The 144,179-nt window shown below is 38.9% G+C and overlaps 2 protein-coding genes across 2 annotated transcripts; one reads left to right on the forward strand and one right to left on the reverse strand.

Moving 5' to 3' along the window:
- Nucleotides 1–73,263: 73,263 nt before the first annotated feature.
- On the forward strand, nucleotides 73,264–91,780 carry KRR1 (KRR1 small subunit processome component homolog). The gene is made up of 10 exons (XM_036761230.1): nucleotides 73,264–73,429; nucleotides 76,126–76,304; nucleotides 78,408–78,542; nucleotides 78,803–78,928; nucleotides 79,026–79,109; nucleotides 83,651–83,707; nucleotides 85,712–85,882; nucleotides 87,029–87,106; nucleotides 87,221–87,314; nucleotides 90,015–91,780. Exons 1-10 carry the CDS (start codon nucleotides 73,345–73,347, stop codon nucleotides 90,158–90,160), a joined length of 1,155 nt encoding a protein of 384 aa, XP_036617125.1. The 5' UTR covers nucleotides 73,264–73,344; the 3' UTR covers nucleotides 90,161–91,780.
- A 9,859-nt stretch (nucleotides 91,781–101,639) lies between these two features.
- LOC118852345 (glioma pathogenesis-related protein 1-like) lies at nucleotides 101,640–117,741 on the reverse strand. Its single transcript, XM_036762063.1, has 6 exons — nucleotides 117,467–117,741; nucleotides 114,554–114,799; nucleotides 110,951–111,060; nucleotides 107,227–107,312; nucleotides 102,449–102,475; nucleotides 101,640–102,356 (listed from the first exon to the last, which is right to left on the reverse strand). Exons 1-6 carry the CDS (start codon nucleotides 117,644–117,646, stop codon nucleotides 102,196–102,198), a joined length of 810 nt encoding a protein of 269 aa, XP_036617958.1. The 5' UTR covers nucleotides 117,647–117,741; the 3' UTR covers nucleotides 101,640–102,195.
- Between the last annotated feature and the right edge of the window lie 26,438 nt (nucleotides 117,742–144,179).

Here is a 144,179-nt window from a genome sequence, read left to right on the forward strand (position 1 = left end):
TTATAAACATTTACAAATTACTCCCACTCTATAAGAGGTCTCTTGTAACAAACTCAAACAATAAAGTAAAACTAATAATGGGATGAAATCATTTGAAAAGTGCATGCAACATTCCATATCTGTAGTAAATCCTCACTTCCCTATTTTTCTTTTTTTTTACTTAGTAGTTTACTTTTTTCTTCAGTTACATGTAAAAACAAATTTTAACATTCATTATTAAAACTTTGAGTTCCAAATCCCTAATTTTTTAATGAACAGAGATCTGTTTACTCTCTCTCATACCTTAGGCAGCTAGCTGACACAGTAGATGGACCTCTGGGCCCGGACTCAAGAAAACCAGAGTTCAAATGCAGCTTCAGACACTTGCTGGCTGTGTGACCCCAGGCACATCACTTAACCTTTGCCTCAGGTTCCACAATGCATCTGTCAAACGGGGATAATAACAGTACCTACCTTACAGGGTTGTTGTAAGGATCAAATGAAATAGTATTTGTAAAATGCTGAGCACGGTGCCTGGCACATAGTAGGCTTCTTTCATCATCCCCTCCCTCTCATTGGAAATAAAAAAGAAAAAAAGCAAATCATTTGTAATAAATATGACAAAGATCCTGAGGCCCAGGGTTGTAAAATGAGTTGCCTAATATTACATATGTCATAAATGACAAAATTCAAACTGAGGTCCTGACTCCGTGTCCTGTGTACTTTCCAGTGGGCCATGATGTTCTTGGTACCATCACTCCATTAGCACAGATGAGTTTGTCAAATTGGCTGGGAATGGGACAGGGGGCTGAGGAAGAAGAAGACTAAGAAGGCATGGCATACAGAGATGTGGCATTTGTCAGAGAAGTCAGGGGTCTTTAGCTCAGCTGCTGGCACTATGGAAACAGTCCCACACCTGGTCTGTGAAGGCCAGAAAGTGCCTTGCCAAATGCCAGCCCAGCTGGGAAGATGACAGCGGTGGCAGCTGCCCCCTCTGCAGTGTCATGATGAATAACTGGCAGTTGGCTCCTCACCTGCTGGTTCCAGTCTGTGATGCTGGCCCCCCATCTCACCCTTCAGACAGCTGGCTTACCTCCCAGCGCACCAGGTGACAGTGAATTGCCTCTGGCAGTAGGTGGATGTCCTGGCCCTCTTTATTGCTCTCTGTTCAGCTGTTTCTCTTTCTTCCTGCTGGGCTCCTGTCACCTCTTCTCTTATTGTATGGGTTTCTGTAGCCTGTATAAAATTGGAGCTTTAGGATATTAGCTCAAGTCTGGTTTGTATTGTCATCACTGTTCCCTGGAAAAGCCCAGTTCTTTCCAGGAGCCAATTTTTTCTGTCTCTAAGAAGCAGGCAAGCCAGTCTATAGGGGAACTTTGATAGCTAGAACAACCAGTCTAGGTGACCCAAAATGAGCCTGGTCCTTGAAAGCAGATACCTCTGACTGGCCACTTGGATTCACCTGTATTGAGGCTAAGGAAAGAACTCATCAATCTTTGTGTCATTTACCTTGACAGGATACGAGTGAATTACCAAGGGAGAAATTGGGTGAATCATGTTGGAAACATGAGAAGACTGAGGGAGACAGACTATGAAAGAGAAATGGGACCAGGGGAGAGGATGTGATCAAGACCAAGTTTGCTTGCTTCACAACTGACCAAGCCCAAGATTGCTGGCTTCACAGTTTGGCCCTGTCTCAATATAAGCAGCTTTGAATCACAGTTTGGGGGTGTGGGTGACAGGGAAATCTATTATAAACTCTTTCTCTCTTGAGGGTGGGCAATTGAGGAAGTAAGGTGTATAGAAGATGGAAACAGTGCCCATGATGGCTCCAGCCTACCACTTTCCTCCATCTCTTTCTCTCAACTCCCTACAGAATGATTCCTCTCTACCTTCTCAGGATAATTTCTCACACTCCCCTCCACTTCACCTAAACTTGCCATGCCTAGAATACATTTCATACTTTCACACCTTTTTGTCCTCATACTCTCTGTTCCCTAGGGCTAAATATGGCCTTCTCTGGTCTCTACTTATAGAAAAACCATGAATTCTTCAGGACCCTGCTCAAATACCACATCTGGATCCCCCAGTTGGATATTAGGTTTGCTTCCTTAGGACTTCCATGGTTCTTTGCATCTCTCCAATGTGCTTATCTTCTATTATTCAACATAATTATGCCTCTTGATTCCCAAGGGACTATCAGCCTTACAGTTTGTTCACTCAAATGCTCAAATGTATACATGATGCTGTTGATGAAGGAACTCCCTCCAAAGAGGTAGATGGGAATCGATTTGTGACTACCCATCCAGTGTGATTCTAATTCATGTTTTCTTCACCCAACACCTAACATCAAGAGAGTACAATGAAGCCTCTGGTTGTCCAACTGTCATCCCTTATTTTCACTGTGTGACCAGCCTATCCTTTCTTCCTATCATAAAATTCTTTGATGATTTTTTTTCACTTCTGTTCTTTGGCATCCCTCATATATGATACTGTACTCTGTCCCCACCCACCAGACATCTCACCTTTGTCTTCTATGTGACACTCAATTTTAATTCTTCAAAGATTATTGTGTTTCACATTTCACTGCCATACAGCAATACAGATAAAATGTTAGCATTCAAAAGATGGCTTTTGTTTTTTATGGGAAGCTTAGGAACAGTAAAGTAGCTTTTCCATTTCCCCAAAACAATCCACTATACTCCTCTTGTTCATCTCTGGGCCCAAGTTTTTGTCTGTCTATTCTGTCCTTTCCCTATATTCATGCTGATGACAAGTTCTATTGGGTATCCTAGGTTTCAGCATGTTGAAATCTAGGCTAAAGGTATTCTTCATCCACTTATTCTCTCCTGTGTGAATGGGCAAGCCAAACTCTTTTGAATAATTACAGATCTCTTCCAGGATATTTTGAAATGTTCTAGGGTTTAATGCAATAAACACGATATCATCTACAAATAGAAGCATCTGGAGCAAAAGTATATAACCATTTTCATGTCAAATTTTTTGACTAGTCTGGTAGAATATATGGACATCTTAGAATGATTTTTTTAAAATCATAATTGAAAAAAATGCTAGGTTTAATTTAGAGGTTAGTGAAAATAAAGAAGTAATTTTCTTCCTATCAAAGTTTTTGGACCCTTGAAATCTATCTCTTTTTTTACAATTTTTTTTATTTTGAACTTAAATACAAAACACGAAAAGAAAAAAAAATTTCCATATACACAGCAGACTATAATAGAGGATTCAATATAAAACAATAAATTTCTATTTCAAGAAAACTATGTAATAAATACTACACATTGTTTTCAAAGCTGCCCAGCTTTCCTGTACTTCCTTGTTCATTTTTTTATTCTCTGCTGTGCACTTTTTACTTTAGTCTTTTTCCCCCTCTCTCCCACTACAGCCCTAAAGAAGACTATAATTAAGTGTATATGTATATACATATACATATATATACACATAGATAGCCATAAAAATACACACATACACACTCGTACACATATATCTAAGACTGTATTATACTTATGTCCTCCTATCATCTGTTTCTCTGAGGGTAGGTAGCATCTTCCTTCATAAGTCCAAGTCTTTCCTTGCTTTTCTAAATCAACAAGCTCATAACTTCCTACACCACAGCAACATTCCAACCCAGTCACATCCTATCTGAGACACTGTCTATGAAAGCTTTTCCCCCCAATTTTCTGCATTTCTATTCTTCTTGGCTACATAGGTTTTATTTAGACAAGAAAATTTTAGTTGAAAATAATTGAAATTGTCCTTTTTATACTTCAACAATGCTCTTACCTTATAATATAGTTTAAGGTCTAATATCACTGAATCTACTTCCTTTACATCTTTTTTCCCTAGTTTCTCTGAAGTTCCTGACCTTTTGTTCTTCCAAATGAACTTTGTTATATAATTTTTTCAAACTCAGTAAAATAATTTTTTATTAATTTAATTGGAATGACATTGAATAAATAGATTAGTTAGGTAAAACTGCCATTTTAAAAATTATATTGGCTTTACCTATCCACGAACAATAAATATCACTTCAATTCTTTAGATCTCAGTTTATTTGTATAAAAAGTGTTTTATGTTTATGTTCATTTAGTCCCTGTGTCTGTTTTGGCTGGTATATGATCAGGTATTTACTGTCTAGGTATTTCAACAATATTTAATAATATTGCTGTCACACAGTATAGTTTCTCTATTCTTCACTTTTGATTAAATCTATTTAACATAACTTTGAGATCATGATTACTATCCCTGCTTTTTTTTAACATACTAAATTCTATTCTTGCCCTTCATTTTATCTTTATGTGTATTTCTCATTCTTATTATGTTTCTTTAAAGCAACATATTGTTGAATTTAAATTTTTAATCTGCTATCCATTTTCATTTTATAGGAAAATTCATCCCATTCACATTCTAAGCTACAATTATTTGTTGTGTATTTTCCTTCTTCCTATTTTCTCTCACTGCCCTTCGCACCCTATTTGCCCTATCCCTCCTCACTCCTGTGCTTTACCTCTACCCACTACTTTGCCCTCCTATTGCTTAACCTACCCACCTCTCTAAAAGCCCATGCCTCATCCTCTCCCCTTCTAGATATATATGTTGTTTCCTCTTTAACCCATTCCTGATGAGAGTAAGGTTCCAGCACTACCTACCCTCCTCTCTACCAGCTTCTTCTGTATCGATTTTTCCTTTTATGCCTCATTTGTATAAGATAACTGCTCCTTTTTATCTCTCCCTACACAGTTTTATTTTTTTTAAATCACTGCATCATACACAACTCAGTTCATGCCTTTCTTTCAAACTACCCAAATAATGATGACAATCATAAGAGTGCTGCTAATGTTTTCCCATATACAAAGTAAATAATTTGACCTTATTTAGTTCCTTATAATTGGTCTTTAATGTTTACCTTATATTTTTCTTGGATGTTACATGTCTAATTTTCCCTTAAGTTTATGTCACAAAAATCTGAAAATTTTTGAATTCATTAAATGTCCGTTATTTTTTCATTTAGAATTATACTTAACTTTGCTGGGTAAGTTACACTTGGCCATAACTCCAGTTCTTTTGCTCTATGGAATATAGTATTCCAAAACTTATAGTCCTTCAATGTAGTAGCTTCTAGGTCTTGTGTAATCCTTACTGTAGCTCCATGATATTTAAATTGTTTTTTTTCTTATTGCTTCGAATATTTTCTCCCTGACCTGGGAGCTTTTTACTCCTAGTAGGAACTTAATAAATAATGATTGAATGAATAGATTAACTTTCAGATATTTATTTCATGTGCATTAAGATCTTCTTGGCCCTTATCCAACACCAGCTCTCTATCTATTACACAGCAGTGTCTCTCATATAATTTATAAATAAATAAATATACTTATGTTGGGGTGCTCTTTTTTAACAGAGGTACCCAATCTTTTTTTAAATGGGAAATCATTGCCCTAGAACTCCTTTGCCCCATTCTATCCCTTATCTAGCTGCCACATCTACCCTGATGATCTTTAATACTGGACAAACCTTTCCAACATCTTTACCCCACAAATACCAAACGCTACTGAGGAAAGTCATAATATCATAGAAAAAGAGTGGAAAGGTGCTATAGAGTTCATCTAGTCCAACTTTCTCATTTTACAGATGGAGAAGCCCTGGCCTAGGTTAGGTGACTTGCCCAAGGCTATACAAGTATCATGTGGTAGACCCAGGATTTGATCCCAGGTCTTCTGGTAGCCCATTTTCTTACCCCTGAAAAGAGCTATTTGTCTCTATCACAGATTCAGCCTATCTAACCTCAGCTAGACCCTCATTTCTGCGATCTTTTTATTTATCTCTAGTTGTCTTAATTCAATTTGACATTTATTAAAAAGCTTACTTTGTTCCAGGTACTGCGCAGTGCAGAATTCCTCAGTGCAGAATTTTCCACATTGGCTATTCCAAATCTTTCTTACCGCTTTCAAGCCATCAACTCAAGCCCTGAACTCTTCAATCCCTGTCAATGACTATTATCTACCACTTTATTGAGGTTAAGACCAATCAACTGTCAATTTTCTCAACTTTCATCCTTCCTATCTCAAAATTTTCTCCTCATTGTCAAACATCTCTCCATTCCTTTATATTTTAGAAGTAAATACCCTCCCTTCTTTCCAAGGATAACTCCTTCATTTGTATCTTCTGCCCCATCACATTCTCTCCCTGTCCTTGTTTTATCACTTGTTATTAAATCAGATTGCATTTATCCAAGGTCCACAATGTGCCAGGCCCTAGGCTAGGTACTGTATAATACAAATACAAAGAATAAGCCTACTCCCAAAGAGCTCACATTTTAACATGGAGACAAACACATATATAAGTTTGTATACAATATAAATACAAGGTAGTATGCAACAAGGTTGTCAGAGAAGGAGAATGCTAGAACTTGAGAGGATTGGGAAAGGATTCCTGTGGAAGGTAATGCTTGAGCTGTGTCTTGAAGAAAGAGAAGGAATCCCTGAAGTGGGGGTAAAGAGGGAGTACATTGTAAGCATGTTGCCCAAAAACTGATCAAGAGGACGTGGATGACTAAGACCCATATTCCTACCTCTTCATCTCTATAGAATATTTCTAAAAACCATTTTCATACATCTGGATATATTCGTTGAAGAAAATATAAGAAGGAAAAAAGTAAGCTCTTGAAGTCTCTTGAACAATGGACTGAATCTTTATAGTGTTGCAATACGCTGAAAAAATATAGGGAATAAAATACCTAATTATGATTGCTCACTATTAAAAACTATGATCTCGTAGTAAAAACAATGCCTTAAACTCTTACAAGCTTCCTCCAACAAAGCATCTCTCTTGTATACAGCAAAAATCACATAAGATTAATGGAAAGGTAATGCAGCCAAAATTACATGAAAAACAGAAAACTGGGTAAAAAATATTTATAGCAAGTTTCTCTGATAAAGGCCTCATTTGTCAAATATATAGGGAATTAAGTCAAATTTATAAAAATAAGAGCCATTCCCCAGTCAATAAATAGTCAAAGGATACAAACAGGCAGTTTTCAGATGAAAATATGTCTAAAGTACCAGTAGTCACAAAAAATGTTCTAAATCATTGCTGGTTAAATAAATGCAAATTAAAAATTTCTGTGGTACCACCTCATACCTATTAGATTAGCTAGCATGACAGAAAAGGAAAATAACAAAAGCTGGAGGGCATGTGGAAAAATTGAGATACTAGTGCACTGTTGGTGGAGTTGTGAGCTAGTCCAACCATTGTGGAGAGCACTTTGGTTACTCCACCTAAAAGGCAAAAACTCTGTATACTCTTTGCCCTACCATTACTACTACTAGGTCTGTACCCCAGAAGCATCAAAGAAAAGGGGAAAGGGCCTATTTGTTCAAAAATATTTGTAGCAGCTCTTTTTATGGTGGCAAAGAATTAGAAACCAAGGGGATACCCATCAATTAGGGAATGGCTGAACAGGTTGTGTATATAATTGTGACAGAATATTAGTGTGTTATAAGAAATGGATGGTTTCAGAAAAACCTGGGAAGACTTACATGAATGCATATAAAGTGAAGTGAGCAGGATCAGTACATTGTACACAGTAACAGCAATCATACAAGGATGATCAATTGTGAAAGACTTCACTCCTCTGATCAAGGCAATGATCCATGACAGTTCCAAAAGATACATGAGGAAAAATGCTACCCACCTCCAGAGAGAGAACTGATAAACTCTGGACGCACATGGAAACATACTTTTAAACTTTATTTTTCTTATTTTTTGGCCTATGTTTTCTGTTGCAACATGGCAAATATGGAACTGTTTTCCATGACTTCACATGTATAATTGATATCAAACTGCTTGACTTTTTAAGGAGGGCAGAGGAGTAGGAAGGGACAGAGAGACTTGAAGCTCAAATTTTAAAAAATGAATGTTGAAATGTGTAACATGTAATTGGGAAATATTTAACAAAATAAATAAAAATATATCAAATGAGGGAAAAAAAGATTGATGGAAAAGCACAACAAAAGAGATAACTTTATTCAACCACAATCTGATGAATTTAACAAATGACATAAATAAATAATAATAGCATTTATATAGTACCTACTGTATACCTGGCACTGTTCTAAGTGCTTTGCAATAATTGTCTCATTTGAACCTTGCAACAATCCTGGGAAATATATGCTATTATTATCTCTATTTTATAATTGAGCAAGCTGAGGCAAATAGAGATTAAGGGACTTGTCCAAATAATATAGTAAGTGTCTAAGGCCAAATTTGAACTCAGGTCTTCCTGACTCCAGGCCCAATGCTTTAACCACTGCTTCATTCAGCTGCTTACCTACAGTGTTTGTTACCTTAATGGAGGATGTCCATTATTGAATCCAAATGAAGATGGAATCTCTATACATAGGGAAGTCCTCTTGATGCTTCTGTTTAAATCAATCTCTAGAACATTCCAGTGAATCTTGACACCCACAAAAAAACCCAATGGTATAACAATGCATACACTAAAAAAACTAATGGATAAAAAATATTTGTTATCTGGACTAAGATACATAGTTAGATGAACAACTCATTTTGCAGGTCCAAAGTGTATTTAGTTCGGAAAGACAGTGAGGATGAACAGTATTTCTGGGCCCAGAAATTGAATAGGAGGAAGAGAAATGATTCCATCTGGAATATTGTATAGTGCCTTCAATTAGCTCAAGCTTTTCCCTGAAACCAATATACATTTTTTAAACCAATTTTCTTTTTTCTTTTATTGCTATTTATTGCCGTGAATTATGGAATATCCCAGCCTGAGGGATTAAGATTGCAGCTCACCCAAAGGACAATGTGAAGATGCACAATGGATGCAAACAGACCACTGTATATGACCAACAATAAATTGTGAGCAAGATGCAAAGATACCATCAAAAAGGCATACGAGCAAAAAAAAATAAGTAGCTCGTATGGCAAGAATAAAGGATAATAGAGAGTCTGTTTTATTTCTTTAGTTCCCTCATAATATCAAGAGACCTATAGAAAGGCCCTAGTACAACAGGTACCTTTTATGCGGGAGTCGTGGGAGGATTTTGGCACATATTGAGCTGTGGAGTGACTGTATTGTATCACAGCGAGGGGGTTACGGATCCACTGAGTTAAATATACAAAGCAAGTTGTAAACCTTAGAGCCCTATACAAATGCTAGCAAGTATTACTGCCGTAGTCATTATTATTCAAAGGGTGATGGAGAAAGCACGCAGAAACAAATTCATTCTAGCAGTGAATTTCCAGGATTGACATGCAGCTATAATTCAATCTTTAGCCAGCGATCCCAAACATCTTCACTCTGACAAACTATTTGTTATAACAGGAATTCACCCATACTTGCAAAAGTTGGATTTTATTTATTATTTGGTTATGGGGAATAGGGATGGTTTTGCTCTTACTCCTTTGGTATAGTGCAAGTTAGAAATGTTGCTATGGATTTTTATTTCACTTTAGAAAAATTATACTTATTTTTCCTGCTTTTCCCCCATAAGAAACAAAAGCTTTATCAGCATAGAGGTGAGTTATCAGAAGTAACAATGCAAAGGCCAATGAAGGCGAGGAAAGTTAGTCTTTCAAGCATTGCCCCCTAGTGGGCAAAAAGGAGATCTACACTTTGAGACAGCCGTGAAGCTTGAAACAGATGTTGCCAACTGGGTTCCTTCTCCCAGTGTAAAATGGTGGGATATTTTTACATGAAAACAGAAAAGATGGATCGTCAAAGGGCATATGTGCCCTTCCTCTACATCCATAAGGGCATTAGTGGAAACTACAAACAGTAGAGAATGAGAAAACCCGTGAAATCCAAATCGATACAAAATTTCAACCAAGACTAATTAAGTGCTTCCTGAAAGCAAAGCCCTGCAAAGTTTAATTAACCGGCCTCTGCTCTCGGACTATGTAAATGTCACTTATTATTATTAATTATTATTATTATTTCAGTTTGACACCACCAAAGTGGATGACCTATAAGATTCCTTTCAGCTCTAAACCTATTCTCCCTCTTTTACGGTAGTATTTTCCTTCTTCTGAGGGAAATTTCCCCTGTGAATTTAAGGAAATATTTCTCAGAAGGCTGAGATAAAGATTTGCACGTGCCCCACTGGGGACCGATGCTTCAGGGGTCTCAGCATTGTATATCTGATACCTCTTTAAAGGACTGTGGTTATCGGGCGTTGCCTTACTTTAAAAGGCTAAATTTGGTGGCTGCTTGTAACATGCACGCTCAAAAGCATCAGAATGGCCAGGTTCATTGTTCCCAAAATAGAGATCCGAACTCCATCTTAAGTAAATATCGACCATGGACGTGGTTTTAAAAGGAAGCGTTTCTGGGCAAGCTCCTTTGGGAGTTTATCCATGTCAAAGCCATTTTTTTCATTGCTCTACAATAAGGCATAGTGCCCTTCAAGGTTTTAACAGATCGCCCAGCCTAACTCTGCCACAGCCTCCTCCATCCTTCAATCAGCCCAGGTAGCGGCATATCAACAGATGGCTCTCCAAGAGAACAATGGCCTATGGATCAATCAGGGAAATGAAGCCCTTGACATAACCCTCACGACTGCTTTTTCCTGAAAGGTGCCCTCGGGTCTTCAGCGCTTGCTCACTGTTCTGTGAAAGGAGCTGCAGCTGCCACCACCTGATCCCTGCTTTTCATCACTGCCTGTCCCTGAGAGTACATTTCAGCCCCTTTGTTTTCCTTCTTCCCTCTTAAATAAGGCTCAGATTTCTGATGAGCCAAGAAGGGGGTGTCCATTAAGGTCAGAGAGGAAGCAATTAAGACTCATTGGAGAAAGTGGGCTGCTTCAGAGCAGAAGCAAGGATGAAAACTAAATTAAATTCTCAAAAGATAGGCACTGATGTTTGCACCAAGTAGGAAAAATAAAGGGAGGAAACCCAGAGCCTCTCAGATGGGAGCACTGTATTTAACATCCATGGGCAGTTTAGGGAGAGGAAATGGAGAACAGCATTTATATCCTTTAATTCTAAAGCAGCTGGGTGGTACAGTGGATACAGTGCTGGGCCTGGAGTTGGGAAGATTCATCTTCCTGAGTTCAAATCTGACCTCAGACACTTACTAGCTGTGTGAACCTGGGCAAATCACTTAACTCTGTTTACCTCAGTTTTCTCACTGGGAAAATGAGCTGGAGAAGGAAACAGCAAACCATTCCACTATCTCTGCCAAGAAAAACCCAAATGGGGTGATGAAGAGTTGGGTATGACTGAAAACGACTGAACAACAACAGACAGAGCAACAGGGCTGAAGTTAGGAAGACCTGAGTTTAAATCTGGCCTCAGACACTTACTAGCTGTTTCACTCTGTGCGAATCACTTAACTCTGTTTGCCTCAGCTTCCTCAACTATGAAATGAGGTAGAGAAGGAAATGGCAAACTACTCCAGTGTCTTTGCTAAGAAAACCCCAAATGGGGTCACGAGGAATCAACTTAATCAATCTGAAATCAACTAAAAAATGACTGAATAACAAGAAATGAATTCTAGAACAGGGGTTCTTAACCTAGGATTCATGGGTCAGTGAACTTGGACAGGGGAAAAAACAGTTATCTCTCTATTTTTACTAATCTCTAACTGAAATCAAGCTCTCCCTTCAGTTATTAATATAGGCAAAAAACCCCATTATTCTGAGAAGGGGTACATATGCTTTACCTTACTGCCAAAGGAATCCATGGGACAAAAAAGGTTAAGGACCCTTCTCTTGAGGCCATAAGGGTAGAATGGAATAAAGAATGGCGAGCTGAACCTCATCTGTAAATAAACAAAGGCCTTGGCATCTCCTCAATATTGATCTGGCACGTTCACAGACACTGAATCCATGCAATGGTATGCATTTCCATCTTTAAAAACAAAGTCAAAATAGCTTATTACCTCAGAAGGCCTCCCCCTCCCTTAAAATGAAAGACTGAATTAGTCAAGACTAACTCCCACAAAGCAGTTTTTCGTACAAGTTCGTTGTGAGTTAGTTTATTTTAGGCCAGTAATCTGTTTCTGGGCGGGACTTGATTCTATTTTCGATAGCGCCAAAAGCAGTTGTGACATCGTGTCTAGAGGCCCAACAAAAGACCAGAGATGGAGAGGTAGAAGGGGCCTCAGAGATCAACCAGTCCAGTCCTTTCATTTTACAAGGAAAGGAGCTAAAGGCCAGGGAGTCACTGTCAGAGGTGGCTTTTTAATCCAGCCGCTGACTCCAGACACAGGGCTTTTCCCACTATACCACAGCAACCTTTACTTAGACCTTTAGCAACAACAATGATACTACCCATGGGTGGGAAATTCACCTTGGCTATTTGTGGAATGAATTCACTTCCGAGATATTTAGAAGATCCAAAGCATCATTCACAGTCTTAGTATCAGCCAAGTTTAGAATCTCACAATGAACACATGTATCATCTTACATATGTATTGAATGTTGAAAATAAACCATGTTTTCCATCTTGAGAACAGTTGATGGGCAATTGTAGAAGGAAGAATCTTTTTTTAGACTTATTTTGAAGGTGTGTTAATCTTATTTTATGATTTAAGCACAAAGTCCTCAAAAACATCATCATTCTGAGATAGTTTTCTCCTCCATGGGTCATTTCTACATTAGATGGCTAAAGAACTTTCTTTAGAATTTTATGTCTTCAGCATGGACAAGATGGTTCAGCAACTAAACCACACAGAAAGAGCCTATAGGCAAACTGGCAAACACAAGACATTTTCTGCAACTTCCCTTCACAACCTGGATCCTTCTTGCCTTTCCCTTATACTACCCTCTATTTACTCTACAATCCAGCTATGGTCGTCTACATGCTGTTCCTCAGACACAACCCTTCATTTCCCAGTTCTGTGCCATTGTACTGGCTGACCCTCATGCCTGAGAATGCCTCCTCAACCCCACCTCTTCTCTTTTATGGCCTCCTTCAAGACTCTGCTCACCTCCTATAAGAAGCCTTTCCTAATCATGGTAGAATCTACTGCACAGGGCATTATGAAGAACAAATGAGGTAATATGTACAAAGTACTTTGTAAGACTTTAGTTACTATCTAAAGGTCATTGAGGCATAGTTAATAGAGAATCATCAGAAAGACACAGGTCCAAGTTTTGTCTCTGACACCTTCTTTGTGACCCTGAGCCCTTCACTTAATGTCTCAGTGCTGTAGACAACTCTCTAGAACTATAAGTTGCAGAGAAAATGCCAATATGCATTGGTAGAGAAGGAGTTCTCTTATTTGGGAGCCCCCTACTCCAGCAGATTTCTAGCTTTTTGATCTCAGATTTACACTCTTAAAATGTTTGAGGATGCCCAAGAGCTTTTGTTTATGTGGGTTATATCTTTCAGCATTTACCATATTACAAATTAAAACCAGTAAGTTTTCAAAATATTTTAAATTCGTTTTAAAATAACAAAATAATAACCCCACTATATGTCCTATGAAAAATAGCTATTTTCCAAAACAAATGAGAGTGGTGAGAAGAATACCACTGTTTTACATATTTCTGCAAATCTCTTTAATGGCTAGCTTAACAGGAAACAAATTCTCATATCTGCTTCTACATTCAAATTCTGGTGATCCGTTGTTTTGTTTGAAATATATGAAGAAAACTGGCCTCATGAAAATATGTAATTCAAAATGGGAAGAATATTTTAATAGGCAAATAGTATTTTAGTATTATTAGGAATATAGTTTTGGCCTCATTGGCCCACTATGGAGTCCTGGGAAGCTCTAGGTGATACATTGAGATGACACTTTGAGAACCACTGCCCCACGCCAATGAAATCACAAGTTTGGACACTATAACTATTACTATTACCTGAATGAATTTTTCCTGTTATTTAGGTTTCTTACTTATCAAATGGGATTAGTCATTTCCATTTCTACTTAGCTCACAGGATTCGGAATTTACTAAGAGAACATGACCATTCTGATTTCCCTGTAAGGACTGTGTTAGGTAACTCAAATACTCAAATGGATCCAATGCATCAGATCAGATGGCCCCTTTACCAATTCAGACCCTGCCCCATTGATGCCTGTAGCACAATGCATAGAGTAGTGGGTATGGAATAAGAAAAACCTGAGGTCAAATCCAACCTCAGACACTTAACCGTGTTACCTTGGGTACTTACCACTTAACCTCTGTTTGTTTCAGTTTCTGTAACTATAAAATAAAGATATGATAGCACCTACCTCACAGAATAGTTGGGAGGATCCAGTGAGATAATATTTGTAAAATGCTTAGCACAATTCATGACAAATAGTAGGTACTTAATAAATGCTTATCCCCTCCTCCCTTTCCCCCACTATTTTGTTCATGTACACCCATGAGTTAACCACAAGGGGTCCATCAGACATGCTTTCTTTCTCTCTTGCCATGCAACCAACTCACCTTTTTGATCATACATTTCCCTGATGGCATCTCGTATACTTCTTCAAAGCAGCCTGCACACATTCATCATGCACTTCACTGCCCCTCTGGGCTCTTCTTATTTTTATTTTTTTCAGACTGTTGTGTTCCATTTCTCACAGACATACAATAGCAACAGATGAATGTTGGCATTAAAAGGATAGGCCTTTACTTTGGGGCTATGTTTGAGGGTGACTACGGGAGCTTTTGTTCTAGCAAGCAGTCATGATATCTGGGTATGAAGACTCTGGGAAGTCTGAAAGTCTTTGGTCTCTCTCATTCCTTCTTCCTGACCCATATTTTCCAATCTATTTCTCATCATCCTCACCTATTCCATTCTTCACACAAAGGCCCTGAATATCAAAATGTGTGTTCACTTGGTTTGGAGAGTTTTATAGAATCTCTATGTCTTCATCAACTGCAACAGATGTAGTGGTGTAAGTTGTGATTATTGTCCAGATGATCTTTTTGTAAATAATTATCATGAACAACACAATACAACATGACAAAAATGTCCCATAAATTATGTTTTTGTTTGGCCTGTGGGTGCACAATAAAATCAACTCTGCCAATTCCTTTATTTGTTTCTCCGAGGAAAAACCATTGAACAATCTTTCCATTTACATTCAACTTCCTTCTTTATTCTGGTTTTGTTTATTGAGAGAAAGTCTAGATTGATATGAACAAGCTTCTCCATTAATAAGAAGCTGGTTAATGATTGCATAAGGATCTTACATTTAGAGTACCAACAGTCAAATGGATGTTTACAGACAACCCAAAAACTTTGTGATCCTTAGCATCCCCTGCTCCATTTTCTACTGCTCTGTCAAAGTCACTTCAGAAACAAAAGGGTTTTCATACAACCAAAGACCATTTTGCATTTCTCTTTGTTTCATTGGGTTGCCATAGCCAAAAAATCCATCACCAAGTGGCCAGCCTTTCCTTGATGAGTCTCACTTATTGTACTTAGCTAAGCTGGTCCTTGGAAAACAGACCTAGTCTGTTGTCAAAACTTTACTCAAAGCCTTCCCAACACAGTAGATCCTGCCAGAGCTTTTGCTTTCTTGGCATTGTTTCTGGAACCTGGGATCACCTCCATGCCACAAGGCTTTGGAATAGGACTTTGTGGAGGATTTTAGAATGCCCAAGTATTGATAATCACCCTATCAGCAATGCTATCCTTTTGCAGAATCCTCACATGGCATGATTTTTAATATCAGCATCATTGATTGCTAAGTAACATGTGAAAGAATAAGATCTGAAAGTATAATGATGCCCCAAGATATGGAGTGAATATATGGGTAAGGATTTTCTGGGGCTCATGCTAGAGATATGTCTAAATGCCTTACCTCTCAGATACTTGATTAGAGTAAATTAGGAATTAGCATTTGGCATGAGAGGAAAAATCATAATAGTCATGGCAAATAAAATCTGCAAAAATAAAAAAAGTATCTGAAATCTGGAAGTATTAACCCAGAATACAATTCAAATAAGTATTTGATACTTTACTTTGTAAGACATGTAGGGACTATTTTTCACTCTTTTTTTTAACCCTTTCAAAGTACACTTGATTGTTAATATAACATGGGCTGTGGCATGCTAATTATTCATTCCTACACAAATTGCCTTGGAAAAGACACCAGCTCTGAGCCTCAGTTTCCCATGAGGAGGTAGAATTAGAAGGGCCCTAAGGTTCCTATCAGCTCCAAACTGATAGACTTCTGTGATTCTATGGTTATAGGAGCAGAAGAAAGGTGACATAGTGGATGGACAGAATGCTAGGCTTGGTGTCAGGAAGAGCTAGGTTCTCATACTGCCTTCCATTCTTACTAGCCCTGGGGCCCTACACACTGGGGCACTGCTATCTACATTAGTGGAGGAAGTTCCTGTACTAAGAGCTGGAAGTATGGCTATACGATCATGAGATTGATTTTAATAAATAATATACACCCAATGAAAAAAGTTTTCAACTTTCCAGAGTATTGACTTTGGAAAGTTGAACACTTATTTCAATAGTGCCATTGCTACTCAAAATATTTTTAGAATTCCTCCTTCAGAATTGACTTCAGAGCCTGAGGCACATTCTTTTGATTATTATCAATCTCAGCAAACCATTAACCTTTGAGGATGATCTGACTGTTTGAAAAAAAAATGTCAAAATTTACTTTTAAAAACTAGTCTGGTGAATAAGTTAGAGAACAAATCTTAGGGATCTTTAGTGAAAAAAAAAGGCTGATTTTCTTGAGTGGTTTGTAAATAGGTTCTGAAGATAATTTCAGAAGAGGAATTTTAAAAATAAATGTCTTAAGCAATTATAATACTACTGGAATCAATGCACTCATAGTTCAACTCTTTAAATTATTTCCCTTCTTCCTCCTTCTACTCCCTCTTTCTTCACAACTATCTTGCCCTTTCTCCCCAACCCTTTCTAGGTCCTTTTTATGTGTTGTCTTCCCTCATTATGCAAATGTAAAATCCTCCCTGGCAGGGATTGTCTTGATTACTCCTATTTAGATCCTCACCTTTTAGTGTGGAACCTGGCACATAATTAGTGCTTAATAATGCATCATCTAGCCAGCTAACTATCTCATTCCTATCCATCTCTCTCTCTCTCTCTCTCTCTCTCTCTCTCTCTCTCACTCTCTCTCTCACGCGCGCGCACACACACACACACACACACACATATCTCTCATTCTACCCATCCTAAAATGTCTTATCTTAAAGAACAAAACTTATTCGTATGTGTGCTGATATGTTCATTAAATAAAACAAAATGAAATGGTCTTTATTTCACAACCACATATACTCTAGTGCTTTTATATTTCAACAGCCATTAGAAAGAAAGCTGAACTTGGAAGCCCAGGACCTGAATTTGAATTCCACCTTCGCCACATGTTACTTATTTTGCCCCCAGGCAAGGCATTTGGCCTCTCTAGGACTCAATTCCTGATGAGGGCAATGAGGGGATTGAACTAGCTAAGCTCTAAGATCCTTTCTAGCTCTTAATTTTTAATCCCATAATAATCCTTATATACTTTTCATTGGAGCACTTAGTAGCATATTATAGACTTTGAGAGTTTGGAGTCACATCAGAGTCCACCTTGTCCATCCCTGATCCAAAGAAGAATTTTCCCTACAATACATTTGACAAGTGGTCATCCAGCCTCTAGTTGAAGACCTGATGCTTTCCAAAGCAGCCCATTGTGTTTTTGTACAGTTTGGATTGTCAGGGATCTCTTCCTGACATCTAGCCCAAGGTGGCATCTTCAAATTCCACCCACTGTTTCCAGTCTGCCTTCTGGGATCAGAAGAATGAGTCTAATCCATCAAATACTTGGAGATAGCTGTCATGGGCTCCTTGAATTGTCTCTTCCTTAGACTAATTATCCTCAGTTATTTCCACTGCTCTGCATATAATATGGACCCAAGAGCCTTTACCACCATGATGGTCATATTCTGGATGCTCTCCAGTTTCATGATGCACTTCCTCAGATGTGGTGCCAAGAACTTAACGCAATCCCTCAGGTATAGTGTGACCAGGGTAGAGTACAGAGGAAAGATCACCTTCTTGTTCCTGTATAATCTACCTCTCTTAATGCAGCCTCATTTACCTCGATTTTTGACAACAACAATAATGATAGGTAGCATTTATAGAGTATTTTAAGGCCTGCAAAAGTGCTTTACATATGCTATCCCATCTGATCCTCACAACAACCCTGGGAGGTAGGTTCTAATTATTAAATCCCTTATGTAGATGAGGAAACTGAGGTTACTCAATTTGCCTAGGGGTCAAATAGCTAGTAAGCCTCTGAAGGATGATTTCAATTCAGGTCTTTCTAACTCGAAGTCCACTGCTGTTAACTCACTAACTAAGCTATTCTTTAGCCCCTTCAGATGAATCTAAGCCGGAATTTAAGCTGAGTTGTACTAAATTTGAAGTCCATTCATGCTTGTGGGCATTTTTTTCAGTCCATCTTTTTTTGCCATAATGAATCTTTTCAAGGCAGGTCAAGCTTGCCATGAGTTATAAGTTGGCATTGAAACTGTTCTTTTCAGGTCCATTGTGGAGGCCCGTGGTCTGGGCTCAGAACATTTCTTAAATCCTTTTCTTTGTGCCTGTGCCTTGTAAATGAAAATCACCCACCCTGATGTTTAACCCGGTTGTTGGGTGGCACATTTGACAGACTGGCTCCTTTGTGTGTTAGCTGAGTAGTCAGTCACAGGCATTTTCCTGGCCTGCCTCTCTTGTTCCTGAATATGTCCTTCGATTGCTCAGTTAAGCTCTGGCCTTGAAATGAGGCTTGCCTGCAGACAGTGCACTCATGTGAAACAGACTATGATGCTGTCAGGATTCTTAATGGGCTTCCTGGGCACCAGCTGCCATTCACCCCTTCTCTTGGCTGCTGGCCACTCCCATAAAGCCCCTCGTGGCTTCTTTTCCACTTTCATTCTGCTTTTTCCTTTTGTCACATACTCTAAGTGTCCACAGATGTCAAGTGTAAGAAAAGGCATGTGGTGTTAATGCTTCAGTGCTGGCATGGGGACACTTCCGGAAGGAGATATGACCCTTGCTGTGTTGTTTTGCAGGCTTCCCATCTAAAATTATCATGGCCTGGTGCTGAATTCTATATTGAAAGAGCTGAACAACTTGTGAGCTGGCATGGTGCCATTTTGAGAGATCAGTCAACAAGACCATCTAGGAGGATCAAGTGTGGCTGTTCAGGGCAAGCTTCCTGGCTAGGAATGTCTAAGCTGCTATCTCTAAAGAGGTTATGTGCTTCTTGGCTGGGAGGGTTCTTCCAAAAATAAAAACAGATAGTATGGCCATTTGTTTGGGCCTGTAGAATAGGGATTAGTAATCGGGCCTGGGAGAGGATGGATGAGAGAGGCCAGACCTAAATTAAATATCATTAATCACCCTGACAGGCAGAATCAGAACTGAGCTCACACTTCCCAGAACAATTGTTGGAAATCTGGGAAATGGCAAAATGCAATTAGCATTAAGCCAAATGGTATTTATTTTATTGGGATGTTAGGATAACAGGGGTAGAGGCTGAGGGAGAGGGAGTGGGAAATATAAATAATGTTGTAGTTTCAGCCAAGTATAGTTTCTTAGAATTTGAAGAGAATTAGGTCACAACATGAGAAAGTTGTTTTGCCTTATTTTGTTTTTTAACCAGAAAACTTTGCTTAGTCTTTGTTTAGGATGATCAACAGTGTTAAAGGCTGCAGAGAGGTTTCAAAAATAAAAAAAGAATGAGGATTGAGAAAAGGCCACTAATTTTGTCCATTAAGAAATCATTGGTAACTGGAGAGAGCAGTTCAGTGGAATAATGATGTTGGAAGCCAGATTATAAGACGTTACGGAGTGAGAGGAGAAAAATGGAGGTATCTGCTGTAGATGGTGTTTTCAAGGAGTTTGGCCCCAAAAGACAGAAGAGAAGTAGAATGATAGTTATCAGGGATGGAAGATCAAGTAAGGATTTTTTGAGGATGGGGGAGATATGAGCATGTTTTTAGGCAGTAGGGAAGGAGCCAGTAGACAGAGAAAGATTGAAGGTAAGTGGGGATGACAGAAGAGGCTAGAGGGGATTGGTTGTAATGGGATCACTAGTTATAGGCAGAAGGGTGGGCCTTAAAAGTAAGGCAATCTCTTCATGTGAGATGGGGGTAGTGGGAGAGATAGTGGTAGAAGGCATCTGAGTGATAGGAGATGAGGAAAAGAGGGAGCTCATGATGAATAAACCCAATTTTTCTATAAAATATGAGATAAAGTTCTTAGTTGAGACAGTAAAGGAGGGGGACCCATGGGAAGTTTGAGGAGGGAAGAAAAAGTTTGAAAGAGCTTCTGAGGAGAGTGGGATAGTGAGTTGATAAGGGAGGTATTGAAAGATTGCCTAGCAGCAATGAGGGCCCAGTTGAGGTTGTGTAATATAAATTTGCAGTGCACCTTGTCAGAATGATTGGCTGATTTTTCCACCTTTGTTCAACAGCACACGTGCAGAAGCAAAGGTGGCAAATGGAGGGAGTCATCCCGGGCTGAGGCCTGAAAGAAAGCAGTCAATGATATGATAAGAGGGCCAGAGTCTCAAGAGAATAGGACAGTATAGAGTTGAACTGATTCACAGTGGGGTCAAGATGGGGGGAAGACAAAAGTGTGGCTGGTGCAAGGGGAGGTGGCCTGGAAGGGAACCAAGGAGTCAAGAGATTGGAGGTCATGGTATGGATAAAGAGTGGGGTTTTGTAAGGGAAGGCAGAGGAAGAGGTGGAAAGTTCAATAGGTTATGGTCAAATAAGGGGATTCTTGAATATGGAGGTAGTCCATGGCAAGATCAAAGGTATGACCGTCTTTGTGTTTGGATCTTTGTGTGTGGCTAAGTTGAGATGGAGGACTCACTCGGTTGAGGAACTGAGTGGTTAGGTTATTTGAAGGAGAATCAGTATATATGTTGAAGTTCCCTAGTCTTAGAGGACAGGAGTTGGAAAAGAGAGAAAGACTGTAAGCCAGATATTATCTTCTCAATCTCTTCTCCAGTCCTCAACATCACATTCTAGATCTATCCCCCCTTTCTACTAGGGTCTCTAGAAAGCCTGCTCCATGGGGAACTGCCACCACCCTGGTATAGGCCTTCATCAATTCATGCATGGATTAGCTAGTTCATAATAGCTAGTTGGTCTCCCAAACTCAAGTATCTCCCTACTCCAGTCCATCTTCCTCTGAGTTATCCAAACCTATCTTCCTAAGTCTCAGGTCTGATCATGTCACCTCTTACTCAATAAATTTGAGTGTCTGCTCTTATTCCAGGATTAAATAGAAAATCTTCTATTTGGATCTCACAGCTCTTCATAACCTGGGTCCTTCCTACCTTTCCAAGCTTCTTATACCTTACTTCCCTCCATGTGCTTTGTAATCCAGTGACTGATCTCCTTGCGCTCCCTCTCACAAGACACTCTATCTCCCAAATCCTTGCATTCTCACTGGCTGTTCCCCATGCCTGAAATGCTCTCCCTCCTCAGCCCTAACTATTGGCTTCCTTTAAATCTCTGTCCAACTCTCACCTTCTACAAAAAAAGTCTTTCCTCACCCCCTTTTAATTCTAGCACCTTGTCTCTGAGATCATCTCCAGTTTATTGATTACATATCTTGGTTGGGAATAGTTGTTTGCATAGCCTCTTCCATTAGAATATGAACTCCTTGAAGGTAGGGACTGCTTTTTGTCTTTATTTTATCCCTAGCACTTAGCACAATGTCTGGCATATAGTAGGTGCATGTTGAGAAGAAACTATGGTTCCAGCCCAATTGGCCTACTTCCTATGTCTCTTACTTTTGCTATGGCTATGTGCCTTCCTACAATGCTCTCCCTCCTTGCCTCTATCTCATGAAACCTGGCCTCATCACCTCCTCCATGAATCCTTTCTTGATTCCCCCAGTTGTTAATGCTTCCCCAACAAATAATTGCTTTATATTTGTTTCATGTATATTTGATGGTTACTTATCTCAATAACATGTTGCTTTGTCCCAGTACAATGTAAGTTCCTTTAGGGCAAAGATTTTTTTCATTTTTGCCTTTGTAGCATAGTTCCTGGTACACAGTAGGTACTTTTAAAATGCTGATTGAGTTGAAGTCCAGAGAACATATCTTTGGAGTTCATATCCAAAAAGATTTTCTCAATCTTGCAGTGATCAAACAAGAATAGGATTAATGATGATGATGAAAACATAGCTAATATTTATATAGTACCTACTAAATTCCAGGCACTGTGCTAAGCACTTTACAAATATTATCTCATTTTATCCTCACAACAATGCTGGGAGGTACATGCTATTATTATCCCCACTTTACAGATGACGAAACTGAGGCAAACAGAAGTTAAGTGACTTGCCTAGAGTCACACAGGTAGTAAGTGTCTGAAGCCAAATTTGAACTCAAGTCTTCTTGACTCCAGGCCCAAGGTCCTATCCACTGCACCATGTATCTGCCTCTTGGATTTGTTCTGGTCTATGGCCAGTGAGAAAGGCTAAAGATGGTGACCACAGGGTCTTTACAAATATGAAGCTGAAGAAATATGCTGTCTACATTCCCAAGCCTACTGCAAGGCCAAGAAACATGTCTCCAACACAAAAATAAAAATCGTCCCTGCCCTCAAGGAGCACATATTCTTCTTGGGTAGACCAACATGCACACAAATAATGCCAAAAATGGTGCAGACTCTAGAAGGGCTGAGGCACTTATCCTTTTGCCAAAGCAATCCATCAAGAGCTTGACAAAGATTCCAGGCCAAAGAGGAATGGGCCAGCTGATGTTAAAAACATGGTTTCCTTTTCATTCCAATGTAAATATAGCTCACATCTGTATAGCACTTTCCACCCCAGGAAAGAGAGAATACTTGAGAGGAGGACTGGGTCAACAGTGAAAAACATAGCAGAGATGTCAACAGGATGAGAACTAAGGAAAGGTCACTTGATTTAGCAAGGATGAAGAGATTGCTGCCAATCTTAGAGAGCAGTATTTGTGAAAAGGCCTGAGCTGAGAGCCAGATTATAAGGAACTAAAAAGTGAGTGGGAGATGAAAAATAGAGTTAATGAGTATAGACAGACTTTTCTTTGTGTTTGACTATGAAAACGAGGCAGAATATAAAATGGTTGTGTCAAGTGTGATAGTCAAGAGAAGGATTTTAAAGGAGGCAGATTTAGACACGGCTGAAGGAAGCACAGAATGAGAGACTGAAGATGAGGGTGGAGGGGATGATCAAAGGGGCAAGCTCCTGGATGATATAGAAGGGAATGGGATCAAGGAGACAATCAGAGGAGCTGTCCTCGACAAAGAGAATAGCCATCTCTTCCTCAAAGTTTAGAGCAAAAGAAGAGACAATCAAGGGTGATGATGAGGGCTTCTTAGGGATAAAATTGGGGAGAAGGAGCTCAAGACATATGGCCTCTAATTTCTTAGTAGAGTGCACAACAACCTTGGGGGATAGTGTAGGGGGGTGGTATGAGCGACTTGAGGAAAGAAGAGATTTAAAACAGCTGCTATGAAGAGTGATGGCCAATCAGGGGAGAATGAAAGAACAGTCCTGCAGCACTGAGAGCCCAATTGAAATTAGACAACATAAATTTGCTGGACTCAGTCAATAATCAGTCAACAAGCATCTAGTAAACATCTGCTATTTGCCAGGCATGGGCTAGGCATTTGGATACAAGCATAATAAATGAAAAAAAAAAATCCTGCTCACAAGGAACTTATGTTCCTTTTTTTGAAGGTTAATTTTTTAAAATTTTGAACTTAACACCCAATAAAATGAATAATTCTGTATACAAAGCTGAAAAGAAAATAGGGTTGTATGTGAACTTTTGTATCTCTATTAAACAGTTTTCTTTTCCTTATAATAAATTCAATATATGGCTATCTTGTTTAATTCCTTTCATCCTTATTTCCATTATTTCTTGTTCACTCTTTAAAAATGATCTTTTTTCTTTTTCTTTCTTTTTTGGGGGGAGGGGGCAACTCTACCGCTAGCCCCTCTTTCCTCCCATCTTCCACTCTCCGAATTAAAAAAAAAAAAACAATTTTGTCATAAATGTGCCTAGTCTAGAAAAAAAATACTTACATTGGTCTTATCCAAAAATGGATACCTTATTTTGCACTTTGAGTCCACCATCTCTTTGAGTAGAGAGCTTCATCATTGGTCATCTACACTAGTGGTTGGTCCTTACATTGACTGCAGTCCCTTGGTCTTTCAAGTTTGTTTTTCTTATAATTTTCTTATTGTATAAATTGTTGTGCTGGTTTTGATCACTTCACTCTTCATCAGTTCTTATCAGTCTTGCCCGGTCTGTCTGAAACTTTCATAATTTCTTAGAAGGTAATAATATTCTATTACATTCATATATCATATGTTCAACCATATAACTGATGAGAACCCCCTTAGTTTCCAGTTCTTTGTTATAACAAGAAGACCTACTTTAAATAGTTTTGTACATTCATGTGCCTTTCTTCTTTCTTTAATCGCTTTGAGATAACGAACCTAAAGGGGATATTACTGGGTCAAAAGGTATGAGTATTTTAGTGAATTTTGGGACATGGTCCCAAATTGCTTTCCAGATGGCTGGAAATATTTCAGACTCAAACATGTCCAAAACAGAACCTTTCTCCTTCTGTCCAACTTTCTTATTATTGTAGAAGAAACCACTATCCTCCCAGTCAGGTAGGCTTGAAACATTGGTGCCATCTTTGACTCCACATTCACATTGACTTCACACTTGTTGCCAACTCTTCCCTTTCCTACTTCCACAGCATTTCTAGTATGTATCCCTCCTCCCTCTTCTCCACTCATATATACTCATCTCCCTGGTACAGGCTCTCTTCACCTTATGTTTGGACTGCTGCAATAACTTTCTGCTTGCTCTCCCTTCCTCAAGTCTCTCCTCACTATAGTCCATTTGCCACTTAGCTGCCAAAGGGATCTTCCTAAAGCAAGGATCTGACAATGTCACTCCCTAGTCACACTCCACTGACTCTCTAGAATCTTCTGGAGAGAACAGAAGCCCTCAAGAACCTGTCCCCTTTCAACCATGCTGGTCTTCTTAGACTTTGCCCCACCCCTCACCACAACTCTCTGTATGCTATCATACAGCAACACTAGCTTAGTTGCTGTTACTTACATATGACACTATGCATTCCAACTCTATGCCTTTTCATTTGTAGCCCCTCATGCCCAGAATGCTCTCCCTCTTCACTTCTGCCTTCTGCTTTCTCTTGCTTCCTTTAAATCTCGGTTCAAATCCCACCCTTTGCTAGAAGCTGTCCCCATTTGTTCCCCTCTATGTCCCTATCCCTACTGCTAGTAGCTTCCCTCCGTGATCACCTCCTGTTTAAGATATAGACATGACATATGGTATGATATGATAGACAGATGGATGGATAGATAGATATGTAGATACAGATATGGTATAAGTATAGATATATAAAATATATCTTTTATCTTCATTTCTCTCCAGGCTGACTTTCCAAATCGCTTTTCCCTCCCTCCCTCCTTTTCAGCTTCCTTTTATGTGTTGACTTCCCCCATTACATAAACTCCTTTAATACAAAGTCTGTCTATTTTTTGCTTGTATTTAGATTCCCAGCACTTAGCAGTGTCTGGCATATAGTAATTGATTAATCGATGTTGGTTGGCTTGGCTTGTTGAAATCTTCTTGTGGAGGTAGGAATTCCTTGCCTTTTCAGGATCCTCCTTGCTCTACTGACCCCCTAAAGTTCCAGATCCACAAGATATAGGTTTTTTTCCTTGTGATATTGGAGAGTATCTAGAAGTTCTCATGTCTGAGAGATATAGTAGAGCTTGGGGCCTCACCTTCCAATTAGCTGGTTCTTCCTGGAACCTTTAATTTAAGGAAGAGGACCAGGCCAACCATGCCTTCATCTTCTCTGATGGTTCATCTCCACAGAATTTTCTCTACAACATCGCTGTACCAAATACCTCTCCTCCAAACCACTTCAGCTCCCTTTGTGTTATAATCCCATTAGAATGTAAGTTCCTTGTGGGCAGGGACTATATTTCTATTGGAATTTGTATTGCCAACATTTAACACAATGCCTACTACATAGTAAGTGTTCAATAAATATTTATTGACTGGCTAACTGAAATGTACATAATTGTTTCCATGTTTTTTTCCTGCCTTAGCATCTTAGCTCCTTGAGGGCAGGGAACATGTTTTTGTCTCTTTTTTGTATTCTCAGTATTTAGCACACTGCCTAGTATACAGTAAGCCTTTAATAAATGTTTGATAACTGACTGACTAGACCAATACACAACTCCATCAACAATGCATTAATGTACCTGTTTTCCTTCAGCCCCATTAACAATCATCATTTTCCTTTTTTTTACCATATTTCCCAATCTGATAGATGAAGGCAGAATATCAAAATTGCTTTAATTTGTATTTCTCTCATTATTAGTGACTAGGATATTTTCCCCCTATGGTTATGAATAGCTTAGATTTCTTGTCTATTCAAAAGCATCCCATATTCTTGACCATAGGCATCCTTAGCCCTTGGCTCTTCCTGTATAGATAGGTAGGCCAAGTTCTTCTGAGGGGTTATGTAGATCATTTAGGAAGCTCTGCAATATTTTGATGCATAGTGAATACAAAAAGTTTCCAGGATGTCACAAACAAGGAATTGCTCAGGAGAAGTAGTATAAAGAATGTCAGTAGAGAAACAGATGAATGGGAAAAAAATATGGGCCAGTAATGGAGCAAGGGCTAGGAATAACCCAAGAGTCAGCCCATGTGATGCCCTGGTATCCAAACAAGGTTCAGAGCCCTAGAAAAGGTGCTCATGATGTTGGCTGGACCCCTTTCTGAAATATGGAGAAGAGTAACAAAAGACAGGAAGTCATTAATGGTTTGTGATCAGTATCGTTTGCTAGAGGAACCATATCAATGAGAGCACAGATGCATCAAGATTTATCAAAGTATTGAAGGCATAAATATTATCAAATTAGACACGCAGACATGCAATTCATGTATAGATTCATTCAGACAATTGCTGGTTTTGATTTTATTGTAAAATATATGTGTAAGTGTATGTGCTTTTCAGACAGGTATCTTTGTTGATTTAATGTAGGATTTGCTTATGAAAAACAAATACAAAGAAAGGAGTCCATAGAAACAATGTACTTACTCAGGGAAAAGATCAGCCTCAGTGACTTGTTTGCCAATTGTTCATTTGTATCTGACTAACAGGAGAAATTTAAAGTGAATAACTGGGGAACCTTGAAATTCAGAACTGCTTTGTGATATTTGGAAACATTTGTATTGTATGACTAGAGATGAACCAATGAATATGGTAATATGATAGCTAATCAGAGTGAAGATTCTCACTGAGAGGACCCAGCCCTGGATTAGGAAGTTCTAAAAAAAGATTTCAGAGCTATGTAGAAGAAAGTCACTAGCTTTCTGAACTTCCTCTTGCTGCCTAGAAGAGCTGGTTGATGAAAAAGAAACAACAGTTCTCTTCACTAATACCCACTCCCTAGGAGGTAGAAACTTCTCAGAGCCCAGTCAAATGAGCAGAAATGGAAAACCTTCTGAAATTGCCAGGTTAAGGGAATTAACCGGAAGAGAGTACTACTTCCTCAGCAGTGAAGAAGCCTGGACTAACAAAAGAGTGCCATAGCCCCAAAACAGAGCAACCAGCCTAGCTCCTGGTTTGTGGGCAAAATGTCATGTGATTATTATTCCTGCTTTATTTTTAAGTAAATGCCTTTGTTAAGTCAGCTGGCTGCTTTGTTAATGGGAAGCACACCAATGGGGGCTCAGGACCTACAGTGTTAACAGGAGCATAAAACTCCTCTTCACTCTGCCTCACACAAAATCACCCCAAGAACCCCAAACAGAGGAGTGAGTGAGGAGTGTGTGTGTGTGTGTGTGTGTGTGTGTGTGTGTGTGTGAGAGAGAGAGAGAGAGAGAAGGGAGTGAGGAGAAGGAAAAGAGAAGCAACAGTACACTAAAAGTGTGTATAAAAAAGGACTAAACTTGAATATTGTACAATTGATATGGTGCATGTATTATATATTATTCCAAGAAATATGTGTCGCCTGCCTTATCAAACATATGAAAGGCTTAATGTGTAGAACGACAGAAAATAATTCATTGAAATAAAAATTTAGCTGATTTCAATCCAACAAATATTTATTAACTACCTACTATGCATGAAGGCAGGTAGGTGGCACAATAGATAGCATGCCAGGCCTGGATTCAGGAAGATTCATCTTCCTGAGTTCAAATCTGGCCTCAGACACTTACTAGCTATGTGGCCCTGCCCAAGTTACTTAACTTTGTTTGCCTCGTCTGTAAAATGAGCCGAAGAAGGAAATGGCAAACCATTCCATCATTTTTGTCAAGAAAACCCCAAATGGGGTCATGAAAATTTGGACATGACTGAAAAACAACTAAAGAACAACTATGCATGAGGCCCCTAAGCAAAATATTTTCTAATCAGATCAGTAGTTCAGTCTTTAATTGTTAATTCCCCTAGGTTTTATGGAATTAAAAGGACAGTCCATGGGACATTTCAGACATTAATTATTCCACTCTGATTCAGCTTGGACCTCATGAGTTTGTCCTTTGTGTAAACATAGGGATTACAGAGAAGCAGCCAAGTACACTCACTGGAAATGTCCAGTCTAACAGAGCAGAAAGGATATGGGATTCTGCTGTTTTCATTTCTACTTGGCAAAGTTGCCAACTCTAAACCCCTTAATTGTACTCTCAGCTTTCATCTAAATATAGATTGAATCAAGTTGCTTCAACCAATCCACTTATATTTAATATATATGTATGTATAGTTTTTTTTAAAACAGAAGTATCACTCATAGAAGGTCTTATTATTGCTAATTTTTTTTATAAAAAAAGCAGAATATTCCTTTCCTTAGTAAATTGCATTGGATAAATCTCAAGCTTTTCCTGCCAACTCTTTTCTATTTTTAAGTGAAGTTTCTGGTCCATTCAGAATTAAAATCGGCCTGCCTTTTATTGTCCAAGATATTTCTCCATTTTAAAATTTAAGGTCTGCTTTTGCAAGTAGGTTGCGTATAGCAACTTAAATGCAGGTGGTAGAAGCCTCTGAAAGGCAGTATTTCAAGATGTTGCTTAAATCTTTTAGTTTTTCTCAATAATAAAAGGAAATGAATGGCAAATACTGTACAATGATGCCAAAGGGAGGGAAGAAAAATACTAGAGGTCAGAAAAAGAATAACTTATTTGTGATAAAAGGCTTACTTCTTTTTTTTGTCCAGGAATTCAAACGGTTAGAGCTATTTCTTATAGTTAGAGAAGCAGGAGCTCTGAGTCACAAAATAGCAATAATCCTCAAGCCTTTCTTTATATAGGCCTTTTGTCATTTTACTTAGGAAAAAAACTTATTTTACATTATCAAAACATGATAATTTATTCTCCATTCTCAAAACTAGCTTCAGACACTTCCTTGACATGTAACCCTGGGCAAGTCACTTGACCTCTGTCCCCTTAAGTTTCTGTAACTGTAAAATAGGTGTTATAAAAGCACCTACCTCGCAGGGGTGTTGTGAGGATCAAATGAAATGATAATTATAAAGTGATTAGCACAGTGTCTGGAACTTATTAGACTTAATAATTTCGTGATCCCTTCCCCTCTTTGATAGAAAAAAAAGCATATGGAAGAAGAAAAGGCCATTCAAATTCAATGACAGCTTTTTTCTCTGTAATTAAATGATTCAATAAATTATTTTGATCTTATATGAAACTTCACAACTAAAACCAGTTATTCAATTATTTTCTCTCACCTTGTTGAGTTACATAATTGAAAGAGTAAGTCAAAGCTGTGTTCTAGGCTTTGATGGCCAGATGTGTATGTGAAAAGTCAAGAATACAGATAAGCGGGTAAAAGAGAAAATGACTTCATCTCCCTAGGCTTAGCTTTGCTTCTCTGCCTTTTCCATGTTTGCTCAGCTACATGGGAGAGTGGAAGAGGCTTAGATTTGGAAAATCCCAAATCCCAGAACTATTTGATGGTTATTGAGTGAATACCACTTACATGGAAAATGAATAGAGATAATCTAGGCTTCAGATATTAAAATCAGGAGGTATAAGGAATGCTCACCATCAGCTAGGCTGTCTATCTCCAACTGACAGACCCAAGATCCTGCACCAGAAAGTTGAGTTCAAAGACAAGACAGACTTGAGCCTGAGGGCATTAGCTGCTTCCCTAGGAGGCTCTTTGCTCTTGAAGATTTTGATGTCTGGGGCTAGAAATGTCCTACTGGACATGAGAGACCTTGAAGCTAAGATTCAGAAAATAACTGGACAAATCAGTGTGGAAAGGAAAAGAAAAAGCCGAGGTTTACATACATGTGTGCGCACACACACACACACACACACACACACACCATAAATCTTGTTGAGCTCATGGCTTAGGGCAGATGCTTTTTTTCAGCCATTTTTTTAAAGCCTCTGACTTTTGAACTGAAACAGTATCACAGAACCTTCTGTTCTCATGAGGAAAGAAAAGGTAGCCAGACTTCAGCAGAGACCTGAACCTGAAAGCAAAGTGCAGCTGGACAGTTCCATGCCCAGTGGGACTATATAGAGATTATCCAGGGGAGGCCATCAGGAAGCAGGCAGAATGAAGGACAAACATTTCCCTTGTTCTGGATACTGTACTTGAGGAACAATTTAAATGCAGCTGGGTGGCTCATTGGATAGACTGTTGAACCTGGAGTCAGGAAGACCCGAATTCAAACCCTCCTTCCAACATTTAATATGTATGTGACCTTGTGTATTCCATTTAACTTCTGTCTGCCTCAGTTTCCTGAATTATAAAACACGGATTGTAATGGCATCTACTTCCCAGGGTTGTTGTGAGGATCAAATGAGAAAATATTTTTAAAGCTCTTTGAAAACCTTAAAGTAACATATAATTGCTTGCTATTAATTAATTGCTCATTTTGAATTCAGACTTGAAGAAGTCTAGTTTTTTTTCCCCATCACTTAGATACTACTTTATTTTAGACATAATAATGAAATAGCAACAGGAATTTTACCTTAAACAAAGAGCACAAAATGAGCGTGCTCTTATCCTATTGGACGCTGGTCAAATGATACCATTTGCAAGCTAGTCACTTCCTAATTTATCATCTGTGGAAACATGGTGCCATGGGAAGAGCACTGGATTTTTGAGTTAGAAAAAGTTGGTTCAAATCCTGCTTCTGGCAGTTCTTTCCTGTGCGACTTTGTACAAGATACTTCCTATCTCAGGGACTAGATGGCCACTGAGGTTATTCCCAGCTCTATAATCCTATGGTCCAAATTCCAGTTCAGGGAATTAGTACTTGTGCTCAAGTCATTTAACTTCTCTGTTTTGTAAAATAAGGAGAATATGGAATAGATAAGCTCTAAGGCAGTTTCTAGCACTAGCTCTTATGTGCTTGTTTCCATATCTAAATGAACATCACAGTTTCACTGGCCCAAATCGCCTTGAAGAAACTTCTCTTTATGTCACTGAAATTCTACCAAGCATCAGATACTTCCCTGACAAGAGTCATCTCTTTGTTTTCAACTACAGTGTAACCAGTCAATCAGCAAGCATTTATTAAGAGCTTACTGTGTTAGGCAGTATGTGCGTATGGATGGATGGATGTACATATGTGTATACATACATATATGTATATATACATTATACACACACACACACACACACACATACACAAGTTATATGTGGAGTAGATGGAAGGTAAGCTCAGAGGGAAGTAGAGGTGGAGTGGCTGAAAAGACATCATGCAGAAGATTGGATTCAAGCTTGGGAAGGCGGAGGTTAGGAGGGAGAGAGTTCAAGTCATGGGGGACAGACATTGAAAAGGCATAAGAAAGGGAAGATTGTGTGTGTGTGTGTGTGTGTGTGTGTGTGTGTGCGTGTGTAAGAAGACAGATATTACTGGATCATAAAGTACATGGAGTGTAATAAAGTATAACAGGGCTGTCCAACCTCAGGTTTTTATTGAAACAATAGACAATATATTTTGATTTGGCATTTTAGTGAGAGCTCTGTGGTAACTCGGCTTCGCTTACTATCATGCAAATTTCTATGTTTATAGGCAGTCTGCATAAATCTCACTGTGGTCTGCTTCGGGCTGCATTTTGGACAGCCCCAAAGTATAAGATGACTGCAAAGATAGGAAGGCCTGGATTATGAAGGGCTTTCAAAGCCAAACAGAACAGTTTTTATTTGATTATGATGGTAACAGGGAGCCAGCACAGTTTACTGTAGAGGGGAGTGATGTGATCAGAGTTGTACTATCGTAAGCTCTCTTTGACAGCTGAAAGGGGAGGGATGGACTGGAACGGGGAGACAATTGAGAGACCAACCCACAGACTACTGCAATAGTCCAGGTGTGAGGTGAAGAGGGCTTGTACCAAAGTGGTGGCAGTGTCAGAGGGGAGAAGGAGGCATGCAAAGAGATATTATCAAGGTAGAGCTAGTGTAAGGTATTATATGTTACTAGAGGAAAAAAGCAATGCAACTCTCAAGCTGCCACACGCAAACACCAAAAAAAGCTGTAATGTGGCACTGACAGAGTGAGGCTTCACATTAGTAAACCAGATTGTTAACATCTCTAAGAATGTGTTCTCTGGAGAAACACCCTGGACGTCACACCAGTCTCACTGCTTTGCTATTTGTAGACCCCCTTTACTGCACCACTTACAATTCTTCCAGTTGTGTTTTAAGTTGTCTGGAATGTCCTTGCATTTGAATTAAAGAAATTAAGAAAGTCATCAAAACAACCGGGCCGGATGGATGATGTAGACATCTAGGTCATTAAGGAATTGTTATCCTTTAAAAAAAAAAAAACTACAACAAAAAACCTGGCAATGAACTTCAGTTCTTCTCAAATCTTTCATAGGAAAGCCTGCTCAGGCAGTTACCATTGATCACTTAGGGACCAATAAAGTGTTCCCAGCCTAATGAACAGCTGTTCTCATTGGTGAAGCTGATTGAAACAAGAGAGAACTATGGCCAGCTGCAAAACATATTTGCTAGATGGTGAAGGGAATTAGCAGCTGCTCTCCTCCTCACTATAAATATTTTTAATTAAAATTTGCCTCCTGGTTTTGTATTTGTGTTATAGTAGGTGTGACCTACATTACCCTAGAAGGGAAGTGATATTCCTTCACTTCAAAAAGAGCTCATTCTCCACTAGCAGACTAGATGAAGAGAAAATAAGCTATACAATGCCATTCTTCAGTTTGTTTTTGTAAATAAAAGTAGACATTTAGATAACATAGTGGATACAGGGCAGGACTAGGAGTCAGGAAGACCTGGGTTCAAATCCAACCTCAGGTACTACTAGCTATGTCAAGACTCACTTAACTTCTGTATCCCTTTGTTTCCTCATCAGTGGAATGGAAATAAGAATAACACCGAACCCTCTCTGCCTCAGTTTTCTCATCTGTAAAACAGGGATAATAATAGTAACTACTCAATATATCCAAAATTGAACTCATCTTTCCCCTAAACTCTGTCCTTTTCCTAACTTCTCTATTATTGTCATGGGTACCACCATCCTCCCAGTCACCCAGGCTTATGACCTGGTTCTCATCATTGATTCTTCCTTCTCTCTTAGTCCTCATTTCTTTTGTGAATAATACAGGACTAGTGGTTGGTTAATTTGCTTCTTGGGTTAAATAACCACATCAGAAATAATAGGTAACTAAGGGTTAATAATTAAGAGCCACAAAATCTCGGTTTGGGAGGAACCTTGGAGGAACTGAGACATGAAAAAGAAACCCCCACTACAACATACCTGACAAATGGTCATCTAGCCTTTGCTTGAACGCCAGGAGTGGGGAACTCAGTTCATGGGGCAGCCTGTTTCACACTTTGGGACAATCTTAATCAATAAAGGTATTTTCCATACATTGAGGGGAAATCTACTTCTGCTACTTCTGCCACTTACTCCTAGTTCCTCCACATTACACAGAGCTAAAGCTTACCTCTCTGGTATTGCCAGGGCTAGTGATATCCTCCCCTCAGTGGGCTTACTCACTTCTTGCCTTTTGTGAGATTTCAGCTCTCTTCTTTCCCTTCCCCTTAGAATGAGCAAGAGGCAGGTTTTTGGTGAGAAGAAAGCCACCAAACTAGATGCTTCTTAACTGAGGAATGACTAAAGAAACTGTGGTACATAAATGTAATGGAGTATTGCCGGGCTATAGGAAATGACAAATAGAATGACTCCACAGAAGCATGGAAAGACTTACATGAACTGATGGAAAGTGAGATAAGCAGCACCAAGAAACAATATACACAATGACTACAACAATGTACAAAGAAAGAATGACCACGAAAAAACCAAAAGTGAATGTTGCAAAATCACAAAGAGCATGACTCCAAAAGAAGAAATATGAGAAGACACACTTATTCCACTCCTGCAGAGTGGGGAGGTCTGTAAGTGTGGAACATATTTTTAGATATTTTCAACGTATTTATCTGTTTTGTTGATTTTTCCCCTTTTTACCTTTTAAAAAGCATATTCGTCATATGTCATGGCACTGGGGTGGGGAGGAATGTTATTGGGAGAAATTCTGGTGATGTAAACAATGAAAGATATCAATAAAATTAATGTTAAACAATTAAGAAAGTAGAAAATATTTCAAACACAAAGTCTCTTCACTCTTTGAATCAGGATACCTTGGGGATCTCTTCAGCAGCTACTCCAACTCCTCAGGCAACAGGGTACTACATAAGGATTGACATGATACCTGACCTCAAAAAGAGCTTATAAAGGAAGAAAAAGAATGTCAGCTACATAAAAGAGGTCTAGGAAAAGTGCTATAAAAAGTTTGAGGAAGGAAAGGTTACTTTTTCCCAGAAAGGGATGGGGAAAAGGTTGAGAAAAGTTTCATGAGAGACATCACTTGAGGACCATAAGGGAACATCAACAGACTCTTGTTGACAGCTTACTATTTTCTGGAGGCAATATTGCCTTTTGGCTAGCATTCTGGGATAGGATTCCGAAGGATCTAGCTTTTAATCATTCCCCTGTTCCTTACTGTTTGCCTGCCACTTGACTTACATATGCCTCAGACAATTCCCTAGGGTTTATCTAGTATGCAATAGATTGTTTGGTATGGGGAGCTTCCTAGCTGATGCGCCATGGATTCTCACGCTCAGCGAGCATGAGTATTCCAGTGCTGTATAATGCCAGGCAAGCTTCTGTTATCATTCACAAGTCTTTAGCTGTTCAATCTTGTCAAGTTTCCCTATGGAACATATAATTACATTTTGCACCCATGGTTAACATCGATCATACAGCTCAACTCTTAAGGAATCTTGTGCTTACCTGTGGGGTTAGATAACACATGGACAGTTTTGTTCTTAAAGACAAGAGATGAGAAGCAAAATGACAAATGATGCTGTGTGTTCCCCATTATTTCTCAGGTGCCTTGCTTGAGAATACTCAGTGAAGAAGAAAATGACAATTGAATAACTCATTGCTATGTTTCTGGCAAGTGATAATCAGTACATTATTAATTCTACCCACTCATCCCCTAACATAAACTATATGTAGTCTTCCATAATGAAAGTCACAAAATAATCATAACAAAGGAATATAGTGGCAGGAAGGAGATAGGCACCTAGTATGTGTCAGGGACAGGACTAAGCACTTTACAAATATCACTCATTTGATTCTTATAACATCCCTGGGGAGTAGGTGTCATTATGATCCTCATTTTATAGTTAAGGAAACTGAGGCAGAAAAAAGTTAAATGACTTGTCTAGAGTCCTATAGCTAATGTGTCTGAGGCTAGATTTGAACTCAAGTCTTCCTGACTCCAGGCCCAGACCTCTCTGTACTGCACCACCTAGCTGCCTGTAAATGGTAGTTTCTCATGAAGAAGAAGAAAAAAAAATTAAAATATGAACTGATTACTTATGCCCTAGTCTCCTCGATTATAATGTGTCATTGGGTTAGAGCAACAGTTCTCAAACTTTTTGGTCTAAGGACCCTTGTACCCTCTGAAAAATTATTGAGGGCCTCCAAAGAGCTTTGGTTTACGTGGATTACATCTACAGATATTTACTATACTAGAAATGATAATGTCTTAGTATTATTATGAAAATAGTTTTGATCTTGCAGACCCCCCCAAGGGACTCTCAGAGGTCCTTGGACCACACTTTCAGATCCACTGGGCTAGATGCAACTCAGTGAGCATCCCTTCTGCATTTAAATTCTCTTTATTATAAAATATGACAAGTACTTCTAACCATTTCCCAACAAGGGCCTTGTAATAAGAAGCTGGGAAATACATATCTCAAAAAATGCAAATAAAAGTAATTCCATTCCAGTAGAACTTTAACCAATGATAGATTAGACCAATCAATTACAATGATGCTACTAATGCCAGGATCACATGTTCAGTATTCATTTGGCCCTGTTAGTTTTGTTCTGTAACATGAACTGAAGATGCTCCTTAGAATGCATCTTTTTTTTTTAACATGGGTTGCTCAATAAACATTTAGTGAGAGTTTACACTGAGCAAGGGATAGTGCTAGGCAGTGAAAAGCATATAAAGAAGAATAAATATTCCCTGCCCTCAAGAAGCATACAGTCTAGTAGGGGAGAAAAGATAAGTAGAAATATAAAGCACTAAGAAGGGAAATCCATAGCATAATCTTTTATCTCATTCATTCATATTCTACCAATCGCATCTGAAGGGTAGGTGATATTCTACACCAACAGTCCCCTTCTTCAGCAATGAAGGGCATATGTGGGGGTGGGGGAAAGGATGGCTTTTCTCTGAAGCGGTCTGCTTATTATAGCTAAACAACATTCATTTTGGTTTTATTTCTCTAGGAAGACCTTATAAGCCAAATGCTGAGTTGCTTTCCTAGTCGTGGTATTATAAATAGCTATAAATCATGTAGACTCATGACTTTTGATTCAGGAGCAGAATTTAGCCCACATTTGGGATATTTTGAAAAAAAGCAAACAAGCAAAAATAGTACATGATGAACAAAAAAAAAACCAAAAAAACAAACAAACAAAAAAACTTAGACTCCTGTAGCTTCAAACCTTCCCTGTTGGGATCTAGTGACAATCTGCACAGTGGCCTCCATCTCCTCCACATGCATGGTTAGAGTAGGCAAGTTGCAATAACAATTCATAAGTTAAATTTAACTGGCCTGGGACAAGGAAATGCACTTGGCAAGAAAATGTTGGGAATGAAAACAGTAGGTGGGCATGGTGCTTAAGAAGATAATACTCCCAAAGTGAGAACATCTACTTGGGTGCAATGCAGTTCACAAACTCCACCCCACCACCAATTTATATTGCCAGTGTCAGTTTTTAGAGCTATGATGGGGGTGGTAAAACAATCTTCTCACTCCAACCCAAAAGGAAGGAAAATTGAGGAAGATGCAAAATAGTTCAGAAAACAAATTTAACCTTAGCTGCGCTGGTTGGGTATAGCTGTGGTTTTTACTCACAAAAGAGCAGAAAAATCCCATAAGCTAAAGGCTAAAAGAGCAGTCAACCCTGCCCTGCAGAAAAGAAACCTCATGGAAACTGCAATTCATTGGAGAACAAGCAATTCAGTAAAAGTAATACCAGATGGAATAATTCAGCAGTAAACCAGTGCCCAGCAGAGAAAATTCAATAGATGATACAAGTCATTTGAAGTTCCCTAGAGAAAGCAGCCTAGATGACCTCTTCAGATTAATAGATATCAGTAGCTCTGTGAGTTCTATGATTTACATAATTTTTTCTTCATCCCTTTGCAGAATATTACTATAAATGATGCTCAGGCATGTAAAAGGGAGTTGGGGGAAGTAGAACTGAAGTTTTTTTTAATAGTTCATATACTCTATGCTCCATCTGCCCAGTGTAGTTTCAACTCCCAAGTTAAGCTCATCATTGCCTCTATATGGCTAACTCAAGCCTTGATTGACACTACCTCCCCTCAGCCTCCTCTTCCCTCTGATTGGAAAACTGGAAGGAACAGTACTAAACTCTTTCCAATGCCTTCCTTTATAGAAGGCAGAAACTGGACTTTTCTGCTTACGCCACTCTGCATCTGCTAACCTTCCTGATTTTAACTTCATGGAACAAGATGCCCAGGAGCTGACTTCTCCTCCCTTCCCAACTCCCTCTTTCCTACTTAAAAGGAAGGAAAGTTACAAAAAAGTTTCCTATTTGGGCAAGTCACTTTACATTTTACCAGCTGATTTGGTGGCATCGGTATGGATGATAATGCATTCTTGTGGAGACTTAGATAAAAAGTTCTTTAGAACTTGTGTGAGCTAACTTAGCACATAAATTCCCCTTTGTGCTGCAATATACAAATTAATACCTTAGCCACTGTGTCAAGCAAAATGAAGCCACAGAACTGGAAAGACAGAATTTTCCAGAGCTGGACACGACCACAGACATTGTGTGAAGGCAGCATAGCACTGGAACTCAGGTCAGAAGACCTAGATTCAGTTCCTGGCTCAGCTGTTTATAAGTTGGATGTAACATGGACAAGTCCTTCAACTTCAACTTCTCAGTCGTCTTATCTGTAAAATGGGCATAATAATACTTGTATTCCTCCACTAAAGTCTTTCTATAATCCTGCATCATGGCCCAGAGAAAACCTTAAGTTCTCAAAAGCCCTTCCAATTGACAAGAGGAAAGGTTTAGAGTATCATACCAGAGATGGAAAGCCTTTTATCTGACAATCAGCCTAGCTGTATTCAGAAAGCCTCATCGCCTGTTGCACCACAGGCTGGTGATTTATTTACTGGTCTGGTTTTGGTTGTTTGTTTGTTTTGCTACAGCAATTCATGGAGACTGTTTTTTTTTAATAGTTGCAATCTGCATTGATGGAGAGAATTCCCAGGCCCATGAAATCACAGACCCCTTAAGTATTACATATACATAACAGTTCTACTTGAAAGTGGATAGTGCATAGTGGATAGAGAGCTAGACTTGAATCCAGTAAGATGTAGGTAGAAATCCTGCCTCTTGCAGAGGTTTGGCCTTGGGCAAGTCACACGACATTCAATGCTCTAACAACTCTCTAGGACCATCCGTTGAAGCTAAAATGTTAACCTGTGTGGACAGAGCAACTTTGCCCAAAGCCACACAGCTAATAAGTAGTGGAAGAGGGACTTCAACCTAGCTCTTCTGCTGTCCCATGACCAGTCATTTCTGTTTGACCACATAAAAGTTGGATAAAATAGTAGCAATTTATTTCTTTAAATTTACAGCAAAAGACAAATTCCTGACACAATGGTAAGCCATTACTTGAAAATCGCTTTAAGCATTGACAGCAGTTTGGAGGCAAAGGTTTGATTGTGGCCTGATGCCTGTTTCCTTTAAAAAAAATTAAAAAATGAGAGGGGGGTGGGGTGGGGAGAGAGAGTGCTATGGAAAATGACAATGTATGAACTCAGGATTTCCTGTCTGGACCTGTGATTTCATTGGCATAGTGAACTCCAAATACGCAAATTCCCTTTAGCAATGCAGATTGGCAACTGTAATTTATACTCTTCTGTTCCACCAAACCTCAGGCACTGAAAGGTTGGATGATTTGCCAAGATCACATAAGCAATGTCAGTGGTGGGGCCTGAATCTGGTCTTCCTAACCTTGAGGTTGGCTCTCTATCCATCACACTATACCAGCTTTCTGTGTTATCTGTATAAAACTTAAAGTATTTCTTCTTTATGTTTTCTTTTTAACTCCTTCATGGATTTATATTCAATTTTGAAGAACTAGTTCACATTCATGTTTTTGCTTTTGGCATAGGAAAGCTAGGTTGGCATGTGTCCTCTATAGAGCAGATGAATAGTTATAGCATCATAGGAAATTATCTGGATCCATATGCTATGAATCTTTGAGTGAATCCAAAAGGATAGAGGGCAGAAGACCCAGGATATGCATAATAGGTCAAGAATCAGCTATTCTTAGAAGACTAGCTAAAGCACAACTCCCTTTCAGCCAGTCCAGCCTCAGAATTGTTTATCCCATCAGGGGTGCTCTGATCTAGGCTCACCCTCTTCATCGGAGCAAATTTTCCTTGGTGCCCTTTCCCACCCCTAGTCCCTCATAAAATCCATTTGACTGCACATGTCTTCCAAAGACAAACAGTTTATAAATTAAACACATGTAGGCCTGGGCTCCTTCACTGTAAATACAAGGTGTGGCTAAAAGTAAGAAAATTTATTCTTAAATCAGCCTACCAGAATATTTATATCTAAATCACTGCTGTTTACCTCAAGATAGCCACCTCAGAAGGCAGCAGGATTATTCCAGTGATATTGGTTTTGCTTCAAGCAGGTTTTGAAGTTCCCTATTGGAATCTTTCAGAGCAATTTATGAACCACACCATAATATTAGTTTCTACCGCTTTTCTACTTGTACCTTGTTTTTGACTGAAATTCTCAGCTTGATTACTCTCTTTGTTCAATAGGCTTGTGTTGTTTTTTTTTTTTTTTTGCTTTTACAATAAGGTCTGGCAAAGTATAATGCTTTAAGACTTACAAAGCACTTTACAAATATTATGTCATTTTTTTCCACAGGCACCCTAAGAACTAGGTACTATTAGTGTCCTCTTTTTTATAGATAAAAAACTGAGGCAAGACAGAAGTTGACTTATGACATTCACGTGGCTATTAAGTGTCTGAGGCTACATTTGAACTCAAGTTTTTCTGACTCCAGGTCTAGCACTCTAACAAGTGTACAACCTAGTCGTCTCAATAGTCTGCCTACAAACCTAACCCCTCGACACCTCAGAACTATACTCTTCTTTATACCATCTCAGTCTCTGTGGAGAGTGGGTTCAGACTTAACGTTAGTGCCATTGAGTTCATATCCAAAGGCAGCATTGCTGCCCAATGAGTCCTTGTTCCAGTTACTGTTGGGCTGAGACCCAAAGGTCACTCCTTGGAGCATTGATGCCAGACTGGCTACACAGCCCAGCATGGATTTGTACTCCCTAAATCCTGGACCTCTGGCCTCCTGAAGGAGCCCTCTACTGCTGTTTCAAAATTCACAAAATTAGAGCTTCCAGATAAAACTTCTTCACCTAATACAAAAGAACAAGTGCAAAGGCCCAAATCCTCTTCCTCTTACAGTGTTACCTCTCACTGGCAACATGAGTGGAGTGAAACCAAGAGCAAAGGTTCACCAATGGCTTTGAAAGCCTTCTGACTATTCCCCCACATTGAGTCTACACTCAAAGGGCAAAGATTTGGTACCCTAAGGATAATCATAAGGCTTTGGCCCTGTTTTTAAAGGCAGTCAAACAAAAGAAATTTTAAAATACATTGATTGATGGCAATCCCACTGAAATGTGTGCCATAGCATGGTCCTTCCAGAACCTTAGAAGTCATCTAATCCAAACACTACATCTTACAGATTAGGTAACAAAAGTCCTGGGTGGGGGGCAGTAAATGATGTGTCCAGGATCATATCAATAGTGAATAAAAGAGAAAGGTTGCAAGCTATGCCCTCTGACTCTAGTTCACTATTCTTTCCACTACACTACTCCTTGTAAAGTGTCTAAAGGTTGCATGTTGTGGTCCAAAAGCCATGGATAGAGTGTTAAGAGATTTGGGTTCCAGATCTGGTTCTGTCACTAACTACCTGGGAACCCTTGGTCATGTCATTTCTCTTCTCTTAGACTCAATTTCCTAAGTCTGTAAAAGAGTGATGGATGAGTCTAAGAACTCCCTCCTACATCAAATAACTTGTTTTTAAAAATCATTCACATTAAGGTACTTTATCCTTGGTTCCTCTAAAATTTTTATAAGTGACTAGGGAGTGGATTAAATGGTGAAATACATGGAGAGCCCCACCATACCCTATGACAGCAGTTCAAATCCCACCCCTGATGTTATGAGTGAAAAAAAGAGGCAGGAAAAACCAAACCCCACAAAGTAGCTTTGGCAGCAACAACAACAATAACAAATTGTCAGAAAGAAGTGATTAATGCACAGCATCTGCTTTTCCAAATACCTCTAAAACACAAGTGGATTTTAACTATATAAACATTTTCACCAAATTAGCATTTAAGAGACTATAGTTTAGGCCAGTCTTTGAAAGCTTTTCTATTTCTCCTTACAAGGTGTTTGAAGCTACAGCAGTTATTCCGTTTTTTGAACTGCCGTGGAAAAAGCATAGGATATGCATGAATGAATGAATGAAAGAATGAAAATTGCTATAAAAATAAAAACCACCATTAAAATTGTCATTCAAAATAACAGAGAAAAGCTCTAAGCAGCACCAAATCAAAGTTTGAAAAATGAAAGAATTAATTCATTAGCATTTCTCTATCAATGGGAAATTTTCATTTAGCTTTCCTTTGTAAATGACAAGCACATATTATATCAATCTAAGTTATGCTCTCCAGGATGAAATACACGAACCAGTACCAATAAATTAGAAAGTTTACAACTCAAGGCCTTCACGAGTCTTTGTGACTGTACCTCCATCCAGTGTGCATGTTGACACATTGATGGATTTGGCGAACTCTTAGCTGATCTAGCTAGAAACCCTATATCTGCAAGATAACAGGTCATGGGAAGTTTCACTCCAAAGAATGGTGGATGCCCTAACAATTTTTTTTTGCATGCTGCAGACCTGTGAATTCACTGATGTCAAATCTGTTTTCACTGATCACAGATCAGAGACTGCCCTGTGCTTTAGAGTCTTAGAGAGTTGCCTAGGGCACTGAGACTTAAGGATTTTTCTCACGGTCATAAAGGTAGAATGTGTAAGAGCTTGATCTCGAACCCAAGGACAATTTCCATTCTAGAAATGTGTCTCCTCTCCCTGTAACAGCAACCACACTGGCATACTCAGGATAGTTGCTAGCACGGGTTCTTAGATCAGCTTTACTAGGAAACACTGTTGTTTCAGGGGTCGACGATCTTAAAGAAGAATACAAATAGAGAAAATACAGAGAAGAAAAATAAAGACCAACAGGCAGTGCTCTACTGCTTGAATCAAAACAATACTGCTATATATACTTTATATTCACCACTGGATTGAGAAAGCCTTTACCTCTGAGCAGTCAGAGAGCTCTGAACATACAGCCACTCAGAGTGTCAACCAGGAAATCACAAGATCCTTCTCGTAAGCAAGCCTCCAAAGCAAAAGCTCCGCTCTCAGAATATATACTCTTTCAGCTAATAGGCTCAGGGCCAGAACCCTCCTGACTCAACGCCTAATTAGAAATTAGCAAAAGGTGTGTAAGCCTTCCTACAAGCAAGCTCCACATGAGGTCTATTGATGGGCGGGGAAGATCTTATTCCCCATTAAGCCCATAACTGCCCCCCCCCAGTAACACTAGGAGTATTATTTGAATTCATATGTATATTTATATTGAGGAACTATGGAAAATCAGGGTCCATTTTGGGGAACACCACCACCGGAGTTTACTAAATAAACAACAACATGGGCAAATTTGTTCCTTTGGAAAATCACTTTGGCAGCTAAGTGGAGAACAGATTGGAGTGCGGAAAATGAGGTAGGGAGACAAACTAGATGGTTATTGCAATAATCCAGGAGTGAGGTGCTCAGGACTAGTAGCAGAGTTGTGGCTTTGGGAATAGAGAGAAGGGGACATGATATACAACAGATTCTGTGAAGACAGAAATGACAAGATTTGATAACAGACTGGGTATGTGTGAGGAGTCAAGGATGATGCCTAGTTTGTGAATCTGGGTGATTAGGAGGATAACAATGTCCCTGAAATGTACAAATGAAGGCAAAGCAAAGTGAGCAGAATGAGACCAATTTATAATATAACATAAGCATTACGAAAACAAACAATTCTGTAAGACTTTGGAACTCTAATCAACTAAACAGACAACCATGATTCTGGCATACTGATGAGGAACTCTGCCCCTCTCGGGACAAAGATACGATGAGCTAATTAATATGTAGAATATTTGGGTGTAGTAGCAGTGGAAATTTGTTTTGTGACTATGCTTATACAGCACAAGGATTCTGTGTTTCTATGTTTTTTTCTTCCTTCCTTCCTTCCTTCCTTCCTTCCTTCCTTCCTTCCTTCCTTCCTTCCTCCCTCCCTCCCTCCCTCCTTTCCTTCTTACCTTGCTTCTTTCCTCCCTCCTTCCCTCCTTTCTTTCTTCCCTCCCTCCCTCCCTTCTTCCCTTCCTTCCTTTCTGCCTTCCTTTCTTCCTTCCCCCCCACTCTTTCTCAATGGGCAGGGAAGGTAGGAGGGAGAAAAAAATAAATGCTTGATAAATGAAAATATAAAAATATTATTTTAAAACAGTAATAGGGAAGTTTAGAAGAAGGAAGGTTTCAGGGAAAAGAATGTGTTCTGTTTTAGACATATTGAGTTTGAAATGCCATCCAATTTCAAATCTTCAAAAGGCAGTTAGTGATGTGGAACTTCAGCTCAGGAGAGAGATTAGGGCTGGATATATAACCCTGGGAATAATTTGCATAAAGATCATAACTGAACCCATGGGAACTGATATGGGTCATATAATGTAGAGGGAGAAGAGAAAATGTCCAAGGATGGAGCCTTGAGGGGAAAAAAACCCAGTTAGTGGATGGAATATGAATGAAGATCCACCAAAGAATACAGAGAAGCTGCCCAGCAGCTGTGGGGAGAAGTGAATTGTACTTTTTTAGATGTCGCTAAGTAAATGGAATGATGATTATCTACCAGAAGACTTAGTGGGATTGGAGTTCCAGAAATCATAGGTGAGGCTTGAGAGAACAATAGAGTATATAGATTGTCACCTCTGTAAGAATTATGATCCATTAAGAGGAAAATATATATATATATATATATGTGTGTGTGTGTGTGTGTGTGTGTGTGTGTGTGTGTATGTGTATCTACCTATCCAATGTAAGGATTGTTACATGCAACTTTATGGTAATAAATGTTTATTAAATTGAGTTATACACAAATATAAATTCATATACACAAGCCCCTAAGACCAAATCCAATACCTTATCATGATGTAAAGATGGCCTTGGGTTCTGGAAAACTATACCAGCAAGATACAAGCTTCACTGAGCTTAAAAAATGGGAAAGTCTGCAAATATGGACTCCGTGGTAGACTGTATGTATGTTGGAAGACCTAACTAGGTAAGTTCAGTGTCTCAGCAGTCTCATCATCAGGTTAGCTATAGAGGGATGAATCTTTTGATGAGAGCAGAGGGGAAGGAGAGGAAAAGGGAGAAGAAAAAGAAGCCTTGAGGAGCCTCCATTTCTTCATCCATAAAAAAAAGTATCTATATCACAGGGTTGTTATAAGGATTAAATGAAATACTTAATATGCAAAGTACTTTGCAAACCTCAACATATATAAATGTCAGCGCTTATAATGGAGTATGTGTGTGTGTGTGTGTGTGTGTGTGTGTGTGTGTGTGTGTGTGTAAAGAATAGGCAAGAAACTAGTAGAAGAGAGACACAGACACCAAGACAAGTGTAGTGGACAGTTCTGGCTTTGGCATTATGATGATCTGGGTTCACATACTGCCTCAGATATTTTCTAGCTGTGTAATTATGGGCAAATCATTTACCTTCTTTGATCCTCAGTATCTTCATCTGTAAATGGGGATAATAATTACACCTATCTCACAGGGCTATCGTGAGGACCATGTCAAATAATATGAAGTTAGTTTTACCAAACTGAATCTCTGTATAAATGTTAGCTCAGTATTATTTAAATATATAGCATGAATACGTGTGTGTTTGAGTTTGTGTGTGCACATGTGTATGCATGCGTGTGTGTGCACTCATATTTCTGAAGAACAGCCAGGACATAAAAGCAAAACCTCTTATTTCATTAATCTTGTTTCCTTTGAGGATCTCACTATCTTATCTTGAGTCACCATCAGTTTATTTTGCTATGTTTTTCATTAATTTGCTACCAGAGATGCTGAATTAGATTCGAAGGTCACAGGGCCTGCTTTCTGTTTCTTATTTCCTTCCAAATGGAGAGGCCTCAGAAGTGCCGTGGTATCCAGTGTGCTTTTCTGACATAACTGATTGCCCTTGTCTGGAACCATCAGGTTATTTGTTGAGGAAAAGCTTCCTAGAGAAAACTGAGTTACACAGAGGACGGGGAGTGGTTTGATGTCACGTTATTTTTACATCTATTTATTTTCCCTCACACAGTTAGCCTGGAGGCCAAAGTACAAGATTATAGAATCTGACAGAGTCAGCTATAGATGACAAAGGTCATGTCATCTCCTCTCTGCTGGCCCATAGTGAAGTCTGCTCTGGTGCCTGGTGAATGGAGTGTAAAAATCCTCCCTAATCTTACCTATTCACCAGCTTTGCAGGAGATTAGCCTGTAATCGAGATATTAGCTTTTGGTTTTTCTGGACTGCCACATCCTAAAACAATTAGTTTTTTGATGGTAAATTCATCCCCCAGTCCCTAATTTTATTCTCTGTAAAACTCTTGAGCTATGGCACCACAGGATTTCTCTCAAAGGTGTAATGGAAAGACAATTAACTGACTTTGAAACCAGAAACCTAAGCTGCTAATTACTACCCGTGTGGTCCTGGATGAGTCACTTTTCCTTATCCGTAAAATGAGAGTCTTGGAACTGAATAAGAATCCAATCTGTACTTGCAAGTGGTCTGGCAGCTGTCAGTTGAAAAATGATAATTATAGTTGACATTTATATCGTGTTTTGTATACATTATCTCATTTGCTTCTCACAGCAACCCTGTGAAGAGAGAACCTCACAGGTTATTATTATTAGTTTACAGAAAAATAAACAGGCAGAGAACTTTCCCATCACCACACAACTCAGATGTAGATTTTGAAGGATTTGAACCCAGCTCGCTCCTGACACTGAGTCTAGCATTCTTTCCACTACACCGGACTGTCTCTAGGAGACCTCTCTATTGTTTTTTCAACCTCAGAAGCCCATTCCAACTTGCCATCCTTCCAACTGTTAGAAAGTTTTTCCTTGGGGCAGGTAGGTGGCGCAGTGGATACACTGGCCCTGGAGTCAGAAGGACCAGAGTTTAAATATGACCTCAGATACTTACTAGTTCTGTGACCCTGGGCAAGTCACTTAACCTTGATTGGAAGAAGAAGAGAAAGAGGAAAAGGAAGAAGAAGAAGAAAGTTTCTCCTTGTATCGAACCTGTGTGCACCTCTTTGCAAATTCTACTCACTGCTCCTAGTTTTGCTCTCTGGGAGCGGGTAGAACAAGTCTAATCACTCTCTGGCCTGATAGCCCACCAAAGGTATAAAGATGATGTTCACGATTCCCCAATCCTTTTCTTCCCCAAGCTAAATATCCCCAGATCTTTCAACTGATTCACAGAGGGCATGATCTCAAAGCCCATGACAATCTTGGTTCCCTTCTCTCGACGCTCTCTAGATTATTAATGTTCCTCCTAAGGGGAACCAAAACTAAACACAATACACTAAACTTGGTCCAACCAGAGCAAAGTGCAACCTCTTTAGTCCTGAGCACCATGTTTCTCTTTATGCAGGAAACTCAGAGCCAGGAAAATGAAATGACTAAACCTAGGTCACACAGTCCCTTACTGTGCTATTGCACCTCAGAATTTCTCTCAAAGGTGTGCTGGAAAGACAATTAAGTGACTTTGAAACCAGAACCCTAAGCTTGGGGCTCAACTCTGCTGCTAATTACTACCTGTGTGGTCCTGGATGAGTCACTTTTCCTTATCTGTAAAATGAGAGTCTTGGAACTGAATAAGAATCTCATCTGTTTGTTATTTAGTCATTTTTCAGTCATGCCCAACTCTTCATGACCCCATTTGGGGTTTTCTTGGAAAAGATACCAGAGTCACTTGCCATTTCCTTTTTCAGCTCATTTTACAGATGAAGAAACTGAGACAAGCAGGATTAAGTGACTTGCCCAGAGTCTCACAGCAATAAGTGTCTGAGCCCTCCCTCCCCCTCTCTTCCTCTCTCTCCCTCTCTCTCCCTCTCTCTCTCTCTCTCTCTCTCTCTCTCTCTCTCTCTCTCTCTCTCTGTCTCCCCCCCCCTTCATACACACATACATTTGCATACATACACATATGTGTGTATAGGTGTGTATATATGTAAGTGTGTATATGTGTATTATATAAATTTATGTCAATGGAAAGCACTGAATAAATCCAGTTGTTTTCAGTTACCAATTTCTTATTCTTCCATAACTCTTCCCCTTTTTACTGGCTGGTCTTCCCCTTACTCAGTAAACTCTACTGGCTCCCTAGCTCCTCCAGGACCAAATAGAAAATCCTCTGCTTGACCTTGAAAGCCCGTCAGCATGGCCCCCATCCTACCTTTCCAATTTTCTTACGCTTTACTCCCCTGCACATTACAGAATCCAAGGACACTGGCCTCCCTGCTCTCCTTCACACCTGACACTCCATACCTGAAACGGTCGCCCTCCTCTCTGCCTCCTGGCTTCCGTGGCTTCTTTCTTCAACACTCAACTCAAATCCCACTTTCTTCCACAGAGGACTTTTTCCTGGCCTTGCCCCTCCTCCGCTTGCTCCCCACCCCCACCCCAGTGCCATTCCTTTGAAATTACCATCCATATACTATACACTGCACATATCTCATATTGTTTGCACATTGTTCCCCCATTACAATGTAGCTCCTTGAGGGCAGCAATTTCTTTTTTTAATCTCCAGCACTTAGCACAGTGCCTGGAACATTGTAAGCGCTTAATAAATGATTGTTGGCTGATTGATTAATTGTATCCCCCAGTAGAGTGTAATTTTGAGGGCTGAGACTGTTGCAATTTATTTTTCATTTTATCTTAAGCACCTGTACATCACATATAGCAAGCATTTAATAAATATTTATAGAATTGGATTAAATCCTTTTATCAAGAAGATTCATTTGTTATACAGGAATTTAGAAATAGAGAGCAGAAAGATTCCTAAACGAACCTCAGAGGACCCAAGTTACAATCCAGGCTTTCACTTAATACATGCATGACCTTGGCTAAGTCACCTGAGTTTCAATAGATCAATGAGTTAGGTGGAATAGGTGGATCATTTGCAAAATCCCTTACTACTCTAAATGATCCTATGATCTTTGAGGGTATAGAGCGATGTTCTTCTACTGTCTGGCAATATCACATAGAGGCTGCTAGTACCCCAATTTCCTTGATACAGACCTGAGGTCGCTGACACCTATTTCATCCCTTTGGTGCAGTGCCAGCTCCAGCTAACCTGCTACCCTCTCACACTTGCCCATCTGCTCTAGAATATGACCAATTATCATCATCATAACACTTCATATCTATTTAGCACCTGTCTTCTGAGGAACTAAGAAAGATTCATAAATTTTACCTCATTAATCATTTTAGCTTCCCTCTGAGATTACAAGGAAGCAGGTGTTAGTCTTATTTTATAGGTGAAGGGAAATAAAGCAGAATTAAGTTCTCTGTACCTAACTTAGGACCACAGAGTTAGTCAGTGGGGAACGGGGAAGGAAAGCAAGTTTTAGTTCCCTCTGTCTCCAACATTCTTTCCATTACCAAGCTTGTTTCAAATCTACCTCAATATTTCAATGGATCTGTGATATCATCAATGTGGGCATTCTCTTCAACTGTACAGTTGGTCAGTCGTCCACGCCTGTGAGACTCATGTACACGTCTTTCCATAAATCTACCACAATAGGTCCAAAGGCCATCTCCAGTTGTCCTGATCTATATCTTGCCATTGGACCCGGATGGCTTCAGAGGAGACAGTGAGGCTGGCGACCTTGCACGGCCCTCCCTCACTTAAATCCAATTCACTTGCAAATCATGGCATCATCTTTCTGATATCATGGTCCTCTTTGAGAGTGAAGGACAAACAACAACAAGGGGTCCACCCATAATGCCAGAACTACCCCCTAGAGTTCTTAGCATTAAAAAAGTAGCATAGGTAAAATGTAATTGAAATAATGCTTCACAAGGTCAGATATCAGGGACAGTGCCTTAACTCTTTCCTCTGATTTCATAAATGAATAGAATCAAGAAATGCTAAATAATATGCACAGTCATATAGCTGGTAAGTATCAAGAGTAGGATGGAACTCAGGTCGTCTCTACTCTCAGCCCAATGCCCTGTTCACTGGGCAACACAGCCTTTCATTTAGAACTAAAAAAGAGACTAGATGTCATCTAATCCACTCATCTTCAAAGTGGGAGCCACATTTCCCTCAAGGCCAAGACCTGACCCCAAGGGTTATGTGATCAACCAATCATAGTGGAAAGATGGATTCCATTTCTAACATAACTGGACCTACATTATTCCCTGTCCCCACCCTGTCCCTCTCTATGCTATGCCCATTAGAATGTAAGCCCCTTAAGAGCAGGGATTGGTTTATTCTTTTTTATTTATCCTCAAGCATGTAGCACAGTGTTTGGCACATAGTAAGTGCCTAATCAATGCTTGTCAATTGATTAATTATTGTAAAGATATAGTGGAAAGAGTACTGGATTTGGAATCAGAGGATTTGGATGTAAATTTCACCTGTACCACTACTTTGTGTGAGTCACTTAAAGCCTCTCAGCCTCGGTTTCTTCATTTATTAAATGAAAGGGTTGGGTTAGGTTACAATAACTAAACTTTTTTTGTACACCCTGATGAGTAAAAAAAAAATAAAATGAGCGTGTACCCCTCCATATTTGCCCACTTAATGATTTACAAATTATAATTATGATTAATAATTATACATATTATAAAACATTTGAAAATAGACATTTACAAAGGATATGATAAAAATGAATATTTGATTCTACTGGAGTTTACTTTGTCTGTCCACTGTGCCACCTCGTGGCCCCATCTAGGAAGAGCATGATATTAAATTCAAGAGAGCTAATGAGGTCAGGGAGAGAGTATAGAGAGAGAAGGACAAAGAGGAAGACTCAGGGAGCACCCACAGTTTGCAGAAGTAAAGTGGACAAAAAGCCAGAAAGGAGATCGAAGAGTCAGATAAAGTGGTAGAGGAACTAGGAAAGAGAAGTGTTAAAAACCTCAGAGTGGAGACAATATCCAGGAGGGGAGCGTGTTGATAGTGTCTAATGAAGCAAGTGATAATAAATAAATATAATAAACATATAGTAATATATGCATATCTAAATATAACACAATATATTTACATATAAATTGTGGTGTATTTATATGTTAAATATGATGATTTATATACAAATATGTGGTATATTTATATATAAATGTGATAGGTTTATGTATAAATATGTCATATTTATATATAAATATGGTATGTTTATATAAATATATAATAATAAATATCTAATCAATAAAGAAGCACTGAGAAAAGGATGTTCAGATTTAATAATTAAGAGATCTTTGGTAACTTTGGAAAGAGTATTTCAGTTGAGTGATGAAGTCAGAAACCAGATTTCAAAGAACTGAGGAATGAATGAGAGGAAGTAGAGACAACTAGTGTAGATAGATTTGGCTGAGTAAGGGAAGAGAGGTGGAAAATGATAACTTGAGAAGATAGTAGGGCCAAGGGAAGGATTTTTGAGGATGGACGATACTTGGGCATGTTTGAAATCAGTAGGAAAGGAACCAGGAGATGGAGAGATTGAAGATTACAGAGAGAAGGGGAAGGATGGAGGTCAGAATCTGCTAGAGAAGCAAGGGGATTCAAGAGCACAAAAGAGGTTAGATTTGGCAAAGAGATGGGCTACCTAATTGTCAGAGTTTGGGTAAAGGTGGAGAGAATGGGGGATGGTGCCAAGGGGTTTCAAGATAAATCCAGGAAAGATGGAGGCTCATATCTCGAAGCCTCGGTTTTCTTGGCTTTAATTGACTTCATAAGTCAGTAAGAGGCAAGGCGTCGGCTGAGAGAGAGGGTAGAGAGGGAGATGTGGAAGGAATAAAATATTTCCATTAAACCCCCCCCCAATTTATATAATCCCTTAAAGATGCTTGTAATGAGCTCTGATCTGTGTCATCTATTTTAAAGTATCTTAATGTCAATATAAGTTAAATATGTGCTGAAAGGAGATACTGGGCCATTTACAACATGTTTTTTTTCCATTATTTGTAACAGTACTGCCCTCTAGGGGCAAAGGAAAAAAAGACCCAGTTAAGCAAAAAGTTACTTTGAGAGTGAGGATATTTCATGTCTACACTACAGAAACATTTTATAAGTCATAGCATCAGAAAATCTTAGAGCAGGTAGGGACCTTAAAGATCAAGTCGAGGCATACTTAATCTTTTTGTGTGGTGTCATGGATCCTTCGGGCAGCCTGGTGGAACTTAGGGATCCCTTCTTAAAATGTTTTAAAATGCATAAAATAAAATACATAGGATTACAAAGTAAACCAATTATATGGAATACAGTTATCAAAAAAAAAAAGTTCATGGATTCCAGGTTAAAAACCTCTGATCTAGTCCAATACTACCCTTACACCTCCATTTTAAGATGAGGATACTAACACCTAGAGCTGTGAGGTGACTCATTCCAGATGTTACCGCTAATAAGAGGTGGGGATAGAGCTCCCATCCAGATGTTCTGACCTGAAGTCCAGCCCTCTTTCCCCCATGCCATTCTTCATATTTATGTCTTACCTTCTCGAATAAAACTGTAAGCTTTTGTGGACAAGGACAGTATCAAATATTTCCTCTCTCTCACAGTGCCAAATGGTGAACATAAGGAACACTAGCATTTTAGAGGTGGAAGAGACTGAGGGAATCATCAAATAATATAACCCTTCACTTTATAGATGAGAAAACATAGACTCTCCCAAGAGGTAATGTAGAGAGCAGCACACATAACTCATACATTCAGTTTATTGGCACTGAAATAAAGCCATGATTGAGTTGTCATAGACTGGTTTCATTCCTCATTGTCTGATATGGCACAAGCCTTTTATGCTAAGGTCTTTAGTAGCTTCCTGTGCAGAACAGCAGGATTTTTATAAGATGGATGGGGCTGACCACGAAATTGCATTAATTATACCCCCATGAAGACAAAGTAAGGTGAAAACTTTGAAACTTGAATATTAATTTATTTCAGCAACATACCTTCAGCCTACCTTTTCATGTTAAGTTCACACTCCTCCTCCTCACTCAATCTATATTCCAAACAATATGACCCATTTCTTTTTATATGTGATATGCTATCTCTTTCCTCTCTGGCTTAGAACATTCAGTAGGCAGAGTGACAGACTGTAGTTAGGAAGATAAGTCTTCCTGAGTCAAATCTGGCCTCAGAGACTTACCAGCTGTGTGACCCTGGGCAAGTCACTTAACCCTGTTTGACTAAGTTTCGTCATCTGTAAAATGAGCTGGAGAAGGAAATGGCAAACCACTACAGTATCTCTGCCAAGAAAATCCCAAATAGGGTCATGAAGAGTCAGACACGACTGAAAACGACTGAACAACAAGAACCCCTCACTTGGAGAGGTCTCCTCCTTACTGCTATCTCCTGGAATCCCTAGCTTTTTTCAAGGTTGGATTCAAGTGCTACCTCCCAGAAGAGGCCTTTCTAACTCCCCAGATTCATGAAAGATGCATCTTCCCTGAAAAAGGAAAAGGGCAAACAACCCTGAGAGGCAATGACAGTTTTCTCATTACCCAGGAGTGCCCTCTGGTGTTGGCTAGTATGCATAAGTGCTGCGGGAAGTAAGGGATGTTGGGTGGACAAGGCTTGCTTTTTATTTGTTGGTTCAGTTGTTTCAGTCATGTCTGACTCTTTGTGACCCTATTTGGGGTTTTCTTTGCAAAGATACTGGAGTAGTTTGCCATTTCCTTTTCCAGTTCATTTTACAGATGAGGAAACTGAGGCAAACAAGGTTAAGTGACTTGCCCAGGGTCACAGAGCTAAATAAGTGTCTAAAGACAGATTTGGACTCAGAAAGATGAGTTTTCCTGACTCCAGGCCTCACAACTCTATCCACTACACCTAGATGGACATAGTATCCCCTATCAATCACAAACAGCACAAAAAAATTTTCAGAGAAAGAGAGCGTTAACAATCCTAAATCGTTAGCACTCTCTTCCTCTGCCATCTTTTTTCTCTGATAAGAAGGTTTCATGGGCGGATAGTACCTTTTTGAATCTTGAAAAAAACCCAGACTGCAAGAAACAAAGATGAGTAGGAAATTCAGACCATCCATGGAGCACAGCTTGTGCAAACGTGTGAAGGTAGGATATGAAGTGTCACACTTTGGAACAGCTGGTTGTTCAGTTTGGAAGGAATACAGATTTCATAAATAGGAGTAAAGGAAATAAGGCTGAAAGGTTTAAAGTCAGATTGTGGAGTGTTTTGATGTCTAGCCCCTGAAAGATTTTGAGAGGCGGGAAATGAGACCTGTACCTTAGGACGATCATTTTAGCAGTTTTGTGAAGGATGGATCAGAGAATAGGGAGACTGGAAGCAAGCATGCCAATTAGGAAGACATTACAACATTGTCTCAGGTGAGAGGTAATAAGGGCCTGAAGGAGGATGGCGTCACTTTGGATGGAGAGAAGGGTACAGAGGAGATAGATGCTGTGAAGGTCAATTGACAAGATTGATTAACAACTTATTTTTTAGAGGGAAGTAGGGAGAAAAGATGGAAGAGTCAGGGATGACTCTAAAACTACGAATGTGGATGAATGGAAAATAGTTCTACCCTCAAATAAAGTAGGAAAGTATTGAGAAGGGAGAGGTTGTATGTATGTGTATATAAATAATAAGCTCTGTTTGGGACATCCAGGACATGTAGGAAGACCAGCAGGCAACTGATGATGAATGACTGGAATTAAGGAGAGGTTTCAGGGATTGATTCATTCCTTTAGGAGTCAAGGCTCTGCAGGTAATTCTTGAACCCAAGGGAACTTGAAAGATCTCAAAGAGAGAGATAAGAAGAAAACATTGATTTTTGAGCTGAATCTCCCTCATTTGACTGAGTGCCAGAGAGGTGACTTGCCCAAGATTGCATAAGCAATCAATCGCAGATCTAGGATTTTAACACAAGACCTCTGGCTACAAAACCAGTGATCTTTCTACTGCACTATACTTTCTCCCAGGGACTTTGAAAATTAAAGATAATCCTGAAGGAATTTATTTACAGATGTGGAACTTCCAGGAGCAATGGATCAAATTTGGAAAGAGCCATATTTAGGCTTGATGTCAGGAAAAAACTTCCGAACAATTAGACCTGCCCAAAGGTGGAATGGGCTGCTTTGGGAGGTGTGAATTCCCCCTCCTCCCTGGAGGATTTGCAGAGGCTTATATCTGCCTGGTATCAGAGAGAATTCCCTTTTTGTATGAGTTGGCCTAGACAGCCACTGAAGTCCTTTCCAATTCTCACATTCTATTATTCTACAGTCCTGTAAATAGATTATAGGAAACTTAAAAGCAGCAGTAGAAGAAGCAATAGGTTTATCTTTCTAATTTTGTAATATAATGATTAATCCTACAATTAGATTGAACTCCCTGAACATGCACCTAGAGAAGCTTGCTCAGCGATGGGGAAATATTCTGCAGGAATTAAAGAAGTGGCCACAGATAATCTATAAAATATATATTCTATGAACGAATAATTGAAAGTGACTTTGTCATTTCTAAATATAGTTAGGGGGAGAACAGAGAATGATTCTCACAAGTAAGATAGGTGAAGTTAAGTCAAATAAATGAGCATGTATTCAGCAATTAGACAAAAATAGTCCTTGCCCTCAGGAAAATCAAATTCTATTGGAGAAGACAACATGCAAAGTTTTGTATGCAAAATAATATGCATAAAGATATATACAGGGAAATTGGAGGTAATCTTATAGGCAAAATGTCCATTGATCCAAAAGGCCTCATAGCACTTGGTATCAGAGATAAGACCTTCTATATCCCCATTAACAGCCAGCTTTAAGTAACTAAGGAAATTGTTGTTGTGTTTGTCCTTCATTCTCAAAGAGGACCATGACATCAGGGAAATGATGACATGACTTGCAGTTGACTTTGACTTGAGTGAAGGAGGGCTGTGCAAGGTCACCACCAGCCTCACTTTCTCCTCCAGAGCCATCTGAGTCCAGTGGCCTGATATTCACCAGGATGACTGGAGATGGCCCCAACTGAGGAAATATTTCACTTCCATACTCTCATCCCCCTAAACCATTCACTGCCCTTTAAGATTCCAAAGCCTAGATGTGGAAGTAGAGGTAGTAGATAACACCCTACTCCACCAAACCACCCTGGACCTGGAACCGCCAAAAAGGAAAAGAAATCTCACATCAGAGATGGAAAGCTGCAGGGCCATCTTGGGAAATGCCATCTCACCACAATCTCGGTAACTCCCACACCATTGCCCCAATCTGGATTCAGATTTAGAGGCATGTGATGTCCCACTCCCTTCTCCAGCTGGCTGTAAAAAATATCCTTTAATAGATCTCCTTTGGACAAGTAAATCTTATGCGTGTGTTTCCTTTTCCTCTCCCTAATGAGGATGCTTGGGTTACCACATAATCCCTCATTTAGAGAGGCATTTGCTGCCAAATGAAGAAATTGGAATGAGTGAGAGAAACTAATCAAATCCTGCCCTCATTTCCAAATTCCTCATACTCAGGGAACCCTCATTATCCCAATTACTTCTGTGATTGACTCTAATTTAATATGTCATTTCCCTGTTTGAAAATCTTCTTCGACACCCTGTTGCCTATAGGATAAAATACAATTTCTCTAGCCCTCCACTCTCCAACATTTCATGAATCACTGCCATATAGCATTACCAGGAAAAGACTGGTTTAAAAAAAAAAAGACATATTCTTGGCATAATCAGGACAGGAGTTTGGGATCATTGATAGTGCTGTGCAAATTACCAAAGGCAACTGTCTAAATTTTTTAAAATAAAATTTTATTGGTATCTTTTGTTTTTACATTGCAGAAATTTCTCCAGGTATTCCTTCTCCTTCCCCTTGCCAGGATTTTTTTTAAGAAAGAAAAAGGGAAAGCAGGGGAAAAAGTCAGCACAACCAATCAACATATCAAAAAAAGAGATATGAAAACATATGAAGCGTTCCAAACCTGTTGACCTCCCACTTCTACAAAGGAGCAAGGTGGAAGTGTCTTCTTCTTTGGAACTGTACTTGGGTTTTTTTAATTTTATTTTTTAGCATTCACTTTTGATTGATTTGTTGTCATTTTTCTTTCCAATTACAATGTCGTAACCATTACTTCTATTGCTTTTAGGCTCTGCTTACCTCACTTGGCATCAGTTCATGTAGATCTTTCCATTCTTCTCTGTATTCATCCAGTTCATTATTTCTTACGGCACAGTAATATTCCACCATAGTCATGTACCACAATTTGTTCTTGTTTTCAGCTCTTTGCTTCCACAAAATGTGCTACTATAGACATTTTTTGTATATAAGGGGACTTTTTTCTTATCAGTGACCTCCTTGAAGTATATGCCTTTTAGCAAAAACTCTAAGTCAAAGGGCAGGGATGATGGCTTCAAACATTGGAGCCTGAGTGACTGATGCTCCTAGTAGAGAGAGAGAAGATAGAAGATTCTAAAGGGGCAGTTAGGGATAGGGAATGGACTTCTGATTTCATTGGTATAGCGAGAAAACTCCTTCTACCAACGCAGAGCATCATCTCTTGCACTTCTTCTAGTCTTAGAGTTACCTGGGACCCTTTGCCATGAATTACACAATCCATACATATCAGATGCAACAGATTTTAAATAAGCTAATTATCTTAACTGATGTCTCTCGTAGAAGAATTTAGAAGAGCATATGGTAATGTTAAACTAGAAGAGAACTAAAAGATCTTTTAATCCAACTCCTTCAACTTTCCATTGCTTCGGTGTTCCATATTTCACCTCCAGAAGAGGATGTTATAACTGAAAACTGAATCAAGGAAATGGATGCCCAAAAGGGGGAAGAAGGGAGGAAAGAAATAAGCATTTATTAAGGGTGTACTATGTGCCAGGTATTCCATTTGACCCTCATAACATCTCTAGGAAGTGTTATTATGATCCTCACTTTACAGTTGAGGAAACTGAGGCAGACAGAAATTAAGTGACTTGCCCAGGGTCACACAACTAATACATGTCTGAAGACACATTTGAATTGAGGTCTTCTTGCCTCCAGGTCCAGCACTCTATCCATTGACCCTTCTCACTGCCTCTAGTGACCATTCAACGAAGTTCAGCATTAATGGAAAACTCGTGACTTGAACCCATCTCTTAACTCCCAGTTTGGTGCCTAGTCTTTCAACCACAATTTATTGCTACTTTTTCACATCATGACTGTCTCTGGGTCATTTTGGTAACTTTGTAGTGCATACTAAAGAAGAATTACAGAGTACTACAATGCGTTCTGGGCGTTTAGGTGACACAGTGGATAGAGCACAGGGCTTGGAATGAGGAAGGGTCATCTTCATGAGTTCAAATCCAGCCTCAGACACTTAGTGGCTGTGAGACCCTGGAGAGGTCACTTAACCCTGTTTGCCTCAGTTTCCTCATCTTTAAATGAGCTGGAGAAGGAAAGGGCAAACCACTCCAGTATCTCTGCCAAGAAAACCCCAAATGGGGTAATAGAGAGTCAGACACAACTGGAAAATGACTTAACAACAACAATAATATATTCTGAATACAGGGGAATCGTATTTCTAACAACAACAAAAACAAAAATTGCCTCCAATCCTCTGCAGCTTGTGGTTAGTCATATGGGAATGAGCTACTCCCAAGATGCACCAGGAGAAAGGTATAAAGCTAAGCCCTGAAATCTGATGTCCCCAGTGTGAAAAGGAGCTAAACTAATTCCCTTTTTAATTAGAGAATTTGCAACAATGAAGTATCTAATGTCACCATATCTAATTAGCATCTCAAAATAATTTGTTGAAATATAAACCCATTAACATGTTTGAAATATTTCCCCTGAATAATTCATTGCACTGTTATACATCTTTGTGGTCCCTAGGCATCACCAAGCTCAGGAGAAGCATATGGATTTAACAAAGGGCGGAAGATGGGCCTCTAGAAAAGTTCAAATATTCCTTTTGCATTGCGCATATAAATAGAGGATAGTAGTTGGCTTGTTCTGTTTGCATAAAATAATTCTCAGTAGTATCAGCAAATTTCACACATCACAGATCAAATCTTGAATATTCATGCATGCCTTAGTAAACCTTTCCTGTTGCTATGGTGGAACCTAATACCGTGAAATGTGTTCCATTTTTCACCTCCGGAGGAGGATGTTATAACTGAAAATTGAATCAAAGCTACTGCTTATCACCAGAATGCTTAAAAAAAAAAAGAAACAAGAAAAATGGCTCGGTATCTATACTGGGAAAGACAAGATTGGACTCCTAGCTATCATATAGGCTTGAGACCTTAAATAGTTAGCCATGCACAGTACCTAGATCCCATGGGGAATAGAGCATTCACCAGAACCATAGCTGAGGTAAGGCAACAGCAAGGATGCCAAGTGAAAGCACACTTCTACCCAGGAGGCAGTACTTCCTCTTTCTGGTGATACAGAGACTGCCACCCATACACCTCCCCATCCCCACCCCCCAGTCAGTGAGATTGCTGTATGTACTGCTACCAGCCTGTCATTCAATCAATGAACCCACAAACATTTGTTAAGCTTCTAGTGCATACCTGGCACTGCGTAAGGCACAAAGATAAAAAATGAAATGAATCCTGTCCTCCAGAAGCTTGCAGTCTATCTGGAATGATAATATGTACATGTATAAGTATATACGATTTACTGGGGTAATAGGTAGGAGAGAGGAGGCATTAGCAGCTGGAGGAATCATGTGAATCCTTTAATTTGAAAGAAAAAACTAAAGAAGGTATTCCAAGAAGTGAAAGTGATAAGGGTGGAGCAGTGGATAAAGCACAGGCCCTGGAATCATGAGGACCTCAGACACTTACTAGTTGTGTTATTCTGGGCAAGTCATTTAACCCCGATTGCCTCCAAAAGAGAAAAGAAGAAAGGAAGGAAGGAAGGAAGGAAGGAAGGAAGGAAGGAAGGAAGGCAGGAAGGAAGGAAGGAAAGAAGGAAGGAAGGAAGGCAGGAAGGCAGGAAGGAAGGAAGGAAGGAAGGGAGGGAGGAAGGATGGATTCTAATAATTAAAAAAAACACCAAAATAAAGGGCAAGCAACAGCCTAAGTAAAGGCATGGAGGTAAGAGACAGATTGTCCTGTGTAAAGATAGTAAGAAGGCCATTTTGTCTAAACCACAGAAAAGATAGGTTAGAGCCAGGTTGTGAAGGATTAAGTGACAAACAGAAGATTATTATTTGAACCAAGAGTTAAAAGGGAATCACTGAAAATTATTGAGAAGAAAAGTGACAAGGTGAAACCTATGTTTTAGGAGTGTTCCCTTAGCAGCTATGTAGAGGATATATTAGAGAGAGGAGAGATTTATGGCAGAGAAACTAATTAGGAGGTGGTAGCAGTTGTAAGCTGCAAGTGAAAAATGATGTGGGTTTGAACTAATGTGATGGCCACATGAGTTGAGAGAAGCAGATGGATATGAAAGATACTATGGAGGTAAAATCAACATGACTTGGCAACTGATAAGTGGAGTGAGGAAAAGTAAGGAATTGGGGATGACTCTTCCAGGTCGCGAATTAGAGTGATATGAAAGATGATGATATATGTGACAAACACAGGGAAATTTAGAAGAGGGATGGGTTTTGGGGAAAGATAATGAAACATGTTCAGTTTGAGGTGACTACGGGGGATCCAGCTTATGTTCAAAAATAAAGATTGTGATGTAGGACTGGAGGTCAGGAGAGATTAGGGGAAGAAAAATAGACATGGGAATTATCTGCCTAGGGATCACAATTAAACCCATCAGAAATGAAGAGGTTACAAGGACAGAATGTAAAGAGAAAGAGAAATGGCCCTAAGAGAGAGCCAATGTCCTTTATGCTATCATTTCTGTTGCTCCACCCCCCCTCCATTCTCCAATTGTGCCCTTTGTCACTCTTGTGACACCCTAAGGTGAGAAAATTCCCACTTGTGCCTCTAACATTTATTATTCATGCACAGAAAGTTCCATTTCCCTTTTTGGAAAGATCTGGGAGCCAAATTGCATTCCAATTTGTGGCTGAGGAGGAACAGAAAGAAAAAAGCAAAAGGAAGGTGACAGTGAGTGAGGCATCTGACTTTTGAAACCACTCACACTCTAGTCCCATGGTGCTAAGACAGCTTTTGGTAGAAACCATCTTTGCTCCTGCTGTATAAATGACTACGAATGAAGGCTCTAAGAGGCAGCTCTAGGCTGATATTGTTGATTCATTAGCTATCTTAGAGATAAACACAGCCTCCTGCTCCTTGTTGGATTCCACATTGGCATCTTCCTTCTAGTACAATCATTAATCATCTTCCTTGCCCATACTCTGATGACTACCTTTCCCTTCTCAAGACATTCTCCAGCCAATTCTGCAAGTCAGTTTTGCCACAGATTCATATGCTTTCAGATATTTACATTTCATGTCAAATTATTTCATGTGATTATCTCATGCTAGTCTGAAACACTAAGCATCAGAGCTTTAAAGATGAAAGGAGAGGGAGGCGGAGCCAAGATGTCAGCTGGTAAGCAGGAACTAGTGTAAGCTCCGTACCGAGCCCCTCCAAAAACCTATAAAAAATGGCTCTGAACCAATTCTAGAATGGCAGAACCCACAAAACAGCAGAGGGAAGCAGGGCTCCAGCCCAGGACAGCCTGGATGGTCTCTGGGTGAGGTCTATCCCACACGGAGCTGGGAGCGGGGAGCTGGGAACGGAGTGGAGCAGAACCCAGTATGAATGGCGTGGACCATTCAGACCACAAGCCGGGCAGAGGGGACCCTAGCGCCCTGAATCAGTGAGCTGCAGCAGTTACCACACTCCTTAACCCACAAACACCAAAGACTGCGGAGGTTAGTGGGAAAAGCTGCAGGAGTAGGAGTTTGCTGTTCGACTTCCAGCCCTGGGGGCAGCGGAGGTGGGGCAGCTACAGCTATTGTTACTTCCAGCTCCAGGACCACCTGGTGGGAGGAATTAAGTGGCAGATCAGAGCAGGAGTGCACAGCCTGCCAAAGATCTAAGCCCAGTCCGGGTTGGGGGTTGGGGAAGGAGCAGTGCTGGTATGGCAGAGCTGGCACCTCCCCCACAAACATGGAACATAGAACTCTCTAGTCTACAAGCAGTCATACCCCACTGAAAAACTCAAAGGTCAAGTTAGTTGCCTGGGAATATGGCCAGGCAGCGAAAACGCACCGAGATTCAGTCTCAGATTTTGGATTCTTTCTTTGGTGACAAAGAAGACCAAAACATACAGCCTAAAGAAGTCAACAAAGTGCAAGAGCCTACACCAAAAGCCTCCAAGAAAAACATGAACTGGTCCCAGGCCATGGAAGAGCTCAAAAAGGATTTGGAAAAGCAAGTTAGAGAAGTAGAGGAAAAATTGGGAAGAGAAATGAGAAGGATGCGAGAAAACCATGAAAAACAAGTCAATGACTTGCTAAAGGAGATCCAAAAAAATACCAAAAAATACACTGAAGAAAACAACACCTTAAAAAACAGACTAACTCAAATGGCAAAAGAGCTCCAAAAAGCCAATGAGGAGAAGAATGCCTTGAAAGGCAGAATTAGCCAAATGGAAAAGGAGGTCTAAAAGACCACTGAAGAAAATACTATTTAAAAATTAGATTGGAGCAAGTGGAAGCTAGTGATTTTATGAGAAATCAAGATATTATAAAACAGAACCAAAGGAATGAAAAAATGGAAGATAGTGTGAAATATCTCATTGGAAAAACCACTGACCTGGAAAATACATCCAGGAGAGATAATTTAAAAATTATTGGACTACCTGAAAGCCAGGATCAAAAAAAGAGCCTAGATATCATCTTTCAAGAAATTATCAAGGAGAACTGCCCTGATATTCTAGATCCACAGGGCAAAATAGAAATTGAAAGAATCCATCGATCGCCTCCTCAAATAGATCCAAAAAAGAAATCTCCCAGGAATATTGTTGCCAAATTCCAGAGCTCCCAGATCAAGGAGAAAATACTGCAAGAAGCCAGAAAGAAACAATTTGAGTATTGTGGAAACCCAATCAGAATAACCCAAGATCTGGCAGCCTCTACATTAAGAAATCGAAGGGCTTGGAATACGATATTTCGGAGGTCAATGGAGCTAGGATTAAAACCTAGAATCACCTACCCAGCAAAACTGAGTATCATGCTCCAAGGCAAAATATGGATTTTCAATAAAATAGAGGACTTTCAAGCTTTCTCAGTGAAAAGACCAGAACTGAATAGAAAATTTGACTTTCAAACACAAGAATCAAGAGAAGCATGAAAAGGTAATCAAGAAAAAGAACAAGAAAAAGAAATTGCAAGGGACTTACTAAAGGTGAACTGTTTTGTTGACATTCTTACATGGAAAGATGATGTGTATGATTCATGAGACCTCAGTATTAGGGTAGCTGAAGGGAATATGCATACATATATGTTTATGTATATATATGGGTGAATGTGTATGTATGTATATATCTATGTGTATATATATATGTATATAGAGAGAGAGAGAAGGAGAGAGGGAGGGAGAGAGGGAGAGAGAGCGCAGACATAGGGTGAGTTGAAGATGAAGGGAAGATATCTAAAAGAAATAAAATCAAATTAAGGGATGAAAGAGGAACATACTAAGAGAGAGAGATAAGGAGAGATAGAATGGGGTGGATTATCTCGCATAAAGGTGGCAAGAGGAAGCAGTTCTGTGGGAGAAGGGGAGAGGGCAGGTGAGGGGGGAATGAGTGAACCTTGCTCTCATCAGATTTGGCCTGAGGAGGGAATACCATACATACCCAATTGGGAATCTTACCCCACAGGAAAGAAGAGGGAAGAAGATAAAAAAATGGGGGGGATGATGGAGGAGAGGGCAGATGGGGGTGGAGGTAGTCAAAAACAAACACTTTGGAAAGGGGACAGACAGGGTCAAGGGAGAAAATTCAATAAAGGGGGATGGGTTGGGAAGGAGCAAAATATAGCTAGTCTTTCACAACATGAGTATTGTGGAAGGGTTATACATAATGATACACATGTGGCCTATGTTGAATTGCTTGACTTCTTAGGGAGGGTGGGTGGGAAGTGAAGAGGAGAGAGAATTTGGAACTCAAAGTTTTAAAAATAGATGTTCAAAAACAAACAAAAATGTTTTTGCATGCAACAAGAAAATAAGATACACAGGCAATGGGGCGTAAAAATTTATCTTGCCCTACAAGAAAGGAAGGGGAAAGGGGATGGGAGGGGAGTGGGGTGACAGAGGGGAGCACTGACTGGGGAACAGGGCAACCAGAATATACGCCATCTTGGAGTGGGGGGAGGGTAGAAAGGAGTAGAAAATTTGTAATCCAAACTCTTGTGAAAATCAATGCTGAAAACTAAATATGTTAAATAAATTAAAAAAATTTTAAAAAAAAGATGAAAGGAGAAAGGGGGAGAGGAGGACATTATACACACACACACACACACACACACACACACACACACATATACACACATAGAGAGTTAGATCCCATTATAGTTAGATATGTTCTTAATGAGGTCCAAAAAGCCAATGAGGAGGAGAATGCCTGCAAAAACAGAATTGGCCAAATGGAAAAGGAGGTCCAAAAGCTCACTGAAGAAAATAATTCCTTAAAAATTAGAATGGAGCAAATGGAAGCTCGTGACTTCATGAGAAATCAAGAAATTATAAAACAGAACCAAAAGAATGAAAAAATAGAAGACAATGTGAAATATCTCATTGGAAAAACCACTGACCTGGAAAATAGATTCAGGAGATATAATTTAAAAATTATTGGACTACCTTAAAACCATGATCAAAAAAGAGCCTAGACATTATCTTTTAAGAAATTATCAAGGAAAATTGCCCTGATATTCTAGAACCAGAGGGTAAAACAAAAATGGAAAGAATCCACTGATTACCTCCTGAAAGAGATCCCAAAAGGAAAACTCCTAGGAATATTGTAGCCAAATTCCAGAGTTCCCAGGTCAAGAAGAAAATATTGTAAGCATCTAGAAACAATTCAAGCATCGTGGAAACACAATCAGGATAACACAAGATCTAGTAGCTTCTACATTAAGGGATTGAATGGCTTGGAATATGATATTCCAGAGGTCAAAGGAGCTAGAATTAAAACCAAGGATCACCTACCCAGCAAAACTGAGTATAATACTTCAGGGGAAAAATGGATTTTCAATGAAATAGATGACTTTCAAGCTTTCTTGGCGAAAAGACCAGAGTTGAATAGAAAATTTGACTTTCAAATACAAGAATCAAGAGAAGAATGAAAAGGTAAACAGGAAAGAGAAATCATAAGGGACTTACTAAAGTTGAACTGTTTACATTCCTACTTGGAAAGATGATATTTGTAACTCATGAGACCTTTCTCAGTATTAGGGTAGTTGAAGGGAATACACACACACACACACACACACACACACACACACACACACACATAGACAGAGGGCACAGGGTTAATTGAATATGAAGTGATGATATCTAAAAAATAAAATTAAGGTGTGAGAGAGGAATATATTGGGAGAAGGAGAAAGGAAGAGATAGAGTGGGGTAAATTATCTCACATAAAAGAGGTAAGGAAAAGCTGCTATAAGGGAAGAGAAGATGGGGGGAGGTGAAAGGGAATGAGTCAACCTTTTTCTCATCAGATTTGGCATAAAAAGGGAATAACATACCCTACAGGAAAATAGGGGGTAGGGGATAAGAGGGGGGGAACCCTAACCCTAAAAATGCACCTATTCATCATGAATATTTTCTTTAATAAAGCATTCAGAAGGTACTGGAACATAGTAAATGCTGAATAGCATGAGAAAAAATAAAACTGACCATATTTTAATTTGTCATGGACTTGTCTTTCACTTCTAAACAAACCACATGCACTCAGATCAACTGCTGGCTAGAAGAAAGATAAAAATAAATGCAAATTAGAAAAAAGGTGAAGATAAGATTGTATAATTACAGCTGTTCCAACCTGACATGTATAAACAAGCTGTTGACTCTTTCCTTTTTCTTTTCTTAAGTCACTGATAAAGCCAGCAATGTTTTTTTTTTTTTTTGCAAAAGAATTCTAATACTCTCTGGTGGATCTTTTCACCGAGACTTTTCATATATCTTGATTTACTGACAGATTTCCCTTTAGTGTGAGTCCATCACTGAATTCTCAATCACAAAATTTGGCTGAAGAATCAGTTACCAAACAATTAAAACCAAAGCATCAATTAATCTTGATACCTGAGGCAAGCAATGCAAATTATGAATTATTTTTTGGCTCTCACAATAAAATTAAATATCTTGTGAGACACAGCAAATTACTTTGTAGAGAGGTTGATGGAAAGGAAATAGATATAGTTTAAAGACTGAAATGAAGTATAAAATTTCTTAATTATTCTAAATGCAGCACTGCCCCACTGCTGAAAAGTAATTACCTCTCATATAAGTAAATACTATGAAGTATCCAATTGTCCAATTACCTTCTGCAGATTGAGTAGTCTGAAAATTGGCTGCCAATGTCAGGATCACTTTCACTATGACAGTTTCAAGAGATTATAAAAAAAGAGTGGATGCCATCTGAATGGTGAATCTGTTTCCAGAATCCAAGGTTATATTCTAGGTGAGAGAATGTAGATTTTAAAAAATCAAGTCTTTAGCTAGCTTGATGTAAACCACTTGGGGCTTTGACTAAAAACAAGGAGGTTAAGATGTCTGGTGGGCAGAAACTCTACATCACGTATATAGTGAAATCCCAGGGGAAAATCTTGGAGTGAGCACCTCCCCAGATGCAGATATTCTGCAACGAGGAAGCCCTCTTCCCTATACAGGAGGAGGGAGGAGGACCAACTCCTGAGGGATCCAGTTACAGTCACTCCATTCCCTCAGGGCCCATTTCCCCATTCCCCCCAACAACATGACTGGATCTGACCCTGGCAGTTTGCCCACATACAATGGAAGCTGGCATCTTCATTATGTGAGATGTTGGGATCAATGACCATGGCAGTGCATGCCAGTTTCTGGGTCCCTATCTCCACTGACCTTGTCCCAGGCACCAATGTTCTCAGCTAATGACTCTTCTCCCTCCATTGGTACAGATCAAAATCCTCCTACAACTTGGGTAGATGGTCTTTGAGAGCTGCTGTGGCCAAAAATTCCATCATTCTGTAGCCAACATGATGAGTCTTTCTCAATTTAGTTAGAACCAACTTCAGAAAACACACAAAAGCCAGCTTCACAGGAGTTGCCAGAGTGTATACTCCACTGATATAGCTTCCACATAATGACTAGCTTTGACTTGATTTGATTCATGCTACTTAATTCAATTCAACAAGCATTTATTCCGTGCCTACTATTGATAAACACTGCACTAGACATGGGTAACTGAGGGAGGATCATTGCAGCAGCTTGCTAATTGTTCCATGTGTTTTGGCCTTCTCTCTCCAAGGAAACTGTAGGCTCCAGAACAAAAAGTGAATTATTTTTGGATCATCTGTACTGCCCCACAAGCACAGATGATAGAGCGTTTAGCCCTTTTAAGTAGGATGATTGACCCTTTCAGAGGGTACCCATTGTCTTCAGGATGTAGTGATAAGTGAAAGAACTTGATGAAACATTTATTCAGTGACAAAACTACTATATAAGCTTAACTTTTTATACTTCAAAAACATACTATTGGCTACTGTTACCCTAGGATATTATCAGGGTATGAAATTAGATTTCAGTGATATGGAAAAATATGATTGGAATAACCCAGAAGGTAAATCGAATTTGCTCTATTACCCTCAGCATAAACTTCACATTTTGCACATCTGATGGTAAGGGAAGGGGACTCAACGGCCTTCCCAACTCTGAAAACACCCACCTAGTAAACACGGCATGGATGGAATTTATCTATCTTATTTTCACATTCCAGTCCCAAGTGTTAATGAAGCTTTCAAAAGGAAGCTCATGCCCATGTCCTTATTCTGCCCTCTCCATATATTGGTAGAAGCTGTTGTCACTGAAAATTATTGCTTGAGTCTTGGCATGATAGAGAGGAGACAGAGCTGACTTATTCTTGGCTCTGCCCCTTAACAATCTTGATCTTCCATTACAGCTGGAAGAAATTTGGAAATCATTTAGTTCAACTCCTTTGTTTTACAGATGAGAAAACTGAGGTCCATGGGGATTAAGTGACTTGCCCAAGGTCACAAGGGCAGTCCTTGAAAATAGGAGATTCTAAATCTGGACAGCTGACACCAAATGCAATGGTTTTCTTCTCATGCTATGTCATTTCTCTGCACCTGGAGCAACCTCAGCATCTTCATTTGTAAAACGGAAATACTAATCTCTGTCCCATCTGCTTCATTGGTAAGTATTTCAAGAATCAAATGGGATAAAGAAAAGTGAAGATGCTTACCAGAATATAAAGGAATACCTCAATATAAGGTGCAATTATAATTTGCTTTCCCTTATTTTACTACTTTAGTGTCCATACTTCTATCATGGCAGTTCCCTCATGCCATCATAGGAGACAGTTTTCTAAAGGATTTGTGGCTGAAAAAGTTATCATCCCTACAATGATGTAAAGGAAAAGATTTCAGAACTCTCATCTGCCCAATGGACTGCCATTTCTTTCTTAATATAAACTCCTTTATTTTTTTTGGTTTTGGGGGGAGGCAATTAGGGTTAAAGGACTTGCTCAAGGTCACACAGGTAATTAGTATCTGAAGTCAGATTTGAATTCGGGTTCTCCTGAGTCCAGAGCCGGTGCTCTATCCAATGTGCCACCTAGCCGCCCCAGGACTGCCATTTCTCCAGAAGACAGGATGACATGTCTTCCCAACCTCTTGGAAGAGGGGGGATGGACCAGAGGTGCTGAATGAGACAAGAACTTTCAGACACAGCCAATCAGTGCATTTGTTTTGCTTGACTATGTTTATTTGTTCCAAGGGAAGGTACCTAGTGGGGAAAATGGAGTTGAGAATTGTATAAGGGAAGTATTTGGTAGGTACTGATAGAGATATAAAAAAAGAAAAGAAAGAAAAGATCAACAAGGAAACTTTTTAATGAATTAAAAATGCACAGAAGAGAATAGGAGGAAGTAGAGAAGGGAATACAGGAAAGCATGGCTCTTTTGTGGTGATTATGGTAAATTTAATAGGCATTTTAAAATTAACTGTACCTAATAAAGTTTACAGTTTCATATATAATCCTCTTTTTCTGTTCCCTGGATAGTGTTTGTTGACGCTTGTTAAGTTTATAATATAAAAAGGAAATTCAGATAGTAATAATTAAAGCCAATATCCTATTGTCAACCTGTTTATGAATTTCTATGAAATGAGCTAGACTGGTTTTTGATCAGCTTGGTCCATCACCAGCCCCATGCTGGTTGGAACTGGTGGAGTTTGCACTCTAAGGCCATATATGGAATATTAGTGAAAATGTATTAATTTCATTATTAATTTTAAATTCATTATTAATCATTTTTAATAATGTGACTTTCAAGAAGCACCGGGATCTTTTAGATGGCATATTTGAGTTACTATGAGTTACTCTCCTAATTTGCAGTCATACTCATAGGTTCTATCCCTATAGAGTAGCTACTACTCCTAGGATTCAAGGAGTATTTTACAGATACTTCTTCCTAAAACTGTAGTTCAGAAGCCCCCACAAGTGGACTTTCCATTAGGAATCAGGCAGTAGATTCAATGAGATCAAAGAGCAGGCCTTTACTTGTTATTGTTATTTGTCCTTTGTTTTTGAAGAGGACCAATAACATCATGATGTGACTGGTGATATCTTGAATTGTGAGCGAATCAGATTTAAGCACGGCAGAGTTTCAAAAAGTTGTCAGCCTCACTCTTCCAGAGTCATCAAAGTCCAGTCACAGGACAAAAGTCAAGACAACTGGCAATGACCCAGGACAGAGTGGACGACCTTGGCATCTTCAACGTCTGACCAAGCTATAAATGCTCCATAGTGCCTGTTTCAGGTGCTTTCATGGCGATTGGAACAAATTGTTCTTATCTGCCCATTCCGCTGGGGAAAGTCTTCACATGCTTGGGATAGACATCCCCCCACCTCACTGATGTATTTGAGACCTTTCAGTTACCCTCCTTTGTGTAAATTTCATGGTAAGAGGGGCAACTATAAAACATCCCTCCCCTAGAAATCTGGGGCACGCACACAGCATAATGAGAAAATTAGGCACAAATTTAAAAGTATAATGTTGGTCAGAGAAACACAGGTAGGGAACCCATGTGGCCAAGGCTACTCACTCCTCAAGTAAAGTCTTCATAAAGCTACCTCTGGGCTCAGCATCTGTTTTGCTTAGCCTGACTCTCTACTGCCAGGGCTAGATTTATCTTGAGACCAATGCCAGTTCTTTTCTTTGCCGCCAGAGGTCAGTCTTTTTGAAGTTGTTTGAATGCTGGCCTCAAGTGAATCGTTTTGTATCCTTCCGGAGCATTTGTATGTCTCTTTTTTCTCAACCGTGCCTCAAATTGAAATGACTGAATCTTGATATGATTCTTTAATTCCTGTGTGGGATATCTCTTCTTGGGTACGTAGTTCCACCAACTCTAACCCAAGCCTCTCACGGAGCTCCTTCTTCCTCCACTGCTGGATTCCAACCTGGACTGCTGAACTTACTTTTAATGGTCACCTGAGGTAATAACCAATCATTGTCCATCTTAAGGTTTTGCCTCTCCCTGACTCAATCATAGACTGTTCACACTTCATAAATGAGACTAAACGGTATTAATATGTTATTAATATATTAACACCTCTTCATTTGTGATTAATTTTATGACTACATCAATTGTTCTAGAGATGGTAGGGGAACTAATCCTTCTTGGTTTTTATGTGATTTTAAAAGGTAAGGAATATTTTATCTTCTGAGAATGTTCAATTACCTTCAGCTGACTCCTTGTTATATGTGAATCAGTTGGATGACCTTAAATATCTTTCTCCAAATATCTATGTCATTTGTTCTCAACCTTTTTAAGTACAGGGACCCCTTTTATATATCAAAAATATCTGTAAACTGTCATATGAGAGTAGTTAAGCATAAGATCCACTAATCAATAAAATAATAACAAAAACGAATGTAAATTGAGAATTAGAATTTATATATTAGATCTATTTTTGTTGGAACTAAATGAAGATCGAAATGATGTTTGGTCTTGTCAACAGGCAATCCCAACTTCATGTAACTTATGTGAAAACTAGGTTTATTACAAGAAAAATAAATATGCACATAGAGCCCAAAGCTAGAGCAAAGAGTTCGTAGTCCTTACAAAAGTTTGCATATTTATGACAGCAGGACAAAGGAAGGAGGAGATACCAGACTCTTCACCTAAAAGGGAGTGGCATAGGAGGGGAAAGGTGCAGTAAAGGTGGGAAAAGGACAAAACCCGATCCTAAAAAATTACCCTATTCTTAGGGTAGAGGCATTTTGCTAGACTTTTCTTAGATATGTATAATGGCTATGACTAAAGAGCTAGCAGCTTGTTCAACTCAACAGTAAGAGGTTGTAGCTGTACCCTAGCAAGCTGAGGTTGAGATAGCTTGGGTGGCCCTGAAGAAATGAATAGAGCAATGCCCGACAGAAAGATGCTGACAACAGAAAGATCAGCTAAATAAATACTAGCTATTATTATTAAGGCAAAGATTGTTTAACAATAATCATTGCTAGCATTTATATAGCACTTTTTGATTCTCACAATGAACTTGTGATATAGGTATTATCCCTACTTTGCAGATGAGGAAACTGAGGCTGGGAGAAGTTAAGTGACTTGCTTAGGGACCCAGTGAGAGCTGTCAGGATTTGCACTCAGGTCTTCCTGACTCCAGGTATTGCCATCTGTGTATACACTGTGTCATCTGGCTTCTTGCATGGGATGGGGAGAAGGGGTGAAGACAACATAGTGGGCAAATCTTTTAAACTTTCTCAGTCTTCATCTGTGAAATGAGGGGGTTGGTGTAGATGGCTTTGATGAGGTTTTGGGGTGCTGGGACCCTGAGAATGCCAAGGCAGATGTGCCTGGAAGGAATTCATACACTCAAGCCTTCTCTTAGTCAAGTGGCAAAAAGTTTATTGTAATGCTTTAGCAAAAAGCAGGCAAGGGTCCTTATGGGAATCCTTTGAGAGACTAAGGATAGTGCTAGGATTTATATGGAAAAGGGGCATGGGAAAGGAATGTCAGGGATACTAATTAAGTAATCTAAGGGTCCAGATGTCTTTGGGAGCTATGGATGGGAAAGTGTAGGGAGTATACCAAACATTGAGGGAGTTGTCAGAAGCATGGACCTTGGGGATCTGGGGGGAGGCCAGCCAGAAACAAAAATCCTTGGGCCAGGCACCCCTCTGTCTGTTCTCATAAGAGAATGTGTTCTGCAACATGAGAAAAATTTCTCACAAGACAGGAGCCTACTGAGAAACTGGGAGGCTTCCAGAGACATGATCTTAGGGCTGGGGCCCCAGTACCCTTTCAGCTTCATAGATACCTGCCACCTCTTGATCTATGATCCTATATTCTCACATAAACATTTCCAAAATAAATATAATTGGGGATGTCAAGATAAAATAAATATATTCCTATTCATATAACACAATAAATGTAATTCGATACGGTAAAATAAATACAATTGTTAATAATATTAATAAAATAATAGCATATTGGGAGTTAAGATAAATATAATTATTACTATTAAAATAATGACCATAATTGGGGATAACGAGATGACGGGGGGAGGAATTACTGACCAGCTGCTGGGATCAGGAAATCGTGTAGAAACTGAGCTTTGAAAAGAGCTGGGGTTCTAAGTGGCAAAGGCAAGGAGGGATTTGGTCAGTCAGTCAACAAGCATTTATTAAAAGCTTACAGGCATGGAAGACAGCTGTCCTACCGACACCACCACAGGTAAAGGACTTTTAAAATAATCTTACACTTGGTTAAAATAGTAAATATAAAAATTCTTTAGCCATATCTGGGTAAAATTTACACAATGTTGTCACTTGAAAATAAGACATCAATAACTTGGGGAACGGGTGATTACTATATCACAGTCGCGTGGAACGTAAATTACGAACTTCAATAACTTGGGAGCCCAAGCTCACACCAGCAAGCTAAGCACGAGAGCAGCCTAGGTAAGCGAGATCCCACGTGAGCCACAGTTCTAAACTACAAGTCCCAGAAAGCCCCGGTGGCACTTCCCGCTATGACTTCCTTACAGTAAACTCTACCCAGAAGTCCCTGTAGGACGCTCTTGACTCCATTGGTGTAAGTAACGGAAGTGCTCCTTGAGTCTCAGCCTTCACTGAGACTGCGCAAGTCTCTCCGTCCGCGGATTCCACGGAACGACTTTCGTAAGGGATGAGTACCTTAGCCGGCGCCTCTTGGTGTTGCACTTCCGGAGGCCGGAAACCCTTGCCATGGCTGCGTCTCCACAGGCGCGGACAGAGAAAGAGTCCACAACGACGGAGAATGGGTTTCGGAACCAGAAACGAGGGAACCGCGGTAAGGCCGAGGCAGAGCCTGCCCTTGGGACGGTGGCCCGAGCTAGCCTGGCGAGGCGAAGTTGGGGGTTGGCGGAGGGGGTGGGGGGAGGGGGGAGGGGGGTGTCTCAAGACCCTGGTGTTCTCGCGAGAATAGTAGCTTGCTCACGCTCCCGGATCGCTGTGTGGATTTCAGCGCTGGTGGGGCGACTGGGGATCCATAGCCGGGGATACAGTTCCTTTCAGTGGGTGCTTCAAGACAGGCAGCGCAGACTGTAGATAGCATGTTGTTTCAGGAGGCAGCTAGGTGACGTAGTGGACAGTGTTGGACTTGAAGGCAAGAAGACCCGGGTTCTAATGTTGCCTCCGGTAATTACTAGCTGTGTGACCCTGGGCAAGTCACTTTATTTCTTTTTACACCTCTTTTGCACATCTGTGAAACAGGAGTAATAATAGCAGCTGTATGTAACTTGTACATGTTTGCATGTTGTATCCTCCGTAGGATTGTACGCTCCTTGAGGGCAGGGACTGCCTTTTACCTCCTTTTATCTCCAGCGCTTAGCACAGTGCCTGGCACGTCTGTTGTTCATTCCGTCTGACTCTACGTGACCCCATGGGCATTGTCTGTGGGGTTTTCTTGGCAAAGATACTGGAGTGGTTTGCTGTTTCCTTCTTCAGCGTGTCCCCATCTTACAGATGAGGAACTGAGGCAAATAGGGGTTCAGTGACTTGCCCAGGGTCACAGCTTATTAAGTGTCAGAGGCCGCATTTGAACTCAGATCTTCCTTGCCTCCAAAGCTGGGTGCTCTATCCACTGCACTACCTAGTGCCTGGCACGTAATAACTTAATAAACGTTCATTGAATTGAGGATTAATGAGATTATAATTATACAGTGCTTAGCCCAGTGCTTGGCATGTAGGTAGCATTCTATGCGTTAGCTATTTTTGTTATTAGTACCTCATGGGGTTGAGTGTTATTGGGAACATTAAATAAGATGATATATATATATATATATATATATATATATATATATATATATATATATATAACTGTTTGCAAATTCTAAAGCCCTGTAAATGCCAGTTATTATTATGATTAGCAAGCAGTTGTCTACTATGTGCCAGGCAGTGTGCTTAGCCCTGGGGATACAAAGAAAGGCAAAAACACAGTCCTTGTCTCCAACCAGCAAGTGCAAAACCTAGGTTCCAGTCCAGCCTCTGACAGCTTCTAGCTGTGTGACCATCGGCAAGTTGCTTAATCCTTTGAGCCTCAGTAAGATTTTTAAGACAGTGGGTTGTGAACCTATCAGTTTCTATGTTGATGAAAGTTGCTTTCTAGGAGTGCTGACAGCGGCACTTCACTATTTAAGGCTTTGGGGTTTTTTTAGTTGAGGGGTATGGTGGGAGACATCTCTGTAACCTGGAAGTTTCATGAGGACAGGAACCATATTTAATCTTTGTATAGGTTAGGTAAACTTAGTGGATAGAGAATTGGCCTCCTGGCCAGGAAGACCTGAGTTCAGGTCTCTGACACATACTGTGTGACCCTAGGCAAATTGTTTAACCGTTTAGTGTTATAGGCAGCCTTTTGAGACTTAGTTGTAGAGAAGGTCCTGATGTTCCCTATACCAGTGAAATCACAGGTCTGATATTGATAGATTGGCTACTTTAAAGTGAGAAGAGACCTTAGAGGTCATCTAATCCAACACTCATTTTAATGTAAGGAAATTGAGGCCCAGAGAGGCCAAGCGCCTGTGAGGTTACATAGGTTAACAAGAGAGCAGCAACGCATGGATGGACATTTTGCTCTGTACATAGTAATTGGTCAATCAAATGCGAGGTTTAAGTGCCTTCTCTGTGCCAAGCACACTTCTGGGTACTGAGGTTAGAAAGACAAAAGTGAAAACAATCTCCGCACTCACAAGGTTTGCAGTCTAGCCAGGGGAAACAACATGTACATTTGTAGGGTAAGTGCAAAAATGATTTGGGAGAGAAGGCACTAGCAGCTGGGAGAGATCAAGAATAGCCTCATGTAGAAGATGGCATGTGAGTTGAGCCTTGAGGGAGACTGGGAATTCTGCAAGACAGAGGTAGGGAGGGTATGTATTCCAGGCATGAGGGACAGCTGGTACAAAGTCATGGAAGTGGGAGATGGGGTACTGTTTATGGGGAACAATAAGAAGGTCAGTCTGGCTGTAGTGTACTTAGAGTGGAATAATATGTATGAGATGTAGCCATGTTGTCAAGGGCTTTAAATTCTAGAGATATTTACATTTGATCCTGACAGTAATAGAGAGCAAACAGCATGATCAGACCTGGCCTTTAGAAAAATAACTTTGGCATTTGTATGTAAGATGGATTGGAGTTGGGGGAGACCATTGCAATAGTCCCAGGTGCGAGGTGAACCAGGGAGGTAGCTTTCTGAGTGGAGGAAAGAGGGTGGAAGTATTGCGGAGCTAGCTGTGACAAGATTTGGCAACTGAGTGGGTATGTTGGGGGAGAGTAAATAATTGCGGATGATACCTGAGTTGCAGACCTGGGTAACTGGAGGGATAGTATGTGCATTGGCAAAAATAGGTAGGGTAGGTCAGAAGAAGGATGGGTAGGGTTTGGGGAGAAGGATGATGAATTCACTTTTAGACATAGTGAGTTTGAAATGTAAATACTTAATATTTGTTGGATTAGATTTAAAATACTTATGAATAAATGATTTTATAGGTGTGGATGAATCAGAACTCCTCACCGTTCCTGATGGATGGAAAGAACCTGCGTTTACAAAGGATGACAACCCCAGAGGACTGTTAGAAGAAAGCAGTTTTGCAACTTTGTTTCCCAAATACAGAGAAGCCTACCTGAAGGAATGTTGGCCTTTGGTGCAGAAAGCTTTGCATGAACATGTATGGATAGCTCGTAGACTGGTGCTCTTGCTCGTCACTTTACCTTAAAATGTTATATGTTTGCTAACACAGTAGGGACAGTTTGTCTTCTTTACTGACCCCGAGCAGCCTAGTGCCAGAAGCACAGAAACATCTTATAGACTGTATAGTCTGGAAAGTAGGAATCAACATAATTGATGTGTGATAAACTCTTTGGAGAGTGGGAATATGGATTGTTTCCCTCTGTTTCTGCTCAAAAAATGGGCTTATCTCTTAACAACTCCTCTCACTGATTATAGCCCAATGAGCTCCCTTTCTTCCTCCACCTTCCTACTGGTTAATCGGGATGGGAGAGTAAACCCCTCTCCTACCCCGGGCAGTTAGAACCTTGACCTCTGGCACTTAGGGCAGCTATTCCTACAGAATTCCCACTGCTTTTCTCGTATTGGGTGGCTGCCAGAGGTGCCCTTGTGCAGGTGGGCTCTTTGCTCTGGGGCAGTCACTGGTAAGACTCCCCCCTTAAACTTCAGTTTTGTTTTTTTCTTCATGGGAAGGAGTGAGCAGCATAGGTTAAACATGCATGGATGGATTGAGATTGGCATTGCAGATCTTACTACGTTGTCTTTTCCCCTAAACCTGTTCCTCCTCTGAACTTACCTATTTCTGTTGGGGGCCATCACCATTCTTTCATTCATCTAGGTTCTCATCTTTGTTGACCTATCCCACTGGGTTGCTGAAAAACCTGTAAAACTCTTACCTGTACCTAAAAACCCCAGAGTTGTAGCCTATTTAAAAATCTTCCAAATGAATAGAATTTCAGGGTGTTTCAAACTCATTTGTTAAAATTGTAAAAATACCACACCTTCTAATTTGCAAGATTAGCAAATTTGATTTACTATAAAGGGTTTCAAAAGTGAATTTTATGTAATTGGTGGAAGGGATTAAAAATGAGGATCATGATTTAGTAAGTGCAGCCAAAGATACGCTTCTCATTTGTATCTGTGCATCATTGTGTGGTATCTTTTTCTCCTGTGATAGACATTAAAACCAAGTATTAAAATAAATGGAACCTAGAACTAGATCTTTGAATCACTGTATCACAAGGTATTAAGCCAAAATTTTCAAAAATATTGAACCACATTCATTCCCATAGTTCTCTGTAAAATGTTTTAACAGTATTTTAGGACAAAAGGTATTTTTTGTACCACTAATAAATAAAGTATTATTTTCAAAATATTATTTTGTCCTTATCCCATCCTTTAAATTTTTTTTTGTTTTTAAGTAGCGTGCTTTATAAATACATAATTCAGTTAGTTTATAAATAAATATACATTGTAGGTATAAGCTCAAAATATTTTTGCTGATAGGGGCATGCAATCTAAAAAGTTTGGAGACTATTGCCTCACTATTGCAATGTTTTGATTCTTGCTGAAGCTTGTTACTCAGATATGTTAACTGTTCCCTGCACTTTTGGTTTGGATGCAAGGATCAGATACTCCCATCTAGGGCCTATTTGGGGTGGCCCAGGAAGCCATATGTAGTCCCAGGTCATAATTGGAGGCTGACATGGCCCCTTTGGCAACAGGAAGATCAACCTTATGAGGAGATGTTTGCCTATAACTGGCATTTCCCAAATTTTATCCATTGGAGTATGGAAATTCAGTACTTAAGTGAATTTTTCTTGATATGTAGGTAATGAAGTAATCTTTATAAATCTTAATTATACCTTATATATTTTTTTTCTTTTTGCATTTAATCTTTTGCTCGAGGGAAAGTTTAGGAGGGAAATTTCGTCTGATACTGTAATAGATTATAGAGAAGACAGGGAGGAAGTATAGGAGGTGGAAAGCAGACAGCTGAAGTTAGGGATTCACAGTATCATGTCTGATAGACATTTTCCTAACTTCAGACCTCTCTGTTCAATATTCATTAAGTAAAGAACACCTTGTAGAGCCAAATCTAAGTCTGGATTCATAAAAATTTTAATCCTTGCATGATTAGTTAAAGGTTACTTGTTTATGGATTTAAAAGAAATGAGAGTTTGAGGCAGTTGGAGCTAATTCTTTCCATATGAAGGCCTAACTAATAATTCCCTAATATTGCTTTGTTTTACCACTTTTGTAGCACATAAATGCAACACTGGACCTAATTGAAGGCAGCATGACTGTTTGCACAACTAAGAAGACTTTTGATCCTTATATCATCATCAGGGCCAGGGACTTAATAAAGCTTTTAGCAAGAAGTGTCCCATTTGAACAGGTATGTAACTGGGAAATATAGGAATTAAAAATTGATTTTAGTTATATTAGCTGTTAGGAAATTACACATTCCTTTTGCAATTGCAAACTTTTATTAAAACTAAATTAAGTTGACTAAATTGTTAATTAAAATTAGAAACTGACTTTATTCACATAATATTGCATCTGTTGTTGAAGTGACAAAAGGCTGGCTAAGTTTTTTTTTCCCTAAAGTTGGAAGTACTTATAAAAAAGATTAAAAATAATTATTTTTATTTAAAGGCAGTACGAATTCTTGGGGATGACACTGCATGTGACATCATCAAGATTGGTTCTTTAGTGAGAAATAAAGAGAGATTTGTAAAAAGAAGACAACGGCTTATTGGGCCAAAAGGATCTACTCTGAAGGTAGCTTTTAATAAAATAGCGTTAAGTATCTTTTTCGCTGGTGTTAATTTTTATACACAGAGTTATTTTTCACACATCTTTTTTCCCCATGTCACAGGCATTGGAATTGTTAACAAACTGTTACATCATGGTTCAGGGTAACACTGTTTCAGCTCTTGGACCATTTAATGGTTTAAAAGAAGTAAGTAAGACTTTCTTTAATCTAACTTTGAATTGTCATCTATTTTTTAAAAAAATTTAATTGTAATTTAACATTTGGTCAGAACATTTTTATACATTTCTAATGCAAATAGCACCTGCTGAAAATTATGTTCTTCTTGTGCCTTCTCTACCTAAATTGGCTCAAATCAATTGATAAATCTTTTATTCCATGTAATTCACATGTAATTACATGTGAAGCTGAATAAATAGCAGCTAACTTTGATAAATAAACCCTTAGAAGTGTATTTTTCTATTTCTCTCCTCATCTCCCCTTTGTCTCCCATTTAGTACTGGGCTGTCATGTGAAAAAGTGAGTAGTTTTTTCTGTGTGTTTCTAGAAGACGGAATCAGGACTAATTTGCCATTACATAAGGAGGAAGTCAGAAGGACTTGCAGTTAAAAGAAAGAACTTTCTGACAATCACATTTGTGTAATAGTTTTAAGAAAATATTCCTAGATGAGTCACTTCAATTTCTGCATCTTCCTCTTTGTGACTGGGGAAATCATTTACTTTTTCTGGTCCTTAACTTCCTCATCCTATAAACTGAGAAGGAGGGGCAGCACTTACAAATGTCTGAGTTTTTTTCTATCTCTAAAAGGTTGACTGGAGGCAGGTAGGCTGAGGGAAAACAGGATGGTAGCCTTCCAATGTTTGAAAGACTGATTTGTTGAAGAGTACCATAGAATATCTGAGCTGGAACTTAGGGAACTCTGGGAACACACACCAGGGCAGGAATTTTCTCTATGTCCCTGACAAGTAGTCTTATAGCTTCTGTCCCAGCCCTTTAAAGAATGGGCTACCTGTGGTAGCAGCCCTTTCCCATTATTTAGATGTGTTTTTCTAAGTTTTTAGCAGAAATCTGCTTCTCTTCATAGCTCCACATACTGCTTCTAGTTCTGCCCCTGAACCAAGCAGAACAGATTTAATCCTCCTTCTGTGTAAAATCCGTCACACATTTAAAAGGCAACTAATGGATCCTCTGAAGTCTTCTTGTGACCCAACATCCCTAGTTCCCTCAGCTGATTTGCCTGTTGCCTCATACTTCATAACTGTTTAGTCTGACAGTTTCTCACAACTGTGTTGCATAGGAAGAGCATGCAAACATGAAGGAGTGAATGAGAGACCAAGCATCACTCATATCTGAGACAAAGGAAGGTTGAGCATTCACTCACAGAGCTTGTTGTAGACATGGCGGGTAGGATAGTTTGAGGGAAGGTAATACTGGAGAGGGAATAACCTCAAGCAAAGCCAATTTCCTGATCCTGAAAGGGGGAATAAAATAAAAGAACTAGAATCTCAGGAGTGCCCTTCATTTGGGGAATGGCTAAACAGATTTGTGGTACATAAATGTAAAAATGTAATCAGATCCTAATATACCAAAGAAATAACAAAAGAGAATCCTGGGTGGTAAGAACTGCTAGAGAGTGAAATGAGGGGAATTACAACAGTTTACGCAAGGACAACAGTGTGAAGAAAAAGCTGTGAAAGACTGAATTGATTAGGGCAGTGGCCAGCCATTTCCTGGAGGACCTATGATGAAGCAATTGTCCACCTTCAGAAATATGGGCGATGGGCCCAGAAGACAGAAAGAGACATGCATTTTTGCACATAGCTGCTGTATGGCTGCTTCTTGTTTGACCATGCTTATTTGATAATGTGTGATTATTACATGCTTTTTGGAGATTCAAAATTTTGAATGCAATCTTTTTGTGTTCTGTATATATGGAAATAGATCTTGGAGGGGATACTTAAATTCAGAATTAAAAAACTGAAAGTAATAAAAATTTTTAAAAAGGAATGAACTGGAGAAAAAAGAAACTCAAAACTGGGAGACCCAGTTAGGAGGCTATTGGCTAGCAAGATAGGAAGAAGGCCCAAACCGAGAGGATGGATGATAGGTTGTATTTTCTCCAGCATATGATTTACTTCTTCTTGGTCAAGGTCTGTCATAGAACGACAACAGTTTGCAGATGTTTGTAGATGTTCAAAAAACTGTCATTCTTAACCCCGCCCTACCCATTTTTCTACTACGTATCACAGTCCCTGCAAAAGTGGAAGAGGACTATACAGGACTAAGAGTTATTTTGTATTTTCTTTGTTACGTCTCTGTAGCAAAGAATTCTTTGTTCATTAGCCAGTCTAAGTTAATAATTTTTTCTGTATTTAACTTGGTTGGTCTTTGGATATCAAATTCAGTTTTTTACTAGAGTTGCACTTGAGGCTTTTCCAGCTTGGTATATATATCCTCTCTAAGCGTGCTCTCCTGCAGCGTAGTCTTCATTAACTCAGGGAAACATCATCACCATGATGAGGCGCTAGAATTGTATAAAGGGCCTTTATCTAGATTCTTGATAAAAATAGAATCAAAGATTGTACTGGGGCACTGCGCTAAAGATTTTCTACCAAGTTGACATCTTTCAGTTAGTCATCATTCCTTACATCTGTTCATTCAACCATTTCCTGCATCCACCTAACTATTCTTTCATATGACCCACATTTCTCCTTCTCAGCAATGTTATGATAAGAAACTTTGCCAAAATTCCTGTTGAAATCCAGATGTACTTTAGCTTCCTGGCAGTGTGAAGACCCAAGGATTGGTTCTGACATGGAAATTTGAGGGCAGATATCTGCTCAGTATCAGAAAGAACTTTATAATAATTCAAGTAACCTAGCAAAGGAATGGCATTACTTTGTAAAAAACAAATAGTGTATGACCTCCCCCCCACCCCGGCCCCATACACAGTCTTTGAAAGTCTTTAAGCAGAGGCCTGAAGACCAACTTCAAGGATATTGTAGGAGAGATTCCTTTATTGGAATATATTAAACAAGATGAACTCTGAGATCTCCATTACTACCAAGGTTTTCAGTTTCTCTTTGAAGATTATGATCTATATCAGTAGTAACACAACAGCTCCCTTCACCAAGTTTGAATTCAGTCAAAGGGCCTAGAGTGTCACATGTAGCCTTGAGGCTGCAGGTTCCCCACCCCTGCACCATACCTTACCATGTACCTAGTTCATTGTTTGAAATCTGTCTGTCATTCATCATTCCAGTGTTGTTGATTTTTGCTGAACTTGTGTGATTTCATCAGTATAGAGGGCTACCAAAAAGGAACATGCTCAAAACCCTCCCCTCTTCCAGACTTTGCTATTACTGTTGAAGGCACCGCCATCTTCCTCATCAGTGAGTTTTGCAATGTTAGTGTCATCTTTCCTCATCCTTACTTTCCCACACAACCAGTCACTTGCCACGTCTTGTTCCTGTCTTTATAGCATCTCTTGTGTATGCCTGTTCTCTCCATTCACACCGTTACCATGATAGATCAGGACTCCCATCACTTTTCTCTCTCCAGGACTATTACAGAAACCTACTTGGTCTCTACACCTTAAGTCTCCCCCTTTTCCAGTCCCTCTTCCATACTCCCTTGTATCATAGGTGTCCACAACTCATTTGCACTCACTCCACATGTCCAGTCTATTGCCAAGACCAGGATCAAATATAAAATCTTCTCTCTGGCTTTCAAAGCCCTTCATACCTTGGCCTGCTCCTACCTCTCCAGTCTCTGCACTGTACTCCGGTACTCATGTACTCCTATGATCCATGACATTGGGCTGCTTGGTCTTCTGTTTTTCATATATGACACTCCATGTCTTCCCACTAGCTGTTTCTCATTCCTAGAGTATTCTTCATCTTCACTTCTTCTCTTCCTTGGCTTTAATAATTCAGCTCAAATCCTCTTCTGCAGGAAGCTTTCCCCACTCCCACCCAAAGCTAGTTCCTCTTCTCTGAGATTATCTCCAGTTTATGCTATATGTATCTTGTACATACAGAGTTGTTTGCATGTTGTCTCCCCTATTAGAATATGAGCTCCTTGAGAGCCAGGATTGTTTTTTTCTTTCTTTTTATCCCCAGCACTTTGCATAGTTCCTGGTAGACACTTTAGTAAATAATAATAATTGTGTTTGTTGACTGACTGACTTCCAGTGCACTCCAGTAACTTGTACCTTCTGTGCCCATTATACTCCTAGGGTTGCATTGGTTTTGGCATATCAGGGTGATGTGCCTGGGTTCACATAGCCAGTTTGTGTCAGAAGTGGGACAACAGGACCAGCTTTCTATTTGTTATGCTACTACCACTCTGTTATTGAAAATAAGTTTTTATTTGATGTTATTTTTTAAAACATCATTATAATTTCCAAAGTGGTTCATCAACAGTGCACTAGTGTGCCTGTCTTCCCATACCACTACCCCAATAGTACTATTCCACCTTGTGTCATCTTTGCCAGTTTGCAGGATAGAAGGTGAAAGTGAAACCTCAAGGTCGTAGGGGATTTTTTTGTGTGTATTTTTTTCAAGGTTGTGTTGATCTGTATTTGTCTTATCAATGATTTCAAGCATATTTTAATGTGATTGTTAATAGTTTGTAATTCTTTTTTAAGAACTATTCATCTCTTTGACCACTTATAAGTTACTGATTGAAAATATTTTATTAAAATGTGAACTTTTTCCATTAATTTTAGGTTCGAAAAGTAGTCCTCGATACTATGAAAAATATTCATCCAATCTACAATATCAAAGTGAGTATCAGCATATTTTTTAGCAAAACGTGAAATTCATGAAAGCCTTCATTTATAACTGTCTGGTCAATGTGTTTTCCTCTCATTCTGACTCTGTGTATGAAGATGCAGTATTTTAGGGGATTCTTTTATTTCCAAATTCATGTAAAGCTGTGAAGTCGATATATCTAGACATGCATGGGCACCTAAAGTAGCCTCCTCGTCGTGATGTTTTTGTAAGGATGACAGTTAAAACATAGGCTTCCACATAGTGCCTCAGTGGGGGCACAAAGTAGACCAGTTATATTTACGGTATAAGCACAAGTATGCAAAGATTTTCGATTTAGTCAGCATAGGAATTCCGGGAGTGGAAATTCCATCTGTCCTCATAAGCATCAATATAGATTACTCATCTGGAAATTCCTGTATGTCTTAGGGTGTTGGCCACAGCCCGTAGAAGTTAAGTAATGTGCCCAGGGGTACAGAGCTAGTAAGTGTCAGAGAGGATTTGAACCCAGGTCTGATTGACTGCAAGCTCAACATTCCATCTGCTGTGGCATTCTGACCAGTAGCCTACACACGAGATCCAAGCTCCCAGCCCTGGGGGAAATTAATCTGTTTGTCTTTGAATCTTGAGAACTAGGGCCCAGCCCAGTTGGTAAATAACTGAGTAAGTACAGACTAGAGTTTTTAGCCTCTTATGTCTACTAGCTGGCCCTGGACACCAGACATTTTCACCTCCCATCCAGCAGCCTACCCAGTCATTCTTACCATCTTCCTGCTGCCAACCATGGACTCAATGCCCCTACCCTAACATTTTCTACTTTTTCCTCTGACTACAGTGATCAGTAGTACCATTATTTCTGAAAAGTTTAATGATTTCTGACATATTCCATAAAACACCAATTCACTACCTCTGTGACTCCCACCAATACTCCCTTAGCTGCTACCTCTCCTTATATGTGCTGTCTTCTGTTGGAATATAAGCTCCTCGTGGACAGGGATTGCCTCCCTTTTTCTGTGTGTATCCCAACACTTAGTACCATGCTTAATGAATGGTTTTTTGATGATTCATACACACTTAGGTAAAGACTGATGGAAACATGGGTGTAATAAAAGCTGTTTGGGGCTATATAGCACTGTGCCTACATTCTCTCAACCTAATTTTGTGGTCATAGAATTATAGATTCAGAGTTGGAAATGAACTTAGATGTATTCTAATCCAACCTCACTTTACAGATAAGGAAGCTGACCCAGAAAGGCGGAGTAACTGCCCTCAGGTCACCTGCAGCAAATAGTGGAGCTGGGATTTGAACCCAGGCCCTCTGACTCCAAATCTGAATCATCTTACAGCTCCCTGCCTCTAGTGTGTGTGACTGCCTGTAATGTAGTGAATTGCTGTTTAATGGTAGTTTATAAAGACCATTGAGTACTGGCTACTCTAAGGAACTTTGCATGAAGTAAATGATACTAAAATTCTGATCATTAGAGGGGTGAGTAGGGGTAGAGGATTTTGTACAAAAAGTACAAAAAGAAAGTTTTGTGACTTCTACTGGCTGTTCTTGCTGTTCCCAGTATCTGTAGCACTTAAGTTGAAGAAAACACAGTGGGATGAAGTGACTGGATTAATTGTTTAAGCCTTGACAAGGAAGCCCTTTGCCCTTTATTCCATTCCCTAGAACATCTCTGGTACTGAAAGTAGCCTGCTTATGAGGAATATGGGGTTGATTTAAGTTGTTTCCTTCTTGATTTCATTATTTTAGTTTTTGATGTAATGAATGCAAAGCAAGAGGAGAGTTGCATCTCCATCTTAATTCGTTTCACCGTTCCTTGCCACCCACAATTTTCTGATAATTTTGTTGTTTCTTGTATGTTTGAAAAATCTTTTTTCATTCATTTTTAGAATCAAGACTTTTTTTAAATGTGTCTTAATTTTGTTAATAGGTTGTCTTCTTTTTTATAGTTCATTTGAGAAGTGTGTACTTTTGTAATTTTTATATTTTTCATGTGTTGCCGTGATCGAAGACATTGATGATTAAACGAGAGCTCTCAAAGGACGCTGAGTTAAGATCACAAAATTGGGAAAGATTTTTGCCACAGTTCAAGCACAAAAATTTGAATAAACGCAAGGAGCCAAAGAAAAAAACTGTCAAGAAAGAGTATACACCATTCCCACCTCCACAGCCAGAAAGTCAGGTGAGTTCATTTCTTAGCTTTTGTAAGGAGAAGAAAAAATAAAAGGCAACTTTTTGGACTTCATTTCTAAAGGCTTCGTTGAGGAATTTTGGACAGACAACTTTACAAAGTGCTTTGCAAATAGTAGAGATTTAATAAATCTTTATGGAATGAATTTCTTTTTAATATTTTGCTTGAGAAAAGGATGAAAGTGATAGCAGACTTTGCTGAGCTGTATTGGTAACTGAATGTAGTTTCTAACTTTGAATTCCTAAGTGTAAGCTCTATTAAGGTGATCGGGCTCACTAGGTGAGGGGTGGCCATTCCTACTTGGGTGACCACATCACATTCTGCTCATTTTTATTTCGTGACTTCTCTCCTCCATTCCATCATGCCCTTATTTCCACACGCCTAGATTGTTGCACTCTCCTAATAACTGGTTTCTCTCAAGATTAAGTTTCATAAAACATCGAATTTCTCCTGTGACTTGGCTGCTCATAAGACTTCTCTGGCTCCTTGTTAACAACAGGATAAGCTCCATACTCCTTACCCTGCCATTCAAGGCCTTCCCCAGTTTGGTCCTTGCCTGCCTTCTCAGCTCTACCACCCAATTCTCAGCTACACCAAATCCCTGCTATAGCAAGACTTTTCTCCCAGCCTTCCCAGCTCTCTTTACACTTTTTCACTTCTGTGTCTGCAGTGCCCTCCATTTCTCATTCTCTGTCTGCCAAAACCTCATATACTTCATCACCTAAACCAGAAGGAGGTTTCTGTGCTTAACTGTAGCTGGAAGTAATGTTGACATCTTGTCAACTTCTGTAGCCTTGTTGTCTGTAGTATACACTGCCACATATCACAGTTACTTATTATCTCTTCTGTCTTCCTGGAGGATCTAGTCTGGATAGAAAGGATGTGTTTGGTAAAGAATTTGTTGTATAAATGGTTAAGACTTTGACCTATCTCTGAGTCTTTAACTTGAAAAAAATTACTAATCCTATTTCTGTATAAACTGCCTCTTTCCTGAGGTTGTAGATTTAAGACTTTACCATGAACCTACAGCTTCAGTCCAAGAATGCACCCCAAGCTTATTATATTTGCTTTGCATCCTCATCTAAAATATGAACTTTCCAAATTGAAATATATGTGTATGTATGTATGTTTTAACAGATTGATAAAGAATTGGCCAGTGGTGAATACTTTTTGAAAGCAAGTCAGAAGAAGCAACAAAGAATGGAGCAAATAAAGGTAAGCCTCTAGATTTTTAGTCTGTATTAGAAGTATTAGAAGGAGAGTCGGTAAATTTGTCCTTTAAGTCTGTTTATTGAAGTGACAAGACTACTTTTTATATTCAAAACATAGGCTAAACAAGCTGAAGCAGTCAGTAAGAGACAAGCAGAAAGAAACAAGGCTTTTATCCCACCGAAAGAAAAACCAGTTATGAAACCTAAGAAAGGTAATGTAGTCGTTTGGGTGTTGTTTTTATACTTGATACAAAGGTAAACTCTGATAACTCTCCCAGGGAATCTGCCTTCTCACGTTTATCATTAAGTATATTGGACTATGTGTGACTGAGTGCTTTATCCTTTCTGATTGATTAGATTTCCTTGTATATAATTTGGGGTATCATAGAATTCATTGATCAGCCCGGTTTGACCCCTAAACCTGTGCCTTTTAAAGAATCCTCACTGTACAAGAGAAGATAGAACAGCAGGGCTGTAGTTAACAAAGATGAGCAGGAAGCTGCCTCTGAACCCCACTCATAGAAATCATCAAAGAAGCTTAGTAGGATACATTGTTTTGTTTTCCTGTCGTTCCCCCACCCCCCACACACACCTGGAATGTTCTCCTTTCTCGATGCTGCTTCCTCCCTTCCCTGACTTCCTTCAAGACTTGGCTTAAATTCTATAAGAGCCCTTTCCCAGTTTCCTCAGTATTTAGTGTCTTCCCTCACAGAATACCTCCCATTTATACTGGATGTATTTCATATGTGCTTAGTTATTCAAATGGTATCTCCTCCATTATTATATGAGCTCATTGAGGTCAAGGACCGTCTTCACCCTTTTTTTATATCCCCATGCTTAGCGTAGTATCTGGCACGTTGTAAGGGCTTAATAAATACTTGATTGAATGAATAATTTGGTTTTTTATCTTTTAATGCTTTGTCCAGAATTTCTTCCTCACCTTCTCTTCCTCTCTACCCCCACATCGTGAAAACAAAGGAAGCTATCTAGACAATGGAGGCAGGAATTTGTTTTGTTTCTCTTTGGTCCTCTGTCTTTTCTAATGGTTTCTGATATCCTTTGGCTCCTCCCTTTTTTGAACTTCTGTGCTTTTTCCCCCTCTTATTCCTTGATGAAGGAATAGAAATTAAGCTTAAACATTCTGTTTTCATCTTTTTTCTCTCTGCTATAATTTGGATGTTAGAGATTTTAAAACCAGTAGATCAAGACATAAATTGATAATTTTTTAAAAAAAAAACCTGTTAGGTTGTTGCTACTTGCTGTGGGAGCAACAGCTTTGAAAGTACTCTGCATACAGATCATTGTTTTTCTAATCAGTTGTTTGGTTTAATTCCTGTCCAACTTAACCCTCTTCAAACCTATGTTGTTGCTAATTGGCTATTTTAGCAAAATAGTTTGTGCATCTCTTAAATCTTTTGCTGCTTTCTTCTTACTTAGAAGTGACTTTATTCAGTAGGACTTTTTTTCTACTTATTCTTTCACTGCTCTGAAATTTCTACTCTGGATTAAATTTTTTTTTCTTATTTTGTCACTGGAATTTTGTTAAATGAAAATTTGGGTTGAAATATATGGGCTGTTGGGCTGCTGCTTAGAAACCTTGCTTTATAGAAGGTTGAAGGGTTTTTTGCTTTGTTTTCAGGTAAAATGGAATTCAACCAGTATTATCCTTGCTAAGTTGCTTGGTAACTGAGGAAATTTGAAGGGCTAGTTCTTTATAATCTTCAGTCATAGGTTATCAAAGAATGCATTGCACATCTTTTAACAAAACTTTGTAGTTAGAATTTCTTAAAGAAACTAGTCATTTTGAGCCTGGAAAGGAGAAGACAATTAGAGGTATCATAGTTGTCTTCTAACAATGAAAGGACTGTCTCCTGGAAAAGAGTGTATAGACCTCCTGTTTCTGGAGGAAGGAGCTGGGACCTTTGAAGTAAAGAGAAAGATTTCAGCTCAACATAGTAAAGCAATTTAGAGTTAAAACAGTCTCCCAAAGGAATGAGTTCCCCATCACTGGAAAGGTTCAAACCATCAGGATCAGCACAAAGAAGGGATTCTTGTCCCCTCTAATTGTGAGATTTTATAATTTTTGCATTCACTTAAGTTTCAGGTGGTGCTGGCTTATTATGCAAGCACGTCTAAATTCTGGAGAAAATGCTAAGACTTTAATGGATATTGGAGGGAGAGTATATCTTTGTCTTGATTCCCCTAATGGAGAAACTCTTAGGAATGCACTTCTTCCCACAATGGACACTGACACTTTCTCTGCTACTTCTTCACTCTATCTGTTGTCTTGGGGCACTGAGAAATTAAGTGTTTTGCCTGGTGCCCCCCAGCCAGAATGTTTCAGAAGCAGGATTTAAACTGAGGTCCTCCTAATTCCAAACTTTTTGATCTCCTGGGCTACTCTGGGACAAATACAAAGCCTGGGTTCTTACGGGTGTTTAGAGGGGAATAAAAGGCCTTATCCCTAACAGTTGACTCTAATGATTTAAGTACTCAGAAAGAAACGTGCCTATAGATAATGAAGAATGTTTCTCTTATTCTGGGAATATTAGAGAAAAGGGAATTGAAATGGTCACAGGGACTTCCTTCTCATCTTTCCAGGAGGCCTCCTAGAAGCACTGTTGTAGCAGAACCATGCATTGAAATGGGCATGAGAGGCAGGAAGAACACTGAGCTTGAGGCTCCAAACATCAGGATTCCAGTCCTGACTCTGGCTCGTCTTAGCTTGATGGCCTTGCACAGGCCACTTAACTTCCCCAGCTTTAGTGTCTGGATAACGATGATTTCCACCACCCCGTGTTGGGTAATCAGGGAGATAGGCTTTGTAAAGTATCATAGAAATGTGAGTTGTGGTGCTAATTATTAGAGCTCCACAGAGTAACTGACTTATCTTATTATTTCTATTCATGCAGCTCCTGCTGAAACAAAAATTGATATAGCTGCTCTCAAAGAAAAAGTGAAGAAGGCAAAGAAAAAGAAGCTGGGAGCCCTTACTGCTGAAGAAGTAAAGTTGAAGATGGAAGCTGATGAAAAGAGACAGAAAAAGAAGAAAAAATGAGAAGCAAAAAAAAAAAAGACGAGTTAGAACAGGATTTGTATATCTTTCTTTCCTTTTGTAAAGGATTTTTAGGCTTTGACCTTTGTTTCCTCATCTGAAAAGTGAGGCTGTGCAGTAGGACACATTTTTGATAATTTAAATGAATCTTGTTTCATAAAACAAGGCTTTATCTAAATACAGGCTGTTGTTATCATTTACATATTTGCTAACAAAATAAATTATCAACTAAAAAAGAAAGGCATCTGTTTAACTTAAGTAGATTAAGGTAGTTTTATTCCAGGAAGGTTCAGATGGAAGTGAGTTTCCATTCAGTTTTATATCAGGTGGAGTAAAAAACATCTGACATGTGCTAATCTGTTTTGCCATCAGACTTGCCTTGTAAAAGTAAATTAGTTTGTTGTTATTTGTTTTTCCTAAATACATATCTTGTGCTATTACTTAACTTCCCTGGAAGATATGTTACACTTCCTTTCTATCAAAAACTCTTCTATTTTCCTCACCAAAAAATACTGTCAGTGCATTTTTGACATAACCATGGCAAATCATGTTTTAGATTTATTATTGTTTACTCTGCTTAATTTCTTTGTTGACATAATTGCCGTCTCTTTACTCTTGCTCAGATGCATTTTATAACCCAGCAGAAGTAAGGGAAACCCTTTTGTCTTAACTATTTCCCTAGCTTTCTAGCTAAGATTTGAAACAAAGATTGAAAACTAAATGAGAGAAAAGATTGGTTGGTTTTTTTTTTTTATTTTTTAAAAATTTATTTATTTAACATATTTAGTTTTCAGCATTGATTTTCACAAGAGTTTGAATTACAAATTTTCTCCCCATTTCTACCCTCCCCCCCACTCCAAGATGACGTATATTCTGGTAGCCCTGTTCCCCATTCAGCCCTCCCTTCTGTTACCCCACTCCCCTCCCATCCTCTTTTCCCTTCCTTTCTTGTAGGGCAGGATAAATTTCTACGCCCTATTGCCTGTGTATCTTATTTTCTAGTTGCATGCAAAAACTTTTTTTTTGTTGTTTTTGAACATCTGTTTTTAAAACTTTGAGTTCCAAATTCTCTCCCCTCTTCCGAAAAGATTGTTTTGAAAGGTAATATTTTCCAGCCAAAGAAAACTGGGGAGTCAAGATGAGTTCAGTTTGGGACTGTAGAAGTCTTCTAATCCAATCCTCTGATTTAAATTTTTTTTTCAATTAAGTATTTGTTTTCTCTTCCCACCACACCTACACTCCCATTGGGGGCCGGTGGTTTGTGAGGCAGGGTTTCCAACAAATATGCTTAGACAAGCAAAACAATAATGATATCTAAAAGTATATATCTCTTTTCGCATCTTTAGTACTTCACATCTCTGTCAGGAGGTAGGTTGCTTTCCTCATCATTGGTCCCCTAGAGTCTTGAGAGTTCTTAAAAGTGTTTCAAAGCTACTTGTTTTTTCCATAGTGTTAATTGCATAAGTTGTGTTTGCTGGTTCTGTCACTTCACTCTTCATCAGTTCATACTGGTTTCTCTGCTCTTTCATCATTTCTTTTTTGGAAATAGTATTTTATTTTTTTTTTCCAATTACATGTAAAGATACTTTTCAGTATTTGTTTTTTTATAAAATTTTGAGTTCCAAATATTTTCTCCTTCCCTCCTTCTTTCAACGCCTACACCACCACCCCCAACATGGTAAGGATTCTGATATGGGTTATAAATGTGCAATCATGTAAATATATTTCCACATTAGTCATGTTGTGAAAGAAGATGCCGAACAAAAGAGAAAAGCCACAAAAAAAGTGAAAATATTATGTTTTGATCTGCATTCAGACTCTATAGTTGTTTCTCTGGACATGGATAGCATTTTCTATTGTGAGTCTTTTGGAATTACCTTGGATCATTGTATTGCGGAGAAAAGCTGTTAATCTTAGTTGATCATCCCATGGTGTTGCTGTTATTGTATACATTGTACTTCAGGTTCTGCTCACTTCACTCAGCATCAGTTAATTTAAGTCTTTCCAGGTTTTTCCGAAACCTGCCTGCTCATCATTTAATAGTATTCCGTTATGTTCATATACAACAGCTTGTTCAGCCATTCCCTATTTGATGGGCATCCCCTCAATTTCCAATTCTTGGACACCACACAAATATTGCTATAAATATTTTTATACGTGTAGGTCCTTTTCCTTTTTTTGTGATCTCTTTGGGATACAGACCTAGTAGTGGTATTGCTGGGGCAAAGGGTCTGCACAATTTTATAGCCCTTTGGGCATAGTTCCAAATTTCTCTCCAGAATGGCAGGAACAGTTCACAACTCCAGCAACAATGCATTAGTATTCTAGTTTTCCTACATCATCTCCAACATTTATCATTTTCTTTTTCTGTTATATTAGCCAATCTGGTAAGCGTGATATGGTACCTCAGAGTTGCTTTAATATGCATTTATCTAATCAATAGTGATATAGAGCATTTTTTCATGTGACTGTAGATAGCTTTAATTTCTTCCTCTGAAAACTGCCTGTCATATCCTTTGACCATTTATCAATTGGAGAATGGCTTGTATTCTTATAAATTTGATGCAGTTCTCTATATATTTGAGAAATGAGGCCTTTTATCAGAAACGCTGTAAAAATTATTTCCCATCTTTTTGCTTTCCTTCTTGGTTGCATTGGTTTTGCTTGTGCAAAAACTTAATATGATCAAAGTCATCCATTTTGCATTTCATAATGTTCTCACTCTCTTGTTTGGTCATAAATTCTTCCCTTCTCTATAATTCTGACAGGTAAACTATACCTTGCCCTCCTAATTTGCTTATAGTTTCACCTTTATGTCTAAATCATGTACCCATTTTGACTTTGTCTTCTTATATGGTGTGAGATATTGGTCTATGCTAGGTTTCTGCCATACTATTTTCCAGTTTTTGCAGCAGTTTTTGTCAAATAGTTCTTATCCCAGAAGATGGAGTCTTTGTTTATCAAACAGTAGATTACTATAGTCATTGACTACTGTACCTAATCTATTCCACTGATCCACCACTCTATTTCTTAGCCAGTACCAAATTGTTTTGGTGATTGCTGTATTATAGTTTTATATCTGGTGCGGCCACCTTCCTTTGCATTTTTTTTTTCACTAATTCCATTAACATTGACCTATTGTTCCTCCAGATGAATTTTGTTATTTTTTTCTAGCCCTATAAAATAATTTGTTGGTAGTTTGATACGTATGGCACTGAATAAGTAAATCAATTTAGGTGGAATTGTCATTTTTATTATGCTTAGCCTACCCATGAGTAACTGATGGTTTTCCAGTTATTTAGATCTGACTTTTATTTGTATGAAAAGTGTTTTGTAATTGCATCCATATGGTTCCTGGGCTTCTTTGGCAGGTAGACTCCCAAATATTTTATAATGTCTACAGTAACTTTAAATGGAATTTCTCTTTCTATTTTTTGCTGTTGGGCTTTGTTAGTAATATATAGAAATGCCGATGATTTATGTGGGTTTATTTTATATCCTGCAACTTTGCTAAAGTTCTTTATTATTTCAAGTAGTTTTTTATTTGATTCTCTAGGATTCTGTAAGTATATCATCATATCATCTGCAAAGAGTGATAACTTAGTTTCTTCTTTGTCTGTTCCAGTTCCTTCAATTTCTTTTTCTTATTGCTAAAGCTAATGTTTCTAGCACCATGTTGAATAACAGTGGTGGTAATGGACATCCTTGTTTCACCCTCAATCTTATTGGAAATGCATCTAGCTTATCCCCATTACATGTAATGCTTCCTGATGGTTTTAGGTAGATGCTACTTGGCTCCATTTGTTCCTGTACTCTAGAATTTTTAATAAGAATGGGTGTTGTATTTTGTCAAAAGCTTTTTCTGTGTCTATTGAGATAATCATATAGTTTCTGTTAGTTTTGTTGTTGATATGATCAATTATGCTGATAGTTTTCCTAATATTGAACCAGCCCTGAAGTCCTGGTATAAATCGTACCTGATCAAAGTGTATTGTTCTTATGATAAGTTGCTGTAATATTTTTGCTAATATTTTATTTAAAATTTTTGCGTCTATATTCTTTAGGGAAATCGGTCTATAATTTTCCTTCTCTGTTTTAACTCTTCCTGGTTTAGGTATTAGTACCATATTTGCATCATAAAAAGAATTTGGTAGGACCCCTTCACCTATTTTCTCAAATACTCTATAAAGGATTAGAATTAATTGTTCTTTAAATGTTTGATAGAATTCACATGTAAATCCATCTGGCCCTGGAGATTTTCCCTAGGGAGTTCATTGATGGCTTGTTCATTTTCTTTTTCTGAGCTGGAGTTAAAATAAGTATTTTACTTCCTCTTCTTTTAATCTGGGCAATTTATATTTTTGTAAATGTTCATCCTTTTCACTAGGATTAGGAGCATACAGCTGGGCAAAATAATGCCTAATTATTGTTTTAATTTCTTCTTCACAGGTGGTGAATTCACCCTTTTCATTTTTGATACTGGTAATTTTTTTTAAAATCAAATTAACCAAAGGTTTATCAATTTTTTTTTCCACAAAACCAGCTCTTAGTTTTTTCTATTAATTTAATAATTTTCTTAATTTCAATTTTATTGATCTGTCCTTTAGTTTTCAGTATTTCTAATTTGGTATTTAATTGGGGATTTTTAATTTGTTTTTCTAGTTTTTTCAGTTGCTTGCCCAATTCATTGATCTCCTCTTTCTCTGGTTTATTCATGTAAGCATTCAGAAACATAAATGTTCCCCTAAGAACCACTTTCACTTCGTCCCATAAGTTTTGTTATGTTATCCACTATTGTCATTCTCATGAATGAAGTTATTGATTGTTTCTATGATTTGTTGTTTCAACCACTCATTCTTTAGGATTAGATTATTTAGTTTCCAATTTTTTAGTCTACTTCCCTGACCTTTTATTGCATATAATTTTTATTGCATCATGATCTGGAAAGGATGCATTTAATGTTTCTGCATTTCTGCACTGAATTATGAAGTTTTTATGCCCTAGAACATGGTCGATTTTTGTGTATGTGCCATGTACTACTGAGAAAATGGTATATTCCTTTCTGTCACCATTCAGTTTTCTCCAGACATCTGCCATATCTAGCTTTTCTAAAATTCTATTCACCTCCTTAACTTCTTGTTTATTTTGAGGTTAGATTTATCAAGTTCAGAGAAGGAGAGGTTGAGGTCCCCCACTAGTATAGTTTTGCTGTCTATTTCTTCCTATAATTTGAATCCTGTACCACTTGGTGCATATATGTTTAGTAATGATATTATTACTTCCTTGTCTGTGGTGCTTTTTAGCAGAATATAGTTTCCTTCCTTATCTCTTTTAATTAGATCTATTTTTTTTTCCTTTTTGGAGGGGGAATGCAGGACAATTGGGGTTAAGTGACTTGCACAAGGTCACACAGCTAGTGTGTTAAGTGTCTGAGGTCAGGTTTGAACTCAGGTCCTCCTGACTCCAGGATCGGTGCTCTACTCACTGTGCCACCTAGCTGCCCCTAATTAGATCTATTTTTACTTTTGCTTTGTCTGAGATTAAGATTGCTACCCCTGCTTTTTTTTTTTTACTTCAGCTGAAGCATAATATATTCTACTATAGCCTTTTACCTTATGTATGTATGTACATATTACTGTATGTAAAGGTATCCCCCTGTTTCAAATGTGTTTCTTGTAAACAACATATTGTGAGATTATGGTCTTTAATCCATTCTTCTATCCCCTTCCATTTTATGGGAGAGTTTATTCCATTCATATTCACAATTATGACTACTATCTATGTCTTTCTCTCCATCCTATTTCCCTGCCATGTTTATGCTTCTATTTCTCCCTTCTCCCTTTCTCTCCTCAAAAGGTTTTGCTTTTGACCACTGCCTCCCTCAATATTCTCTCCCTTCTATCCTCACCCTCCCTTTTCTTTCCCTTTTTCCTTACTACTTCTTCCCTCCCTTCTAACCACCCCTTTTATTTCCCCTTTCCCCTCCTACTGCTTGTAGGGCAAATTAGATTTCTGTACCTAACTGAATGTTATTACATCTTTGAACGAAATCCGATGAGAGTAAATTAAAACAATGCTCATCTCCCTTCCTACTGTAATGTTTTTGTGCCTCTTCATGTGATGTAATTTTCTGCCTCCTCCTTTCCTCTTCTCCCATTATAATCCATTTCCACCCCTTAATTAGATTTTTTTAATCATCACATCAGTTAATTTATACCCACACCATCTGTCTATGTATGTCCATTTTAAATGTCATAATGAAGATAGAATTATCAAGATTTACATGTATCTGATCTTTTAATGTTGAAGCTCCAAGGTCCTGTATGATCCTGACTGTAGATCCTGAGTCGTTTCTTTCTAGCTGCTTGCAGTATTTTCTCCTTGACCTGATAATTCTGGAATTTGGCTACAATATTCCTTTTTCTTCTACTTCTTTAATTTGACTTTTAAAATCCTTCATAAGTTCTTCCTAGAATGCTTTTTGGGGATTGAGGCCAGTTCACTTTCCCTTTTGAGTTTTTAGATGTGGATATAGTGTCAGTGCTGTCTTCTTCTGAATTTGTATTTTGATCTGCTTTTTGCTCATTGTGATTGCCTTTTTCCTGTCTTTTAAAGTGCATCTGTCCCATGCTTCTTGTGCTTAGGATGAGAGTCCTACTTACAGGCTTGTCTGCTGGGGCCTCTGGGTCTGGCAGCTGGAAGTTATATAATACTGTAGCTTACCTGATGCTGAGCTGCAGTTGGCTGGTGTGTGCTGAGACCAGGTAAGGTCTTTCTGTGTTTCCCCTGGGTTACCCTGACCCTCGCGGCATGCAGTGTGGGGAGGGGTGGTCTGGCCATTGGAGGTCTCCTCCCCAGTGGCTGCACTAGAGCATGGTGCATTATACTCAGTTTTGCTGGGTACGTGATTCTTGGTTTTAATCCTATCTCCTCTGACCTCTAGAATATCATATTCCTAGCCCTTTGACCCCTTAATGTAGAAGCTGCTAGATCATGTGTCATGCTGATTGTGTTTCCACAGTACTCAAATTATTTCTTTCTGGCTGCTTGCAATATTTTCTCCTTGACCTGGGTACCCTGGAATTTGGCTACAATATTCCTAGTTTTCCTTTTGGGATCTTTTCAAGAGGTGATGGCTGGATTCTTTCAATTTCTATTTTACCCTTTGGTTCTAGAATATCAGGCAGTTTTCTTTGATAATTTCTTGAAAGATGATGTCTAGGCTCTTTTTTTGATCATGGCTTTCAGGTAGTCCAATAATTTTTAAATTATCTCTCTTGGATCTGTCCTGCCAGGTTTTTCCAATGAGATATTTCACATTGTCTTCCATTTTTTCATTCCTTTGGTTCTTTTTTATAATATATTGGTTTCTCCTAAAGTCACTAGCTTCCACTTGCTCCAATCTAATTTTTAAGGTAGTATTTTCTTCAGTGGTCTTTTGGACCTCCTTTTTCATTTGGCCAATTCTGCCTTTTAAGGCCTTCTTCTCCTCATTGGCTTTTTGGAGTTCTTCTGACATTTGGGTTTATTTTATTTATGTTAATTTATTTTTTAAAGTGTTATTTTCTTTAGTATTTTTTTTGGGATCTCCTTTAGCAAGTTGTTGATTTGTTTTTCATGATTTTCTTGCATCACTCTCATTTCTCTTCCCAATTTTTCCTCTACTTCTCTGACTTGCTTTTCCAAATCCTTTTTGAGCTCTTCCATGGCCTGAGACCAATTCATACTTTTCTTGGAGGCTTTTGATGTAGGCTTTTTGACTTCATTGACTTCTGCCTGTATGTTTTGGTCTTCTTTGTCACCAAAAAATAGATTCTATAGTCTGAGTCCTTTTATGATGCTTGCTTATGATCCCAGCAATTACTTGACCCCTGAGCTTTTTGTCAGGGTATGACTGCCTTCGGAATAGAGAATGCTTTGTCCCAAGCTTCAGGGGTCTTGCACTGCTGTCGTCAGAGCTATTCTACACAGCAAGCTCTGCCACACCAGTGTTTCTCCTCCCCCAAGAACCACCAACCCCAGGACCTCGACCCAGATCCAAGCAGGGTAAAGCAAGAGAAACCTGCCTCTGTACCAGCAAAGTGCTCCCTGTACTCCTGCTCTGATCCACTCCTTAATTCCTCCCACTGGGTGGGTCTGGGGCTGGAAGTAGCCGCAGCTGGAGCTCTGGAAGGAGCCTCAGGAGCTTCCTGCTGCTGCTGCCGCCGCACCACTTCTGCCACACTACCTGCACTGCCCTGGGGTTGTGGCTGGACTGCGTACTTCTCACCCAGATCCAACAGTTTTCCCACTGACCTGCTAAGTTATCTTTGGCTTTTGTGGGTTGAGAAGTCTGGTAACTGCTACAGCTCAGTGAAGTCATGGCCTTAAGGCCTGTTCTACCCAATCTATTCCTGGCCCGGTCATTCCTGGTGTGGAGCATGCTAGTCTGCGCTCTGCTCCCAGTACGTTGAGATAGACCCCTGCAACCATCTAGGCAATCCTGGGCTAGTGACCTGCTTCCCTCTGTTATTTCATGGGTTCTGCAGCTCTAGAATTTGTTCAGAGACATTTTTTACAGTTGTTTGGAGGGATTTGGGGGAGAGCTTACGTGAGTCCCTGTTTTCTAGGTGCCATCTTGGCTCTGTCCCCCTTCCCCCATTCTACTTTTGAAGGAATTGTTTTCTTCAGTAGTTTTTTTTTTCTATTTGGCCAATTCTGTTTTTTAAAGAGTTGTTTTCTTCAGTCAGTTTTTGTGCTTTCTTTTCCAAGCTATTGATGACTCTTGCATGTCTCATTTCTTTTCCCAATTTTTCTTCTACTTCTCTTGATTTTTACAATCCTCTTTGAGCTCTTCCCGAGAGGACTTTTTAGGCTCGAAACCAATTCATATTCCCCTTTGAGGCTTCACATATAGGCATTTTGGCATTGTCCTTTTCTGAGTTTATGTTTGGATCTTTCCTGTCACCATAGTAGCTTTCAATGTTCAGGGCTCTTTTTTTGGTTTGTTTTTTGCTCATTTTTAGAAGTTGAGGTCTGCTCCTGGGGTACATGGGGCACTGACCCAAGCTTCTTACACTGGGGACCAGGGGCCTGGGTCACTGGGTTTCTGTGCTGGAGGCCTCTGGAACTGATGGCTTGCCCACTGCTCTATGGTGTCCCAGGCTTGTCGTGCTTATTGTGCTCTGGGGTCTGGGGCTGGCAGTTTGCCTGATGTGCTGGGGCTGGAGGCCTCACAACTGGCATGCTGTACCACTGGCTGCTGAGCCAGGACCACAGGACTTTGGGTGCTGCAGCGTGCTGTGGCTAAGAGCCTCCCTCTGGCTTGCCCAGACACTACCTGTGCTAGGCTCTACTCCCCTTTTACCAAAGTGAGTCAGACATTTCCTCAAGTCCTTCTAAGTTATCTTGGGCTGAAAAATTGTTTCACTCCATCTTTTTGTGGACTCTCTCACTCCAGAATTTTTTAAAGGCTTGATTTAACATTGTTTCCAAGGGAAACTGGGAAGAGCTCAGGCAACTTCCTGGCTTCTCTCCACTATCTTGGCTTTTCCCCCAGCCCGCATCTTTTCCCTTTCTTTGTCATTTCTTATGGCACATTGGTATTGCATTACATTCAGGAGTATGCTGGAGACAGGTTTGAACTGCTCACAAGAGCTCATCATTTACAACTCAGAAATGAGCAAATGCTACAGATCAGGGCTTGATTAATTTTTTTGGTGATTATCTAGACAAAGTGATAAAGTGTTAGTAATACAGATTAAACTTAAAAGTATGTTGTGGACAGCTTTTTTTTTTCCCTAAAGAGCCAACTTTTACCAGCACACCCCTGACTACATTGTTATATCATAATTTGTTCCACCATTCCCTAATTGGCAGATACCTTCTTCATTTTTAGTTCCTTGTTACTACAAAAGGAAATGCCATAAATATTTTTATACATAGGAGTCTTTTTCTTTTTTCATTGTTCTCATGGGTATACGCCTAGCAATGGCTTAGGGTTTGCCCACTTTGATCACTTTCTGGGCTTGGTTCCAAATTACTTTTCAAATCTAAGCCGCTGTGCCATCAACCCTTCATCAATGTGCTTATTCTCCAGAAGTCCCTACAACATTTGCCATTTTTTTTCTTTTTTGTCAACTTTGCCAGTCTGATGAATGTGAAGTGGAACCTCACCGGTGCTTAAATTTTAATTTCCCTGATTAATGATTTGGAACATTTTTTCATATGGCTATTGATAGTTTGAGCTTTTACCTTTAAAAACTGCCTGGTTGACCATTTATTAATTAGGGAGTGACTCTTAGCGCTTCTTAAACTGTGGGGTCACAGCCCACCGTTTAAGGAATGCTGAATAGGTCGCAAGTAGAAAAAGTTTAAGAAGCCCCAGACTCTCATACATTTGAATCAGCCATATATACATACATAAATACACACATACATATACACATACCACACACTCTTCGTGTTTGCAGGATCTCTCTTTTGCTCACTCACTTTCTACACACACACACACACACACACACACACACACACACGAAAGGAGACTTTTTCAGGGGGGAAGGCAGGGCAATTGGGGTTAAGTGACTTGCCCAAGGTCACAAAGCTAATAAGTGTGTCAAGTGTCTGAGGCTGGATTTGAACTCAAGTCCTCCTGACTTCAGGGCCAGTGCTCTACTCACTGTGCCACCTAGCTTCCCCCGAAAGGACACTCTTTATCAGAGTAGATTCCTGCAAAGGTATTTTCCCAGTTAAATGGTCGTTTCCCTCTAATCATGGCTTCATTGTTTTTGTTTTTGCAAGAATTTTCTTCCTTGCTCCTCTGATTTGTTTATGGATGTGCTCTTTTCTAGCTATGTCTTGTATCCATTTGGAGTTCTTCAACCTTTTCAAATTTTTTTAACAGATGATGAAACAGGCCCAAAGAGGTCAGGCACAATATCAACTAGTAATAAGTAATAGATTTGGGATTCAAACTCAGGTCCTGTGACTCCCAAGTCAAGCATGCCTTCCACTCTACCACACTGTTAGTTCCTCCTGATCAAAACTGTCCGTGTGGTTTCCTAATTGTAAGATACTGTGAATTCCCAGAGAATCAGACATATTTGGATATAAGTGTGAAAACATTTCAAAGGACAGATGGCAAAATGTAGTGGAAAGAATACCTCACTGAAAAGCCAGAAAACAAGATTCTGGTTGCAGCCTAGTTGCTCTGCTTCCAATTCCTTGCAAGACGTTGGAAAGGTAACTGATTTCTGATATTCACTCATTTTTACAGGTGATTTAAGGTTTGCAAAATCACTTTATACTCTGGGTGTTCATTTTCTCAACTGTAAAAAATGAGTGAAACTACCTAGTTTCTAAATCCACAGGTCTAACTTTTTTTTCATTCTTGTACTTCAAATTGACCGTTGTGAAGGATGTGACAAGGTGAGCAACAGACATTTCAAAGAGAAACCAGAGGTCTCAAATACAATACACATTTTGTAAATAAGTCTTAGTGCAAATATATTTATTATCAGTTATTGATATTTCATTATAAAAGGCATGGTAAATAGAATATGTGATTAACAGTAAACATTTATTAAGTGCATATCTTGTGCAAGTGTGGGGGATCCAAAAATAAGTAAAAGACAGTCCCTGCTTTCAAGGAGCTTTACAGTCTTTTGGGATTAATCCCAATGAGAGTGTTCCATTATATGGAACCCATTGCATGAATGTACAAAGGTTTCTGCAGCCAGAAAGTTCATATACTTTTTTTCTTTTGGTTAAGGAAGAGAAGCCTCCCATCAAAACTTTCCCTGGGTTGGACATTTTCTTTCATTTCCCTGAGGTATTAGATTTCTGTTGTGACACCAAGTGGCAGGAATAGTGGTAGGAAAGAAAATAATTTAAAACTCAGTTCAAATTTATATGTAATCAAGTAATACAATTTCTCCCATTTTTAAAACTATTCAGAAATGCATTTTCCTTTCTGAATTATAAATCTTTTGCGATTCAGACATTTTTTAAGGATAATATTATCCCATATTCCCTTTTGATTAAGGTTATTCAGAAATAATTTACCTTGGGTAATAATGCTTTATCAAAATGGCCAATATGACAGACAGTACAATAAAAAATGGCACCAAGATGAGAATAAGAGAAACACTTCGTTCACGTGTGTCTGTCTCCTCCCCATATGGCTTGGGTAGGTCCCATGGGCTTATGTGATGTGGCTTATCTGTGAAAGACATCATTTCTTAGTCACCGTTTCTCATGATATGGTGATATCATTTATTCTTGTTTTATTAAAGCAATATTTGTTGTACGTACCTGTAACTCCATCACGCTTTGGATTTACTGTGGGGGTGAGGGTGGGAGAAGAAATGTAAACAGGTGATTATAATCAGAATGACTGACATTTCCACTAACTCCAGCTAACTCGCTTCATAGATATTCGCCTAATAAACATTGCACATATTTTTCTGTCAATAAAAAGACAGAAGACAAGAAAGAATTGTTGGTGCAGAGATTTGTCTCCTTTGTCCTAGATCTAGAGTATGTAGAATATCCTCATTTTCACCATTTTAGCTAATAGTATGGTATAGCTTGACAGTTATTCTTAACATTTAGAAAAATGTGACATTTCCCAGTGAAAGTTAAGACTACATTAAACCCTTAGAATGGAATGCCTTAAGGATTGCCTAAAATTAGGAAAATGATAGTTTTATGAATAGAACAGAATGGTATAATGAGAAGAGAGCAAGACTTGAAGTCAGAAGAGTACTAGGTTCAAATTCTGCCTCTGAAGCCTATTGATTGTATGACTGAGCAAAGTACTTCTCTGCATTTCAGTCTGCAAAGTGATACCTACATCATGTGGCATCCTGTGTTCATTAGAAAGATCAATGAATAGCTGCAAAGCACAAATTGTCTACATGAATGTTCTGTCATTTCAGTTGTGTTCAGCTCTTTGTGACCCCATTTGGGGTCTTCTTGGCCAAGATACTGGAGTGGTTTATCATTTCCTTCTCCTGCTCATTTTACAGATGAGGAAACTGAGGCAAACAGGATTAAGTGACTTGCCCAGGGTAAGTATCCAAGGCCACATTTGAACTCAGGAGAATGTCTTCCTAACTCCAGGCCTGGTACTTTATCTACTGTACCACTTACTTGTCATGCATAGCTGATATAAATGTTAGCTTTTAAATAGAATTTAATGGCACAACTAGATTGGCGTCTCTAAGCCATAAATGGGTTGGAATTTTTATGGATTTTAAATCAATGTGCAAAACATCATATAAATTGGCTTTTTTATTTGAATAAATTATTGTAAAGCTCAGTATGTGCCAAGCTGGAGACACAAATACAAAAGCCAGACAAGTCTTTGCCCTCAAGAAATTCTGTTTTAATAAGGATACAACACAAAAAGGAGTGGTGGTCAGGGAGTTATATAGGTTTGGCAAATCACAAAGATGTCGAATGGAACAATAGGGCACTCAGTCGACATGCTCTTTCCAGTGACAATGACAATCTTGATTTCATTCCACAGAGAAAGAGGTGAAGAGGACAGGAGGGGAGGAGGAGAAGGACTTTGGAGAGGTGCTGGCCTAGCTGAAAATAGCTGGGGTGAAGATGAGACTGCATGGTGCTTAGGAGTACAGAGCAGAATAATAGCTCCTCCTGACCCTTTGGAATTATAGTGCAAGACTGACGTCAGCTTCATATCCCAAAAGATGAAAGAAAAGCTCCTCACTACCTGCACAATGGTTGATATAAGTCCTGCTACCTCTATACCTCAGGCTACGTCCAAAGAGGAAGTTGGACAAGAACAACCTGGATATTTGGAAAGAAAAGTCTAGTTTCCCCATAATTATATTAAATTATTATCTTTATATCCTTGGCTTACTGCACAAGAGAGGCTGGGTTCTGTTTCTGGACAGTGAATGGCACTCTTGCAGACAACCAACATCCCATTCCTGAGACTCCTTTGTAATCCTTAGCACCCTGCGGGTCACACTGGGGTAATAGAGTTGCGAAAGTTATTCGGTGGCAATAGAAACATGGCTTCCAAAATCTTCTAAAAAGATCGTGTCAGGAAGGAGTTCCTGCTTTTGATTGTGGGATAGGAAAAATGTGAAGATGAATACAAGGAAAAATTTTAAGGGACTGTGGAACGTAGTCTGACAATGAGAGGAAAGAGCTGTAATTTCTTTGGGAAAGCTTCAGAATCATCAGTTATGAGGCAGAAGGGACCTCAGAAGACAGAAACTCCCTATTTTACAGATGAGGAAGTGGCCCTAGAGAGCTTGGGATATACATGCAGTTACAAGAAGAAGCTAATGGTAGAGTCAGCATTAGGGTATGTGGGAGCCTGTGCTGACTGGCGAATGAGAGCTGGTTGTTAAATTTTCAGCGTGAGTATTTGCACCTTGGGAATTGGCAAACGCTAAAAATCAGACATGGTGGATTGTTTTGTGGATCATCTGGACATCAGAAAATGTTAATAATGCAGATTAATTAGGAAAGCTAGTTATTTTATCCAGCCAGCACACCACTGATCACAATCTAGGTCTCCTGACTTCTAGTCTGTGACTCTTTGCATTATACCATACAAGAGCATGATTTCCAGTCACTGCTTCTGAGGCATGCTGCCTCCACTCCAGCCATCATTCTCATCTCTCCTCTCCCAAGCAATCCCTCATCAGAATCTTGTACTCTTCCCTTAGGACACAGGACTCAGAGTTGAGTTTTGTACCCTTGCCTGGAACCAGGCCTTCCGTGTCACTTTGTGACTACTGTTTGAATACCATGGTGGACAACCATCAAATTCTTCCCCAAATAGAATGTGGGTCTGTGACCCTGGGATGCTGGGTTCAAATACTCTTCACATTCCCCCCTCCCCAGTCTTATCCTCATGCCCCCTTTTCAAGTTCCCTTTTTTGTTTTGTCTCTCCTCCCTGCTTCCCATTAGAATGTAAGCTCTTAAGGGCGCAGATTATCTTCTTTGTTCATAATTGTGTATGTGACATTTAGCACACATTAATTGTTTAATAAATGCACTATCCATTCATTTGCCTCTATCTATCTATCTTTCTCTCTATCATCTATCATCTATCTATATCTATCTATTACTGAACTTTAGCTGAACAAACAATTATTAAGCACCTACTGTGCACAATGCCCTGTTTTAGCAAAGGGGGACGTGGGGAGGGGGGCGACATGGTATATCATAAAGAACTCCAGATCTGAATTCAAAGGACCTGGGTTCAAAGCTTGTCTCTTCTACTTCTATTCATGTGACTTTGGGCAAGTCACTTTCCCCCATCTGGGCTTTAGTATTTCTCATCTGTAAAATGAGGAATTGGATTGGTCATTATGCCCCTTCCACTTCTACATTTAGGATGCTATATCCTAAGATATAGAAGGTGAGCCAGCCCTGCTTAGTCCTGTTCCTTCTCTGGTCTGTATGCAGACACTGCTACATTTCAGAGAAATCTAAGACTCTGGCTTCTGGGTCTCTCCTGGTAGCCCGGCACATCTTTAGCCTTATCCTTCTTTTATCTCCTTGCACAAATCCCATCTGGGACTTGGTTCCATCCCCTGTTGTGGCCAAAATCCTATGTCAGAGAATATTTTGGTCTGAGGCCTCTGGCAAGGCCCCTAGTAGAGGAGTTGTCCAGCTGTTGTGCAGGCCTTATCTTTCAGGGTGACTGGGAGGAACAGTGGCTTCAGGGGCTTTGTAGGGAGGGTTCCACCAGCACTGAGCAAGCTGCCAGGTTTCATGGCTCTTGGAAACCCTTACATGAATCTGTACTCCCCTGCTCTGTCTCCTTGTGTAATGAGCTATGAGAGTTGACCCTGTCCCCTCCTACTCCCCAAACCAGGGCTGATGGCTTTCAGAGCTGGCTTCCTCTTCCTCTGTCTTGTCTCCTCTCACAATCAATTCCCATAGACTCCTGGCCATCATTTTATGTAGTCCTGGCCTGGCTTGCAATTTCTCTAATTTTATCATTGTTCCTTCCTGTGCATTTTTAAAGCTTTGCTGGAATGTCTGTGGAAGAGCCAGGCTCCTCAAGGGCTTTATAGGATGCCATTTTAACCAGAAGTATCAAACCATCAGCTCTTATCTATTTATATGTTAGTATTTCAGATATTAACAAGGACAGCAGTTGGGGATTATGTCCAGTTCACTTTCTTCATCTAAAGACATGCACATAACAGCGTTCCTTTATAAAAAAAAAATATCTTGGCCAGGATGCCAGATTGATTAGAAGATTCTGGGACCAAGAATACAGACTTCATTCCCATCTTAACTATTTCTTTTACTCAGATAATTCTCTACCTTGATCACAGACTGACTATAGTCGGAACCTCAGATGACCATTACAGAAATGCAGACTGTAGGTTCAAGAGGAACTACCAGGAAAGAATGTGATGAACTGTGCAAACATCACTGCTAATAAAAAGAAAATAAAAATAAAAGAATGTGCCCTTCTCATACTGTGCTATCATGTGAGAGACAGTATGTTTCCTTGCTTAAGAAGAAATAAGAAAGATGAAAAGAACTTACTATGTACAAGAAACAGACAGCTAACTACATGATGAGTGGAGAAGTGTAGAAAATGAGAAATAGCAAGAAATTGTACAAAGGGAGTTTTAGAATTAAAGCAAAAGAGTTACACTTAATTTTTAAAGCTGATAATTTGTCAGTGATATAATCAGTTTATGGATCCCCTTCCTTCCCTTCCTTCCTCTCTCCCTCCCTCCCCACCTCCCCTCTCCTTCCCTCCCTTCTTTCCTTCCTTCCTATGTCCTTCCTTCCTATGACCTTCCTTCCTATGTCCTTCCTTCCTTCCTTCCTTCCTTCCTTCCTTCCTTCCTTTCTTCCTTCCTTCTTTCCTCCTCTCCCTCCCACCATGATCATTAATCAGTAAGAGTAGTTTTATCTACTAATGGTGTATATATTCATGGCAGAATATGCTACATAAGTTTATGGGTATTTTTTTTTTTATTGCTACCTTTCCTACTATATTTGGGCAACTAGATGGCACAGTGGATAGAGCACTGGGTCTGGAGTCAGAAATATCTGAGGGTGTTGATTGACTTACCACACAGCCTGTCCACACACTTATCCTTTTTGCAGGCACTGCAGGGTTCTCCTTCCTGATAAGGTCGTGTCTGATAATAATTTCCTCTGTGGAGTAGGTGAACAGTGTTCATTAATTAAAACATAAGGGTTCAATAGACTATAAGTCCCTGAGCTAATTCAAAAGGGTGAAAGGCCTGGAGTGTAGAAGGTGGGCCAGGAAGGGATCGGTAGCTCCTGGAAGAATAGAGTATATTCACTTCCAGGACCAGCATCACCAGCTTAGCCAGTCTCAACACTGAACCATCACTGTGGTCCAGGCTCATCTACCTTGTTATGGAAAACTCTTCTTGATCCTGCCTCTTCCACCAAATGAAAATGATGCATGAGATAGGATCATTTGGGCCTACCCTCTTTGCCTCCAAACACAAGGTATTGTCCTAAAATAAGAGTTTGTATTTTTTTTAAAATCAGCTTGCCAGAACTCCTAAGTCTAAATGAATGTTATTCCCTTCCATGTTTTCACCTTGGAACACCATATACTTTTTATTATGCTGCCATGGCTCAAACCAGTTTGGGACCTGCTCTTCTGGAAATATCTTCAGAACAAATTCATGAGTCACAAAAGAAAAGCCAGTGTACGCTCCTAATTATCCATCCAGTAGTTTCACTAGGCAGATACCTAGAGGTCCTTGGGCTTCAAAAATTAGTGGAATTGAAGCAGTTAATTTTAGCTCCTTCCCTCCTCAATGGACCAGATAATTTTTCCTTTTATAGTCCATGTGTATAAGGGAAGGAACATGGACACCAAAGCAGAAGTTCCCTTCTTCCATCCTTTCTCTGACTTACTTAATGGGGAGACAAATCAGAGAGTGAACTTAAATCCAATTCATGCTGCAAGTCATCACCCCATGATGTCATTGGTCCTCTTCAAAAACAAAGGACAAAGAACAACAAAAACCGGGAGAAGGATGCTTGACTGCCACGTGCTAAAGGAGCAGGGTTAAGTGTGGGGCAAAGACACTTCCTAACATCCACAGGAGTGAAGACTGAAAAGAGGATGGTGGGGAAGCATAGAAAGATGATGCCCCCCTTTTTTTTCTGCCATGAAGTTCATCTGATATAAATCAGTACTCAAGGAAGACTTCCTCTCAATAACATCAAAAGCATGGTTGATTACAAGCAGCAAGTGAGAATTAAGTATCATCACTGTCTTGTCAGTCCCTCTAGGGATGGTTTGTTTTGCACAGAAAGAAATCAGAAAAAATTTTATTTTATTCAGATCACTGGGAGTTGGCCCACTTCAGTTTATCAAAGCGACCCAGTTTCTTGAGGTAATGTGATGCAGGAAACAAATGCTGAATTTGGAGTCAGAAGACTTGTGTTTAAAGAGGTTGTGTCACTTAGTATCCTGTGTGGTTTTGAGTGAGCCACAGTATCCTGGACCTCTTTTTTCTGAAGTTTAAAGTAAGTGCAACAGACTAGGTCTCTGTAGCTTCCTTCTATCTCTGTATTTCTAATACTTGAGGGACCCAGTGAAGGTTATGAAGCACAAGACTTTCTAAGTTCAAAATCCATCCCCATGTGGACAGTCTGAGTGTCATGTTTTGTTTTTTTTTGTGAATCCGTATGTAGGGTTAACTTTTCATTTCATTCATCCAGTTAGCATAAGGGAAATGTCTGCCATGTGCCAGGCACTGGGAATACAAGGTTATACAAAGTCCCTGCTCTCAAGGAAGAGAAGGGGTGAAAGGAACAAGCATTTATTAAATACATGTGCCAGGCACTATGTTAAGCACTTTACAATCATTATCTCATTTGATGCTCACAACAGCTCTGGGGAGTAGCTGCTATCATTACTTCCACTTTGTAGATGAGGAAATTGAGACAAAGAAAGGGCATCCAGCCCTTTAAAAGGGTGAAAGATTGCCACCCCTCAGGAGGGCCAGGGAGGATTGGGTCAGACTCAGGAAACAACTTAAGAGAAGTTCCCCCAACAGCTTGAATAACAGAACTAACCACCGAAACAACTATCTAACTGCCCTAAAAGGATGACTGCTTTGCAGGGAACAATATTCATTTATTTTTTTTAATTTTATTTTAATAAGATCTTATTATTTAAATGCTTATACATTTTTTTAAAAAAAATTAACCACATCATATTATATGACAACATTACATATTTTGTCCCTCCCTAGTTGTGAGATTTAATTAAGACTCAGGCCTATAGGTTATGTTTTATCTCTCACTCTGTGTACACCTATGTGTGAAAGACCTATGATTAAATTGGTGTGGATATTCTGATATTCCCATACCAAATGCTCCCTCCAACCTAAATTCATTTATAACTCAGAAAACTACTTGAGTCTCAGAGATGTTAAATGACTCAGTTTCCTAATTTGTAAAAATTGAGAAGGTTGGATCTGATATGCCCTAAGGTCCTTTGAGCTTTAAATCTATGATCCTATGATTCGTCCATGATCTAGTCCTGCAGGGGTGGGGAACCTGCGGGCTCGAGGCCACATGTAGCCCTCTAGGTCCTCAAGCACAGCCCTTTGACTAAATCCAAACTTCGCAGAACGAATCCATTCGAGTCAAAGGGCTGCACTTAAAGACCTAGAGGACCACATGTGGCCGTGAGACCGCATGTTCCCCACCCCTGAATTCTAGTGAATGCGAGATATGATTCATTAGAACCCCTACCTTATTCCAATCAGTATTAATCAATTAGTTTGATATTTTACATAAATCATATAGAGCTAATTATATAAGATAGGATCTTACAGTAGGCCTTTATAATGGGCCTCAAACTTTAATGCAACTCTCACTACTTGTTTACCAGTTATGATGCTCATTTGCACAACAAAGCTATCTCCATCCTGTTTTGCTTAAGCTCCATATTTAAACCCTACATGGGTGTGGTAGGCCCTAATTCTTTGGAAAGCTCCCCAACTTGTTTTTGTACCTCTGGACCACTCTCTCTTGGCCAGCATAATCAGATGACCATCTTATGACCACTTAGTGGTCACAGGTGCTTCACCCAAACCAAGACCTCTCTCTGCAATAGCCCCTTTTTTAGCTGATACATCATTTTTGGCCCTCAAGAGCAAGGTGTATCAATCAATGAGATTCTGTATTTCACCATGCCTCTTTTGCATATTTGGGTATCAAACCCCATAAAAACACAGTCTTGGGGACCATGAGCATCTCAGATGATGAGAAAGATTGTAGGTCTACTTCACTGGAGAGGACCATGGAACCTTTAGAGCTCTGCCTAAGTTTCTTTTATTGTAGGTTGGACAATTTTAAACTCCACATAAGTATGTCAGAGAAAGAATAACCCAGGTTTTTCTTGTGCTTCATAGAACACCCTATAAACTGTACCACATGCCTTCTTTTATTGTAACTTTGAAGAAAAACAGAGTGAATTACAATTAGGCACACACACACACACACACCAACTAAATTATTTTAATGTGATTAGAATTTTGGTCATGAATTCCTAGTTGTTGTTGTTTTGTGTGTGTGTGTGTGTGTGTGTGTGTGTGTGTCTGTGTCTGTGTCTGTGCCTGTGTGTATGTTTTCCCCATACAAAGTGATTCTCTAGTTTTCAGGCAGGGATAGCTTTCCATTCAAGGTCTGCCACTTCTGCTGTCACCATTATTTCTAGACAGATGCATAGATTTCTTCTAACCCAGCTTCAGGGATCAAAATAAATGACTTTCAAACAGATTAACAGAACTTACGCTGGTCCATAGTTACATACAAAAAGTGCTCCACTTCTAATGCGAGTCTCTTTAAGTTCTGGGCAATATTGAACTGCACAGCCAACCTTGTAACTATCTGCCCAAACAACCTGAAAGAAAATAAGGGCTTTGATTGAAAAACTTTATAGCATGGCATATTCCATCATGAAGACATGATCTTGAATCCTGTCTCTGACTACCTACGTGACACTGAATATATCATTTAACTCCTATTTGTCTCATTTTCCTCACCTGTAAAATAGTGATGATAATAATAATGCCACCTAGTTCCCAGGATTGCTGTGCAAAGTGCTTTGCAAACTTTAATCACTATATAAATGGTGGCTATCATTATTATTATGAGTCTAACTGGACCTTCTTAAGGACAGTTTTGTATGCCTGAGTGTTCTCTGGAGCCTGACAACCACATAAGCTCTTTTATGATGAAGTCAAACTACATTTACAGTATTTATTTTACATTTGATATTTTTTGTCCAAAGATCTCAGTGTGCTTTGTCCAAGTTGCTGAAGCAGGCTTCCCATTGTTGGTGGGTATAGAATTGGGTAGGGCAGTATATTTCATGTTTCAGATATAACCCTTTCTTCTTCCTCATATACTCATGACCTTATTCACTTCCCCTCTCCTTTTAAAATTCTAGAATTGTTTTTTTTTTCCATTAGCAGAAGTAAAAGAGGCTAGTAAATAAATGTGAAGAGCTGATGTGGAGAAGAGGCAAGACTGTGACCTCTTTGGCTGTGATGAGGTCTTAGTAATGGAATTTGACCAAAGTGGTACCCTGTATATCTTGAATCCATGTTGCGCCTCCCATCCTCCACTCTCTTAGACCCATCTGTGGTATCTGTGAAGGGAAAATATTAAAAACTTGGGCACTGACCAGCTAGAGAGTAGCACTGATGCCAGTTGATGAGGAGAGAGGAGGGCCTCTGATGCCCTCTCTCCAATTCATCATCCTATACCCCTCCTTTTTGGGGGATCCATCCTAAGAGTTTCTTCTTCCCTCAACATTCCCAGACGTTGTTATTTGAGAAACGTATAGAGGAAGGGGCAACACCATTCCTTAATATACAGTGATTTGCCATGTCTTGTGGGTTCTAGTTCTACCACACTTCTCACATTCATCTCTCTACTCACAGTTAGGTGTCCAGGACTATTGTAGTAGCTTGCTAATTGGTATCCCTGCTTCCAGTCTCTCTGTCTCTGTCTCCTCTTTCTCTTCTCTTTTTCTCTTCTCTCTGTCTCTGCCTGTCTCTGTCTCTTCTCTCTGTCTCTTCTTTTTCTCTTCTGTCTCTTCTCTCTGTCTCTGCCTCTCTATCTCTGTCTCTCTGTCTTTACACAGATCCCAAACTGATATTTCTAAAATCCAGCTCTGATCATATCCATCCCTTACTGGAGAAACGTCTGTGACTTCCTCTTGTTAAGTTTCCTCTATTTGTTATTTAAAACCCTTCCCAATCTGACTTCAGCTGATACGTCCAAACATTTCCTCTTTTTCCCCCACCTCATGCACTCTACATTCCATCAAGTAGCTCATTTGCTGTTGCCCATACATGACATTCCACATCCTGCCTCCATACCTTTGCCTGAGTTGTTCCCTGTTCTAGGAGTGCTCTCTTTTCTCATTTCCACCTCTTAGAATCTCTAGCTCCATTGAAGACTCATCCCAAGTGTTATTACCTACTACAACTACAACTTTCTCTATTTCCTCAGGAAAATACTTTCCTCCACATCTGCACCCCTCACTGTCTCATAAATTGCTCGACATTTTTTTTGACAAATCATTTGAATATATTTTTCTGTTCACATGTAGCCCACCTCCCCCATATAAGCATCTTAAAGGTAGGGACTGGTTTATTTTTGTGTTTATATTCCCAGAACCCAGAACAGGACCTAGAACATAGTAAACATTCAATCAATCTTATGGAATCTAATCAAATTATACTAAACAGTGGACTAGGAATAGAGAATAAGTCTCAGGTGTTCCACTAACTAGCTGTATGACCTTGGACAGATCATACCAACTCTCTGAACTTCCATTTCTTCATCTCTAAAATCAAGGGGCTGGACTAGGTGCCAATCATACAACAGCGTAACTGGAAAAAATAACAAAACAATTGGATATGAATATCAATGAATTATAAAGACCAAGGTGGGCCCTAAAGAAATTATGTAAGGTACATCCCCTTTTTCTTCGCAGAGCTTGGGGTCTATGGTTATGGAATACTGTATATTATAGAATTTTTTATGTGTTGATTAGTTTGCTGACTCTCTCTCTCCTCCTCCTTACAGCTCAAATATTGTATGTATTAAAAAAACAAACAAACAACTCTAAAGGCTTGGCAATCTTCCTTTGGCCCTTCTCTTTAAAACATTAACTTAGATTTATGTCATTGTTTAATGATAACTAACATATAGTACTATCTATATCTAACTACATTTCTATTATTATGATTACTGTATATCTGTTATATTCTATATATCTATATTACTATAGATATACATATATCTATTATTACTATATATCTATATACGTCACTATTGTATTATTACCATTATCTATATACATCATGTGAGGTGAATACAACAGGTATTATTTAACACATTTCAAAGAAAGGTTAAATGATTTGCCCACGGTCATCATCCAATAAATGCTCCTGTTCAATAAACATTAATGGCTCCTGGGAAAACCAGACTCCTTGAAACTTTTGAACATTGACTCCATTTTGTGAACAACCTCCATTTTGTTGTTTTCCTATAAATTACCTGATATGGGAGAATTCCACTCACTTGCCCTCTACCTCTACTCCCCCAACTTGGAAAGTCCCTAAAGCTTTCTTCCAATAAGAAATCTGATCACCTAATCCTATATCCTATTTTGTATCCTGTTTGCTATTTTCTTTTAATGTATAAATATCTGTGCAAAATCTGTCTTCAAGGTCTTTGTCCCTACTGAGGGGCCCTACACCCAGTTTATTATGCATGCTTTGCTAATAAATCTCATAGCTTGGACTTTGTTTCCTTGGTTATTATGAATCTACTCATGACGCTCCCTATTACTTCAAGATTTAAAAACATGTTTCTCTATCTGGTATTTAAAGTGCTTCACAACCAGGCTCCAACCTAGCTTTACAGAATTATCACATATAATTCCCCTTTATGCATCCTATAGTCTAGCCAAACTAGCCTTTTTTGTTGTTCTCTGTATATGACATTCTGTCTCCTCTTTCCTCACTTTTACATAGACCATACCCCATGGATATGATAAATTCTTCCTCACTCCCAACTCTGAGATTCCCTAGTCTCCATCACAACTCATCTCTAGGACCTCCTTCTATAAGATACCTTTCCTGATCCCTGCTAGTCCTTTTGCACCCCACCCTCTAGCTTCTTAATTTTTATTTTTATATACATATCCATGTACATTTTGTCTCCTTGATAGAATGTCGGGTTTTTTGAGGGCAGGGGTGGTTTCTTTACCACCTTTGTATGTCTAGGGCCTAGCATAGTGCCTGTTACACATAGCAGACAACAAATTTTTGTTGATAGATTGTATGGGGTCGTTACAAATCAAATGAGAAAATTACCTGAGTATAATGGCCACACACATGAGTACATTTCAGAGACTGGAAGTTATAGTATTGGACCTCATCATTCCACAACTTGATGGCAGATTTTTCAGAAAATCCCCCAAGTGAGCCTACCCAGAGATTCTCTCCCACGAAAGAAAAGTTACGGTGCAGCCTTCTGGGTTTACTCAGATCAACATTATGTTTAAACTCGCACCTTTTTGCCCATGTTTCAGCAACCTTGGCCAAGCCTGCATCCCAGCTCTATAAAAGAAAAGAGTAATTAGTAAATGATTAGCACAAGAAACCTGTCACTCATAGGTTTGTTGAGGAAATGTAGAATAAGAATTTGGTGGGAAGAACTTGGGTTAATGGGAACATGGGATAGGCCTGCCACACCTTGGGACATGTTCTAAGGGTGGTTTGCAGTGTATGTGGGCACTGTTTTGTTTTTGCTCATGTGGGTTGTATATGCTCATATGAGTCTGTTTAGATAGGGCTTATGGGGAGGCAAGAACAGACTTCTCTAGCATCTCTTCCTCTTACCCTTCTCCAAGGAAAATTTTGATACCTGTCAGGAGGAAAAGCAAGAGGTTGGGGCCAGAGTTTGGCTACTCTGCTTTCCTCAGAGACAAGGAGTATCAGGTTGGATATATGTCTATCTGCTCTCTTAAGTATTATAAGTCTGGGGGAAATAATTTTTAGATTCAAGCTTTATTTCTAATCACTATCCCTTAATAAAGGGGTGCCCACACTGCATATCCAAGACTTGACTTCCTTCCTACCAAATACCAGTTCCACAATGAATACTAATAGCAAATAGCAAATAAACCCATTTATCTAAGTTGACAGCAACACAGAAATCAGGGCAAGTATATACACAAGAATGTACGACCAATATGACCTATTCAATAAGCTCTATTTGTGGGAGTGAAAAAACTCATCACAACCAAGAGAAAAAGTCCCAGATCTCACCCCAGAGGAGAGCTCTCACCCAAAGTTTCTAGTTTAGTAAACTAGAGATAGGGACATGATAGAGACTGACAGCTCCTCTACATGTCAGCTCCTTCCCAGAGTCATTCTCCCTTTAGAGTCATGTAGAAAGGTTGAAATGGTGTGTCTTCTCTATTGACACTGGAAACCAGAAGAGCATCCATCTCTCACCAATTCTACCTATATCTACCACAGGCATGGGACATTGAGTAAACAATCTCCAGCGAGGAGAGAGTCCTCATGCAAATAGCCCTCTTAGCCAAGGATTACATACACAAACATTGTCAAGTAGTTCTCATTGATTATCTCTGATAAGCATCTGATATCCGAGAGGTATAGAAAACTATTAGTAATATATAAGACCAGAAACCAGTCCCCAACAAAAATAAATGGCCAAAGGATATGAATCTACAATTCTCAAAAAAAATTACAATCCATTAACAATCATATGCAAAATGCATCAGGTCACTAATAACAATTGTAAAAAACACAAATAAAAGCAACTTCTCCTCTTAAAGATTGCCAAAGATTAGGAATAAACATTAATGGAAGGGTTGTGGAAAGATGAATGCATTAATGCATTATTAGCGGAGCTATGATTTGGTCCAAACGTTGAGAAAAGCAATGTGGAATTGTGGAAGCAAAAAAAAAAAATGACTAAACATTCATATGCTTTGACTCTGAGATTCCACAGCTAGACATAAAATCCAAGGACGTAAATGATAAATTGAAAGGCCCCCTATGAACCAAAATATCTATAACGGCATTTTCTGTAGTAGGAAAGAACTAGAAAGAAAGTAGATGCCTATTGATTAGGAATGGCTAGATAAATAAATGATGGAATAGTATTGTTGTATAAGAAATAAGGAATCTAAGGATTATAGGGAAGACATGAACTGATACAAAGAGAAATTAGCAGAAACAGGAAAACAATATACACACCATCTTATAACAGTGTAACTGGAAAATATAATTGAATATGAATGTCAATGAATTATAAAGACCAAGGTGAGCCCTAAAGAAAATATATAAGGCATATCCCTCTTTTCTTTGCAGAACTTGGAGTACATGGTTATGGAACAGTGTATAGTATAGAATTTTTATGTGTTTATTAGTTTTGCTGATTCTCTCTTTCTTCTGTCTCTCTCTGTCTCTCCTCTGCCTGTCTCTCTCTGTCTCTCTGTCACTCTGTCTCTCTCTCTCTCTTTGTGTTGTAAGGGATATCTAGAGAAGAGAAGGGGCAGGATGCAGAAAACACTGGGAAATGTAAATGCTGTGAAAAAACATACCAATAAAATTTCATTTTAGAGAAAAAGAAACATTGCAAATGAGCTTTTTTGGGCATATGGAAAAAAGCTGTCAGTATCACAGAACTTGTAGTTTACAACCTAAAGGACAGATAGTACAATAAACAGAAAATATCAAGTCAATTATAGTGAAAAAACTACAAATAGGAAGTTATACAATTTAAATTTAAAAACCCTATGAACAACAACACTGAGAAAAGAGAAGAAAATTCTCAGAGTAATGAAATATTGTTCTTGGAGCCTTGATAGCAGGGGTCATTCTCAGTTGCCACTGTGAGGTTTGTTAGGCAGCTGCAAGAAGACTTGAGATGGAATCCTGCCTCAAACACTTACTAAGTAAATGACCCTGGGCAAGTCACTTAACCTCTATAAGCCTTAATTTCTCTATGTATTAAATGAGGTTAATAATAGTGCCTGCTAATAGCTATGAAGAATACTTTGCAAACTTTAAAATGTTATGTAAATGGTAACTTCCCTCCTCTCCTACCTCCACCCAAGAAGCTCAGTCTTCCAAAATTACCCTCCATATTAGCCATAATGACTTAGTGAAATGTAGTTGCTAGGAATCTACCACAGAACCAAGAACCCACATTCCTTTTGTCCATGCCATGGACTGTGATTGTCTACTTACCATACGCAGCATATTACTGGCTTTGGGGGCCACTTGGGATCGAAAATTGTTATGAAGTTCAACACACTCTTTGATGAAATCTTCATTGTTGATGCTTGGCAGATTATCCATTTTATATGCCCAATTACAGATGGAAAAAACTGATAATATCATTACTCCAAGCCAGGAGTCCATGGCCATCCAACTCCTGTGGGCAATAAACTTTGTGAAAATGAGGCATTAGATCTTTACTGATGTTTGGAGGGTGTGTCTTGTCTTCAGTTGTGAGGCAACAGAAAGCAGCATAGCATCAGCAAGAGGGAAGGCTGAGGAAATTGGTTAGTGGTAACTGAGGTTCCTCATCTGCAAAGTGTAACAGGACATTGTTGGGTTTTTTTTTGGTTTTGTTGTTTTTTTTTTTTTTTTTTTTTACTTTTAACACTAACATTTAAAAAGTTAGAGAAACATAATTTCTGGGTGATAAGTCATTTTATTAGTAATATTAGCATTTTAGTAAAAAAAAGTCAGCGGCACTCTTGAATGCCAAAGACCCTCATGGCAGTGGGCTCAAGATTTATATGGCCTTGGAAAAGTGGATGTTCCAGAGGGTGGCAATCAACTCTGGTTAACAAATGATGAGAGAGAGTCAAAATTACAATGAGGGCCTGAACTTATTCTAATGAGTTTTGATTATGTCATTTATTTCTATATTACCCCCAACCTTGGGCAATCTAATGGAAGAATTTATCCCCACCCAAACCTGAGTAGAACACCAAGAGATTAAATTCCATGTAAAGTTGGGCGGGGTCTGACCAAGATTGAGGAGAGTTCAATCTTATGTTCAGTAATGTCCTTTAAGTGACTAAACTTTGAAAAAAAAAAATTTTAATTTTAAAAAGAGAGACTGAACTTTGAAATGAGGACTATAAAATGGGGACACTCTGGAAGTCGCCAAGTCACTGGTCATTAATAATAATTTCTCTTAACATTTTGTTTTCAGTAGTTCCTTGTAAAGAAAACTTCCATAAAGCAGATAATCTTTTCAGTCATTCTCTGCAGCTTAGTGGCTGAATTTAATAAGGATTACAAGATTTTAAAAAATGGGGCATCATTTCCTCATCTGTAAAATGAGAGGGTTGAACTAGATGGCTTCTAAGGTAAATTTGTGATCCCACAATCCTAGGTCAAACATTGTTTACAGTTTTTGAGCTCTTTCAATAAAACCCTAGAAATGTTCAAATTTTTATCTCCCTCCCCATTGCCACTTCCAGGCCCTCCTTCTACCAACACTAGAGTAACTTTTTTCTCCTTCAAGAGTCATTCAAGCCATATTTATCTCCCAATCAAGATTCTGGGAGTAGTTGTATACCACCTTCAGTATTGTCTTTTTTCCTCAATGTGCTTTGCTCACAGTCTTTCCTCTCCAGCTCATGTTCATAATAGGGGGTTTCAAACTATGACCACCTGTGATGGCAAACAGGATGAGACTTTTTGCCTTTGTTTTTTGTGTTTAGAAGTGCTTCTCGGCACTAAGGCAGTCAAGTACTTTGATGAGTCTTGCCTTTCAAATGTAATGGTAAGCAAAGTGGCACTTTATGTTGTCTTTTGTTTTGGAGTGCTTCTCAGCACTAAGGCAATCATCTGCCTTTGATTGAGTCCTTTGTTTGAATCAAGCATCTTTGTTTGAATCAAGAGTCTTTGATGACCTGCTTAGGTCATGGGAAGGCTTAGGTCACATGGGTTTGAGTCGCATGGTTGTGAAGCCCTCTGACCCTGAAGAAGTGTATATAAGCTCTGAGGTTGGTGTTTTGTTTTCGGGGCACATTCATTGGAAGAGTGTTGGTGTGGAGACTCTGGGTAGCCATCAAGGAGCCACCCCCCTCCACTTTGAAAAACCCAGATGTTGTTGCCTCTCTCTCTGGTAACTATGTATGCTATGGTCAGACAGAAACCTGTCTGTTGGTCTGTTTATATTGTCTCTGTAATTTCGGTTTGTATTTTCTCTGAAGTTCAAGGTGCTGACTTTTTCCCCTGAACTAAGTGAATAATACATGTATGTTTAATTAAAGTGAGATTGTAAACCCTTTAAAGTTTCTTTCCTTAGAAAAGCAAATCAAAAAACCTGTGCTAGCAGCCCTCCTGTGTGCTGGTGTTGGTGGTCTTACACAGCCACAGTAGCAGCAAGCAGCATTGTTGTTACACAACCCTAACTTCCCAGTCACTCAATTTTTTTTAATCCTATGACCTACTTCTCCAGTCCACCTCAGCTACACATAGATGGACATGTTCTCGTTTTCGATGTTACTCACCAGTGTTCCACTTCCTTGTTCATTAATTTTGAAATTCCTGTATCTGATTATAATCTTTTGTTATTCCATCTTCCCCTCTGTTTTAAGATTCCTAAAACCATTTTTGGTCTTCATGGTGACCTCTAATCCTTCCAGCCCTCAATTCTTTCCCAGGCCATCTCCCCTGTACTAGTTATACTATTTCCCTTTTCCTATTATGGCAGATGAAAGATCAAATTACTGAGGAAACAAGAGTTCAAACTTCCAAGCATATCAATTTATTAAGTGGGAGAAATGATTATTGATAATCAATATCTTGGAGAGATTCAGAGCTCTCACTTTATTCTAAATTCCTCATTTTAAAAAGTTCAGCTTCTTGAAGGACTTTACAGATAATAAGATTGCATTAACTCTTCTCTTTTCTTGGTTAGATCCTCCGAACCTTAAACAGAATTTAATATACGGTGGGGAAGCCCATTATCTTCTACTCAAGTTTGGGTGGGAGATAGAACCCTTTGTCTAGATAGCCCAAGGCTGTGGCTTGTCTGAGTAGAGATAATTTCTCTGTCCAAGAGTCACTCTGAGCCCCTCATGGACTGCCTGCTCTTTCAAAGGGTATATAAACTGTGAATCTGCCACCACGATGGTATTTGGCTATGGACAACCAGCTAAATGAGCATCCTCTTATTAATAACCTGCTGGCTTTATTAATGAAATGATTAAATTACCCAGAAACTATATCTGTCAAACCTTTTAAAATATCATATAAGAAATGTGTGCCAATTGTGTAACAAATTGGTTCCAGGTGCCTCTGCTTTAGCACCGAACCCCAAATATAGGGGAAGACAGGCTTTTATGCATTAACAACACTTAATAAAATAAAACCAATTAATTAAAAGAAAACAATTAACCAGGATACAAAATTAAGCAATCTGATTTCTAATTGGAGGAAAGATTAGGGACTTTCCAAGTTGGGAGCAGGAGAGCGAACAGGTACAATTCCCTGAAATCAGAAAAGAGGTGTCCCACTCCCCCATGTGACTGTATTCAATCGAAGGAACATGGAAACAATAACTGATTGATGATTATGGGGCCAGTTTTCAGATAAAACATATGAGTTGCTTGAGATGTATAACTATGAGAAAACTCCTTGCATCCATCTTTGGATCTGACTGGGTTTCTGGTCAGCATAACCTAGGTTAAGGGTCTCTAAAAAATAGGTAGAGGTGGTTCAGTTTCCCAGCCATACAAGACTAGGTTCAAACAATGCAATAAAATCCTGTCACAATTCCTGTAATTGAATGAAGTTTTCTCATAAGACAGAAAATGGACTAGACCCATAACTGAATAGAAATGGAACTGAGCTAGCTCTAGTAATGAGTCACAAAATGGAGTCAGTATTTCAATTCCCATTACTGTTTGCTGTTCTAACCCCCTTGCTCTCTCAACTCCTTGGTGAGCAAAGTGAACAGCATACTATCGGTGTTCATGTCTTGCCCAGTTCTTACTTTGGATCGCTTGCCTTCTTTACTTCTGATATTGCCACCACTCTGGTGCAGCCTTCATCTCCTCGTACCTGGACCGTCGCAGTTGCCTTGAATTGTTGGTCTCCCTGCCTCAAGTCTCTCCGTACTTCATCCATTCTCTACTCATGTTCAAATCAATCATCCAAAAATGCAGATTTGACTATATCATTACCTCCCATTCAATAAACTTCAATGGTTTCCTATTACTTCCAGAATCAAATATAAAATCCTCTCTTTGGCATTTATAAAGCCCTTTATAACCTGGCCCCCTTCCTACCTTTCTAGTCTTCTTAGCACCCCCTTCACAGTCTGTGATACAATGGCAATGGTCCCTTTACCGTTTCTTGCACAAACTATTCCTTCTCCTGACCTTGTGCATTTCGTCAGTTGTCTGGCATACCTGGAATTCTTTCCTTCGTCATCTATGCTTCTTGGCTTCCCTGTGTTATAAACATACTCGTGTTGGTTAGGAATAAACAATACTTGTTGGGAAGCCAGGAACATTTTAATTATATTTTACATTTATGGGTATATCCCCTGAACAGAGCAAAAGGGAGTACAAGGACTGAGACAAACACCTGTCCTTTTATTGACTCCCACTTTGAATCTCCTTTGGCTCTTCATTGGCCAGATGCACCTCCCTGACTGCCTATGTCATATTCTCCTCAAATGGCTCAGTTAAGCATGCGTACAAGCCTCTAACCTTTCACCCGACCAGAAGCCTGCTCTTTGCTAGATCACAGCTCTGATTAGAACCAGTTCTAATCAGTTACCTGACTTACATTCTGCTAAAGCTGGGGGGAGAAGGGGAGAAGGGGAGTGGGATACTTTGAACTCTGTGGAAACAAAACTGCTTCCATCATTTCTCACGCCTGGTTTCCTTCAAGTCCCAGATAAAATCCCACATTCTACCAGAAACCTCTTCCTGATCCCCCTTAGTCCTTGTGCCTTCCTTCTGTTGATTAGCTTCAATTTATCCTATATATAGCTTGTTGGTAAATTGTTGTTTGCACGTTATCTCCCCCGTTAGAATGTGAGCTCCTTAAGAATAGGGACAGTCTTTGCCTTTCTTTCTATCCCCAGTACTGATCACCTGGCACATAGTAGGCTTGTTGACCTTTTGGTTTGACTTCTACTGTGGTCTGCCTATGTTCTTATTCACATACTATTGAATTGTTGAACACAGCTGGAAAAAATCACAAAAGTGTGTCAACCGAGTCCCCTACATTTGTATATATTTTATAATCTACTGGACCCTCACTGCAGCAAGGTAATCCATTTATACCACCCTATTCAATTTGCTACCTTCATTCCCATGAGCAGCTTGACAAAACCTTTTCTTTCTTCCTCAGACCTCCCATAGTTCCTCCTCTTTACCCCCTTTCAACTCAGCTGAGAATTATTGAAAAAAAATTGATGTAATTCACACAGAGCTTATGCTCTTCTTCTCGTCATTATCTTGAATTACTCAGATGCCTTCCTTCCCTTTCTCCTCCTTCAAATGCATCTCACATGAAGAAGTGGCCCCCTTTTCTTCATCAAGACTAACCTTCTCCATATGTACAAGTGATCCTATTCCATCCAATCTTATCTAGCAGATTATCTCCTCACTATGTTTACATTCTCACTTATCTTCAAATTTTCCTTGTCTACTCACTGTTTCCTTGATGCCTAAGAAACATGCCCACATCTCACCCACACTTAAAAACCCCACACTGGATCTTATCATCCTTGATAGCTATTGTCCTATATCTCCTGCTTTTGTGGGTAAACTCCTGAAGAAAGTCAACTATCACAGGTGCCTTTATTTCCTCTCCTCTAATTTTCTTCTAAACTCTCCTAACTGGCTTCTGATCTCATTATCTCATTCTTCATATAATTATGAAATATTTTCTCCAAAGTTATTATTGATCTTTTATATACCAATTCTAATGATCTCTTCTCAGTTCTCGTTTTCATTGACCTCTCTTCACGCAGCCTTTGCACTGTTAATTATTCTTTTCTCCTGCATATTCTCTCCTTGGTAGGTTTTCAAAACACTACATTTTCAAAACAAGCATTTATTTATTAAACGGCTACTATTTCTGAGGCACTGTGCTAGTCACTGTGTATACAAATTAAAAACTGAAAGTGCTTGCCTCATGGAGCTTACGTTCTATCAGGGAAAACAACACATACATATAAAAGTAAAACAAATAAATACAAGGTAAGTTCAGTGGGGACAGCACTAGCTGCTGAAATCATGATTCCTTTAACTAGGAGACTTACTAAAGTTTCCTAGTGTTAAATGGTTATTTATTGAATTGGTATGAATTTTTATTAGTTTTTTAACCACTTTTAACCACTTTTTAACCATTAGTTTTTTTAAAAAAATTAATTTATTTAATTTTAGTTTTCAACATTCACTTCCATAAGCTTTTGAGTTTTAAATTTTCTCCCCCTCCTTCCCTTCCCCCTCCCCAAGATGGTGTGCAATGTGATAAAGGCTCTATATATTCATTCTTATCAAACATATTTGCACATTAGTCATGTTGTAAAGAAGAATTAGAATGAATGGGAGAAACCACAAGAAAGAAAAAATAAAAAAAAAACCAAAAAGAGAGCAAATAGTATGCTTTGATCTGCATTCATACTCCATAGTTCTTTCTCTGGATGTGGAAGGCATTTTCCATCTTGAGTCTTTTTGAATTGTCCTACATTCTTGCATTGTTGAGAAGAACTAAGTCTATCAAGGTTAGTCATTGCACAATGTGGCTGTTATTGCATACAATGTTCTCTTGTTTTTACTCATTTCACTTAGCATCAGTTCATACAAGTCTTTTCAGGTTTTTCTGAAGTCCTCCTGCTCATCATTGCTTAGAGCACAATAGAATTCCATTACATTCATATACCACAACTTCTTCAGCCATTCCCCAACTGATGGGTGTCCCCTCAATTTCCAACTTGGCTACCACAAAAAGAACTGCTATAAATATTTTTGTACATGCAGGTCCTTTTACCATTTTTATGATCTCTTTGGGATCTAGTAAGGCTTAATTTTTAAAAAAATTATTTTTATTATGAATTTAATTTTCAAAAATTATTTTATTATAAATTTTTATTATGAATTAATGATATCAACAGACACAATCATTTCAAAACACAAAGGAGAATGGGGAAGAGAATTACATACAAAATAGCTTCTGTTTCAAACATCTGTTACATACAGATAATCTTTTATATATTTATTTTAAAAAAGAAATATATATGAAGTTTAACAAAGTAATCAAATTGCCCTATTTGCATCCCCTGCTGTATTTTTTTTCCTTTGGTACATTAGAACATGTTCTATTGATGCTCTTTTTCTATGTCCGTTACTACCCACTAGATCATCTCCCTTCCCACCCTAAATAGAAACCCTCCTTTTTAACAAACAAGCCTAGTAAAGCCAAACAAAATGATTCGTTTTCAATATCAGTCATTGAATTAAAAAGGAAATGCACTCCTTCCCCCTTCTTCCTCTACAGGAAGAGAGATTTGCCTCATGCTTTTAAAACACTCCTTTACTCTTCTTTTTGACTCTCTACTGTGGGGTGACTGGTTTAACACTGTAATTCCAACTAGTATTTATGTCATATATACATATATGAATATATATGTGTATATTTATATGTATACATATATGTATCTATATATATCATCTTTCTGTGTATATGGAAGAAAATTTTTAGTCCTCTCTGTGCATTGGAAATAAGCCTGTCAGAGATAAATTTATTAATTAAATTAGTTCTAATTCTAAGCTTCTATGCAGTGCACAAATATGAAAAGGTATTTTGATTATTTAGTTAGCATATCAACATATGCTCATAATATAATTTCATTTTTCCATTTGGCAAAATTGCCACCAATCTGTTTCCCGCTTTACTGGCTTTAGAGTGATCAGATCAAATCAATTAAATTGAATAAGCAAATATTTATTGACTGCCTTCTCTATTGTCAGGTATTATGCCAATTATTATGAGTATATTTTTATGAAAATGTTATACATGGTCCCAGCCCTCAAGGACCTAGTTGGATATATGACATATACAAGCATAAGTTTTATATTAGATGCTTTCTCATGGTACAGAGGACTCAGTGTATGTTTTATAATTTTTCTCACTCAACTCGTAGCCTGTACCCAGGTAACCAAGAAAAATGTATGCATAGCACCTGCAAGTATGCTGAGACATGACCCCCGTTTGCAAGTATGAATTCAACAATGTACTGAGGAAAGTTTTATTAAAAGAAAGAAAGCAAAACCAAAATTCTAGAGATGTGTACAAATCCTGAGTCAGTTACAAGTATGGCAGGTCTTCCAGAAGAGACTCCCTGTCTTGTCCTCTCTTGGTATGCTTGCTCCTAGCCAATGGAAGGGATGAGGCATCGTGCTGTTTTTATTCTCTTTCTACAACTTCCTGGTACTCTTCATGGCACTTCCTCTCCTCTACAGTATTGAGAACTGACCCTGCCCCCACCATCCCTCCTCCTGCCCCCCAGATCTTCAGGCAAAATGCAGATGAGTCTCATTTTTCTGTACTGTCTTCCCTATTCAACATAAGACAAGGATTTCTCCCCTTCAGGGTCTTATTCTTTCTGATTGCCACAGTTTATTCTTTCAGTTAATAATCTCACTTTAGGCAAGCATATTTAGGGGAAGGAAGCATAATAGGGGAAGGGAAATTATCTTACACTACTCAAATGTTTCCCCTCTCCCTACTCTCTTCCTTCACCCTGTCTTACATGAAGATGTGTGAGGCAAATCCCACCCCCACCCACACATGCACAAGTGATCCAGGAGGTTAGCCACTTTATTATCACCACTTTCTAAATAATCTCTACTAATCTACTGGCTACTTTAAAGGTATTTAGAAACTCTCCCATATCTCCTCTCTCCTTAAAAATCCCTCACTGAATCTGACCACCTCTGCTAGCTATTATCCTATGTCTCTCCTCCTGTTTGGCTAAGCTCCTTGGGAAAGATACCTACCTCCTCTCCTCTCACTTCCATCTAAATCATCTGCAGTCTGGCTTCTGACCTTATCATTCAACTGATATTGTCCCTCCTCTGATGGAACTTGGAGTTGAGCATGGAGATGTGACACATACACAAACTATAATACACAACAGGACATGACAAGTTCATTAGAGAGGGGCAACAGAATGCTATTTGAGATCGGGGTAGGGAGTGGCACAATGTCATTACTAATTGTAATGATCAGAAAAATATTCTCCTATATGACATTTTAGTCAGAGCTTAAAAGATCAGAAATCTGGGGCAGCTAGGTGGTGCAATGGATGGCCCTGGAGTCAGGAGGACCTAACTTCAAATCTGACCTCAGACACCAGCTGTGTGACCCTGGGCAAGTCACTTAACTCCAATTACCTCCAAAAAAAAGACTGGAAATCATGGGGAAGAGGGTGGGAAGCACAGGGTAAGGACACTGAAGACATAGTGAACAGCATGAGCAAAAGCTTGGAGGCTGGAACACATGGGGCATGTTTGGGAGAAAATGAGCTGTCCAGTCCAGGTGAAGCGTAGAGTATATGGAGGGTAGTAGTATGAGAAAATGGTGACAGAGAAGAGTGACTCCAGATTGTGGAGAGCTTTAAATGCCAGAAAAGAAATTCAATCTTTATTTAGTAGCAAGAGTGTCTGCCAGCAACGGGAAGGACATGTTGGGGCAGGAAAAGAATGAAAATAGAAAGGCCTATTATTATGTTAGATGATTAATTGAACCCCTATTTTATTTTAATCAGTATTAATCAGTTTGACAGGATTCAATAGGGGTAGTGATTATAAGTTCTGTATATTAGGCCCTGAGCTGTGAACTGTAGATTACAAGCTAACTTGCTTAATCACAGGAAGCTAACTAGAGGACATCCACCTTTGTTTTTCCTTGTTATGGTGACCAAGGCCAGTGTGGCAGAGGTGATTTGATTACATGGAAAGTCCCTCAGCCATTTTTGTTGCCCCTCCCTCCCTTGTCATCCTTCTATTGCCCAAAATGCACTTGGCCAGTGAGTGACCTTGGTTGCTGGCCTGTGTCCTGCTTTTCAACCAGCCCATGAGTGTGCTCATTGGCTTGGTAGGACCTCCTAATAGGTCAAGATAAGTCTGTCAAGGTCTGTTCATTAGCCCTTTTGTCAACCAATGAGATTCTGTATTTTGTGTAGACCTTCTTGAAAGGTCAAGGGCAAGGTCTATCCACCAATAAGATTTTGTATTTTTGATCTGCTCCACCTGTATTGTCTGGGTATCAAAGCAATAAAACTAAGGCCTGAAAGAACTGGGTATCTCAGATTGTGAGGAAGATCTGAGGTCCACTTTATTAGAGGGGGCAATGGACCCTTTATGATAAGGATTTACAACACGATGATGTCAACAGGAGTAGAAAGGAGAGGACAGTTACGAGACGTTACAGAGATAGAATCAATGCTACTCAGTGCAGGAAAAAGGGAAAAGTCGAAGATAAGATCATGCATGGGAGATGTTGCAGGTAAAAAGGAAAATATTTATTGTCTTGTCATTTGGGTTTTGAATATTTTGGTTTTAAGAAACTGGAGGACCATCACAAGATGGAGATATCCTGTGGGCAAATTGAAGATGAGGGTCATTCATGTTCAGAAACAAAGTCAGAGTTGGAACCACCATTGTAGAAGCTATGCATACTGATGCACCGAGGCTTCCCATTGTATAGGAACATTCTTCCCAAGTGGGAGTGAAGAAATTCCATCCAAGTGGGATTGCCTAGGTCAGAGTCCTCAGGATCCACCCACCTGAAAGGGTCATGAAGGAGAAGAAGAAGAAGGAGAAGAAGAAGAAGAAGGAGAAGAAGAAGAAAAAGAAGAAGAAGAAGAAGAAGAAGAAGAAGAAGAAGAAGAAGAAGAAGAAGAAGAAGAAGAAGAAGAAGAAGAAGAAGAAGAAGAAGAAGAAGAAGAAGAAGAAGAAGAAGAAGAAGAACCAGTGAACAGTGAAAGAGTAAGGGAAGTAGCTGTAAAAGTAAGGAGGTGAACCAAGGGAGTATGCTATCTGTAAAGCTAAGGAGGGAATGGTGAGCCATGTCAAATGCTCCTTTGAAGCATCTATAGTGAGTAGAATCCTGGATTTAGAATAAGATAGATGGGCTTCAAATTCTACCTTAGATGTATTCTAGTTATTTCACTATGTCAGGTCTCCCTGAGCCTCAGTTTTATCACCTGTAAAATGGGGATAATAACAGAGGGCTTATGATATTCCAAAACAGTACACAGAGGCCACCAAACTACACTTAAGGATGCCTTATGGCCACATATAGACTTAGAAAACCACATATTAACATTACCTCTTCCTCTTGTATTTTTATTTATTATGTTAACTATTTCCCAATTGCATTTTAATTTTTTTAAAAATTTTATTTTTTTTAATTTGTAGAATAAATAACATAGTACAATAAAAAGACAGGAGGCCATGTGTTTGATACCTAAACACATCTTAGAGTACTATTTAAATGCTGATTATTATTACAAAGACAGGTGGTAGTGTTCAAATCTCGCTTTACTTTTAAGACTCTGCCACAGTTTCCTCAACTGTAAAAATGGGATAATAGCCACTACCTCATAGGGTTGTTGTGAGGATCAAATGAGATTTGTAAAACACTTAGCACAATGCCTGGCATATAGTAGGGACTTAAATGTCTATTTCATTCCATCTATTCCACTAGACAGTCAAGGAATACCATAACACAGAAAAAAGTTAAGAACCTTGATGTATTGGGTACAACATATATACTTCACTAGACCTCATTAGAATTCCTAAGTTTGTTGCACTTTTTTATTTCTTTTTTCTCTGGATGTAATAGCTTATCACAAATTCATTAAATTTTAAAGCAACAGTCACTAAAGGTAGGAAGGAAATCTGATCAATCCTCCTTTTCAACAGTCCCCAAAGTAATCGTGACTTGTTTGGGGAAAGTGGGATGCTAAAATGGGTGTACAATATTTCTGTAGAACAGCTAATATAAAGTAATTTTAGTCAAAAGAAAAGACTTAGTTGTCTCCTGCAGGCAAACTGGGAGGAAAGAAAAATGAAGCCCAAAAGAGAGATGGATGGCACGGTGGAGAAGAGTGGTAACATGGTGCCAAGGCCTAGGGCTTGCAGGTGGAAAAATGTGGGTGCTATGGGGTCCAGAGGGCTAGTGGCACCAAATTAGCAAGAGATGCTAAAATTGAAACCAATGTTACAAAATTGCTTTAAAAACCAACAACATTTAAAAAGCACTTTTACTTCTGGGTACAGAAAACAGAAAAATTATAAAGCAATTCTGCCTAAAGCATATCATCAGAAATGTATTTTGGTTTAATAACTTTAGATAATGCCGAGTCTCCTAGGTCTTTAATACTCTTGAGGCAATGAATACATCCATCAGTGAAGACATCTCTTTAATCTTAACTATGTCTTTGGATAATGATGTGGCATTCTATAGCTCTTTCATCTAAAACCTTCAAAAATCTAATTACAAAGTACGCATAGGGTGATACAGTGATTCATTGTTCCTAAAATTAGGAAAGTGAAGAATCAATTCATATGGGAACATTCAGCTGAGCGTCAAACATAATAGTAGGTATTGGACTTTTGAATACCAGTAATAAAAGTCACAAGATAAAGAAATTGTGAGAAATTTTATAAAGCATTTTACATTAAAAATATTTCTTAAAATAAAAATATGATCTCTATATCAGTCCCTGTCTTATAACATAGCACATTTTAAGTTTAGACAGATAGATTAATATATACGTTATACACACACACACACACACACACACATATGCAATTCATTTTTTTAATCTAAATGATATGAACATGAAAATACTCCAAAGAAAATTTTAGTATCGATTGATCATCTGTGTATTCACAGACACACTACTTCTACTACTGAACATGACAGTAAAGAATAATTTTTGGCACTGTTTTGGACCTGGGTGTTTACCAAACCTGGTCAGAACTGGGAAAAATGTACCTAGCAGTGTGTAATGACAAGCAAAGTGGGACTTTTTGTTTTGCTCTTTTTTCTTTTGGAGTTCTAGTTCTCAGCACTAAGATAATCAAGTGCCTTTGATGGAGACTTCCATTTGTTTGAATCAAGAGTCTTTGATGACCTGCTTAAGTCACAAGAAAGCCTAAGTCACATGAGTTCAAGTCACATTGTTGTGACCCTCTCTGTGGGTTGACCCTGAAGAAGTGTATATATACCCTGAGGTTAGCATTTTGCTTTGGGGGCTAACTCATTGGAAGAGTGTTCCTGTGGTTTGGCCAGATGAGACTCTGGGTAGCCATTAAGGAGCTCCCCTGGGTTTGAAAACCCAGATGTTGGTGCTTCTCTCTCTCTGGTAACTATGTATGTATTGCTATGGACAGACAGAAGCCCTGTCTGCTGATTTGTGTTATTTGCTCTGTTTATATCATTTCTGCTTGTAATTTCTGTCTGTGTTTACTCTGGAGTGCAGGGTGCTGACTTTTTCCCCTGAACTAAGTGAATGATATATGTATGTTTAATTAAAATGAGATTGTAAACCCCTTAAAGTTGCTTTCCTTAGAAAAGCAGATCAAAGAACCTGTGCTAGCAGCCCTCCTGTGTGCTGATGTTGTTGGCCTTACACTGTCACAGCAGCTGCTAGTAGCATTGTTGTTATACAGTGCTGTGGTCCCAGTATGCTGAACTGGACCAGGGAGTCAAAGCTATCAGTCACTCTTATTTGTTCCCACTATAACGTGAGACAGACTACTCTTTTCTTTGGGTGTGGTTTTCCCTTAACCAACTGCAGTTCCTCCCTTCTGGAAGAGTGGTTTTCCTTTTAAAATGGGCCTTGGAAAACTGGCCATCCCAGTTAGTCATGGCCACCAATGCTGATTCACTGTCCAAGGGACTCTTTGCCCTAAGAAATTGCAAAAATGAACCAAGTTCTCTTCTCTGACCCTATTCTTTCCTGCTCTTTCTAGAACTTTGTTCCAGCAATTTCCCCTCTTTCTCATGCATCATTCATCTGACCTTCTCCATTGGTTTCTTCCCTAAAAGACAGCACACCCAACTATCCTTGATTCTAAAAAATAAAATAAAGCTTTTCTTAGACCTATTCTACCTCTCTATATCTACTTTAATCTCTCTCCTTTATTCATTGTACAACTTTTGGAAAAGATTGTCTAAAGTAGGTTTAATTCAACAAATATTTAGGAAGTAAATGCCTATTACGAAAAAGCACTCTACTAGGTTCTAGGAATAGAGTCCAGACTTTACAACCTATATGCAAATACATATGATAGAATGATAGAAGTATGATAGGAAGTAAAATACAATAAGATCGAAGGAGAGATACGGACCAAATGCTCCATGGAAATTTGAACAGAGATGAGGGTGAGATGTGTTTTATAGAAGAGATAGGTGCTGAACTAAGCCTGGAAGGGACAGAATTTTCCATAGGCAGAAACGATGAGAGATGTCCTGTCCTAATGAATGATATCAGGATGAGGTTGGTAAAACATCAAATAGTCTAGTTTGGATAGAGCATGAACTTTGTGAAGAAGAATGTTGTGAACTGAAGTTGGACAGAGTCGGGTACCAGCTTGCAGCTCCCATTTTGTTTTAATCCTTTGTAATCTGCTTCTCTTCCCTAACCAATCTACTGAAGCTATTCTCCCTCCAGTCACCTGCAACCATATAACCACCAAATCCAATGGCCTTTCTGCAATCCTCATCTTCAAACAAGGAAACACATATTTATCAAGCTCTTAACTAAGTGCCAAGCTCAGTTTTAGGTGCTGGGAATACAAAGTGGAAATGGAAGAGGAAGGGATGGAATCAACTATTAAACACCTTCTATGTGCCTACTACATGTAAGGTGTTGTGCTAAGTGCCTTACAAATATTATGTCATTTGATCTTCATAATAGCACTGTGAGATAGGTGTTATTATTACCTCCATTTCATAGTTGAGGAAACTGAGGCAGTCAGAGCTTAAGTGACTTGCTCAGGGTCACAAAGCTAGGAAGTTTCTAAGTCTGGTTTTGAATATAAATCTTCCTGACTCCAGGTCTAGTGTTCTATCCACTGTACCACCTAGATGCCTCCCATGCCTACAGACTCTTCAGAATAACGTTTTTAAATATATAAAATCAAGTTTATAGGATTGCAAGGGAAACCAATTATGTCAAAATACAGTTATTAAATTTTTTTTAAAAAAAGAAAACAAGTTTGTGGACTTTAGGAGTAGCAGGAGCAATATCCTAACTGCTTTGATCATTCAAGTTAAGCTTGTTTATCCTTACAAACCTAGCTGGCTCGGTTGACTAAAGCCTCAGACCGTGGATACCAATTACTGTTTACCTGAGTACAAAGCAGCTACAAGAAGTTCTAGAAGCAATGTGATTCTTGGTTGAGGGAAAATAATAGGCAAGAGGGCTTCTTTTGTGGGATGTTCTTTTTCCTTCTATGACTAAGTAAATCTCTTTTTGTTAACTGTTGAGTGATCTCTGAGTGTTTCATTTTGTTCCAATATGGAAACTGGACTAACAAGATACTTTGCCTGAGGCAGGCCCGGCCCAGAACAATTGATATAGTCTTATGGGATTGGGACACAAAGAGCCTGTGGAAGTGGAGGAGGCACAATGCAGAAGTAGGGAAACCCACATTAGCCTTCATGGTTCTAGGCATACTTTTGGTGATGCCTTTAGAGTTAGTGGTTGCTACAGTGAGGTGACTCCTGCTTCCCCTACTCCCAGGAGATTAGAGAATAAACTATTTGTGGCCATTCAGAATGGAGAAATTAGAAAGGCTGGTGTTAGTTTGCTCGGGATCTTTAAGAACTGTATGATGAAAATAATCGTGGTAAACTTTTAGCATCTCCAGCTATGCTGTTCTTGGACTTTCAAGCCATATAATATAAGCCTCCTCCAAGTTCTACTAAGAGAATCTCTTCAGGACTCAGTTTATCCTCAAAGCAGCCAGTAGGAGCTGAATTTGGGGTGAATTGAAAGCTATAATTTTCCCCTTCCATAAAAAGATAAATACAGAAGGATTAAATCTGGCTCTCCCCTTGTTTGGACTGAATGCCTTTAAATTATTAATTGTCATCATCACCCAATCACATGAACACAGGCAGGCAAGCCAGCCTAGTTGAAACAGCAGGACACCTGGAGGGAGAGAAAGAAAGCAGCATGTGCCAAGCAAATCAAGTAACTATCACCAACAATGTGACCACCATTTTTCTCAGACTCTGATGGAGACAGCCCAGGATTCTAAGCCCAAGAGCCTTGGAAATAGCAATGCCTTCTTCCTCCCCCAAATCACCAGACTTGTTTTGAATTGCCACAGCTATCACTGAGGGGAGAAATCATTGTGGAGAGGGGGCCCATCTTCCTCATCACCATTAGCAAAAACTGCTGACCAACAGGCAGGTGAGTACAGTAGCCAACAGGAGTAGTAGCACCATTGTCCTTGCCCCCAAACAACCTACTACTGGCCCAGCTCTGACAGCCGCTTTCCAGGGAATCAGTTCCTGTTAGGAAGGAACCATCCATTTCAAACAAATGCCAGCTGACTGCCACATAAAGGACAGGTAAGCCAGACTAACTGAAGTAGCAAGGCATCCTGAGGGAGAGACAAGAGGTGCCAAGCCAGTCAAACCATCACCACCACTCTGGCCATCATCTTCCCTCAGATCCCAGTGGAGGCAGCTCAGAACCTTGAACCCAAGAATCCTGAGGATAGCAATGTTTTCAGACCATTGCCCTGAATCACCATGATCTTGGGAAGTGACCGCTATGAAGATGCAACCTGGCAACTGCTCCTACAGGTGTTACAGCCATAGCTACTGAAGGTAGAGAAAAGAAAGTTATTGCCACCAAAGTCCTTGGCGCTGTTAATAGTTCAATATTGGAAAGTGATGATTTTATCAATAGAAATGACACTTAAAAAGAGGCATTATCATTTCTTTGCTGCTGTATCTTAAGGGCCATGGGACCTTTTCCATCTGACTTGTAGCTAAAACCTGTCATATAGATGTTATCTCTCCAACTAGAAAATAAGCTCCTTGAGATCAAGGAGTGACTTACTTTTTTGTTTGTATCTTCAGCCTATGCATAGGGCTTTCCATATTGTAGATGCTTAATAAATGCTTCATTAATTCATTCAATTACCTGGAGGGAAAGCTACTGAAAGAAAGCCCCCTCCTAGTTTTAATGGAGTCATACTTTGTGTGAGAGGGGACAGAACTGTATGGTTTTAAGTGGTGTTTTATAAGTGGCAATATAGCTGAACTGTCATGTAAGAGTTTATGAACATAGCAAGGCAATTGTGGAATGGAACAACTGAGGAACCCTATAATGAAAGAATGCAAACTGAGGTAGATCCTGAAATTTTAGGATTGACTAGCAACTGTGAATGAAGGAACTGTTTGAGTTTTGTTTGTATTTTAAATGGGCATCTGAGAGGCCAACCAGAATTTTGCTACATGGCCTTTGTTGGGATTCTTTTGCTGCAAATAATGTGGAATTTAGGCAACGGAGTTTCCTTAATACCTCTCTTTGTTGAACACCTTCTCCTCCTATGACTAAGTAATTCTTAGTAATTCTTATGTCAGTAACTGTTGATTTATCTCTGAGTATCTTATTTTGTTCAATTATTGAAGTTGAATTAACAGGGTACTGGCAAGAGGCAGGCTCAGCCCAGAACACCAGTTTAAGAACCCTTTGTGGTAGAACAATTTGAAGGTGTTCTGGGCTGGGCTTGACTACGGCCAGTTTTCTGGTATTTTTGGTTTGATTTTGGAACTAAATAAGGCACTTAGAAGTCATTCTCAATAGTTGACAAAAGGAGATTTACTAAGCCAGAGTGAGAGAAGGCTATTCAATCTGTGCCCTTAGTCCCCTGAACCAATCGAGTCTAAAGGAATGTCTCAATGTTGTTGTTTGTCTTTTGTTTTGGAAGAGGACCAGTAACATCACAGCGTAATGTCTTGACTTAGGTCAATTGGATTTAAGTGAGGCAGAGTTGCACAAAATCATCAGCCTCACTCTCCCTTCCAGAGTCATTGAAGTCCAGTGGCCAGACAAAAGTCAAGATGATTGGCAATGGCCCAGGATGCAATGGATGACCTTGGAGTCTTTAGTGTCTGACCAAGCTCTAGGCATTCCACAGTGCCTTCATCAGCTGCTTACATGACCTCTGGAACAAATTGTTCTCATCTGCCCCCTAAATCACTGACAGGTTTGAGGCCTGTCAGTTACCCTCAACCTGGTTTAGCCCACCTGCCAAGTCAGCTTACCAGGGTGTGGCCACCATGTAAGCCACAGCTACTTGGAGCTATATATACATATCTATATCTATATCTATCTATCTATCTATCTATCTATCTATCTATCTATCTATCTATCTAGTCCACATCCCCATGTCTCAGTGTCTCAATAACTTTTAAGGAAAAACTATCTTAACCTGCATAGACTGGTTAAGATAGTTTGAAACTCCTATTAAGATGTCATTTATAAGAGTGTCTCTTATTAATAGCTTTGATATATTATCAGGATTCTGTTTCCTCTTTTCTTTTCTCCTTTTACCACAAATAATTTATTTGCCCAAAATGATTTTCCTGATTTGTTCAGCTCTGTGGCTTGCCCAGGACTGTTATCTTTTGAAAGCCTTGGAAAAAGAAAGTTTTTATAGCACCAAGAAATAATCCACTACTTTCTACTACTTTAGCTGCCATGATAATGTTGCTGACAATTTCAATGCAACATATACTTGTCCATAACATAGAAAATATGCCCCCTACGTTAATTTAGACTAGAAATTTGAGGATAAAGGTGAGGAGGTTTCCAACCTGTTAATGGTGGACCCCAGGTAATCTCTGAATCACTACAAGGTATCTGTTTAATTAAATGACTCAGTATGACATATAAGCAAACATAGATTCTATAGAATGAATAAATAATATGCCTCATATATTAACCATTTTAAAATATATATAGATACTGTTGTGATGAATAAAATCATTTTAAGAACATTACTGAATTCATGGTAGTTTCTTATTATGTATCTTTTCGGTCAATGTGTACTAATAATACTTCTTTTATGATGTGGCGGTAATAAAAAATTTTGACATTGAAAGTAGGACTCCTTATTCAAAGAGATTGAGAGCCATTGGCCTGAAAGAGGCATTGAGGTGAAGCAGAAAAATGTTATGTTAGAGGCAGATGATCTGGCTTCTGTATCAGTTCTGTCACTTATTAGCTGTATGACCTTGGGAAAGTCACTTACTCTTTTTGAGCCTCAAATGACTCCACTCTATGATGAGAAGGTTAAACTAGATTACCTTTGTTTACATTTGATTTTGAAAGTACTCCACAGTACTGTATATCACGAAAAACTAGATTACCTCCAAGGTCCCTTTTATTTCTGAATCTATGGTCTCTAAAGTAAATAGTAGTTCTTAAAGTCTGAGGTTCTTTTAATGACTAAATATAACAAAATCTGAAATGTAACCATAATGTATATAAGACTTTTGATTATATAGTACTATTCTGATGAGAATTAAAGATGTTTTTCATGATATACAGTACTATGGAGTACTTTCAAAATCAAATGTCAAATTGTTTTGTCCCTTTCTCCAAGATATCCTCTGACCCTAAAAGACTTGAAATCTGACCAATTAGAGATTCATTTGGATTAAAAAATACCCCTGGGGGAAAAAAGATTTGTTGTTGTTAGTGGTGGTAGTATCCTATGTCCTCTCTCTCTCTCTCTCTCTCCTCTCTTCTCTCTCTCCTTCTCTCCCTCTCTCCTCTCTCTTTCTCCTTCCTTCTCTTCTCATTTTACAGATGAGGAATTGAGACAAACAGGGTTAAGTGACTTGCAGGGTCACATGGTTAGTGAGTGTCTGAGGTCAGATTTGAATTTAGGAAGACTCTTGACTCTAGTGTTCTATCCCCTGCATCACCTAGATTCAGGGAAAAAAGAGAGATGGCCTCTTTTTTTAAAAAAAATAGGAGGCAAGAGAGAGAGAGGGTAAGAGTGGCATGGGAAGCTTGATGAGGTAAGAAAAAGTTAAGGACAGTTGGTGTGGGGAGTGTGACAGTATATCAAGCTTGACTAAATACATTACTGTGCAGCAGTGAGAGCCAATTTAATATTATATAAATTGATAGCAGACCTAGCAAGCAAAATTCCTTGATTTCCTCTGCTATAACTCAGCAAGTCTGGAATAGTAACAGAGAAGGCAGATAGAGGGGGAAATTAAGAGTTGTGGTTGTGATTTAGCAAGTCAAGAAAGGTGATAGAATGAGGGGCCCAAGAATGCAAAGAGTACTGGACTCTGCACCCCAAAGCTAAGGGAAAAGCAATAGGACAAATGATTGATATCTATAGACCTTGTCACCAAATCAATACATTTAATCCGGATTGGTACATCATAGTTTTACTTTAATTTTGGAATCTGAATCTTCCCCAGCCTAATTAACAAAGAGGACTTTTCACATATAAAAAATGTAGATGCAGGAGCAGCTAGACGGTGCAGTGAGTAAAGCACTGGCCCTAGAGCCAGGAGGACCTGAGTTCGAACTCGGCCTCAGACACTTGACACACTTACTAGCTGTGTGACCTTGGGCAAGTCACTTAACCCCAATTGCCCTGCCTTCCCCCTCCCCCCAAAAATGTAGATGCAGTAAGAAAAAAAATGCTTGTGTTTATCAGAATCACAGTCACTTTCATCATAAATTATATTGACTTTCATTTCATCTTCCCTAATTAAGGAATAAGTCAGGCTAATGGATATTTGGGAAAAAGAGACATCACAGAAGGCCTTTTTTTCCTGAAGGAAAACTGAACTATGAAATGATATATTTTACTGACTTCTACCATTCATAGGAAACAATATATTGTGATGACAATAAGCCTCCACTTCAATGAGTCAGGGTCTGTTTTAGGTGGACTCTTGCCAAACTCTAAGGAGTGTTTCTCAGGGACTGACCAAAGACTAACCTTGAACAGCAAACAAAATACATAAGGACAGGAAAGGGAGGCAGATTTTATGCTATGGACAGTCACTAGGTAAAATGATGGTGACTACAGAGCCCAGGCCTACTTACCCTTTATCTCACATCAGTGTAATTTTTTTCTTGTTAACATAGGTCGGTTTTTTTCTCTACACATATAGACTATAACTTTCTTTTTTAAAATTAATTAATTTTTTTTCAGTTTTCAACATTCACTTCCACAAGCTTTTGACTTTTAAATTTTCTTCTCCTTTCTTCCCTCCCCGCTCCCCAACATGGCATGCAGTCTGACATTGGCTCTATGCATTAAACATATTTTCACATTAGTCATATTGCAATGAAGAATTATAACCAATGGAATGAACTGTGAGAAAGAAGGAACAAAACAAAACAAAACAAAAAAAAGGAGAGAGCAAATAGTATGCTTCAATCTTCATTCAGACACCATAATTCTTTCTCTGGAGGTGGACAGCATTTTCCATCATGAGCCTTTTGGAGTTGTCTTAGAACCTTAAATTGCTAAGAAGAGCCAATAGACTATAGCCTTCTTGAGAACAAGACCTAGGCCTTATACTTTTGTGTTCTTTCATAGATTTAGGCATGTATGAGGTCCTCAACCTAGTATGAATTGGTCGCTGATTTTCCCATATTGATTTAGCTAAGTGACTTCAATAAAGCATTCACTGAGTTCCAACTATGTGCTAGATAGACACTTTGGACAGGGGTGTGGAGGAATAAAAAAATCAATAACACAACCCTTGACCTCAAAGAGTTTACAAGCTAATAGGAAGGAGTAAGACACATATCTAAATAACTGTAATAAAAGGTAGGTTGATCTATATGTAAGAAGAAAAGTAGGAACATAATGTTGGGGAGGTTCAGAAGAAGGAGAGAGAATTTTAAAACATCTGCTTTTCACCGTCTTTTCTGTCACATTTGTTCAAGAGCATCATTTATTCAGTCATTCGTGTGGTAAAAAAAAAATGCTGCTCTAGAGATATTGTAAAGATCTTGGTAAATGGGCTGCACAAATGGAAGCTATTATCATCACCATTATTACCCTCAGAAATAAGAGGAAACAGGAAGATAAGGAAGGCACTTTTTGCCTTTAATCAATAAGCATTTATTAAGTGCTTTACCAAATGCCAGGTACAGAGCCAGACCGCAAGAATACAATTGTATATGATAAAAAAATAAAACAATCCCTAGTTACAAGAAGCTTACATTCTCATAGAGGAGACAAGTACATATGTAAACATATATGGCATAGAAATAAAGTGAATCAATACAAGGCAGTTTGGGAGGGAGGCCACTAGCAGTTGTGGGGGTGTGGGTGTGGGGCAGGGACAGGAAAGACTTCATGCAGGTCTGGTTTGAGCTTAAAGGAAGAGAGAGACTGGGAAGTAACAGTGATGAAGGTGTACATTTCAGTCATCTGGGATGGCAAATGCAAAATCATGGAGATGGTAGAGTGTCCTATGTAAGGAATGGGGAGGAACATTTTAGCTGAATCTCAAGAGTGCAGAAGAGGAAGGAATTTGCTCAGTGAGTTTGGAAAGGGATGTTGGGGCCAGGTTGTGTAGCATTTAAAGACATAAACAGAGGAATTTATATTTTTTTCTCAAAGGCAATAAAAATCACTGGAGTTGATTGAATTGGGGAGTGATGTAGTCAGATCTACACTTAGAGAAAATTACTTTGGCAGTAAAGTTTAGAATGGATTAGAGTTAAGAGATTCTTGAGGTAAGAGGAATTTCTATGAGGCTGTTTCCAACAACGTAGACAAGAGGTGGAGAGAAGTGGACAGATATGAGATTCCTTGCTTCAGTAGAAATGGCAAGATCTGGTAACTGATTTGTATATGTGGGGTGAAGGTAATGCTGAGATCACAAATCTGCGAGACTGGAAGGATGATGGTAATTTTGTTAGAAATAGGGAAGATTAAGCTAGAGGAGGATTTAGGGAGAGAGACAATGCATTTAGTTTGAGACATGTCAAGTTTGAGATATCTCCAGTACATCTAATTTGAAATGTCCAATAAGTAATTGGTGATGTAAAACTGAAACTTAGGAAGAGACTAGAGTTAGATACACATATACATACATATGTATGTATGTATGTATACAAATGTATATATGTGTATATGTGTCATGTGTATATTTATACATGTATCTATCTTTGAATCATTTTCATAAAAATGTTAGCTAGGCTCATAGAAGTCCCTAAAGTTATTAAGAGAAAAGGCATGGAGGGAGACGAGAAGAGGACCCAGGATGGACTCTTATACAAATATAGCTAGCGGTTATGATATGGATGATGGGCCAACAGAGGAGACTGAGAATGGTCAGACAAGTTGGAGGAGAGCCGGGGCAGAACAGTGCCACAAAAACCCAGAAAGGAGATCGTATCCAGGAGGAGTCAAATATAGCAAATATGTCCAGAAGTTTGAGGACTGAGAAATGACCATGATTTTTGGAAATTAAGAAATCACTTGGAGAGAGTTGTTTCATTTAAATGATGAGGTTGGAAGATAGACTGTGGAGTTAAGGCATGAGTAGCTTTTTTAAAAAGGAAGTTAGCTGAGAAAGGAAGGAGAAATATAGGAAGTTCTTTAAATTCTATGCTGGAAATTCTTCAGAATTCTGACATTTCAAGTACTCCATGATTGCTGGCAGGATAATTAACACCTTAAGGGCAAGGATAACTTCTTCTACCTCTCCTGTATACCCCATCATATCTAATGCATAGATGTTCAATCTCTCTCATTGATTAATTGATTAATTTAATGATGGGTTAAAAAGATAAAACTCCTTAAGAAGAATTTCTTTAAAATTTCTCAAGAATTTCAAAGGAATCAACATAGAACTTGAACAGTCTATTTTTCCTGACATTTTAGGGAATCACACAAATATTATTTGAAAGTTTGTTTTAGGATTTTCTCAGGTATCAGACTTAAACTGACCATCTATAATCACTAGATATTTTCTCTCTTTTTCCTTATGAACAATATATTTCCCTTTCTCTAGTCTTCACAATATCTCCTGTGTTTACAGTGTATGTGGTAGAGGGTTTTTTTTGTTGTTGGTTGAACTAGATGCTATTCCATCTATAAAATTCCATGATTCTGATTCCATATATCATGTTTTCACTGCAACAAATTTTAAAGAAATGAATCAATCCAAGAATAGATTTAGAAAAGCTGACAAATCTGTTCCAATTCATATTTGTGTATTGTCCTTCCAGTTTTATCTACAAATGTTTTAAGGATAACCTGGACCAACTTGACTTCATGCCAAGTTTAGCTTTCTGTGGGTTTATTTTTCCACCTCTTTTTTTTCTATTTTGGGAAACAGTACCAGTCATAATCTCTTGCTATTTCTCTCCTTAATGTTTGACAAATGATCTTGTGCTCTAAACCAATATAGCCTTTGTCTTTTTATTTGGCAGGGAGAACAAAGCTTTCTAGGCTGAGGTAATCTCTGTGCTTTTTTTGGTCTCTTCCCTGTGGCAATTGTTTTATTCCAGTAAAACTTTATAAGAAATGGAGACAATCAGAGCAAATATCTACTTTTATCTATGTTCCATTTTTAGAGTCAACAATATATTTTAATGTCAGGTAAAAAGCTTTAACATCTGTTCTAATATATTCTCCTTCTTAGCCTTGCTCTAATCTGGCATTCATTTTGACTATTGTTCTAACTGTTGGTATTATTGGTGGGGTGTAGAATCTCTAAAAGTAGAATCTCTGGAACATGGAGAACCTTGCATTTTCTTTTTTTTCATTTTAATTTATTGATTTTTAACAATTAGTTTTGAAAATTTTGAATTTCAAATTCTCTCCCTCCATACTGCCCTTCCCCTATCCCTTGAGAACGTAAGCACTACAATATCAATTATACATGTGAAGTCATGCAAAATATATTTCCATATTAGCTATGTTGCAAAAAAGCAAGAAAAATAAAGGAGGTTAAAAAAGTATGCTTCAGTCTGTACTCAGACTTCATTAGTTCTTTCTCTGGAATTGGGTAGCATATCTTCATCATAAGTCCTCTGGAACTGTCTTGGACCAATGTATTGATTAGAGGAGCTAAGTCTTTCACAGTTGATCATCATTGTAATAGTGATGTTACTGTGTACAGTGTTCTCCTGGTTCTGCTCACTTCACTGCATTAGTTCATAGAAGTCTTCCCAGGTTTTCTGAAACTTTCTTGCTCATCATTTTTAAAAGCATAATAGTCTTCCAGTCACAATCATATACCACAACTTGTTCGGCCATTCCCCAATTGTTGGGCATCCCCTCAAATTCCAATTCTTACAACCACCAAAAGAGTTGCTATAAATATTTTTTGTACAAATAAGTCTTTTTCCTTTTTATTTGATGTCTTTGGAATACAGACCTAGTAGTGGTATTACTGGATCAAAGGGTATGAATGTTGGTCAGTGTTCCAAATTGTTCTCCAGAATGGTTGGACCAATTGACTATTCCACCAGTAGTGCATCAATGTAGCTGTTCTTCCACATCTCCTCTGGCATTTATCATTTTCCTTTCTTGTCTAGCCCATATGATAGATATGAGGTGGTACTTCAAAGCAGTTTTAATTTGCGTTTCTCCAATCAACTATAATTTGGAGCATTTTTCATGTGATTATTTGATTTCTTCTTCTGAAAACTGCCTATACATATCCTTTAACCATTTATCAATTCAAGAATGGCTTATTTTTATGTATTTGGCTCAGTTCCCTATATATTTGGAAAATGAGACCTTTATCAGAGAAAATCACTATACATTTTTTCCTTACTTTCCTTCTTTCTTCTAATTTTGGCTACACTGGTTTTATGTAAAAACTTTTTAAAATTTCATGTAACAAAAATTATTCATTCTACTTCCCATGATCCTCTCTAAGTCTTGATTGGTCATAAACTCTTCCCTTATCCATAGATCTGATGAGAACATTTTTCCATGCTCACCTAATTTACTTATAATATCATCTTTTATGTCTAAATCACTTACCCATTTTGACCTTATTTTGATAAACAGTGTGAGATGTTGGTCTATATCTGGTTTCTGCCAAACTGCTTTCCAGTTTTCCCAACATTTTTTGTCAAATGATGAGTTGTTGACCCAAAAGCCCATTGGATCTACAGTTCTTTACTAATGTGTATTGTGTACCTGATCGTTCCCCGATCCACCACTGTTTCTTAGCTTGTTCCAGATTGTTCTGATGATTTTTACTTTGTAATATAGTTTGAAATCTGGTATTAGAAACTTTCCATTTTTTAATACTTAACTACATTTTCAAAAATGTTTTTTTTTATCATTCACCCCTGTAACCTTTGCAGAGTCATCAAGTGTCAGTATAAATGCTCATGTGGTTTGAAGTATTTTATAATGTTCATCATATAACTTCTTTATTTCGTCATCATCTTCAGATTTTGGTGGACTGATTTTTTTTTTCTTGTGGTGGTCAATTTAATTATGCAGATCATAAGTGCTCTAAGACAAGACAGCCTAGTATCCCATAAAGTGACATTTTTGTTGTCTTTAGGCTCATGATGAAAACAATTCTGCTAAATCCTTTGTCTCCCTAAAAGAGAAGCCTTGAGCTGTCTTTTCATTTAGCTGATTTTGTGGCTCCTAGTTTCATTTATAGCAAGAATATTAATATTAATGTCCTTCAGCTCTCATAATCATATCAATATTTCATTGCACAAAATATGAGCATTTAGAATACAAGAATTAAATTAATAAAGTTAAATAAAGTCTAAAAATTATGATTTTTAGCACTCTGCCCCTATTTTGGCCATTCTACTGCCATTACTTAGGGAGAGGGTAACACAGGACTAAGGGTCATAGTTTGTGTTTTCATTTGGGTTTCCATGGCC

The sequence above is a fragment of the Trichosurus vulpecula genome, chromosome 5 (assembly GCF_011100635.1).
Source record: "Trichosurus vulpecula isolate mTriVul1 chromosome 5, mTriVul1.pri, whole genome shotgun sequence".
Lineage (NCBI taxonomy): Eukaryota > Metazoa > Chordata > Mammalia > Diprotodontia > Phalangeridae > Trichosurus > Trichosurus vulpecula.

What these genes read in the sequence shown, in the direction of transcription:
- KRR1 (XM_036761230.1), top strand. Translation starts at nt 73,345, where the DNA reads ATGGCTGCGTCTCCACAGGCGCGGACAGAGAAAGAGTCCACAACGACG. An exon ending in CCAGAAACGAGGGAACCGCG is followed by an intron (nt 73,430 to 76,125) that starts GTAAGGCCGAGG and finishes ATGATTTTATAG; the next exon opens with GTGTGGATGAATCAGAACTC. An exon ending in CAAAAGGATCTACTCTGAAG is followed by an intron (nt 78,929 to 79,025) that starts GTAGCTTTTAAT and finishes CCCATGTCACAG; the next exon opens with GCATTGGAATTGTTAACAAA.
- LOC118852345 (XM_036762063.1), bottom strand. Translation starts at nt 117,646, where the DNA reads ATGGCCATGGACTCCTGGCTTGGAGTAATGATATTATCAGTTTTTTCC. An exon ending in GTATGTAACTATGGACCAGC is followed by an intron (nt 107,313 to 110,950) that starts GTAAGTTCTGTT and finishes CCTACTCCACAG; the next exon opens with AGGAAATTATTATCAGACAC. An exon ending in GTGTGTGGACAGGCTGTGTG is followed by an intron (nt 102,476 to 107,226) that starts GTAAGTCAATCA and finishes TCACCCCCACAG; the next exon opens with TAAATCCAAAGCGTGATGGA.